Raw genomic sequence first — 144,179 nt, 5'->3', positions numbered from 1 at the left:
TGATGTCTCCAATGTCATTGATAATAATGTGAAACCATCTTTACATGCCCTGCTCTGACTGTTCATATCTAATATGAGTTCATATATTAAACTGCCAGAAAGAAACTCAAACTAAGTTATGACTGAAATGACTCTCAGCAGAAAAAAAAACCAAAGTGAATGAAAGCAGACATTAGCTCAAATTAACATGAATTTTGCTCAATAATGCAATGCAACATATGTTGTAAAATGTTGAATTAGACTTTTAATGGATAGAATGCTACTAAGAATATTCAGAGAAGACTCAATAACTCCTGAGTTCCATAATATTACTAATTTTAACATTTTGTAGAGAAGGATTATAATAAAAGAAATATATATATATATATATGTATCCTACAAAGTATAACAAAGCTAGCTGTAAATATCTAGAAATATTTTACAGAAGTTTCTTCTTTCAGAAGAATACAGTAGGACAAAAAGAAACTAATTATTTGATATATGAAAAACTTACAGCATCTATACATTTTCCTCATAATGCATTTATTCATGTAGATATTTTCTTATTTACTCCTCTATTGATTTCCTCTCCCCATGCCCCCCTCTCCTCCTCTCCCTCTTCCTTCCTCCCTCCCACTTCTCTCCCTCCCCATGAAAGGAATAAAATATGTAAGGTATTTTCTTTCTTGACCAAGGACAGGAGTAAAATAAGATAAACCTTCATTCTCTCTTGTTTTGCTCAGGAAAAAAAAAGTTTCTGGAAAATGTGAGTTGAAAGAGATGCTGAGCTTTTGTGATTTTTATTAAGCCTGTCAACTGAAAGAAATGCACAGCCTAAAAGTTGAGAGTTATGTTTTATTCGGCGGACATTTATGAGGACTGAACCTGTTTGAGCCCGGGATGACAGACTCTCAGATCGCTCTAAGAAACTGCTCCAAAGAGGTAGGGGAGGAGTCAGGATATATAGGGGTTTTACAACAAAGAGCAGGTAGTTGGAACATAAAGGTTTCTGTTAAAGAAAACCAGGTATCTCAAGTTAAAGAATTTAACACTTTTCCATGTATAGGAAGGAGTAAACGTCTGGGCTCCTTGAAATCATTCCTTTGACAAGCACCTAGCTATCTAGGGCCAGTATCCTGTCCTTTCACATTCTGAGTCCCTTCAGAGTGCACCACTGTGGGTGATTGCAGAGGCAGAGGCTGGGCCGCAGGCATGTCTTCACTGGCGCGGTGGCGGCAGCTGTTGATGACTTGATGGCTTCAGCATTCTTTGTTTACTCATACGGCCTGCAGTTGTTTTTGTTTACAAGCCCTGTGTGTTGATAAAAATCTGAGTAGTTCAGAGAAAGTTGTTCTACTTTTTTAATTGAAGTATAGATAGTTTACTATGTTGTATCAATTTCTGGTGTACAGCACAATGCTTCAGTCATACATGAACATACATGTATTCATTGTCATGTTCTTTTTCATTATAAGTAACTACAAGATATTGAATATAGTTCCCTGTGCTATACAGTAAAAACTTGTTGTTTATCTATTTTACATATAGTAGTTAGTATCTCCAAATCTCAAACTCTCAATTTATCCCTTCCTATACCCTTCCCCCCTGGTAATCACAAGTTTGTTTTCTATGACTGTGAGTCTGTTTCTGTTTTGTAAATAAGTTCGTTTGTCATTTTTAAAAATTCCACATGTGAGTGATATCATATGGTATTTTTTTTTTCTCTTTCTGGCTTATTTCACTTAGAATGGCATTCTCCAGTCCCATCCACGTTGCTGCAAATGACATTATTTTATTCCTTTTTATGGCTGAGTAGTATTCCATTATATAAATACACAACTTCTTTATCTAGTCCTCTGTCAATGGACATTTAGGGTTCCCTTTTCTCCACACCATCTTCAGCATTAATCATTTGTGGACTTTTGAATGATGGCCATTCTGACTGGTATGAGGTGATATATCATTGTAGTTTTGAGTTGCATTTCCCTGATAATTAGTGATATTGAGCACTTTTTCGTGTGCTTATTGGCCATTTGTATGTCTTCATTGGAGAATTACTTGTTTAGGTCTTCTGCCCATTTTTGGATTGGGTTGTTTGTTTGTTTTTTCTATTAAGTTGTATGAGCTGTTTATATATTCTGGAAATTAAGCCCTTGTCAGTCTCTTCTTTTGCAAATATTTTCTCCCATTCAATAGGTTGTCTTTTTGTTTTGCTTATGGTTTCCATTGCTGTGCAAAAGCTTATAAGTTTAATTAGATCTCATTTGTTTATTTGTGCTTTAATTTCTATTGCCTGGGTAGACTGCCCTAGGAGAATACTGCTGAGATTTATGTCAGGTAATGTTTTGCCTATGTTTTCTTCTGAGAGGTTTATTGTGTCTTGTCTTACGTTTAAGTCTTTAAGCCATTTTGAGTTTATTTTTATGTATGGTGTGAAAGAGTGTTCTAACTTCATTGATTTACTTGCTGCTATCCAGTTTTCCCAATACCATTTGCCAAAAAGACTGTCTTTACTCCATTGTATGTTCTTGAAAGTTGTTCTTTTTGATAGTTAGTAGCATGTATGTTTCTTCTTTTCCATGGTTTCCCATACAAAGCACCTTTTTTTCTTTATTATTCTTGACTTAATCTTCATTTTCTCAGAAACCTCAAGAGAAAAACCTGGTCACCAAAATCCATGTGGTGCAAACCAGTCTAGAAGTATGTGTGAGTCCCAATTCTGGGGCCAGTAGTTTGGGGAAGCTTCCTTACCTGCCTCGTAAAATGAATTTTGAGAAATTGTTCTTCTTACTCCAAAGCAACTTCTATTTAATTCTGTGCAAGAATCTTCTTGGACAAATAGCCTGGGTCTCTTCTCCCTTTCTCTCTCTCAGGGAAATAAGATGAAAGAGATGAAGAAAAGCAGTAAAAATATAACCATAGAAGGTTTCTGATAAAACCTCTAAGAAACTAGGATTTGAAAAAACAAGTATTCATACCTGTTGGAGGACACAGTGCGGCAGCCCATAGGTGAGCCAGTGAAACATGGGTTGGTAAAAGAATTTACCAGAGATTAAGTAAAAGAACAGAAAGGCGTTTATTAGGGTATGCTGTCATAGGCAGCAGCGGGCCACACAGGCAAGGGGTGCCTGTGGAGCACCAAGGGTCGGTTGTTGGAGTCTTTTATAAGGTCAGGTTTCAAGGTGACCGATCGGCTTGTGCACAAGTCTCTGTTTGGTTGTGAGCTAAGAGGTTTAGGGTCTGTGAAGGGCAATGGGATTTGACTCTGATAAGGTAGTCATTACCTGGAGCTATTAGTTTGTTAGGAGAAACATGCCCAGCAAAGAATGCCACACATCTGAGAGCCCAGAAATGGGGGTCGTTGGACTTTGAAGGATGTTAGTGGGCCCAACAATACCCAAACCATCTGGCCTGAGAGCCTACATTCTCTAACATCTGCTGTTAAGACATGTTGTAAATCGTCCCTAATCCCCCTTTCACTATGACTGTTTCCAACAATTTATTGATGGTTTTCTGCAAGTTTTCTACATTGACCAGTTTGAACTGAAGATCTGCATAAAATACAAGGTGAATAGTTCTAGGTGACTAAATGATGTGATGCTATAGTGATGTAGTACCTACTCCTGTGGACGCCTCAAAGTGAACATGCCAGGCTTCAGGAGTAAGTATACACTCTCTCATCATTGCGACACAAAGTGTCTGCTAGATTGCCAAAATAAGGTAACTGAAACTTCAATCATGTGCTGAATTAACAGAGACGAACTACTTTTAAAGTTACCTGTCAAATTGGACAGTTTGTTCATATACCACACACACGTATACACATTCTTCTGTTATACAAACTCGCAAATTGAGTCTCAAGTTTCACTATCTTCTTTTGTTTATGAAAAAGTACATATTCCCTGCTATCTAAATTTCCATAATATAGTATTAGTTAAAATGTTACATTTTTTACTGTAATAATACTGTTAAATGATATTGTAAACACCTATCAGTAGATAAAATCTAGAATTTTGAGTATTAAGCTTTAACTGTTGAAAATGTGCAAAATATGTGGAAAATTGAGATTAATATCTGAAGTTTTGAAAGTTATGATGCTATTGGTAAGGAATGAAAAATGAAAAGAGCTTTTTAATAGAATTAACAGAACTGTTAAAACTAAAATTTTCAAACTTTATAAATCTTAATTTGTACACTAAATTATGAGTCAAAGATTGAGTGTCCACAACCTTAGTAACTATCAAAATCCCAATATTTGAAAATATTTGTTCAGAGAATTAAATTCACTTAAAATTAATTGTGGATTGAAACTGCACATTCTCCTTTATTCTGTTATTTTCCAGTTATACTTTTATGCATGTGGTAGATCATAAAAGACTCTAATGTTTTCAAAATTGTATTATTTCAAAATCACCAAAAAATTATTATTTAGTGTAACTAGGAAAGTACATTCATATGTACTCTCAGTGGGATCAAATGAAGTTTAAGTTATAATCTTATTTTCATTTTATTGATCTTTCAACTAAAGACATGTTTAAAAGAACAAGTAAAGCATTTTAAAGTATATACTGGTAGTAAAGTCAATTCAAAGAAATTTAATTCATGTAGATTTTCTTTCAAACTCTTTGAGAGAAAATGAAGGAAAATGTAAATTGCACAGAGGGAAATATTTTTCTAATGGATAAATTTGTTAAAATTAAGACAAAATCTTGAAAATTTTCAAACTAACAGCGTATTTACAAAAAATGAATATTTAAACAAATTTATTATAACTTACTCAGAATAGCACCTATGCCTTGATTAGCTTGTGTCTTACTAAAATGAAACCATTTTCCTAAAACTAGTCTGATTTCCATGACTTCAATACATATTCATTTCAATTATTACATCTAAGTTGAATGTGGTTTACTCTTTAGCAACACAAGCCATTTGTTCACACATGTATGAAATTCTATTTTGTTACCTAGGAGCATTTTCCTGCTTACTGTGTTTAGTTTATTTATTACCTGTCATAATGATATCCCGGAACTCATGAAAATCACACATCTGTTTTTGCTTTTTTTATTGTTTCTCAATGCATCCACTTACTGAGTGCCAGTATATTGAATACAATATGTAAACAATAAAACATAATTTTTATGGAAAAAGAAGAAGCCAATCAAAGGAGCCCATAATTTCAACTCTCTTACCGCAGCAGTAACTGCTCCCCTGCTGCCTGTCATAGTTTACTTACGACTGTTATTTGGTGCAGGGATTTTACATATATTCTACTATTTAACTCTTACAATAATATAGTATAATAAACATGTTATAAACATTGTGAATTGAGTAAACTGAGGCTCAGTCAGTTAAGCGGGAAGTATATAGTAAATCAAAGGTATCTCTCCAGGGTTGGCTGACTGCCCACACACGCACACGCGCACACACACGCACATGGACACAGGCGCGTGCACACACGCCACTTCTATGATATATGCATTGTATGTCTTTCAAGATTCCTCTCAAGAAACAGAAACTACTCCATATGTTTCAGTAGAAAGCAATTTAGTAGCCGTAATTAAGCCTTACAGTATCACTGGACATACTGGAGGAGTAAGTGACATTGATTCTTACGCGGACGTCTTGCTGCAGTAAACAGGCAAGGGAAAAGTGCTGCGGCTGTTACTACCGCGGGCACCACAGCTGCCGCGCTCAGGGAGCTGGTGACTAGGCTCAGGCACGTGGAAACTGCCCTTTCCTACTTTCACGCACAGCCTTGCTTGCCAGCTGACAAAGGAACTGTTTTGGTCTCAGACTTCTTTCTGTTTCCAAATCTAAAAGAATAAATCTCACTGGCAGATCCTATATAAAAGTCAGACTTTGGGCCACAAGGGAACTGGGAAGTGAGTTGTTAGCTTTAAATACTCAGGTATATCTAGGAGATACCCTTTTGTGTTCAGCAATATCGATGTCTTGACTTGCCATGGGTGTATTTTTACACACTGGGATGGAGTGGATGGAAACTCCGCATTATGATGGTCCTTGTGGAGCACAATATGTTATGCATTTTCTTAGGCGACATTCCTAGTCCTAGAAGACAGATAACACAAGTGCAGCATAAATTTCGGTAACCTATTAGATGTTCGATTTACTCTGTTGAGCTAATTGTGTAAAAATAAATATTAGGACTGTATGACGGAGAGAGACTTTGAGGCTGGCATACATACTATGTATCTGAATCAGGCTTTTTATATTGCATGCTGAAACATGAAAGAAAAAAATCTTAACGTATGCCAACAAAGACAGGAAGACATCCAACTTTTAGTGCATCTCAGATATCTAAATACTAGAACTTATTTAGTTTTAAGAAAATGCTGAGGTTCAATTAGTTGAAGAGGTTTTAATGGGGAATGATCTATTGGAAATGAGAGATGTAATAACTTTTTATCTAAATTTGTTAAGATTCATACCCTCTCCATGATGTAGCATTTATGTAGTTGTCATGGGGATGTCTTTATTGTTCTAGAAGATGTTACATCTTTTGACTACTTCATCATATATAATCTGTACAATTTTGGAGTCCATTTAAATGATTGGTAAAAAAAATGAAGAGAAGTCAAGTTGTATGGGGAAAATTTCACAAGCTACTCAGCAAAAAGAAAAAAAATAATTCATAAAGGTAGAAGAAATACCTTGAAATTAGATTTCTCAACTGTAACATTGGAGACTATAAGACAAAGCAACACTAGGTACAAGCTACTAAGAAAATAGGACTGCAGCCCAACCCTGTACTCAGCCAGATGATTATTCAGCTATCAGAGTTAAAAGATTTAGACCGTGTTACTTTATATTCAATCTTAGGGAAGTACTTGAAAAAGTATTGTAGTCAAAATTTAAATAATTCAGAGAAAAGACCTCATTACAGAGGAAATGAAGGAAGTAAAAGGAAAAAAGGTGAGTCATGAATCTTGAATTACATGTAGTTAAATCTCAATGGCTGATAATGATTACCATTGGAAATTTGTGGACCAAAACAAGGATGTTTTTAAAAGTAGATAAAATTATATTCTTTTAAATTTGGAAGTTACTTACTTGGAGAGTTAGTGATGAAAACAGTTATTGGTGATTCTAGTTTAATGTATATCTGTTGATTTCTCTACTCAGTATCCATGATAACAACTTGGATTCACTTTGGGGAATTATTGTAACCCTGCAAATACAGTTTTTGGGGACTAACAATCAAAATACAAGATATATTTTTATGGCCAACTAGTGAGCACATAATCCAAACGTACCAATGAGACACACTCTTCCTGGAAGTTATATTTGAACAAAGTCTTTAATATACTCAACAATAATTAAATCCTCTTACATTACTATAAAGATATTACCCACTTGCGCTAGCTTCCATATTCCCAGAGCCATTGTTTGTGATACTTGCTTACTGAGCTTTGCTCCTCTTTCTTTGATTCTATGGACAATTCTATATTCATCCAATGAATTTCTTTATCTGTTTAAATTAGCCAGAGCTGTTTACAGTTGTTGCACAGAAACAATACACTAACCTATCTTAAAAAAAAGAGTCAGCTCTGTAAGCAATTATGCATACTATAAATACACAACAATTTTAAGGGCAGTATTAATCATACCTTCATGTATAATGTTTGAAAGGTTTCAAAAAGATAGTTATATATCCAAGTTTGACTGAGAATATTTTCATTTTTTTTAAATTGAAATACCATTGGTTACAATGTGTCCATTTCTGGTGTACAGTACAATGTCCCAGTCATGCATATACATACATATATTTGTTTTCATATTTTGTTCATTAAAGGTTATTACAAGATATTGAACATAGTTCCTTGTGCTATACAGTAGAAACTTTTTAAAATCTATTTTTATATATAGTGGCTAACATTGGTAAATCTCGAAACTCCCATTTATCCCTTCCCACCACTTTTTGCCAGTAACCATAAGATTGTTTACCATGTCTGTGAATCTGTTTCTGTTCTGTAGATGAGTTCATAGTGTCCTTCTTTAAATTTTTAAATTTTTTTAGATTTCACATATGAGTGATATTATATGGTGCTTTTCTTTCTCTTTCTGGCTTACTTCACTTAGAATGATGATCTCTAGGTCCATCCATGTTGCTGCAAATGGCATTATTTTATTCCTTTTTATGGCTGAGTCGTATTCCCCTGTATAAATATATACAACTTCTTTATCCAGTCATCTGTTGATGGGCATTTAGATTGTTTCCATATCTTGGCTATTGTATATAGTGCTGCTGTGAACATTGGGGTGCATGTACCTTTTTGAATTAGAGTTCTCTCCAGATATATGCCCAGGAGTGGGATTGCTGGATCATATGGTAAGTCTATTTTTAGTCTTTTGAGGAATCTCCATACTGCTTTCCACAGTGGCTGCACCAAACTACGTTCCCACCAGTAGTGTGGGAGGGTTCCCTTTTCACCATACCCTCTCCAGCATTTATCGTTCGTGGACTTTTGAATGATGGCCATTCTCACTGGTGTGGGGTGATACCTTATTATAGTTTTGATTTACGTTTCTCTGACAATTAGCAATATTGAGCATTTTTTCATGTGCCTATTAGCCATTGTATGTCTTCATTGGAGAATTACTTGTTTAGGTCTTCTGCCCATTTTGGATTGAGTTGTTTTTTTTGTTGTTGTTGTTGTTATTAAGTTATATGAGCTGTTTATATATTCTGGAAATTAAGCCTTTGTCAGTAGCATCATTTGCAGATATTTTCTGCCATTCTATAGGTTGTCTTTTTGTTTTGCTTATGGTTTCTTTTGCCGTGCAAAAGCTTGTAAGTTTAATTAGGTCTCATTTGTTTATTTTTGCCCTTACTTCTATTGCCTGGGTAGACTGCCCTAGGAGAACATTGCTGAGATTTACGTCAGATAATGTTTTGCTTATGTTTTCTTCTAGGAAGCTTATCGTGTCTTGTCTTACGTTTAAGTCTTTAAGCCATTTTGAGTTTATTTTTGTGTGTGGTATGAGAGAGTGTTCTAGCTTTATTGATTTACGTGCTGCTATCCAGTTTTCCCAACGTCACTTGCTGAAGAGATTGTCTTTTCTCCATTGTATATTCTTGCCTCCTTTGTTGGAGATTAACTGACCATAGGTGTATGGGTTTATTTATTTAACAGGCTCTCTGTTCTGTTCCATTGATCCATATGTCTGTTTTTATGCCAATACTGCACTGTTTTGATTACTATAGCTCTATTGTATTGTCTGAAGTCTGGGAGGGTTATTCCTCCAGCTTCATTCTTTTTCTTCAGTATTGCTTTGGCAATTCTGGGTCTTTCGTGAATCCATATAAATTTTAGGATTGTTTGTTCTAGTTCTGTGAGAAAGTCCCGGGTAATCTGATAGGGATTGCATTAAATCTGTAGATTGCCTTGGGCAGTATGGCCATTTTAACAATATTGATTCTTCCACTCCAAGACCGTAGGATATCTTTCCATTTCTTTAAGTCATCTTTAATTTCCTTAATCAAAGTTGTAGTTCTCCATATATAAGACTTTTACCTCCTTGGTCAGATTTATTCCTAAGTATTTTATATTTCTGCATGTGATTTTAAAAAAGGATTATTTCTTTACGTTCTCTTCCTGCTAATTCATTGTTAGTGTAAAGAAATGCAACTGATTTTTGTATGTTAATCTTGTATCCTGCTACCTTGCTGAATTCTTTTACCAGCTCTAGTAGTTTTGTGAGGAGCTTTTAGAGTTTTCTATACATAGTATCATATCATCCACATGTAGTGACAATTTTACTTCTTCTTTTCCAATTACATAATTATTTTTAATTCTATCAAATAAATTAAAAATCTCTACCCTTGAAAGGTTTTAAAAGTAAATAATATTTGTTTGAAACTCTGAGTATAAAAAAATGTTAACTGATTATTTTTCAAATCTGTTGCATAAATGAGACTGAATGAAAAACATTTGCAAGCTATACAAAAATGTAATTAAATATTTATAGTTAAAAGAATAGGTAGAGATAATTATGGCAAATATATAATTTGATAGAGGTGTTAGTGGACACTACAATGGTAGTCATATGCAATATGTAAATGTAACAAACAAAAAAGTAGCTAAGGAAATACACTTAAATATTTAACTAATTTATTTTATTTTAATTGTAGCATTTAAAATAACTGTGAGACAGCCACCAGATCTTTGCTGATACTTACTTGTGGTCAGTGTATGTTAACCCAGTGGTCAAGACCGTGGACTTGCGGGTTGACTGTATCCAGGATAGATTCTTAGCTCTCTCTTACAACTGTGTGAACTTTGGCAAGTAGCATAACTTCTACAATCTCCAGTTTTTCCCTCTTCATGAAAATACTAATAGGAATAGGAATAGTCTTGTGAGAATTTAATCAGTTATATGTATACAAAGGGCTTAGTACAGTTCCTAGCATTTAAAAAAATATTTTTTAAGTTTTTAACAAAACTATTATTATTAGGGTTGTTGTTGTTGCTATTGTTTGGAAAAACTACAGGCATCTAATTTGATCTTTCTTTGTGGATTATACCAGAATTTAAAAATCTACATAGTCAATATAGATTCATTGACATGATACAACTGTAATTTTTAAGCTAAACTTCCCAATTTATTTACAAATTGATTTTAAAATGTTCTTTTTACCAGTAGTATATAAATGACAACTTCCTTATGAAATCTCAAATATGGGTAAAGCATTAATATGAAAGTATAAAAAATGACTGTGTCTACTCAGGCAAATCAGTTTGAAACAATGTCAATGAAACAACCTTGTCTTCCACAAAGAATCAGAGATGGGTTTGTAAAGACATCCCCCTCATATTGTGTGCAGAGTGTAATTCATTGGAAATAAAAGCAGCTATTTATCAAATCATTGGTGCTATAGCAAAATAGGTTAGAATGGAATATAAATATCACCATATCTAATCCAAGCCCAGTAATATTTTAATTGTTATAGTCAGGTGGAATAATGTGGGATAATGCTATAATATTACAACCATGGCTCATCACTGCAAGGAAAAGAAAATTACCTTTTTAAAATCCAACAATGTTCATATTAGTGGCCACAGAAAGTTTTAGTGAAGTATAGTTCCAGAAGAAAAGATTCCTATGCAGAACCACAAGGGTCATTTATCCACTGAATTACATTAAAATATACAATATAGATACCATCTTCTAGACGGTAGAAAGGTGTGTTTTCATCACCACAAGTTTCATTAATGTCAATCATTGGATAATAGGTTGATAGTGATAACTGAGGATATTTGATCTAAATCTGGAAAACTCAAGGATAATGGATAGAATCAGATCCCCAAGGTCAATATCTTTGTAAAGTGTCTTATTTTTGAAATGAATTCAGTGGTTTCAAGACAAGAAAATGTTGCTGAAATTTGAAATACTAATCCACAGCAGTATAACTCCTCAGGACCTTAAGTTGTAGTTTTTAGATTCACTATTACTATGGTGACTTGAAGATGAAAAAGGAGAGAAAAAAATCAAGAAAATTATGATAACCTTCAGAGTTCATTAATTTTCAAAATATTGCTATCAAGGCTTCTTTAGCAGACAAAAGAAAATAGAAATGATTTTAAAAAGAGGAAATAGAAATTGATACAGGAGAGTAACCTGAGCATAAAGTGAGTGTTACGTGACTGAGTTGGTCACATTTAAGAGCATGAGTTTAAAGTGGACCAGGGGTTCTGATAAAAATCTAAGGAAGGTAACCATGGTAGAGTTCAAAAGTGGCACAAACTTCTGAGAGAAGCAGTATTTATTTTACAGCTTCCTTTATTCAAATGAAATATGGGTTGAAAAATCCCCTGACCTCAAGGACAGCCACCAGGGCTCTGTGAAGCATACTGTGAAAATGTATGGAGGGTTAAAGAAACATCAAAATTCAAGCAAACCTATGTCACATCTGTGGTACTGGAGGCAAAGTTGTTGTGAATGTTCAAGCCAGAGCCCTAGGAGATCTGTTTCCTTATCTTAGCTTCACTGTGAACAACTTGTCTGACCTAAGTGAACTGTTTCTCCATTTGGAACAAAAAGGAGTAGTTGTCGTCTAGTTTGAAAGGTTATTGTGAGTCAAGTAGTGATCATGTCCATGAAGTACCTACCACAGTACTGGAATACAATGGTTGCTTCAAAAAATGGTAACTTTTGTTATTACATCTGTGTTTATGCCTCACAAAGTACACATTGTTTTTGAAGTCGTAGTTTAGTGAATAAAGTTCATTGCCTATTTTTAGTAAGGATGTACAAGCTGCATGTCTACATATACACATGTACTAGACATAAATCATACATATAAGTACATACATATACACAGAGTGTAGATCTATGCTGGGAAACTTGTTCATTCACAGTATCCTAAGACTGAGTCCATTCATCAATAATTGCTAAAATATTATCTCCATGTAATTATTCCTTTATGACCATTTATGCACAGCCTTCTTGTCCTTCACTCTTCCAACCTGAACTATGTGGGCAAAATAGACGCTTCTAAGTGTCGTTTTTCCCAGCATGTTTTCAGAGGACTCAAGTTAAATAATATGAAAAGGCCTAAAGAGTTCGAGTTATTTAACGCATAACCTGTTTAGAAAATGGCAAGTATGAATAATTTTTCAACTTACAGTGCTCTTTTGCTTGTATCCTATTATCACTGAAGCATTAAAAGTTTTGAGCATTTTATACGTAAAGAGTGATATGTTATGTACAAAGTGATGCATTTAAGTTTCTGATTGCATTTCTAAACTGCCCCAAAGAAGGAAGATTGCAACAGATGTGTTACCCCAAAAGGGGAAGGCCTTGGTTCTTGTCTTGCCCCAAAGAGAAGAATCAGACAGGAGACAAAAGCATCGTGTAGCACAAGATTATAAAAATTTTATTAGCAAAGCAAAAGTACACCTCCAAGAGCAGAACTAGGCTGACCCAAGAGAGGATACCAGCGCCAGTCTTTCTTTGTCCCTTCTGTCTTATACCCTCACTTAGAGGCAGTCTCTTGATTGATTGATGGCTCTTGACATCAATGCTTAGGCATGCCCATCCCCCTTTTGTGCATGTCCTTACCCATGATGCACACAGAAAAGACCACGGGGAGGAGGGCCTAAACCGCAATGCTACTTATATTACAATGAGCATTGGGCCGTGTTAAGTCAGGACCTTGTCCCTACCACACAGTCAAGGCTGTCCAGTTCCAAACAGTCTCTTGCTGGCGCTCATTTAGAGGAGGTAAAGCCCCTTATGCTGAAAGCGGGCACATTGACATCTTCTGGACCATCCTCCTTCTACTCCACTTTATCTGCCCGGTGCCCCCACTTATCTAACTGCCCAACAGAAGGAAACCTGTTGATGGGAAGGTAAACTGTCCCTAACAGAAAGCAGAAAATCTAATTTCTCAAAATTACCCTAAATCCACCATGACACTTAGCTTGTCTATACCACGTAGCAGAGTTCTGATGTTTCAAAACCAAACATTTAATAATCATCAGTTTCCCGCTCAGATGATTTTCAACTCTTAAGCTGTAAACCCAGTAGAAATCCCCCATCTTTTCTGTACTGTTCCATCATGCCCTCGAATGAGGGATGATATTATTTATCAAACTTTGATACAGGTACAGAATATATACACAGCAAATCTAGTAACCCTAGCGCAGAATTAAATGAGTTATTTGCCTGGTTTATTCTTAGTGAAATGATCCTAGTGATCATCTTCTTTTTCTATGTTAACTCTTAATATGCCACACTAACGTGTTTCTGCGTGAAATAAGGTAAAGCTGAGAAAAGCATAGTTTCTGGGACATACCTAAATCCCAGAGGTATAGACGTTTACTCCATCTTTCCTTTTGGTAACTGTCAGTCTCCGTGAGTTCTCAAATATTATTTACAGTGACCTTTGGCTATGATAGAGTCACTAATCTCCCTTCCCAGTGTAAGCAACAACAAAATAGACAAATGAAACAATGTTTTTAGACATCGTACATTAGATAGAGGAAAGAAAAGCAGGAAGGAAATAATAAGGAACTGAGCAGAAAAAAATGAAAGAGTATATAGGGAAAATTCAGAGACCGATATTGATCTTTTAAAAATAGCTATAAAGTTGATAAATGTCTAGCTAGATTGATCAAGGAAAAAAGAATATAAGTCAACAATAAAATAAATGAATGAGGAGACAGCACTGTAGATTCCACAAACATCAGAATTTTAAAGAAATTTTTATGAACAACTGGATTCCAACAAATTGGACAAAATTTGAGAATTCTTGAAAAACACAATTGCCAAAACAGACACAAGACATAGAAAACAAGAATGATGCCAGGTATATTTAAAAAATAAATTCAGAGTATAAAAACCTTCCTGCTTAAAAATTTTTCAGACCCAGATGGCTTCACTGGTAAATCATAGAAAATAATACCAATTCTGCACAAATTATTTCAGATAACAGAAGAGGAAGGATTACTTCCTCAGTAACTAAACAGCGTTGAATAATCAAAAAGACTACTAAGATTTCACAGTCATGTACGGTTTTAATAAGGGTAGTAGGTAAACAGGAGAAAGAAATCACAGGTATACTTCAGAATGGTCCTAGACTTACAGGCGCAGCTCCCTTTGTCCTTTCTCAGTTATACAAGACAACTTCATCGTCAGATTGTGAACCGCCAGGTATATATGAAACACCTTAGTTTAAAGGGATCCATAGTTTCATCCAAAGAGAACTTTTTTATACTCTTGTGGTCCCATAACTAAAACCAGGCTTCATGATGAGGCTCAACAGCAGGAAGCAAGAATACGTAAAACGTTACCGTTCAGTTAAATACTAGTCAGCAAATTACCAATCAGTTAAATGCTGATAAAAAGCTAAATTGTCCCTGATCTATTTCATACCCTAATACAGGATTATATTAATCACTTAATAGTACATTTCTTTCAAGTTTAATCAAGGGTTAGCATTATGACTTCAGGTTACCCGGGAGATAAGCACAAGGTTGCAGCAGGCAAGCTGAGATCAACTGTGTTTGCTTACAGCTTGCTAACTCATGGTAGGAGGCCAGCATCACCCTGATATGGTAACTAGATAAATACATTACAAGGAAAAACAACTGCATGCCAATATCCTTCATGAACATGGATGCAAAAATCATTAGCAAAATTTTATCCAGTTTAGTCCAGCAAAGTGTAATCAAATAACAAATCAGAACCAAGTAACAGAACCTAGAAATTCAAGGTTAATATGACATTTGAAAAGAAATTAATGCGATTTGCTATATAAACAGCATAAAAGAAAATAATGATTTCAATTTTTGATCAAAACTGTATCTTAATATACAGGGAAATAATCTTAATAGATTATTTATATATCTGAATAGGTGCATAGAAATTATTTGAGAAAATTCAATACCAGTTTATGGAAACAAAACAGAAATCTCAGAAAATTAGAAATAGAAGGGAATTTCTTCATTCTAATTAAGGACATCTAAGAAAAATCTAGATAGAGCAGCATACTTACTGGTAAAATAATAAATACTTTCCATCTATGATCAGAATAAAAGGCAACATTATCTATTCTCACTACTTTTTTTTTAATAATATACAAGAGGCCAATTGTAATAAGCAAGAAAAAATTCTTTCATTTTGGAAAAGAGAAATATAGTTGTTTTTATTTATAAGCTGCATGATTGTTTATGTTGAAAATCCTATCACATCTATTTAGAAAGTTGCTAGAGCTAATAAATGAGTTCAACATGGTCACAGAATATAATAGAAGACTAGTTATGAAACTCAGCTGTTTTTCTATACACTAGCAGCGAATATTTAGAAAGTGAGATTTACAAAACACAGTTTATAGCAGCATCAGAAATACGAAGCACTTGAGCCTATATTTCACAAGATACATGAAAGTCTACTGTAAAATGTGGCTGACAGAGTTTCTTAAATGACTAAATTAATGGAGAGTGTAACATGCTTATGTATTGTAGGATCTGAACTGTTAATCCTCTCCAAATTTTTCAACAGATATAAGGCAATTCCAGCCCAACTCTTGGCTGGTGCTCTGTAAAAATGACAAACCTGTACCTCAAATTTATACGTAAATTCCAAGTATGTAATATACCTAAAACAGTTTGATAAAGTAGAAAATATTCGTACAATTCAAACCACTTGATTTCGGGATAAAGCTTCAATAATCAAGATAGTGAGATATTAGGCATGGTAGGCATCGAGATCAATGGTATGGAGCAGAGTCCAAAAATAGCCCCCCTAATTTAAGAAGTGCTGATTTTCAGCAAGTGCCTGTTAGAGTAATTCAGTGAGGGAAATGAATGATGGAATAAACTGTTATCTATATGGGGAAAATGACCTCAATTCTGAAAAAAATATATTTGTAATAATATTTACAAATATTAACAGATAACGGGCATAAATCTCAAGTTTTAGAAAAAAAACTGTAGGAGAAAATCTTCATGAGCTGGATGTAGGCAAATATGGAGTTCTTGTCTAGTAATGGAACAGTTCTGTATCTTGATTGTGGTGGTAAATCTATATATGTGAAAATATTTCAAAGAAACACACACAAATGAGTGCCTGTAAAAACTAGTGAAATTTCAGTAAGGTCTGCTGTCTAGTTAGCAGTAGTGCAACAATGTTAATTTCTTGATGTTGATGATGTTCTGTTATTAGGTAGGATGTGTTAAAGTCGTTAAAGAAAGAGTATTAGACTGAGGTGATTCTGATGCCTTCAAAGTCTATGTGAGAAAACTGAACCCTACACCAGAGTCAGTGCAGTCATACCCAGGAAAACAAAATTTAAAAACAACCAATCAAACGGCCAACTAGCCTTTCCCAAATGAGGTACCTTTTTGAAAGCTAAATCCGATCAAATAATTTCCTTACTTTGTTTCCCTATCTGCTATATAGAACCTCTCCCAGCTCCTGCCACTGACATTTTGGTGCTGGCCAGGTCCAAACAGGTATGTGCCCACGTAAACTCTTGAAAAGTTTAATGTACCTCAGTTTATCGTTTAACAGAGGCTACACTGGGAGAAGCTGGGTGAAGGGTGTGTGAAACTTCTCTGTGCTATGGTTGCAACTTCTTGTGTGTCTATAGTTATTTCAAAAAACTAAAGTTAAAACAAGAACATCCTGTCACTAACTGCCCATTCCTCCTGTTTGGTCTTGTAAAACAACGGGCAGTCTTTCTGTTTTGAAGACCATACTGTTCACATCAGATTTTGGACTTGAAAGGAGGCTGGGTTTGCAGCAGTTCTTGTTACTCTTGCCCATCATAAGTTTGCAATACTTACACATGATGTAAAATACCTTTAGAGAAAAGGAGAATGGATTCGGAGAACTCTTGTATAGAGCAAAGATACTATCAAACACCAAAGTATCAGCAATACTACCTTTTCCGTTTTCTATTTTCTTCAGTCACTTTTTTTCTTGAACTGTAAAATTACTTATAAGATGTGCATTTTAAGTGTAGAGTAAAAGAGAGTAACTGTTAGAATATGAATGGTTTATTTTAATATCAAGTATTTTTTGCTTCAGAAATCAGAGCCCATTTTTAAAATCTGGGTTGCAAGTGCAATAAATGCCCTTTAATTATAAAGGAATTGAATATCACTATCTCTATCAAAATAAGAAATGGCATCTAAAAAAGCGATGCATTTTATAGCATTTAAAAGGTATGTTGCAAGGTGGGGTATAGCTCAGTGGTAGAGTGCATGCTTAGCATGCATGAGATCCTGAGTTCAATCCCCAGTACCTCCATTAAAAAAAAGATACATTAAGTAAGATTTCCTAGATAAGACCAAGTGTGACTGTGTATTTTTTTCATTTTGTTCTTTTGCTGTACACTAAACTTTTTATATGGAGAAGAGAATGACAATGACTTGACTCTTCCAGAATCTGTTCTGTGTCTTTGGAACTTAGGATTTTAAATGTGCCCAAAAAGGTCAGCCAGCCCTAGCTGTTGTGAATCACATTTATATTTATGCTTAGTTGTTAAGTGGCCTCTTTGAGTTTATACCTGATATTATGTTTTTAATGCCTTATTAACTGTGTTCAATTATGGAATAGACTGTTATTTTTATTGTAAATTAAAAGTTTTACCTTTTATTCAGTGAAAACTCTGTCTCTTTAGACATAGAATAGGTGGTCTTATGTGTTTGCCTTTTATATTTACACTAATCTTTATATGGGCTAAAATTTTTTTTTAAATCCTTTGGAGGAAATCCTGTGATCAAAAGACTGACTTTTTTTTTTTTTTTTTGCAAGTTTAATGGAGTTAAGTGAGTGCCTACCTAAATAAAAATAGTTCCATACAGTGGGGTGGGGGCTATAGCTCAGTAGTAAAGTGCATGCTTTGCGTGCACAAGGTCCTGGGTTCAATCCCCAGTACCTCTGTTAAAAATTAAATAAATAAATAAAAGAAAATAAATAAAAACATAACTATCTTCACTCCCCCCCCCCAAAAAAAAAACTTCCACAGGACACTGTAATGAACAACAGTGGATATGCTATGCTGCTGTTGTCCTACATGTGAGCCAGTGGGAGCAATGTCAACAGCCTAAGCATGTGAGACCTGAAGGTGATTATTTTCATACCAAAGATTTTTATCTATGGCATGTATATTTTAACAACCTAACATTTACTTTTAGTTCTGGATCAACCAATGATAGAATGTGCATGGTGGATTTTTTTTTTATTTTTTATTTTCAGCTGCCTAATATTTATTTTCTTCACTGTAGATAGATAAGGAACAAATTCAATAAAAGAGATGATAATCATAAAAGAAGCAGAGAGGACACACCCAAATATCCCTGGAGCAAATTCCATGTTGAATAAGATAATATATTTGAATGTGATGCTTGATTTAAAAACCATTCGTAGGAAGCTCATAGTATTCTTTAAAATATTATCTCTCTTTTTCTCAAAAACATACCTACGTGAAAAACATTGACATCTATACGAAGACTCTTAGTTTGAATACTAATTATTTGTGGGTTCTTTATACAACTGCTTCATACTCTTCAACATCTGTGCCTTGGTCTATAAAAGGACTACAGTGGATGGAACACACCACATGCAAGGAATTGATACAGTACTTTTCTACCTCTGTCTCTAAGACAAATCAACTACAGGTCTCAGGAGAGTAATTTAAAATTCCTACTTTGCTATGATTTCTTGACAGAGTGCTTTTGGTGGTGGAATTTGGGAGTGGGGTACAGGAAGCTTGTAAATTAAGGAATATTATATTAATCTATTTTCTTTGAAAAGGGTAATGTCGAAAAGTGAAACAATGCAAAATGTCTTCTTCTTCATAAAGTATAAGATGAAACTTTAGAATGGAAGTTATCCTAGGAAATAAAATTTTGAGTATAATTAAATTGTACAAAAAATTGATAAATTTGAATAGTAAAAGCAAAATAAATATATTACTATTCATCTAAATTTTGAATTAACATAATAACAATAAAAGCTGTGTAAAATTATCCAACCATCATTAAAATATATTTTATAATAATTATGTTTAAATTTAAAATTATATTCAATATTAGTGCAATAAGAACAGAACTTTGGGACATTCCTTCCATCTGACCTTTGTACCAGTATACACCATGTATGCATCATTAAGATTGTCCCTCTACAGTACAGTATTAGCTGTAGATTTAGAAAGTTACAGAATTAACTTCATTAATTATCCTAATAATTTAAAATTGCATCTTGCACCTGACACATCCTAAAGTTTTCATTGGTTGATGATTTAGACTAGCCAAACTTAAATATCAAGTTAGCTCTCTTTGGTTGGAAACTTGGAGAATTAAAGTTCTTTTAAGTGTAAACAGAATGGTAAAATTCTTTGAAGTTTCATAAAAATATTAAGCATGTTTCTACTTATGCATGTATCCACACTGCCTTTATATAACTTTTTTTAATGGCTTATTAATTATGTACAAAACTGCTCAACTAAAATTGAGCAGAAAAATTTAAACACTTTTTATCTTATCTTTCTCATGTGAGTACTTCTAACCTCACTGGAAAATTGTAGAACTTGTTCTCCAGGGCTCAGCTGTACTACACTATTAACAAAGTCTGAAGCCATATGTTTTTATTGGGAGGATACTGTTTGTTTTTATTAAAACTCTAACAGTGATCTTACAATAGTGTTGATTCTTCTAACATCATAGAATTTGTGGGGTGTGCTTTTGTGTAGATTTGTCCCTCTACACAGCCAGAAAAAAAAAGAATTGATTTAACAGTAAAGTTAACGTGAACTATTCCTTAGAGGATTTATATTGAGTCTTGCAGACCCCCGGTGACCATTTAGTCACGTAATAGTGTTATTTACTGAGAGTAATTCAGTGACTTAAAAGAGTCTGCTGAACTATAATCGATAACTCTGCAAGTGAATACATGTGTATTTGTGTGTTTATTTCTTTGGTAAAAACAAAAAATAAAAAACAGAAAAAGTGTTAACTAAAATTGATATATTTAGATGTTTACAGGTTATACCAACCAAACAACCGAAATTGAAAAAAACTATCTTAAACAGTTAATTATGATTTATTTGTGTACATTTTCCCGAAGAGAGACAGTTCTGCTTCTCAGCCAGTTGCCTCAGTACACCTAGAATGCCTGAACTATCTTCCTGTAATAACTTTCTCAGATTTTTTTTTAATGTTCACGGTAAGCATTTTGCACTAATGGTACAAAATGGCAAAATCTGAACTGGGCAGGGCAAAGGAACTGCATTCACAGTTCACAACAACTCCGCAGACTACTGCTCCACCTCCCTATTTATCTCTGTCACTGAAATTCAGAAACTGCTGTGTTGGTTAAGAAAGGCCAAGAAGAATTATCTACTGATGTATATTATCTGTACCGGTAATAAGCTGAGAAATAACACCACAGAAAGCTTAGATAAGTCAAAGAAGGCTAGATATCTTTTCTCAGTAATGAATAATCTGTAAGTTCACATCCTTCTGAATCATGGCTGCTTACCAAGCAATACAGCCACAGTCACTGAGCCTAGCACGCATCAGCCCTCAGACAGGATCTAATTGGAGAGAGCCTTTGGCTAGCTTCTTCCACTAATTCTCCACATTTCATAGACTGTGCTGAAAATAAACACACAGCACAGAAAAGCAATCACAAATGCAATCAGAAATAATTTTATTGTTACTCAAGGTAGCATGACCCTATGTTCTGGTTTACTGGTTTTCACCTGTTATTCCAAAATCCCACCTTTTTTTACTAACTTTTGTCCTAAACAAATGTAGCATAATTTAGCCACCTACCCAAAACACCAAACAGTATTTGGAAATATTTTAATTTCCTTCGAATATGTTGACATTTTCTCAAATGTATGGAGAGAAACCATATAGGCTTACATTTAAACAGACCAAACAGATATCACACATCCAAAGGAGTGATTGTTCAAAATTACCATATTGTAAGAGTGTGTTGGTAGTGGGATTCAGGTCAAATGATGGACTACATATGTACTAAACTGTCTGTTGCTCAAATCTTATGACTGTCCTTCATGTTTATCCTTTCCTACAAATACCCCCAAAAAGTAACCATAAAAGTAAAAATAAGTATTATAATATTAAAAATGAAGTATTTCTCACTAACTAGGACATAAGTAAAGCTAACAAGTATGTGAAGAGATTATCAAATGACAAGTACACTTGTCTGAAAGTTTACTTGTCTGAAAGTTTCCAACAAGGGATATCCACTAAAGAGAAAGAAAGCATCTAATAGAGCTCGACTTACTTAAAGAAAACAGCATATTATCTATTCATAGATATTGCCCACTCCAAGAAACTATTTGTAAATTGAAAGTAAACTGTTTTGGTAAGAATTGGGTACATTGCGTACTTGGGAAGAATATAACAATAACCAAAATTTAATAATCTCATTGTTAGTCTGTATGAAGAAAGAATGAGAAATGATGTGACGTTTGTCTCTATGGTCACCTGGAAGAATTGATACTCTGAGCAACATCCCTATTGAAAGATAGGTCTATCCTTTCAGTGATGATGGAACCATCGAACCATCACGGCTTGGTGGCAGTAGCCATTAAGATCAAACCATTATCTTTATTTGCTCTATTTCCACACTCACCCTGGGTTTAAATTTCCCCTGTAGCTTTATCAACCAATTTTCTATGTTATCTGGTCTTATGAGTTGAGTTAGGATTTTGTGCTTCTAAAACTTATCAGATATGCATGTCATGTCAAGATTCACCAAAGTGGCTTGACTGGGCAGTATACAGCCCATTCTAAGTAGTGAGCATGACACCGTCCCTTTTTGTGTGTAAATATACAGAACCTTGACTTTTCCTTCTATTATAAAATAATAATGATAGCAAAACATTCAAACAATACAGAAAGAAATAAACAAGAAAAGCTTAAGTACCATCAAAACATAGTGACCATTAATTTCTGAGTATATAAACCTTCAGATACATATCAACTCATACTAAAAAATGTATACACTCCAGGTATTTGTCAGACCTACTAGCTGTTAGTTCTTCCTAAAGCAAAATATTAATAAATTTGCATGGCCTTTTAAATAGCTACATAACATTTCCTTTTATAAAAATTCTTGACATGAAAAAAGTAATTGAATTTGAAATTTTTAGTTTTGGGGATTTTTTAAATTTGAGTTTAAAGCTTTTCGTGGATTATGTCAGAATTATAATTATAAAAACTTTGTACTTAGCTTAAAATTATGCATGTTTAAATGCTCCTTGAAGGAAGACTTCATGCTTTGTACTTAGCATATGTCTTTATAGAGACTGCTTCCATACTTTGTTTGAAAAAAGAAAAATGATGTACATAATGATAATATTTCTTTTAAAATATGTCTAGAGGAACAACAAACAAACAAAAAACACATGCACACACAAATTTTTCATCTTGTACTTTTGGAGGTCAGAAGTCTGGGAAAGTTCTCAGCAGGCTAGAATCAGTGTCAACAGGGCTGAATTCCTGGAAGCTCTAGGGGATACCTTTCCTTGTTTATTTAGGTTGTTGGCAAGAAGTCAGTCCCTGGCCATTGTAGAACTGAAGTCCTTCTTTCCTCGCTGGCTGTGAGCTGAGAGTCATTCACAGGTTTCACAAGCCACCAGCATTCCTTAACACATGGTCCCCTCCATCTTTAAAACTGGCCACAGTGGGTTGAGTCCTTCTTGGGCTTCAGTGTCTCTTGCCTCTTCTTCCATTGTCATGACATCTCTCTAACTCTTCTAGTTTCCTCTTCGACTTTTAAGGAGCCTGTGATTACATGAAACCTACCAGGGTTACCCCGGATAATCTCTCTGTTTCAAGGACAGCAGGTTAACAACCTGAATTCTGTTCTGCAACTTTAATTACCCTTTAGCCTTTTAAGTTGTCATTGGTATGATACTAGGTGTGACAATCATGGAGGCGGAAACCCTGCCTCCACGCCCTGCTTACCGTCACTCCCAGTGACTCATTTTGTGCCTCCTGTCCCTGAACCTTTGACCTTATTGGATTTAGAGATGTTGTTTTCCAGAGGGAGAATATTTTCTACACAGTTTACAGCAATATCCCCATAAAGATTTGAGCCACAGTTACTACTTGGTTACTTCAGGATCCTGTGCAAAGAAACCAGCAGGCAAGAAAAGGAGCCACCATCTTGGCCCCTTGGTGGGGAGGCTGGGCTGTCGTCACACAGTGAGTGCAGGAAAAATAGCTTTCAGGGCACCTTCTTCCACCTCTTGCCCAATTTTGGCTGCAAGCGGATAAGTACAACAGGTTTAGTGTGAGAATGTCATTGTCTCAGACACCTGAGGGCTGAGGGTCTGATCACACCGTCGGGCAGACCGAGCAGAGTTGCTGAGTGAGAATGAGAGGAGGCAAACTGCAGGACGCGGTAGAAGTTGCTCTTAGACAGGGACATTTTTTTAAAAAAACTGAAAAGATAACTAAAACTATTTTTAAGGAAGACATGGAACATCAAGATGTACCAAGAATTTTTGAATAAAAGTTAATATTAAACTAAATCATAAGGATTATTAATAATATACAGATACTCTTTCAGTACATTCTGGGATGCTGTTTAGGTAATAAAAATGATAGTAAATAGGCAAAATGCCTAGTCTAACAAATATATTTGAAGCTGAGGGATTAAGAGTAGTCCTATAAATGATATGCCAGGGAATAAGGAAAATGCCAGTGGCTGTCACTACCAATGCAGGGAACACACACACACACACACACACACACACACACACACACACCTCAATCGCCTTTTTGGGGCAATAGTCACAAGAAAATCCATTGGTGAAAATCTTCACAGGATTTCCTGCCTCATAGGTGAGCTGTTGACACCAATCTAAAGAGAATAACTGAAATAAGCTAAAAGAAATTACCTTTTATTTGCTATGCCAGTTTTTTTATAACATGTTTCTCTCTCTTTCAATTATTTATCAGTGGGAAGAAAGTGGTATGCAAGCTTCTGTTACTAAAAATTTTTAATTTTATCAGAGGCGTTGGTGAGAAGATATGCCAGGTAAATCATGACTGCACCTCACGTATAGGAAAATAATATAAAAATTCAGAATTGTTTTGGAATAAAATCTGAACCAAATGATCAGCCATGGTCATTGTTCAGTACTCTGCTTACAAAAATATGCTATTTTGTTTCAAATTTAAAGTTTATTTTGACAATTAGACCTCCAGTCCTATTCTCACTTTGTCAGAAGAGGAAATGCATTTCATTAGTGGGACTTCCTCCATAAATCTAATGTTATAAATAGAGGTTGAAATGGGTACAAAAGCAGTATAATGTTATAGGGAGAACACAGACTACAGAACCTGGCTGCCTTAGGTTGAGCCCGGAAGCCTGGGGCTGTGGTGCTGAAGATTTCTTTCTCTGGGGAGGGAGGAAAGAGTGAAAAAAGAGGGAGAACAGCTTTGGAGTAAGAGCAAAGGAGGGGAAAGAAAATAAGTAATGTTTCTCCTCTAGCATGTTTCAGAAATAAAAATATAAAGAATTTATGTTTTTTGAAATGACTTTGGACTGTAAGACTGCATTCTGTTGACACCAGCACTACTCAAGACTGAACCAAAGTGATTGTAGCTTTTCAATTTTGAGTCAGACACACTCAGGACAGAGAGACTGAGAGAGACGGAAACAGGGACATAGTACACATTACACAGCATACACTTAATATACTATATACGAAGTCCACACCACTCACGTTCAGTAAATTTATTCAAAGCTAGAAAATAAAGGTACATAACAGAAAGGTGGTTTTTTTTTTTTTTGTATAATACAGAGAAAAACCTTTTTAAAAAGCAAGCAAGTTTTCAAGTATCTTTTCCTCCAAGTACTGTTTCTTCCAGTTTGCCCAGTGTTTGCTTGGAAATTACTAGTTTAATTTCCCTCTTTCTAGGGAAAATAAAGGCTTAATAGTTATACAACCATTATTTCAGTTGTATGGAAATAAAGATGACACCATCTTAGTAGCCCTGAGTTTGTGCCACTGTAATTCACTGTGAGATATAAGGTAAGACATGTAAAGGGAACTGAGTAGCTTTCTAAAGGACTATTATGCAAAGCGTAACTTCACCACAAAACAGAACAACAACAACAAAACAGAAAACTCTACACGTAGAGATGAGTCATCTTGAGTCTTGGTGTTGTGTCCTCCCTTTCTGAAAGTCTGGAGAGCTAACAGGACAGCATGTCTTAGTAGAGTGAAAAACACAAATTCTAAAAGAACAATTTCAGATTGTAAATTTGGCGACTTTGGGCAAGCTGGAAGAGACAGCACTTTGAGGAACCAGCAAGACTGTGGGAGAAGAGCCCGTGGCCACACAGCGGACGCTGAGGATGGCGCGGCGCCCTCTGGACTAGAGACCGCGGAGCCGTACGGAGTCCACCGGAGCAGACCTGCAGCCAGGATGCACATCCCTCTCAGATCTGGATACCTCCACACAAAAAGACCACAGCCTGGAAAAGTTGTGGTAATGTGAGGTCATTTTTCCAACCCCAAAAGAGAAAATAGTTTCATATGTGGCAAAAGACTGAGGATCAAAGTGGGTGTTCATACAAAAAGCAGCCTTGTATCTGCCTCTGTCCTTTGGGGCTCTCAGGGAGGTGGGTGTCAGGAGATACATGATATAATTTTTAAGGATCCTGGCGTATAGAAAAGTGGTTTCTTGTGTACCATGTGAAACTTGAGGAAACAAAACTAAAACAAAGCAAATTAAGCAAAACCAAGAATTTTTTTTTTTAATTCGCTGTCTTCAACACACCACCACCACCACCACCACCACCACCACCACCACTTTCGAGTCTGAAATAACATCCCCAGGCATTCTGCATCCACAGCACTTGTGGCTAAGAGTAGAAAAGTCCCCATGAAGAGACCTCTCTATTGCGTAAAGATCACCACACTGACGTGGTGACTAGAGAGCAAACATGAGGACAGTTCAACTGTTGGTGTCACCACCCCACTCACCTTCCAAACTCAGGAGAGAGAGGGAGAAACTAATGAAGGAGAAGGGAAAGCACTGAACTGACTGACTAACCACCAGAGTAGAGGGGGGGAGGTGGGGGGAGGAAGCAGAGACAGAGACAGAGAGAACTGCTTTTATCTTCAGTGGGCACCAATTTTCTAATAAAAACAAAGATTAGGACCCAATACCTAAGTATATTTATGAAAACATTTTACTTGGGCAGCGTGTGTTTGCAGACTGTGGACTCTGTGCCTGTTCTGCCAGTGGCGACATCTCAGTACAGTAATGATCAACCTTTAAAGTTACTGCCTTTATAAGGCAGCAGTACTAGCAGGTTGTTCCTCATGTTTTCAGAATGTTTGGGCAAGAGGAGATACTGAGCAAATATGCCTAAAAGAAGGAGGAGGAGGAGGAAGAAAACGTAGTTCTCTGTCATTTTTAAAATATTGGAATAAGGTAACTTGTGAGATGGTGGAAATGCCATCCATGGGGGCTTGAGTAAACGGAAAAGAACAAATGTATATGACAGACCCACGCAGACTGCAGTTATTAACCTTTTAGAACGAGAGGGATTAAACCAGATGATTTCTCAAAGTACTATCTGGGGCTGTCATTCTATCATTCTGTGGCTCTTTGATGTCAGAATGGAATTCAGAGCTTTTGAAGTATATTAGAAAACCCGGTATAACTCGCTGTCTCCTGGGCCACAAGCCAACACGAGTCTTATGAAAGAAAGTGTCAAGGATGGCATTCGCTAAGGATGCAAAAACCACCCAAAGAAATAGATGAAAGAGGTAATAAGATAGTAAGGATGCATTAGGAAGGGAAGTACATTGTGGAGACATAAGAAACTCAGGCAGAAGCAACCTGAATCAAGATGGCATATAGAAGTAGCACTTACCTGGTTTTGTCCATTTCAGGTACCTGAATTTGAATGTTCACAGACAAATGCATTTTGTATATAGAATAGGAAACTACAGCACTTTATCTAGAGGAATTTTTTAAACAGAGGGCTATGAAGGAAAAAGGGTTATTGAGAATATCTGAAATCCTGGAAATAAAGTATGTGTGTGATAAAACACGAACACATGTATGGGAACACTGGTATCAGTAATCCTAAGAATAAACATTTTTGAGCACCTGTTCTGAACTAGGCACAAAGCCATATTCTGAAAATGAAATAGTAATTAAGAAAAACAGTCTTTCTCCTTCCAATATATACAGTCAGTGCTAATCATATGCATCCGCTCCCTTCCTCTCACCCTCTGTGCTGCAGTGGGGCTGATGCCCACGGACAGCATCTCCCCGGCTCCCACATCACCAGGGGCTGGTGTGGGTCCCACCCCAGAGAATTGTTGGTGGGAGGGAGGAGGCCGAGAGAAGCTAGGACACTGTTTGCCCTCTTACTCTTCCTCTGTTGCATCTCTTCAAGGCGTTCCCACTCCTTCCAAATGGCCACTCTGAATGCGGTCCCATTATGAGACCATGAACTCATGAGAGCATCCCATGCATGTTTTCATTTCTCAACTTGTCATCCTGGATTTCGGGCTCTCATAGCACCGTGTTTTCCTTTGGTTCCTTAAGATTCCAATTGCCACTCATATCTTGGTCACTTTATTATCCTCTGTTTGTTTTCTCAGCCCTTCCAAAACCTCTATAAATTATGTCATGTCAGCTCTTTTCCTGACTTACCCCCAACTGATCCACTGCCTAATAGAGTAATTAGATTAAATAGCATTATAGAAGACAGGATGCTTAGGGCACATTTATCAATGGGGACTGGCTTATTCTTAGGCCAAGGAAATGTCTCTCAAGGCAACTGACATTCATGCTGAGACCTGAAGATGAGTGGACATCATTCTGTTAAAAGGAAAGGAAGATTTCAGACCTGGCAGCACAGGTTACCGTGTGTGTGTGTGTGTGTGTCTGTGTGTTAAGAACACTTAAGACCTACTGGCAGCAAATGTCATGTATACAGTAGGTTTTTAACTATAGTTACCATACTGTACATTAGATCTCTAGAACTTACTCGTCTTATAAGTCAAAGTTTGTGCCTTGTGACCAGCACCTCCTCATCCCCACTCCCGACCCAGCTCCCAGCAACTAACATTCTACTCTGTGTTTCTCTAAGTTCCACTTTTTTAGATTCCACATGTATCATGTGATATCTGTCTGTGGTTTATTTAACTTAGCATAATGTTCTCCAGGTTTATGCATGTTGTCAGAAATAGCAGAATTTCCTTCTTTTTTTAAGGGTGAATAATATTTAAACTAGCTCCCCGGCTTCAAGAATTGTGGGGATGTGAGGCGGTGACTGGCTGAGTGCTAGACACAACGCCAGGTGAGCAAGTAAGGGGTTTGAACAATGAGAGGTGGGTGAAGAACAGACAGGTAAGGGTCTCTGCGTTTCTCCTCACTACGGAAGTAAAGAAATGTGAACCCATGTCACTCTCCATAAAATATTATAATCTCTTCTGAAACTCATTTTTCATTTCCTCCCTCTAAATAACTAGATGACTCACTCTGTCATTCAGCTGTTAACTCACATATCACCTACTTCTTCCTTCTTCATCCTAATTAAATCTCAGACTCCACCCAGCATTACCTATGTCTATTCTTGGCTTCATTTTTCTCCTGAATGCTTATCATTCGTAATGAGGCCAGTTTTTTTTTTTTTAATCTCTCTGTGCTTTGCTGCTCTGTTCCCAGCATCTGCACAGTTCTAGAAAAATACAGTAAGAATTTAATAAGTATTTCTTTATTTGAATTCAATTAAATTAGCCCAATTCTGCTGAGGCTTTTTTCTTCTGACAATGATTTTATAAGCCATTACCACTAAATACTTAGCCTTTGAAATAATGAAAGACCACAGTTCACTTTAAGTAGAATCCACATCAGCTGATTTCCACAGACTTTGCTTCCCTCTGAGATGTTCTGTAATACGCTGACCCACAGCCTTACTTGGTTTCCACAGGAAGAGTGGCTGCTTTGGCTGCAGTTCCCTCTGTTCTGAAATTCCCTACTTACTTCAGGGTTCTTTGCTATATTAAGTGTGAGGTAAGGGAAAGAGAAAGAGTTTTCTCTCATGTGGGGTTTGAACTGAAAATGAGGGGACTATAAGAAAGGGACCTTAACATTTCCCCCCAAATATTCCCTAGAAGCAATTTTGTATAATCAGTTTGGTATGTTCTCTGCAAAATAGACCCAGAAACAGATGTGTATGCAGGAGGTGTGCTGGGCCGTGCTCTTAGGGACACTGCTTGTGAGGGAATACATGAAGCAGGATTGGGAAGAGCAGAGGGAGGAACTGGATGCAGCAGGAACAGAAGCTCAGGGAACCCTGCAGGAGACCTGAGATGGGGATGGATGGCCCTTGAGAGAAGTCCTGATCCAGCCGTCTGCAGCCCACATTAGCCATCATTGGACTCTGGTCACTCCAGAGCGGGACTGTCAACCGCTGGGCAGCTCGACCCCCTTCAAACAAAGGCATTTCTGCAGAAAGTGCTCAGCTGCCAGTCACCATCATGCAACATTCCTGGTTCCTAATGAAATGAGCCTCCTCGGGGCACACACAACATCCACCACTAACTTCATACTCATTCATGAGATTAACCAGAGAAGAGAAAAATAAAAAGAAATTAGACGTACAAGAAAGAACAGGATTCCTTTCTTGAGGTAAATAGAAGAAACAGTATAAAATGGAGCAGGTGAATCCAGGAGTTATAATAACTATGAGATATAATAATATCTTACTGTTAGATCTAGGAGATATAATAATAATAATTGGTCAATATTTGTGTCTGATCTTAGAAAAAACAAAGTATCTTTCTGTTGAAATAAGCAATTATTAGTAGAGTATGTATTAAAAATTAATATACTTTTGCTATCATTAATGAATATGTTTCTTGCAATTATAACTGTCTTATTATAATGGTCATATGCATTCATAATGAAAACTTTAAAAATATTTTAAAAGCATAAGAAGGAAGATAAGAACACATAACCCCACTAGCCTGATGATGCTTGTGACCATTCAGTTACAATTCTTCCAAGATACGAACTGGCAGTCTTCTCATTTTCTACAAACACTGTTTATGTACATATGTACACATAAGGTACATATTGTTTTATAACAACCACATTGATTTATTGTATCATGATCATTTTAAAAGCTTCAAATATTCTTAGGATGTTCTACTGGGTACACATTTTTCTTTTACACAGATGCATCTTACTTTCTGTGTTTCACCAGGTTACCATAATTCATTTAACTGATGAACTACTGCTTTTGATATAGACAGATAACAGTTTAAACTCTTTTATTTTTTTCCTTAAGCCTTGGGCAGGTTTTTCTGAAACTCAGTTACTGCAGAATATGTGACAACATATTTTACACGACATGTTTATAATTCTTCAATATGTTCCTCAGCAAGTAAGGAGGCTTTGAGGCAGAATATATCTTGGAAGGTAATTAACACATGAAAATGTTGACTCATTGAAATATATGATTATTTGTATAGTTTAAATTTTGTTGAATACAGTTTTCCATTATTGAAGAAACAGCAGTCACTATCAACTTCCCTGAGAGAGAATATGCACTGCTTTAATCTTCATTCACGGAAGTGAGGATTATTAGGTATAAATTTACTTTTGCTTTATTTAAATACTTTCTTTAATAAAAAATGCACAATATCATATAAATATTTAATTCTGGGTAGTTTGTCTGCACCATTAATTGCTATTGAAGGCACATTAGCAGGGGGTAATTAAAGAAATTGGTGATGTACTAGATAGAAATTTTTAACATTCTTTTATGGTAAACTCATTTTGTATAGTAATAAGCTTTGTCATTGCAAATGAAATGCACCACCTGGCACAATTAGTGTTATGCCTCTTATTTTTTTAGTACATCTCAGAATAGTAGTACAGTGTTATAATTTGCATTGTTATAGCTCAAGCAAAATACAAGAACTTGACTCAAAAAAATGTCTTCCATACCAGGGTCTGAGGTCATTTATTACATCATCTACTAGTTAGGTGCCATGAAATTTTTAAAGACAGTGCAATGTTGGTAAAATCATGGCAAAAGTTTATATATAAATAGCTAAATCTTTCAGGAAAGAGTACCTGACTCATGTAAAAATTAGACTGGTGAAAATTAGAAGGTCACATTAAAATATAAACATGGTACAAATAATCATGTAAGTGTATTAAACTATCTAAAGGTAAAATTGTAATAATAATATTCAGCCAAAGCTGCAGATTACTTTTCCAACATACCTTGGGAAAATGGGAAGAAACCTAAAAGGAATGGTCTATTTAAGGGACCCGGCCTTATTAATTAACCTTGGAACAGTTCTTAGTAGGATGAATATAGCAGTGTAACCATTAAATTTAAGACAACCATGATGCCAATAAGACAACTGTCAAAAATACATATAGTAAATCTCTCAATTACGAGGCAGGTTGCTAAGAGTATTTTATTTTCTATCTCCCAAATTCCATTTTAAAATGACTGTGGGACATACAAATGATAATAAAAATCACAAAAGCCCTGACATCTAAAGATAGAAATAGGAAACAAAACATATCTATAGATATCTCTAGATGTATGCTAAATTAGAAGCCCAGCTTTGGGTAGTGCTTTCAAAGTATGTAGATGGACCCCTTTCAGGAAAAGACTGCAAGATGGATAATTTCATCTGTTCTCTCTACACTGAGCCCTGAGTGGAGCAGGCAAAGCACTGGAGTGGTATTTAACCGCTCCCTTGTCTGCTGCGGTCTTGTAGGTTTCATGCACACAAGCCTCAGGGAAGCTGGAAGCTGGGAGGTCCTTCCCTGTTGTATGGGGCTGTGCGGGGGTGGCATTTGTAGCAAGAGTGTGTCTCAGTCTTTCCTACACACTTTGATGTTGTTTTTCATTCATCTAGGGGAGGAGGGAGTTCAGGAGCTTTCTATGTTGCCATCTTGGTCAAAACTTGAAATCCTTTTTTTTTTGATTGGATGACAGGCATTGTAAATTTTAAATTACTGGTTACTGAATATTTTTCTCAGACTTTTAACAGTGTTAGACTTTGTTCTGACAGTCTGGTGAGTTGCATGAAAATTCTTTTGATCAGGAAAAAGAATTGTCTAGGGGATGAATCAGCAAATGTTCTGTAAAGGATGAGATGGCATGTGTTTTAAGCTTTGCAGGCCCTGTGGCTTCTGTCTCACCTAAACAAATCTGTTGTTCTAATGTAGAACCCTCCTTAGAGAATATATAAATGAGTGGGAAGATCTGCATTAAGTAAAACTTTATTTACTAAATCAGGCAGTGGGTCGGATTTGGTTCTTGGTTTCCTGACCCGTGGTCTGGAGTCATCTATTCTGTAGGAATCTTCAGACCAGTTACTAAAGCATAGCCTTTCTTGCGTCTCTGCTAATGCCCCAGGGATTTCACGAGGGCCCTCCACTCCGGCTGCTGAGCTTTAGAGGGAGCCATGGCCCTCTCTAAGGGAGAGCAATCGTTTGGCTACAGGTACTTGGCAATTATTCTTCCCTCTGGATTTTTTCTTTGCCTGACCTCATGGAGTTTCACCGTAAGGTAAACATGCAGATTGATGTTCAGCGTGAGACTCCAAAAGATCCTTCTGCAGATTTCCAGGGGTGCTTCCCTGTATGATTCCCTCTTCCTGTTCCATTTACTATTGCTGTACTTTGGGATTTCAGATATTAAGGAAACTGCTTTTATGATCACTTTCTTGAGACAGAGAGCTGGTGCGTAGTCGTAAACCTGCCCTGGCAATGCAATTAGTGATACAGTGTCTCCATTAAGTGAGCCCTACTATCCAAGCAGACAGAATTTAAGGGCCTAGATATAACCATAGAGAGAAGCTAACAATGTAATCATGACTAAATGTGTGAAATATACTTTTATCTAAATTTGAGTATCCAAGTTTTATATGATAGCTATATTAGTCAGGGTACTCCAGAGAAACAGAACCAATAAGATATATATGTACAGAGAGGCACAGACAGAGAAAGAGACTGACTGACTTACTATAAGGAATTGGCTCAGACAGTTACGAAGGTTCCTGAGTGTAGAATCTGCATTGTGGACTGGCAGGCTCAAGACACAGGAGAGCCAATGGTATGGGTAAGTCCAAAGGAAGCCGACTACATACATCCCTCCTGCCCAGAATAATCCTTTTAATCTATTCAGACCTTCAGTTAATTTGAAGAGACCCACCCACATTATAGAGGTCAATCTGATATACCCAGAGTTTATTAATTTAAATGTTAATTTCACCCAAAACACCCTCCAAGTCCACAGATACAGTTAACGGTCACAGTAACATTCATCTTAATCCCTTTGGCCTTATTAAAATACTGACAAGAAGATAGACAACTTACAATGAAGATGTTTGATAAACTAACAAAGACATGCTCATTTTACAGGATGTAACAGAGAAGAGGTGTTGTGAGGAGGAGGAGGTGTGGGTTAAAGATGCATTAGAATGGGAAATACTCAAGAAGTTGAGATAAAGGAAAAAGAGGTGTATTTTTGTATTCTGTTACTGACTGTTGTATCTGCTGTTGTCCCAAAGCCTTACATGCCTGTGGCCCCTAAGGAGACTGAAGACTCAGGAGCACTAACGACTGCAGATTCTTCAAAGAGTCATATGTGAAAACCCTCCAGTTAATTACTGTGATAATTAATTGGCAGTTTTAATCACACAAGGGCTAAGAGATTTTTCACCCTTAGCCTTTGGTGTAAACATTTGTAAAAAGAAAGCAATATTATACACAGCAATAATTAAATGATTAAACTTTATTAAAGGAGTTCTCTTCCTTCCAACCCATCTTTTTTTTCCTTTTTTTTTTTTTCCTTTGGCTTTTTTGAACCTCTTATCAGTCCTCAGGCCAGAGCCAAAAACTTAATGTGCTCCTGATTGATTTGTGAGGAATTTTCCCCAGCTACCTTATTTTCTTTCTTCTGCTCCCAGGATACTCAGAATGCATAAAATTCCTCTGCTCCCTTGATCCTTATCCTCCACCCTCAAAGATAAGTGCTTTATCCAGTGAATAGGAATATTTTGGTTCACATCTGCAATCACACTGGGTGAAATGGGGAATAAAGACACAGAATCTTGTGCCCTTCGGGTCCAACACAGCACTCTCCCAAGTACTTACTCCAAGGTACAGAGCCGCCTCCTTTTTCACAGTGTTCTAAACACTCATTCGAACACTCGCTCTTTACCTATGAAAATATAATAAAATGACTTCTAATTCATTGGTAGCTTTTTTATTTGTTCGTCTTTCAGAATAACCTGTAAATGCTCTCAGAGCTCTTATGGCACATTTTATTTTGATCTTTGGAAACAATACAGAGCCCTTTATAAACATTAGAGGGAGTAGATGATGCTAGAATAGTGTCAGGTGGATCTGCTTTCATTAATCATACGTTCAAATGTGCACTTTCAGGCTTTATATGTGAATCTATCCCACGGCAATATGAAAACATTTAGGTAGGTGTTGCTGAACATTATGTGCAGCTGTGTGATCATTCATGAACATCTATATGAAACTTTCATTGCCCATCTAAATAAATGCCACACTAAGCATTCGGTATATTTGAATGTGCAGTCTCTCCTGCAAAAAAAAAAAAAAAATACTCTTTCTTCAAACCATAATGTTATACATTATCTTACCACGGGGCTTTTAATACCATATTAGAGTGTGATTCTGTACATATCATCTTTGGGATTTTGTGCTGTGAGCCATGGGCTGTTCCTGTACCATGGTGCTGGGATCAATGGACCTGAGCTTTATTATCCCACTGCAGAGAGAAAGTAGAGCAGAGGTGCTTGTCACTTACATGACTGTCTCTTGTTTGGATTGTTTCATTTAGAGAATAAATCTCAGTGGCATTAAGGGTGATCTGAAAGTTAAATATTGTAAAGGATTTCCAAAAGTAACAGTGGGCAGCTTCCAACAGCAAGATGAACAAAATCCACTTAAAACTCTAGGTTGTATTTATTTTTTTTCTTCACTTCTTTTTATTCTCCTTTAAGCTTCCAAGAATTAATTAAGCAGCACCCCCCCCCTTTTTTTTCTAAAGCCTGCAGAGATACTGGGCTTGCTGAAGTTAGCCATTGTAGGAAGTGTCAGACATAAGCTGCCCGATTGCTGTAAAATCCTGCGTTTCTTGAAAGAAATATATTGTCATTCTCAGAGAAATGTTAAATAACAAAACTCCAATGTGTATAACTTAAAATAGCTGTCACGTGAGTCAACACTGATGACCATAGAAAATAAACCTAATGAAACCTGAATCAGCTTACTTAAAACTCCAGGAATTATAGTAAAAACAGGAAGGAACAAAGATGATAAATTTCTTAATGAATGCAAAATCAAGGAGTGACCAACCAGTACAGCGTCATTATCAGTCACTTTCTGTAATGGGTAATAGGACATGCCCCCAGACACCCCCTACAGGACGGGGTCACTCATTCCTCACCTTCTGGGAAGGCCAACAGCTGAATCCCTCTCTAGAAATTTCCTTTCTCTCAAGAGAGCATCTCTACTCAGGTCAGGTCTCATACCGTAGTGGTCTCAAGGCAAAGTCACTCTGAAGAGCCATCCCAACTCCAGTGCCTCCCGTGAAACTATATGAGCTCATCCTTTGCAACTGCATTGAAGTTCAGCTTCTCTCTTTGTCCAAGGCTAGTGCTTTTCCTCCTACAAATGCTGGTGTTGAGAGCACTGCCCAAAACTTTCCACCTGCAAATCTCCAGCTCAGAGTCTCTTTTCCAGAGATCCTAACTTAAGACAATTAGTGTCAGCAGTGGTCTAAGTAAGTAAATCGTTCTTACTATGGATATTGAAGCTGGATGCCCTGCCAGCAAGCTGGCAAGGAGAACACCATCACTGGTGGTAGGTGCAGCCCTACAATTATAGCAGTTAGTTTATTAAAACTCTCACCTGTGATGAATGGGTTTGATAAACTCACAGGTGCAGTATCTCAGGTTTTTCAGTGGCTGAAGGAAGTAATATTTAGAAGGAAATCGCATCAGGGGTCTCCTACTGAATGGCTTTGACGCACCAGAGAAGACCAGTATAAGGCTGTGGGTGATTAATCACCAGTTGAAGGTGAAGTGTAAAATTCAGAGGGCCTCCCTGGCAGCATATAAAGAGACTCTTATCTCCTGCAGCTGGAGACAGGAAAAACACTGAGAATTCAGCCCAGGAATTAATTATAATAATAGCAGAGAGCTTTTCAGAGAAGGTTGAATTTCCAACAAAGACTGTGCCAGGGAGTGATCCCTGGTCGGGAAAAGTGAGATCCTGAGGCTTGAGCCAGGAACATTTGGGTTGATGGACTCATTATATTAGCTCTTTATCCCTTGAAACCTTTGGGCTTGAAGAAGAGGCCTGCTTCTTCCTTGTAAGGGCTAGCATGCCTCCATTGCTTGAAAATCATTCAGGAATCACTGCCTCACAGGGAATCATGAACGCCCCTCAGCACCTGGCTGTAACTCCCTTTTAGTTTCCAAGCCGGGGAAGTGCTGAGTAGGCTAAGGAAGATAGGGAACTGTATCCTCAAAGACACTTGAGGGCACCTCCCAGTAAACTTCTAGTGGGTTCTGCAGGACCGAATCAATATACACTGCAAGGAGTTGGGAGAATTTTATTGAGACTGCATCCTGAGGGTCCTGTATCAAAACAAGTGTGCCCATTTCGGCAGCACATGTGTTAAAGTTGGAACAATACAGAGAAGATCAGCATGGCCCTGCACAAGGATGACACACAAATTCACAAAGTGTTCCACATTTTTATATGTAAACTGAATCACTGTGCTGTACACCAGAACTTAACACACTATAAATCACTTATACTTCAATGAAAATTTTTTAATTAAAAATAAAGTGTAATAAAAAGTAGAACATGAGATTGGATAAGTATTCCTTAGTTTATTGATAAGGGGAGATCTATCCTATGATAAAGGACCTAAAAAAATAGAGCTAATGTACTAAGATGGTTCTTGGAAGCTTGGAGAAAGTGATAGCCTATAATAAGTATAATAGAAAAGCTAAAAACTGCCATGGCAGACATGGGAAAAAAAGGAATTTAAAAATTCACAAAAGTGGCCAAGCTACTGGATATATTATGTAAGGCGGGAAAACTTACCACTTAACCATGTTCTGAGGGAGAGCCTGGAATCCACCTCAGTGAGTTCAAGATGTGCAGATACTAACTACTATACATAAAACAAATAAATAACAAGTTTCTACTGTACATCACAGGGAACTTCATTCAACATCTTATAGGAAGCTAAAATTTAAAAAATATGAAAACGAATATATACATGTATACGTATGACTGAAATATTATGCTGTACCCTAGAAATAGACACAACATTGCAAGTCAACTATACTTCAATTAAAAAAAATAGTAATACACTGGTGAGAGAAACACCATCATCCTTGAGAAGCTCAAGGGCAGCTGTCCTCTCTTTGTAGGGCTCATGGCAATAAATGCTGTTAAAGAGCTGTGTTCTCTGAAGGTAAGAAGGATTTTTGCGAGCTTGGTAATACAGAGGTCCAAGGCAGCATCTAACCATCAGAAGCAAAGTGGGTACAACTGCTATGATGAGTAGCAAGAACCTGCCATGGGAGCTACCTCTCAGGAAGTTACCTTTCAGACAATGTAAAACAATGCAAATAGAAACAATGCAAAAAGTCTACAAAAACACACGAGAAGCCAAGATTTGGAACTGGCACTGGCTCACTCACTACCCAGCAGGTAAAGAAAATGCAATCCTGAACGGAAGGTGGGACATTGGTGCAAGGTGTGGCCCAGCTCCTAACAATTTCACCAGTGGTGATCTGCAAAAATCACCTAGTAACACCTTTGCAGGTGTGATGACATACCTATTGGTGTCAGAGAGGAGTAAATGTGAAATTCATGTGACCCACTTGGACACTTCTGTTGCTCGTTTCTTGTATTGTAATTGTGAAGAGACACTTGCAGCAACCCTGCTCTACGAAGACTGTGATCACCAAGGGCTTGGAACCCTCATGAATGGAGGTTTGGGTCAAACCACCGAATAAGCCACCAAGACTTTCAAAGGTGACTGCTGAGGAAGGAGACAGTGAGTACAGGATATGGCCCTGTGACCAACAGCAGTGATGGGCTATATTTGTTCAACTAACCGCCGTCTTCCAAGGTTCCCCTCAGAAAGAGAAGCCCATGAGAATCAGAGAAGAACTGCTTGTTGAACACGTGTGGAGAAGTAGATCTAGGGCAGGGTGGGTAGGTTGGATGGGTAGAGGTAAGTGGCCATGAAAATGTCCCCCTCACATACCTTGCTGCAGAAAGCATAACTGATACACTCTGACTTCACTGCTACATTCCTGCCAGGACCCCACTTTCTATAGGCTGCTCCCAGCTAATGAATGATTGTGGCAGAAAATCCAGTGCCTTCCAGTGGGCAACTTTGTCTTGAGGATTCTCCATATGTTTGACTGAAACTCACAGAAGTGTACTAAAGGCTGGCATTTGTTTTCCACGCAGCCCTCCTTCCTTCCCTCTTTGTTCACAGGGGTAAGACTTGCCTAACAGTCTGATGGATTTCCCTGCCTCCTCTGGCTGTCTCCTGGTATTCCTCATAGTCCCTTCCTCCGATACATCTTTTGTATCTCTTATCTTGTCTTGGCTTCTGTTTCTCAGAGGAAATAAACTAACACATATGTGATTCCCTAAGGGAGGGGAAATGCTTGAGGTGAGCCTCATGTTCACACTAGTTTCTGAATGTGTGCCACTTTCTGGATTAAAATGCAGAAAGTTAGGAGCCAAAGAGAATACAGTTTGCTTAACTGCAGAGCAGATATTGGATTTTTGGACCCCTGAGTATGCTAGAATTTGCAGGATAAGTAACAGAAGAGATAGAAATATACAGAGAAGTTGCCCCAGAATTCTGCTTGTGGTTCCTACACATTATTGCTTGAGGGCAGGGCTGCAGTTGCCACAGTGAGTCTTAATAAGACCTAACAGAGAGTAACTGCTGCAGGATGAGAGCTAATGCAGACACCAGAGGTCATGTAAGGATGGTAGATGTTGGAGTCACAATATAACCAACACTTCCTCTAATGTATTATCTCTCTCCAATAGCCACCATACAGTTTTAAAAGAAAAGGAGAGATATGCAAAACATGTGACCCACAGTCAAGAAAAACAAAGAGTTCATAGAGACATATCCCAAGATGACCCAGATACAGAAATTATTGGGGGGAAAAAACCTTTAAAACAGCTATAATAAGTATAGTAAAGATGTTGCAGGGAAAATTGGACATGATGAATAAGCAGATAGAGACTCTCAACTGATTTTTAAAAATCTACAAAAGTGAATTAAATGGAAACACAAAAACGCAAAATACAGTATCTGAAATGAAAAGTTTAATAGATAAGCTTAGTGGGAGATTAGATACAGCGTGAGGAAATGTTAGTGAATTTGAACACAGTCCAGGAGAAATTATTGAATCTAGAGAATAAAGAGGAAAAAAAGAATGTTGGGAGAAAAAAACTAGGCTCAGTGACCAAGGCTAAAATATCAGGTGGTATGATACATGTCGTCGGTGTTCCATAGAAGAGGAAAGAAAAAAATGGGTCAGAAAAAGAGCTCATGAATGATGGCCAAACTTCATGAAAAAATCAACCTGCTTATCCAGAAAGCTTGTTAAACAACTTCTAGACATCATAATCAGACTGCTGAAAACTATAGATAAGAAATAGAATGTTGAAAGATGTTGAAGAAAGCCAGAATTAAAGGTCCTTGCTTATAGAGGAATAAATACATAAGTCACAGCTGCCTTCTCATAAAAGAAATAATTAAACATAATGAAACAGCATCTGTAAAGTGCTGGGACAAAAACAATAAATACTATCTACTCAGTGTTCTATATCAAGCAAAAATACCCTTCAGAAAGTTGGGTGAGATGAAGAATGTGTTGCCAACAGAACTGTATCGCAAAGAGTGTTGAAGGAAGTGTTTCAGGTGGAAGAAAAATGGTGCCACATGGAAATTCAGATGTGTACAAAATAAAGAAAGAAAACCAAAAGATGATAAACATACAGATGAATACAAACAAATATTTTCATGATGTATTATCTTTAATTTTTTTTAAAGTAAATTAACTGAAGTAACAATAATATTGGCAGTTTATAATATATGCAAAATAAAAATATATGACAACAGCACAAAGTACAGGGGTAATAAATGGAATTACTACTTATAATTTTCTTTCATTTTACATGAAGCTTCATAATGTTATTATATGTTTTAAGTATGAACATTCTAATACATATAGCAGTCACTCTATAAAACTAATAACTAGAAATATAACTAAAGATGTAAAGAAAATAAAACGAAATGCTTAAAAAATTTTTGGAGTAGGTACAAAAGGAGGTAGGAAAGGCAGGAAAAAAGAAAAGAAGAACAAAAAAAGGACCAAGTAGAAAAGTAGTATCAAATTAGTATGCCTAAACCAAAATATGTTAGTAATTGAGACTAAAAAATAGATTAAAAGCCCAAATTAGAAATCTAAAATTGTAAAACTTGAATAAAAAAATCAAGGCCTAATTACATCCTATCAGCAAATTCTCCTTAAAGGCAAAGATGAATTGAAAGAAGAGAAAGTTTACACCATACAAACTATCAATAAATGCAACATTGAAAACTCTCAAAGCCAAGTCACAAAAGAGTATATACTCCATAAGTCCATCCCAAGGAGCTCAAGAACCAGATAAACTAATGTACAGTGAGACAAATAATAGAGACTCATTGCATATGGTAGATGGAGAGTGAGTGGAGAGAGGACAGGATGATGGAAATGTTCTATGCTCTGGTCAGAATGCTGGTTATTGCTTACAGACTTTACCAAACTCGTCAAATTGCACCCTTAGGAATAACAGTACATTTCACTGAACGTCAATAATAATGATATACATACTGATTTATTGATAATAAAATTAAAATGGCCCTCACTAAAGTCCACAGTGGACAAGGAGAAAGAATAGCTAAACTCATTGTTACACCTCTGGGAAAACTTCAGTTCTCATAGCCAATTGTACCTTTGTATAATTAAGTCTTTCTACCTTGATGAGGGAAGACTGGGTTGTTGGTTTGATATTCCAAAGTTTTGAAGCCAATCTTTTAACTATAAACATTATTAATTTATTAAAGCAATATAATCAAGGGAAGACTTTCTTTAAGTTTAAGAGTCAGGAATATGTGTGTATCATGTTGGTTCTCTGGAATTACAGAATAGCTACATAGCTGTGAATATATAAATGTAACCTGACTGTAGGGATTAAGAATGCTGAAGAGTAAGTGTGCCCGTCAGGAGGGGTCAAGACTTTCAGAAATACTACAGAAAAGAAACTTGAGGATTGTAAAGTTTTGGCAGCCAAGCATAATCCTGTGGAAAAAGAGCTTTGGCCACCAGCCTTCAAATACATTTAGCCCACTGGCAAAACCATCCCTATGCTGAGGTGAATAAAACAAGCTATTAGCTTCAAGGGCTTAATAATGCAAGCCTGCCCTTTGACACGTGGAGCATTTCTGCAGTGATGACAAAATCATATATCAGAGTCAGTAATTTGGTGGCTAGACATTGGATCATGAAAAATTTACGATGGAAGAGTTGCCACTGTCTGAGGGTTTTAGGATGTGGACTAGCTAACCTTTCTTTTCTAACAGTGTTATTCCCATTGCTTCACCTGTTTTTATTTTCTGTGATTTTTATAGAAACAAATATTGTTGATATTTATTCTGTCTTTGATTCCTTTGGACCCTGCGGACTTTGTAGTGTTTAGGTTTCTATCCAGATACAAGTCTATCTACCTAATGTAGATTTATCCCCTGAATGTTAAAGACTTATTTATTATCTCTTTTTATCTGATGTGAAGTGTCAGTGCTACCTTTCAGTGGTAGATCTTATTTTTGCTGGTAAATGTTCACTCTCTTCTCTTTGTCGTAAGGTATTTACCCGGCCTTATTTGTATGGACACGCAGCATGCAGAACCCTACAGTCCTGTCTCACTGATTTGGTTATTGGCTGCACTTTCTCTAGTCTTCACTCCGCACTTTACAAAAGCTGAAGTTATCTAAAGTTCAGTACATTAGACAGGTAAATCATGAAGTATATATCTTTTAATAGAATTATTTACACGAAGAACTGCAAATTCAAACACCTGCAAGGGCCAAGAAGTTAAAATATAAATATTTATATAAATAAAATATTTTAAAAATTCTGGAATAAACACAAATTATGAGAGGTGAAACAGCTGCTACTTAATGCCACCTAATTGTTACCATCAGAGTAAGTGAATCTGCTATTGACAAGTCTTAACGATATTTTTGAAAAGAAATCTGAAGTACTGACAAATAAGTATGTGTGTGTTTATTTTATTTCAGTCCATTTTGTGGAAAAACAAAAGTCTTCTGCAGGCCATATCCAGCACCAGTTTGCCAGTTAGTAATGACCTCAACATTATTCTTCTTTAAAATCTTCAAATAATAAACATTAAAAATCATTTTAAATGTCTGCTTCACAAAATTCGATTTACATAGAACTGTTCCATGTTATAATACGTATATCAAAGCAATATTTTTCAGAGATACTCATTGTGTACTATTATAACAATAAAAGCAATTACATAGATACAGATACCTAAAAAGACACACACAAATACATTTTTTAGCCTTGAACTATTTTACTACTATTTCTCTTTTGCTTTTATTATGGTGAATTGAAAATAATATAAAGGAAGGTGGGTCCCATTAAAGAGGATGTTAAGTGGGTGATTAGATTGGGCAATATAAGAAAATACTAGGAGAGGAGAAAGAAATTGGTTAAATCAGATACAGGAGAGACTTTCAGAAAGTACACAAAGATCAAAGAAATTACAACCCCAAGCAATGAACTTCCTAGATAGTGACACACAAAATTGCCTATTAAGTGACCACTATTCAATAGCTGAGCAGTTGGAGTAACATTTAGCCTGATGGTTACTCTCTTTCTACCAGATAGTTTTGCCCATCACCATTAAGCAAAGAAAAACAGCAAAAGGAGAACACAAAAAATATCACTAGGTAATAAGGTAGGGCACCTAGGACTTGCCAAAATGTGTATGTGATAGTGTGTCTCTTTATTTTTAACATTTCAGGAGTCTGCACAGTTGGAAATAAAACAGCAGGAGCGAGGACTGTAGAACTAAAAACAGTTAAAGACTTTATAAGCGTTTAATATGTGGACTGTGAGCAAGTGAAGTCCTTATTCCAAATTGAGGCATATTTGACTAGCAGTAGTTAAAAGAGGTCAGAGAACATTTCAAATGGTTATTACAAATTAAAGGATATTTGACTAACAGTACATGAGAATTGTCTCTTCTAAGGGCATTCATGTTTAAATAGAGATTAAGTATTAAATACAAAGGATAATGTAAGTGACATGGGCTAAATAATGGGGAAGAATTGAGAATGGCAGTGATAGGATTTTTCCTGTTCTTCCAGAAATTATACAAGATTCATAATTGTATCTTGTACCTAAATCAAAATCACCCTTCTGCTGTAAGCTTACTATATTTGGTTACTACTGATGAAAAGAAAAAGTAACAGAAGGACAATGAATATACATACAGAAAAAAAATCTGTGAAGTTTTTATGAATATTTACATGGGCAAAATGAATTAATTTGGAATAAAGTTTTAAAACTGGGTATTTTGTCCAGAAACAAATAAAGAGATTGAGTTGATTAGTGGTGAACAGCTGAATTTTCTCATTAATATGCTTCTTATTTTTCTTGATCATTAATTTATAGGTAAAAGGCTTTGTATGAATAATTCTTACTATATTGCAAGGTCGTAAACAAGAACTTCAGTCAGCTCATCTGTGATGGTTAATTTTTTGTGCCAACTTGATTAGGCCATGACACCCAGGTATTTGATCAAGCACCAGTCTAGGCATTGCTGTGAAGTTGTGTTTTTTTTTGGATGAGAGTAACATTTAAATCAATAAACTTCAAGTAAAGCAGATTACCCTCAATAATGTGGGTGGGCTTATAAGCTGAAGGACTTAAGGAAAAGTAGACTGTGGGGTTCCCCAAGTAAGAGGGCGGTCTGCCTCCAGACGGCCTTGGTACATGAGCCTCAGCATCAACTCTACCCCCTTCCAGGGTCTCCAGCCTGCCAGCTTATCTGACAGAGTTGGAAACTGCCAGCCTCCACAATTGTGTGATTAATTCCTTAAAACAAATCTCTTTCTTTCTGTATGTACACACATTCTATTGGATCTTTTTCTCTGGAGATCCCTGACTACTACACCAACATTCCCATTATTAAAATGCCATGCATGCTAGCAAGGAACAATTGGAATTTGCAATTTAAAAAACACCATTTATATTGGCACTCAAAAATATATTGGCACTCAAAAAATGATTATACAAGATCTATATGAGCAAAAGCACCAAACTCTGATGAGAGGAATCACAAAAGAGCTAAATGAATGAAGAAATAATCTATGTTTATGGATAGGAAGACTCAATATTGTTAAGATGTCAGTTCTTCCCAACTTTTTACAGATTCAAAACAATTGCAGTCATAATCACAGCAAGTTATCTTCCAGATATTGACAAACTGGTTTTAAAGTTTATATGGAGAGCCCAAAAAAACCAAAATAGTTAATACCATATTGAAGGAGAACAAGGTTGGAGGAGTGACACTACCAGACTTCAAGATTAACTATAAAGCTTAATATCAAGACAATGTGATATTGGTGAAAGAATAGACAGATGGATCAGTGGAACAAATAAAGTACCCAGAAATAGCCCCACATAAGTATATTCAACAGATCTTTGACAAAAGAATAAAGGCAACAAAATTTAGAAAACATAGTTGCTCAACAAATGGTGCAGAAACAACTAGACACACACATGCGAAAAGAAAAGAAAAAAGAATTTAGACATATATCTTACACTTTCCGCAAAAATTAACTCAAAATAGAAAGGAAACCTAAATGTAAATTGGGAAACTGTAAAACTACTGGAAGATAACACATGAGAAAATCCAGCTGTCTGTGGGTTTGGTGATGACTGTTTTAGATACAGCATCAAAGGCATGATCAATAGAGGAAATAATGGATAAGCTGGACTTAATCTAAATTATAAACTTCTATGAATGTCACTGTCAAGAGACAGAAAACAAGCCATAGACTAGAAGAAATATTTGCAAAAGGCATATATGATTAAGGACTTATTTAAAATATACAAAAAGCTCTTAAACCCAGCAAAAAAAAAAAAAGAACAACCTGATTTTAAAATGGACAAAAGATCCAAACAGACATCTCACCAAAGAAGATATACAGATGGCAAATAAGCATATCATATGTTGTCAGAGAAATGCAAATTAAAACAACAATGAAATAGCACTACACACCTATTAGATGGCCAAAAGCTAAAACGCTGAAAACAACACTGGTGAGGGTGTGGAGGAACACGAACTCTCATTCTTTGCTGGTGGGATGGAAATAGTACACTTGGTAGTCACTTCAGGTTTCTTACAAAGCTAACCATAATCTTACCATCGATCCTATCAGCAACAGCACTCTTCGGTATTTACCCAGATGAGCTGAGAACATGTCCACACACAAACACAAAAACCTGCACATGTTCAGAACAGCTTTATGATTGCCAAAACTTGGAAGCAACTAAGATGTCCTTTAGTAGGTATTTGGACAAGTAAACTGTGGAAAAGCCAGATAATGTAATATTGTTCAGCAATAAAAAGAAATGAGCTTTCAAGCCATGGAAAAATCTGGAGGTATCTTTAAAGCATATTACTGAGTAAAAGGAGGCAATACGGAAGGGCTGCACACCGTATTATTCCAACTTTATGACTTCTGGAAAAGGCAAGCCTACAGAAGTAGTAAAAAGATCACTAGTTTCCTGGAACAGACTGGGCTGAGGGGAATGGATAGCCAGAGCACAGAGGACTTTCAGGGCAGCAAAACTACTCTGTACGATGCTATAAGGGTGGATATCATTGTACATTTGTCAAAGCCCATAGAATATACAGTACCAAGAGTGAACCCTAATGTAAGCTAAGGACTGTGAGTAACAGTGATGCATCAATGTACTTTCATCGACTTTAACAAATGCACCACCCTGGTGTGGGACGTTGATAGTCGGGGAGGCTGTGCATGTTTGGAGGTGACCACACATGTGGCTGAGCCTCTCTGACTCTGTTTGTCAGCTCCATCCTCCCCACTCCCCTTCCCTCATGACTGAACTTTAGTCTATTGACAAGGAATGCATCCAAGCCAGATGAGTTCCCTATCAACTTTTATCCTTGCCTTCATCTGATACGAAAACTGGAAGAATGCCTTTTGCTAATGCAGGTAGTTAATGGTCTTGGGCCTCCAGGGGAGGAAAAAGCCCTGGTTCCAATCCCTGTAGAAGTGCTTCTTGCTTCATAGTCAGATTCTATTTTTAGCTTTGGCCCCTTTAAATCCTCCTGTACCACCTGTACCCATGGGTGCTCAGTGCAGCTACGAATACCCCTGGATCATCTGTGCGCCAGATCCTTACTGCCTGTGTGTAAGTTACCCACAATAAACTTCCTAGTTGCACTTTTGGAATTGCCTGCTTTGTTTTTCGATCTCAAAGTTCCTTCTCAGTTCGGAGGATATTATTCAATATCTTTGCCTCCCAAGTGGATATATTGGAAGTCTGTGCTTTCTACTGAACATTACTATCCACCTGAAACTGCTCTAAAAAATAGTCTATTAAAAAATGTCATGGGCTATTAAAAATTCCACCATGAGATTGCAAATGTCTATTCATTTCTTTCCAGCTGAAGTTGAGGGCACAGCCAGCAATTAAAACATGATTTACATTAAGTTAAAGGATAAAGTAGCATTTAAAAACCAGCTGCCATTACTTGCATTATTTATTCATAGGGTACTGTGTAATTGCAGATTTGTGCTGAATAAAGACAAATGTGTTCTCTTTATTGAAGAACTTACAGTCCAAAGATAGAATGGAAACTTAGGAACAACTTTAATTTTTCAGGATCATCAAAACAGGCATTCTAATGGAGGGAGTTAAGCCCAAAAGACTCTTCTGTGGATAAGACTTTTTACCCAACATCTATATTTACAGTTCTTGTACCTAATAGCATATTGAGAAGAACAAGACTGTCCTCAACTTGGCATTAGTGTTGGCCTGTATTGTTTTTTTTTTTTTTTGACTTCTCAAATTTTTATGGATGCATATTTTATGAATCTAATAATATCAAACAAATGACATTAAATTACACTCTCAACACTGAATTGTTCATATATGGAAAGGGGAATCTCTTGAGTTTCACTGAACCATTATCCATCATTCAGAAGTGTTCACCTCAGTATAAAAGGTGCTATGCTTAATGAATTCAGAAACAGCAGCTTTATATAATTGGAGAGTTAATTTTTTCTTTTCTTGATATTTAAATTTTCTTATGTGTTCCCGTAACTAGTTCTTGGTATGCTTTAGTTTTGTTGTTTGTGGGTTTGTTTTGTTTGGGCCAGGTGAACTGTTTCCCCAAATTTACCTTAAAGCTTAATACATGAATTAAAACCACTACCCTCTTGAAGCTTTTCATGGTGCAACTTTCCTATCAGAGAAGACAGTTCGACACTGTGGAGCGTTAGATTATTATGATCACACTGAAGATATGTCCCACTACTCTCGCTTCCCACTTCCTGTTCCAACAGTATTAAACTACTTCCAAGTTCCCCCAAAGCTCCAGCATTTTATTCCTCTCTGTGTGTACGTACTTTTTCCTCTGCTTACAATGTTCCACCCTCCGTCTGCCTGGCTTCGCCCTTCACTTTGCAAACCTCAGTGTATGTGTGCCCTTTCCCAGGAAGCTCACCTTCCCTGCTGCCAAAGACAAACATTTTATCTGTTTCCATCCAGTAGTTTACCCAGATACAAGGTATATACTTCAAATGCTGCTGTTTAGCTCCTGGTGCCGTACTGCAACTTATTTTTATTTAGTTATTTTTCACAATCTGTCCTTCTCTGAGTGAGTGATCTTTGTGTCTGGTTAGATGCTGTATTTTATTCATCTCTGTGTTCCCATGGCCTTACACATTGTCTGGCCCATAGGTATTGCTTAAAAAGTGTTGGAAGAATTTAATAAAGTGATGCATATTACTCCATCAGCAGCAGCAGCAGCAGCGAGTAGCGTTTTATTTGAAATACAGAATATGTTTGTTTACTGCTTAAAAATCAAAAGATAACCTAGAGTAGTTAGCATCCTAACCATGCATTGCTGACCCTCCACTTCCCGCCCCCACCCCTCCCCGTGGCATCTCAATATCCTTTTAACTTAAATGAGAAGCTGTTTTTTTCTTGCTGTTTCTGCTAGTTGAGAAGTCAGCGTGATAGAGATGCATTAATGCAAGCGGGATTTGCCTAGACATCAATAAACGCAAAAGGCTCCCGGCGGGCCACTTGTAGTGTCAATAAAGGTTCATAATTACTTGCTCCTTTGAGCATTTTAGACCCAACCTCCTATTTGCTCTGTTGTAAATAGGAGACTGAAGACCTGAGAGGTTCTTAACTTTTTAAATCTTAGGGGAAGAATGGCAAACATTGCCAGGGATCGCAGGTTTTTAACCAAAGGTGTTGGCTGTAAGCTGTGTTATTTTAGGCTGTCAAGGGACTAGAAATTCAGAATACCTGCTTTTGCCCTCCTCCTTCCATGGAGGATTGGTGGTGAGTCTCACCTTTTCTGGGTTTAGGGAGGTGTAAACCCCAGGTACCAAGAGTGGATGACAGGTGGAGACACTGCTCAACCTGAAGGAACAAGGAACTGAACTGAGAGAGGCTCTGGGGGAAGGGATGGAGGCGGAGAGCTTGGAACCTGCTCAGATAGATGGGGGAGATCCTGGCTTCCGGGCACTGTCTCACGCGAGGGTACCACGGACCCATCTCCAGCAGTCCCGCGGTAAAAGCCAAACCATGGCGTGGTGTATCCGGAGTAGCAAGCTTCTCTCTGGGTGAGGGTGGGGACCAAAGACGTGGAGAGGTACTCTGACTAAAGACTTGACCCCAAGAATGGAAGAGTGCCCCTGCCACACAATACAGTAGAAGTGACAAACAAAACAAACAAAAGACAGTAGAGGGGAGGAGAGGGTGAAAATTAGGCTAAATACACATTATTGAGACTTTCAGAGAACTTGCTCTTCCGTCTTCCTTTCTTCTTCCTTCCTTCGTTTAAACAGCAGTTTCTGCTTTTCTCATAATCCTGTTTCTCCACAGCGAAGTTTAAGTGGGATTGGGTTTTCCTTGACTGCTGCGTGAGGAGTTTCCAAATAGCAATGAATAAGAGTCAGATAAATATCCATAAAGTTCCTAGTGACACCTCTGTCATCACTTGCTTCCTGCAAGATTCTGAATTGGGATGGTCATCTACGACCCTCCCTGAGTGGACGATCTGCTGATCCGCTCATGTGTGTATCTGTACTTTCCAGATTGAGCTGTGCACGGAATATAAAACGTCCTCCGACTCCTTCCTCCTCCCTCCCCCATGCACTCTGCTAGGAAGGCGTGCGTTTGTGTGCGCGTGTGTGTATATTTAGCAAAGAAACTTGGAAGAACCTACCCCTCTTGCTGCCCACCCCCAGCTTTATCCCAGCAGGACATATCTCTGATCTGTCCCCAGCTGAAGTGTCCCTTCCACGCTGATGCGGACAGACTATCTCGGTGCTTCCTTGTACACGGAGGTAACGCTTTGGTGTCCCGGGAGGGCGACCAGACTTAATCCTAGTGCGCTGCGCTCTTCACACGATGTGCGAGTACTGGTGCGTGCGTGAGTGTGTGCGTGTGCGTGTGCGTGTGTGTGTGTATACATGACTGTGATTTTGTGAGCTTCCTCTCCCGGCACTGTGCGGGCAGCGCCGGCGACGTTACTCTCCAGCAACGCAAGGCAACAGCAGCCTCCGCCCCCTCAGTCCCGTGATTGGCTGGTTTTGCTCATCATTTCCCTGCTAGGAAAAGGGAAGGGCCAGTGACGCCCCCGAACCCAGCTGCAGAAGCGGCCGCCACCTCCAGTGCACAAGGTGTCTCTTCTGAAAAGAAACCTGAGCCTCAGGGAGGCAGCGCGGAGCGACTAGGGCAGGGCTGGCGGGAACCGCGAGGGAGAGCGCTTGGGCAGCGTTGAAAGACTACCGGGAGCTCGGCCGCAGAGGACCCTCGAGACCTGCTGCTGAAATCCCAGCCCGACGCTCTCCTCGCGTTTTACAGATTACCCCCCCACGTCCCCGCGACTACATCTCCCCAAAACGGAGCCTTCACATGAAGAGAAGGTGAGGGAGCTGGAGCAACCAGGACTTTCCCGGGCACCCAAGATGCGCTCCATTAGGAAGAGGTGGACCATCTGCACGATAAGTCTGCTCCTGATCTTTTATAAGACAAAAGAAATAGCAAGAACTGAGGAGCACCAGGAGACGCAACTCATCGGGTAAATGCAAAGCTTCATTTTAGGAAATGACAAAAAGTCTAGCAGTAAATGAAATGTGAATATAGACTATAGAGTGAGGGCTGGGATACTATGTGTGTTCGTGTCAGCTTGTGTGTGTGTGTTCCGTCCCAGGAATTAAATAACAAAGGCTGTTGTTGAGGTGTGTGTGCTTCTGTACGGCGTGCTCCCGGTACGAGTTCAACTTGCTCTTTGCGGTGATAGTGACAGTTGTGTTGGCGCCAGGGCTCGCACGCCAAGGAGAAGTCACCGCAGAAGTGTCAACAAAGAACGGGTGCCCTTGTCCTTTTAATGACAGGGCAGAACTCATCCGAGATGTCTTTATTCACCATCTAGTTGTCCTCCCTTCTTTCTCTGCCCTATCGCTATCCGGAGATTCTAGAGAAAGCTGGCTTCCTGAAAGGCTGAAGTTAAAGCCCAGAAAGCAGGAAATGTGTCTCCTCTGTTTCTTTACAATTCTTTGGCATTGGATAGGGTCTGTGTATCATAATTTTAATTAGAAACTCCAGGACAACCAACGATACTTACTTGCTCTCCGTGGGTAAAATGCATGGGCGTCATGGTTACAGTTTTGGAAACCGGGTACTGTAGCTTCACACAGACTATATTTCTGCTTTCTTTAGTTTGTCTAGATGAGTTCAGAATCTTCCTCCACCCAGTAAGTTCTCTAAATATCACACTTCCTTCCTCCCTCCCCCTGGCCTCTGTCTTTGAAGTTTACCCAGGAGGTGGCTGCGACTTTGTGTTGCTTACATATCTTGGAAGCGTTTTCTGAGGATGTGAACGTGGTTGTCAACTCTGTTCAAAGTCCTGTTTCGGAAATCCTCCCTCATCTGGAGGCGTCCGTTGTTGCTATCGGAAACTCAGAACTAGCAGAGATATCAGCCTGGTTTTTATTTTCCCTGACATTTATAAAAACGAAGATAGAACCTTTGCCATTGTGTGTGTTGGGGCGGGAGAGGGGCGCACAGGACCGCTAAAATGTGCGTGCGCGTACACACACACACACACACACACACACACACGCACGCACAGAAACTTCATGCACTCCATTTCGTAATATTCCTGCTCCCCCCTAAGTAAAGAGAATTTAAGTGAGCAAGACTCCGGCTTATCCTTACAGAATAAATTATTATTTTGTAGCAAATTAAGAAAGAAGTACAATCTAAAAGGACTGAAAGAATGAAAAAGCATATAAGGGATGGGCTGGATGATTGTTATGCATCAACAAATCTCTAAATGGTCTATTTTATTCGCGGGGGGGGGGCGATGCCGAACTCTATGAGGCCGTTAACACACGGAGTGGGTGGGTGGAAAATTCAGCCTAGCTCGATTGTCAGAAAAGAAGGGCTCCGGGCGTGGGTGTGGGCATCCTCTGTAGACCTGTGCTTTCCAGGCAGACAAAGGGGTCTTTAGGAAGGTGGTGAACCGGCGCCTGGGGGAAAGGCGGAGGCTGGGGCGTGGGGGTCGAAGCTCTTTGTTCCCTTCCGGTCTGGTGGGCTCCGAAGATAAGCTTGAGTCCAGACAAAGCGGCCAAGCCTCGCCAGGACTCTGAGGTTCGGGCCCTTGGCTCGCAACCCCTGGAGAGCGAGAGTGGGCGGGACAAGTGAGGCGAGAGGAGGCGCCACATGCTGCCAAGGCGCCTTCTCCCGGCCTCCCTAAACCGCCGGCAGGAAGGAGAAGCGCACCCCAAGTCCCTCTGGGGAAAACAGACTTGGGATGCCCCCATTTCGCGGGCGACCTTCCTCCTGTGGCCTTTCCTGGACGCGGCCGGGCGTGGACGAAGAGGAGGAGGGCGCAGGCAGGCAGGGACGTGGCGGTCGGGCTAGCCGCGGGGTTTCTCCCGCACCCTTTTCCGGCTGAGCCGACCTTTCCCAGCTCCTCTGAGACTGCGCGGGGAGGCCGCAGGAGTTAATGAAGCAGGAGAGGTGCGCACAGGAGCCTCCCCTTGCTCCCCGAGGGCTGGCAGCGTGGGTGGAAGAATGAGCGAGGAGACGGGGGAAGACTTTGTTGCAGGAATCAGGCCCCCTTAAAAATAATAATAATAACTTTTACTGCTCAGTCTCCAACCGGGCTCCTCCTCCCTAATTAATCCCGTAATTACGGCCGTGCGGGGCGAGGCGGAGAGCCGACTGCCGGCGTCGCGCGTGCCCGCGCCCCGCAGCGCCCGCTGCCGCCGCCGCCGCCGCCGCCGCCGCCGCCGCCGCCGCCGGCTCTTCCCTGAGACCCTGGAGTGGGCGCCGCCGGGGGCACCGTGAGGACCGCTAGTGCCCCCTGTGCGCCCTTTCCCTCCTCCCTCGGATGAATCGTTCAGAGGAAAAGCTTGTTGTACCAGTTGAAGATTTCGTTTCAACTCCTGACTAGTGCAGCTGGTGGAGGAGTTGACTCATCAAACATTCGCATTTTTGACTCTCTTTCCAAGCCACGTGGAGGGGCTTCTTTTGAGATGAGTAAACTAGAGTGGCCGTTTGGCCCCAAAACCCGGGCCAGTAATCAACAGTGAGGTAACCGTTAGTCTCTGACCTTTGGGGGGCACTGCGTGCCTTGAGAGTGGGCGGTAGATTCACTTAAGGGCCTTACGTAGTCCTTGTGTCATAGAACATCCTCCGAGATTCATATTTAGCTTCCCTGCTACCATTTTTGCCATGTTTATTCGACCTCCCTCCCTTTTAACTGGGGGTCCCAACTAGAGTCAGTGCAAGTGTTCTTGTTCTATATATATATATAAAAATACTGAGCAGTCATTCCACGTGGAAGGAAAAAGAACAGAAGCACAACTTTCCTACCAACCATCCATGTTCCCGTATCTCCATAGGAATTCTAGCAGCATGCTTTTTATAAGGAATTATTGGAGAATAAGTCAAGTAACTGTTAGATATTTAAAAGTATTCATTGCCTTATGTTGATTAGTTAATAAAGTTTAACTCAAAGGGCATTGGGGGGTTGAAATGGTCTATTTTTGATTGATGTTTTTTTCTTAATAGGAAAAATGGCACTTGCCTCACAATTGACCTATAGTTTTACTAGCTCTGTGTGCTCTTTGGGTATAATTTGAAATGTGTTAACTTAAGGGTCCTATAGGTAAAAATATGTGGGTATGCTCATTTAATGAGATAATATATATGAAAGTGTAACACTAACTTTAATACCATATAAACATTTGTTTTGATTATTATTCCTTAAAATTTGCCACATACTCTTTTCCTTGTTGCCCATGAGACTTTAACTTAATTTTCCTATTATCTAGAAATCTTTATAATTTGACTGTGTGCTTTTGGTTATCTCACTGAATGATCACCAGTATTAGTTATGAAACTTCCGGTAGAACTGACAGTGGAGATAAGCATTCATACTTAGAGTGTTAATTATTGTCAGCAAAGTTAGTTCCAGTTTGTTCCAGGGTAGAACACACTTTTGTAACTCCAGAAACCAGAACCTGCATGTTACTTCGTATGTTACATTTGGAATTCTACTAAAAGCCATAGACAGTAAGTTAAGGTAGTACATCTCATCTTTATTTTTAGTTGTTCTAACACTTAAGTAATGAAAACGCAAAATGGCCTGCTGTTAGTGTTCGGGTTTACTCTGATGCAAGTTCTTTTCATTTAAATGATTTAAATTTTTATATTAAGGAGGAAATTTAACCTAAGGGAACCCATTCATTCCAAAGCCAATTCAAGAAGAGTTTACGGTGGGGCTGAATGTAGGGCTTTTGGGGACCACATTCATGAAACAAAATTAATCATATTTGTTGTGTACTGCAGAATTAAATTGTGGTAATGCTGACAATTCATACTTCGAAGAGAAAAATATTTGTAAAGACTCATAATTACCGATTAGTTTCTGTCACTGGAATCGCATGAGTAACTAAGTGGGTTTCTCTTAGCTCCATGTAAGCAAGAATACTTTATAGTATATATTGCTTTATGTTGTGTTATTTTTTTGAGGTGTTGAGTGATTATCCCTTTAGAAGTATGTTTTGAGTGTTCCTGTATAGAGCCGTATGCAAGAAATGTTTTCGGTGCAGCTGTTTAGCAGTCGTGTGTGATCTGCAATGAGAAACTAGTAGGGGGTGGCAACATCCTTCATGCCTTGCATTCACAGGAAGGAAAAGCCTTTTCTAAGACCAAATACTACAAGATCCCAAGTGAGAAATCCCTTGGGACTCATTTAACTTTATACAAAGAAATTTGCTCCAGAGCCTCAAATTGTAGGAAGCCTGGCCTTCTCAGACTGAATTCTATTGACTTCAAGGAGAAGTGTGACTAGTTGTAGCTATTTTCATTCAGAGTTCTTTCCAGTGATAGAAGTCTGAAATTTGACTTTGAAAACAATTCAAAGAGCAGAGTAATATGGTAGCATTTCATTAATGTAAAACTGATTTAAACTTTTAAACCACTTTTTTTTTTAATCTTAGAAGTTCTGAAAAGAGTCTGCACATTATAAGTCATTCCACCTTATAGCAATGTATCTACCTGTCAGTAAAGCAGTCTTCCACAGATATTTTAAAATGCCAGCTTTCTTCTCATATAAAAGCTTGTTGGTGGTGAAAATAATTATTATAGCAGTCTGTGATTAAGAAAAAGATGGTATTGATATGCCAGTTATTAGCAAGGTGAAGATTGGGAAGACCCTACACCGAGAAATGATGAGAGTTTGTGTCCATGCTTCTTGAAGGCACATCTCCTAAAGTGTGATGGTTAACTCTGTTTATATCCAAATTTTCATCCAGATGTAGTTTTATCATTAGAAATGTAATATAAAAATTGACTCTGAGCCACTGAGTAGTAATTGCACCCTATGTTTCCTTGCATCCTAAATGACCTCGATACAATGGCTATTATTAGCCATGCATAGGCATGCAAGTGTATCATTTTCATCAGTAGGACATTTAAAAATATTAATTTTTATAGAGTTCTAAATTTCACAGGGAGTAGTTGCATTTGATGTTTTGAGTTGCTTCACACTGAAACTACATGTTTAAAAAAGAATGCAAACCAAAATACCAAACTATAAGCCTCCAGTTACAGAATTCATCTAGCAGCTGTTACATAGGCAATGTTTCCATTGATAGTAAGGGAGCACTGCCTACATAATAAACACAGATTTAGACTTTGTGACTGAACAAATAGCCATGTTACTTTTTAACTATGTTTTTGAGATTCTAAAAAATTAAAAGGTAGCATGTAAAGAAGTACATGCAGATATTGATAGGGCTATACCATAAATAGGTGGCTTTTTAATTCTCTGAGTCTGGGTTTACAGCTATAAAGTATAAAGAAATAGTCTATTGAAACAATGAATAAGTTTATCTATAAAGATCCTAATGGCATGAATGCAATCATAAGTATTTGTCACCATCATCACCACCACCAGTACCCTGCTACGAGCATGCCGAATGGTATACTTGCCTTATACTGTTGATTGGTGAGGGTAGCACAGTTGACTTTTTGATATAATAAAAGATACCAGTAATAATGGCTACTGAATGGGTTTTCTCTCCATTACAATATCTCCTCACCACCAACTATCAGGAAGTGTCTCATTGTTGAGATCTTTTGAGACCAATGCAGTTTTAGAAATTAGCACTTCGCTTGTGCTTTATAAATTACTTTCACATACAGAGTCTCAATCCTCATGAAGTCAAAGCATATTAGATAATATTTTTGCAATTTTAAAGATAGGCTAAGGCCACAGTAGCTTGGGAAGAGAATATTGTCGAAGGACATACAGCCTAACAAGTGGTAGAATTACAGACATGCCCAGATCACCTGATAATCTAAGGTCTCCTTACTTCAGAACAAAAGCTCTTTCCATTATGTTTCTGTGTCTTCTGTGAAAATAAAATTACAATATTGGGATGCAGGAGAACTGGCCAAACATCCTGTCTGTATTGTCTAAACACAGCAGGGAGGGAGGGACTAAAGGGGAACAGAACTTTGACGGGAGTTGTTTTTTTTTTTTTTTTTCTTTAAATACCACAAAGATCTTTTCTTTAGATGAAAGTATTTTTATTTCAAAAATAAAAAGTGTAAATGATTTTCCTAATAAAGCCATATTCACCTAATCTTTATAATGCCTTCCATCATGCTTATACAACTGTTCTTCTAACTTGTAGAAAAAATTGCATCTATAATTTGTCACCTGTACTCTATATCAATTATGTATTGTGCTACTTAAACAAAATGCAACTTACTTTCACAAAGCTGACATTTTGGCTTTTTTTTCAGAGATGGTGAACTGTGTTTGAGTCGATCACTTGTCAATAGTTCTGATAAAATCACTCGAAAGGCTGGCTCTTCAATCTTCCAGCATTCTGTAGAAGGTTGGAAAATCAATTCCTCTTTGGTCCTGGAGATAAGGTGAGTTTCCTTAATAAGGCATAGTAAATTTCACTTCATGTTCCAGAATACGTTGGGCTTGGCAAACTTAGATTGAATGCTTGATTTATAGTTTAAGTATGAATACTTTAATAAGAGTGAACCAGCTCTATTTAATGTTGCTCACTGAAGGATGTGAAACCATAAAACTGAAATCATTATACAGTGAGAAATTTAAGGATGAATATGTGAGTTTTTAATATACTGTCTTTATACTAATGGAATAAAATATTCAACAGAATCCTAATATTTAACATACTATTCTTTACTCTATTACTCAGGATGGACATATATTTTGAGAATTATCTTTAACTTCTCTAAAATCTTCATACTGATCTTGTATTTTCTCACACTGGATAAAAATAGAGCCTATCCAACTCCTCTTTTACTAACAATTTGACTTTCTCTGTGAATGGGTATTTCTATGTGAGCTCCTGTAATAAAGTTCTCAATAATTATATCCTAAGTAGGTAAAAATCAGCAAATAAGCTTTCTAGAGTATTGGTTTATTTTTTATTTTTTTGTAGGATTCTGGCATTTAAAAGCTTAAACAGCTCTTGAAATCAAACTTATTGCCCACACATATCCATTATATCTTGTTTTCTTTGATTATAATCCTCTAATAAGAAAGTTAGGGCCAGACCTTCCTAATTATGGAGGAAGCAGGCAGATCATTTTTTCTATAGTAACATTGCTGCATTGTTTGGTATGTTTAATCAGAGAATTTTAGTAAATCAGAACTCTTTAAAAAAGTTCAAGAGAACAACCATTCTTTACATAATACAATCATTGCATTTTTCTGGTATTGGCAAAATGCTAGTTACTCAATGATTGGATAGTAACACAGATTTTGTAAGGGTAGGTTAGTGGTTAAGAGGGTAAGCTGCTGATCTTTGGATTTCTACCTCCTCACTTCTTGAATCACATCTACGTCTAATATAGATTATAAGCAACTATAACTACTAGAAAGAGTCTGCTGCACTCATCTTTAGAGTTTGCATAGCAGTTTATAGAATGCATTGCAGCAAAGGCACTCACTGAAATATACTTCAAAGAATGTCTGGGAATGAAAAAGAGATGAGTGCCAGGGAAATGCAGGCATGGTTAGGCTATTTTGTTTTAAGCATTCAAAGTGACTGGAATGGCAACAGGAATCAAATCACGGCAGTGTCAACTGGTATATGTCTGTTGCTTTTAGTTCAGAGAGAACTCTGTGTATTTGTAGGCAGAGTACCAGAACAAGGAGATGATGACTAGAGTCTGATGTAGTGCAACTCTGATACAGTTTATAAATTGGTGTCTTCTGGGTAGAATATGGTCAGCAAGCAATATTTATTTCAACTGGATTAAAAAAAACAACTTAAAGCAGTATTAAAAATTAGGAGATGACTTTTAAAAGTACAGATGTTCATATACTCTTCAGAAATTGAAAAATGTGACAATTCTGGACCTTTATTTCTCTTGAGAACCTGTTGGCTGAAGCCAACACTAATCATAAACTCTCTAGTTTGACAGTTTTACACCTGGGGCCCCCTTTTCTCATGATACCTACGTAGTATCTTCCCCACTATCTCATACTCCTTTACCCACATTTGAATTTAGAAATTGTAAGAGATGAGATAATTATGAGGACAAAGCTACAGAAGGTGAGACTAGATGGAGTCATAAATACAGTGGTTGAGTTTAAACAGAGCAAGGACTTATATTTCTTGGAATTAGGTTGAAAAGAAAGAAATATACATGATTTAAAAAGAAAATATTAGATCTATAAGAATGCCTAAAAAGAACCTCCAAGTTTGAATGATTTGGCAGGAAGGGTGTCAAATAGGTAAGGCTCTACAAGTTGGGTAAAGGAAGCTAATGGAAGAAGGTAAAGTAAAATAAGAAATTGTAATTGTTTAATTAATATTATCTAGCCGTGCTAAATAATATATCAGATAAAAGAAAGTCTAATAAAAATTTAAAAAGTAAAAGATAATAGTTTAATTAATGTATCTGAGCATGCTTTCAAGCTAAGGGTATTTAACATAAATCCCTTTTGACCCAAGCAATTCATTGTTGCAACTTTATAAATTAATGAGGGTTGCATTTATATCTTTGAGGGTGATTTATTTTCAATTATAACAGCTAACAATGTGAATGAGATGACAGTGCTCTTTCCATATGGTTCTCCTTCACAGATAAAGAAGCAAACAATAAAACAGTGAGCAAATACTGAATAACACATGCAAAGTTGCCACTTCCATATAAGGAAATAATAATTTGTTAAACCATTATTGTACAATGTACAAACAGTTCATAAAAATTATAATTGCCTGTAACAGTCGTGACTAGTAAATACCAATCAATTTGACACCTGTAATACTAAATTTAGAACATAAAAATGTCTGATTGTTGGCTTAGCTTTTTTTTAAGTCATGCTAGAAACATAAGGTATTTTGGATTGTTATTTTCCTTTGTTTCTTCCCCACATCTATAACATTTATGAAGAACCATATTACTTTGTGTCTTTGAGTGGATATGGGCATATTTTACAAATGTTTTCAAAATTCTACTTTGAAGTTTTGGATTAAGACATTACAACTAATCGTTTTTGATCTTACATGATTGAACTATGCTTACAAATCTTTCTCACTTTTAAAAATCTCATTAAACTTATAATGCTCTTGTGCACATTCTTAATAAATTATTTATCTATTTGCATTAAAATGTGGAACAGTCCCTGAAGATAAATTGTTTTTCCCTACACTTGTAGACATGATTTTCTTTGTTATTACTAATTCTTTCAGCCGATATGCACTCTGCTGCCTTCCACAAGCACATCAAGAATTGATTCATATATATTCATTAAACAACTGTATCTCTGGGAGTTGTCTGAGAGATGGTTCCGTGTATTAGTTCATTGTACTCTGAAAATTCATCAAGATTTAGGGAAATTTATGCATTCCACAGCTAATGTTGCAATTAAACTAATTAATTTGGTTAAAGGCTTGGTTTTATTGGTAGTAGTTTGTTCTTTATTCTTGTAAGCTGAGACATGACACATTTATGATACATCAGATGTTGTGAGTATCTGTGAACATTGTACTGAGAGATTATTTGGTTGTGTCCAACACTTGTGACTTGATTTTTTTTTTTTCCATCTTTGGGTTGTTTCTCTTTTTTCTCATTTTTCATATGTTGAATAGAAGTCTAAAGATTTCAATACTAGATATGGATATATAGAAATGTATGAGCTCAGCTACTCATCAGGACGGATTAAGCACATCGTAATTAATTAGTCAGCAAAAATATTCTCAATTCAGTCATCATGTATGAAAGTTCTTGAACGGACAGCATTTGCAGGCTGACTAAACATAATTGCAAATTTATATGTACTTTACCCGTCAAAAAGAATTTGCTGTGGTGTGCATTGATTTACTTTAGAAACAGATCAGCGCACATTTCTTCCACTCACTTTGTTCAGTAAGTGACCAGTAGAGCACATCTTGGGCCACACAACTGGTTGGTCCCAGAGTCGGGCTGCAAAGCCAGGCCTGTTTGACTGCAGAACCAGAGCTCTTACATGAGACAATTTTTTTGGAAAACTACAATACTAATAATACATACTATTAAAATGCATCTTTATGAAGTACACAGTGGTTGTGTTTTTTGCTCTAAAATGATCAAGTATAAGATAGTATTCACTTAGTATTACCAAATGCTGGGCCAAATACAAAATGGCCCCCTGAGATGTAAATTAAATCAGAAAAGTGCTATACTTCAAGCTTTTTGACGCAATTTTGCCTTTTCATTTGATTGTGTTCAGGATCTTTTTCTTTTGATACTAGCAAGAATATCTTTCCTATAACAGCTAGGATCCTAACTAATCTCAGAATTCCTAACAAGCTACAGGTTATTTTTTTTTCAGAGTTTTGAGGCACGTTGCCTTGCAGAAATACTCTTTTGAGACAAAAACTATGTTCTTTCTGCTTTTTTGTAGTCATAATGAAACTCTTGGCGTTTCTTAATTTTTTTTTTTTAATTTTAGTAAACTGTATCAGTAACAATTGAGTTGATTCAGGGATTTTTGTCTGGAGTCAAAAGTTTGCAAAAACAGATTCCTAGTATGTGTATCATTACCTAATTTGTTTCTCAACTTGTGAAGCAGTCCAGCTGTAAGATTTGCCTCACAATACTTACTGACAGAGTCAACAGTGTCATTTAGATTAAATTTTAGTTGTCACAGCACGTGTGCCTGTTGTTGACAAGAAACCTACAGAGAAGAAATAGTGGCACCTGGTGATAGGTTAGCTATATTTAACATTTCACAAGTGAAAACAATGTTTAGCAAATTAATTCCTCGGGACTCTTCAGCTGCTATTTCAAGCGATGGGTGATGTTTAAAGGGAAGTTCTGCTTGAAAATTCAGTTGAAAAGTTTCTGTATAGAATCTATTCCTGTCAGTTTAACAGTCTACACCACCCTTTCAGTTTGAGCCAACATTGCCTAACAAAAAATAATCTTTATGATTAAGTTTTTCAGTCTTACCAAAAGTGCAGCATATATTCAGTTATCTTTACCCTTAAAGAGTTGCTAAGCTCAGGTGTTTCTGTTTCTAATAGGGCTTCAAAGGTTACATGATGCTTACAGAGTGACAGGTACAGGCCTGTGAAGAACTTTTCTGTTGTTGCTCTTTTGAGTCACACACAGAAAACTTAGCTGGTACAGCCTACATATTAACCGTTAGCTTTTGTTGATTCATTTTTCTGTAGAGCCCAGAAGTTGGAGTTTTCTCTCTCTCTCATTCTGGAGTAGTTTTAACCTGCTCTTTTCATTCCTGTCAATTTCCTTCTGAGCAAAGCATATGTGTTCTTGGTGATACTTTAAAGTGTTACTTCAGTTCAGCATAAATACAATAGGTTTTAATTCTCCCAATGACATTTAGTTAATTATATTTAAGCATTAATTTTCTTCTTTCTTTCTTTTTTAAAAATACATTTACAGTCTGAACAACAACTAGACTTAGCAAATCCATAGCACTTTAATAGTCCATTCCATCTATAATCTAAAAGATGCCTACAGCCTGCAAGGGAGAGAAAAACATAACTTTACTGTTTCCAAAAAAAATATTAAACATTGAAGTCACAATATTATTCATTCAAAATAATTATTTTCAGTCTTTTTTGCTTCTTACACTAGGAATCTTAGCTCAGATAATTTTCCATGCATCGATTGAAGCCCTAAAATAGAAACTAAAAGTTTGGTTCAGTGTAAGAAAGAGAGTCAACTAGAGACATTCAAGGTTTCCTTTCCCCTCTTTCTTTCAGTTAAAAAAAAAAGCAAATTCTACACTAACAATTTTTCTGAGTTTTACCTTCTTATATTTTGATTAGTCTATATGAATTAGTGTTTTGTATTCTCAGAAAGTATTTATACTATTTTTACTGCTTCCATTTAAAAAATAAACTACTGTTGAGCCTGTAGGACAGCATTGGAATAATACATACAATAATATCTGTACTTGATACTTATTTATCTGATTGAACATTATTTTCTTCGTGAGCTCACTTTTTATATCAATTTTCCCTGAGAATGAATAAATTAAAGGTGTTCTATTATAGTCAGGGATTTAGAGGACTTAACGTTTGAAAATATTTTTGCTACTAGCTTTCTATAATACAGCAAAGGTGCTATTATTGGAAAGTCCCTCTTGCTCTCAGTTGACAAGCTTTTAAGTGTTACCTTTTTTTTTTTTTTTTTTAATGAGTAACTGGATTTTCCCTTTTGGATTTCTAAGCTAAAGAGTCTTCTTACAAATCTGGACCTCTCTTCTCTTCACGCTTGCAAACATGCCACTACTTGTGAGTTACATCTTCAGATGCCTGCACAGCAACCCTTTAAATTATGTTTGAAGGAAAATAACACCATCTAGCTTGGTAATTTGACCACATCCGTGCAGTCTTTATTTTAGATTCAGGCTTGTCATTTTCACAGGAAATGAAAAAAAAATGTTGAAATACAGTGTCAGTCATTACTAAGTTTTTTCACCAAATAAGTAGCACTTAATAAATACGTACAAAAGTTGATTGCTGCTCTTGATGCTGGTTGTTAACTTTTATGAAGAATCATATGTGCTTAACATAATAAAAGACCTCTTAATTTTCTGCAACTCGTGTGTTCTTTGGTTGCTGATTTCACCAGCAATTCTCTTCTTACATAATCTGCACTTCGTTAAGATGACTGTTACAGTGTCTGACAATTTCTATTAATTTTAAGACTTTATTTGTAGGGCATGTATATAGATTTTCCCATACAAATTCCACTCCTTGTGAACCTCATATTCCAAATATTTGAGAAAATCTTCTCAAAAAATACTCTCCTTTTCAGTGAGCTGATGGACATATTTCTTATATATAATATCCGGCCAAATAATGTTTTTAATCACCCGGTTTTCTAATTAGACCGCAAGTTAAACTGGGACCTATTTAAAGCAAACCAAAATAAAGAAAACAAAAGGAAAGATACGAGTTAGTGATTTTACATCGCTTCTTGCTAGTCATCCTGGCTTATAAGTATGATTTGGGGAATTGCCCTTTTGATGGAGTAATAGGAAGAGATCATATTTTCTGCTCAGTAACAAAGTTTACAAAAGTGATGAAACTTAAACAATAATAGCATTAGAGGAAAAATATGTCTGTCATGTTGAATGTTATAGTAATGACATTGTTTTTAGCACTCTGAAAATACAAGCTTGCAATAAGAGCACTTCAGTAAATAATAACCAATTTCCAACCCAGAGAGTGCTTTCTCAGACTGCTTCTAGCTGGTGTATGTTTGGTAGCTTGAGGATCAAGCAATCCCAGACTTTTGCAGACCAGGGTCACAGTTTTCTTTGTCAATAGAATTCCCAAAATTCCCTCAAAACTTTTCTAGACTCCTGGGCTATTTCCATGTCATTAGTTCCTGGTATAAGTAACTCCAAAGATTCCTTCTGAACACAGTTCTTTAGCCTTCTGACTCTCCTCTAATTATTCAGTCCTCTCCCTCCTTTTCCTCAGTGTACTGGCAGCGACTTTTAAGTCATTTAAATCTGTAGACTCAGGGGAGAAGGCAGTATCCCTCTTGCTGCTGGGATGGCTCTGATTTGTAGTCTATCTCTTGCTAATTGGGTTATTGGAAACATTTAGGAGGTCCCAGTTACTGGATTCTCGCACAGTTTAGATTATTGACTGTTGCAGACAGTCTCCTTCTTCTGAGCTTCCGACTCAGCTATTTCATGCCTGGCTTCGCCTCTTTTAGTGCCTTGCCAAAAGGGGCAACCAACATAAAACAACACTCAAGCTCCTTTTAGCCAATTCTCCAAGAGCAGCAGGCTTATTAGATACAGGACATGACTCCCAAATTACTGTGGACAACGTTTATATCAGGTGCTATCCAATATCATGCTAGGGATCACCAGCTTTCCAGCCAGCTCTATTTTATCATTTTTCATCTAACTTAGCATGTGCATATATGTTTATGTAGCCTCTCACATCTATTGTTAGTTTCCTTATTAGTTATGAGATGAGCTAGACTTCCATAAAAAAGGAGACTTTGAAATACAGTGGGTCAGACAGGCTGAAAGTTTCTTTCTTTCTCATATAGGGATGCACGTGACCCACTCATATCCTGTTTAAGAAAACTAACTCACGTAAACAAACGCAGCTGCACCTGGATTTGGAAACTTGGAAATGTTCTAGCTGAGCATCTCTGTGCCCAGATAAAACAGAGAGGATTCAAATATGGAAAGAAAAGGGAAGAAAGAACCATCAGCTATCTCTGCCAGACATGGTCCAGTGTTCTATCTGTCTGTCTTTTCCTCTAATATACCATCTTACTTTCTGGATTCTTGAGCTTGGAAGAAAAACTTTCATATACATACAGTGATATACTTTTAACTTTTCTTCAAATAATTGTAATATACCCATGATTTGGATAAATGTTAGTAAGCTTGTTGGGAAAGTCAATTCTTTTAATAGAGTTAACTAAGGTATAATTCCAAACAGTTTTGAGTTTTTTGTATTCAACTTAATTGGACAACATGAAACAAAAATAGATAACTATAGATAATGAATTAACACTAGCAGAATACTATCTAGTTAAGCAAAGTCAAGTCATGGCACTTGTATTTTACCTAATAAACTAATTTTTCCTTATATTTTGATAAATGAGGGGGATTTTTTCACTCCACAAATAGATGTGTATACTACGTATCTGTTTACAAAATCATTGAAAAACTATGTACAAATGATTTTTTAAAATATTTTACTTCTTACAGAATCTACTTAATTGGTTGGTTTAATTACCACCTGAAAATTAAAGAGCAGTGATTTACCAATTTACATTTTATCCTAGGTTACTTTGTAAATGGTAATACCAGTCCTTGGATATGTTGTCATTAACGAAAAACTTTGCCTGTATTTCAAATATAGGAAGAACATTCTTCGTTTCCTAGATGCAGAACGAGATGTCTCAGTGGTCAAGAGCAGTTTTAAGCCTGGCGATGTCATACACTATGTGCTGGACAGGCGCCGGACACTGAATATTTCTCGGGATCTGCATAGCCTCCTACCCGAAGTTTCACCAATGAAAAATCGCAGATTTAAGACCTGTGCAGTTGTTGGAAATTCTGGCATTCTGCTAGATAGTGAATGTGGAAAAGAGATCGACAGTCACAATTTTATAATAAGGTGAGCTTTCTTCTGTTCCTAAAGATTGGAATTTCTTCAGAGATGTTTTAGGAGTAGAAAACTGGCAGAAATGTTTAAATCTAATATGAGTAATCAGTTAATGAAAGCTCAGACAAATACTTATCTATAATATCTTAATCTGTAAAGTATCCAAATTTACATTTACCCTGGGATGTAAAATTAAAATTATTGTATCATTGAAGGAAAAGTTGATCTTATAGCAATAAGATTCATACCAGGTTTTTTTTTCTTTTTTGGCCACTTGACAGTTTTATTAAATTTAATACTCACACAGAAAAGCTATTTCATTCACTAACAACAACAATTAATTATTTCTATTAGTGAATGAATTAATTCACTTAATTATGTTCATAATCTTCTTTATATTCGTAGATTATATTAATTTATTCATAAAATTATGAACATTACTATGCAGTGATGTAACAGATACGAATTAATTTTACTTTTTTTTAATGACAATTACTTAGCAGATCCTAAGAAAGTAATTTAAGTTTATATTTGATATCTTGGGCCAAATTGTCTTCATTAGTCTTCATACATGGTATTTGTGTATGTTAGTATATTTTAGTTTTTGAGTTTTCTCACATAATTAGATAATTCTGTTTGTTTTTCATTGATGGTCAGCATGTATTTGGTGAGCCATGTGTTTGATTCACTTTTGATTAATTGAAACACAACAGTAGACATAGGATTGTGATGACAACACAAGATATTACTTAGCACTTTTTAATTCTCAATTCATATACCTGAATAGAATTTTTGGCTTGTTTTAGTTCTTTAGAAAAATTTGCTGAATAAATGAAACATGTATGATGAAATATGAAATACTGCAATATAAAGATAGGTAGGAAAGTATGCTGATTTGCCATGTTGACAAATAACGTGAAGCCTTGAAGCTATGCTGGAATCCAGCCTATACAGACCTTGAAAAATCTTTTTGAAACATAGCCTTAAAATAAGTATAATTACGTAAGTATTAATCATAGTCAACAATCTTTTATAAATTGATAATAGCCGTGCAAAATCATAATAGAGAACACCCTCAGGGACTATGATTTATAACAATGAGTATAATTCATGAACATTTTACCTAACTAGTGTAAGTTTTTTCCATTGGAGGCAGGGTTAGAGACTGATTTGACATCAGCTGAGTCTTCAAAAATGTAAACTTTTAAATCGATTGAACTGAGAGAAAGACCCTGTCAACATGTAGATATACAAAGAAAATTACGTCCAAAGAGGAGGCAAAAACATTTGATGAGGGAATGACAGTGGAAGTGAAAATAATGAGCTTCAAACATTGAAGTCTGTGTGAAGTGTGGTTGTGAGGAAAAAGTGAGGCTTCTAGAATTTCTGAAGAGACTAAAATCAGAGGGCAAGTAAGATAAAGCAGAAAATATCTTAGAGCATAGTAGAAATTGTTATAATGTAAAGAAGAGAATTTTTAAAGTTAATTGATCCTGGAGGAATCTGGGATCCAAATCTGACTGACTCCTTGTTCCTACATCCTTCTAAGCTTTGGGGATCTACGTAACCCATCAGATCCAGACCCACCTCTAACTCTGAAATGAAGATTGTAATGTTAGCTCACACCTCAGTCAGGTCACATAATTATCTCTTCTTTTTCTGTGGTGACAGCAATTAAGATCTAGTATTTTAGCAAGTTTGAGGTTGATAATACAGGATGACTGTAATCACTGTGCTGTGCATTAGCACTCCAGAACTTATTTATCTACTTATTGCAAGTCACTCACTGGTGATCATTTGTAAGTCGAGTGTTTTTAGGAATAGAACTTCAAGAGTTATTTATATTTTTCTAAGCTATGGTTATTTTTACAACATATTTAACAAGAACACAATAGTGATCAATCCTGTGAATCTGTAGTTGTTTTATGGTCTTATCAAGAGGTATAGAAAAATTAGGATAAGCATCTTATGAAGACATGAAAATCATCGTCATAATTATTTTTGTTTTCTGCCTAGTTTTACTGGTTTCCAAAAATAGAAGTTGGAATGTTCTGGATTAAAGTATGTAATAGGGAAGTATAGCCCAAGTTGGGTTTCTGATTTTCCAAGAAAAATTTGGGCAAGGATCCACCTATTATTAGAAGCTAATACTCCCTGCAGAAAATCATTTTTTCTTTCTTTTCTTTTCTTTCCTTTCCTTTCCTTTCCTTTCCTTTCCTTTCCTTTCCTTTCCTTTCCTTTCCTTTCCTTTCCTTTCCTTTCCTTTCCTTTCCTTTCTCTTCTCTTCTCTTTTCTTCTTTCTTTCTTTCTTTCTTTCTTTCTTTCTTTCTTTCTTTCTTTCTTTCTTTCTCTCTCTCTCTCTCTCTCTCTCTCTCTTTCTCCCTTTCTCCCTTTCTCTCTTTCTTTCTCTCTTTCTTTGTTTTTTGTTTATTTGTTTTGTAATAATATCTAGTTGGGGCACTCATTCCTTTGAGTCTTATGGATGCAAGGAACTTCAGTGACATATTATACCAGAACTCCATCCTTTCTGCAACTCATCTTTCTCATGGCATCTGGCTCATCATGTGTGCACCAAGTATCTTTTCCTTCCCCAAGTATATGTGGCCTTTTGTTGGACGTGTGTCTCTTCTACTCTAGAACTCAAAGCCCCGCTCCTTCAAAGCTTCCCTTCCGTATCAAACTGGTTAAAATTGTTATAAATTTTAGTAACGATCTTTAAAGTCTTTCATACTTCTCTCCTTTGCAGAGCTCTGTTGTGTGTATGTGTATAGCAACAGCTCGTTTGAGTTGGTCGTTTGCATTTGCATGTGTAGCCTGTTGTTCCCGGTTTGTTTGCCTGTTTTCCCGTTTTCCTGTTAGATTAGTAAGTTTGTTGTGAGAGGATCTGTGCCTGATCTGCTTGCAGAGGGCGCTGTTAGTTTAGTGACCTCCCAAGGATCAGATTCACCCAGGTATTGTGTTTGGTTGGCCTCTAACTTTATAAAGCAAAGCATTATTTTTAGATACAAGCTTCATTTAGCACTAGTTAGAGTTTAAATTTCACCATAATTTTTTCTGAAAGTGCTTTAAAGAAATAAAATGCTGTCTTCTTGGTTTAATGACATACAAAATGCATTATTACATGCAAACAGGAATCTCTTCCTCCAAACAGTTGTCCTGTTGAGGAGCAGGGCAACCCACAGATTCATGGCATTATTATCCCGTGAAATGTAGTTTTGGAGAATGTTATTTTTAATATCCCACAATATTTTTAAATAAGCCTGTGAAAAGCACCCATGTTTTATGTTGCACATGTAATGGTAGCTATACACAAATACAGGCACACACACACACACATTGTCACGTGTTACCTCTCCTAGAAGAGATACTCCCTCAGTGGCTGTTTATGTCATAAAGTAATCAACTAAATGCTGGGTTCCGTGGGCTCTTACACAAAATAGGAGCCCTGATCAATATCATTACATGATGCTTAAAGGACAAAAAATGAGGGTAAGAAAATCAAGTAAAGCTTAACTTTGATTCTGTAATTACTGACTAAATACTGAATTAATTTGTAAAATATAGGTCTCATATGTATGTAAATAACAGAAAATGAACAAAGGGAAATAATTTTATTTCTTAAAAATGCCTAAAAATCCCAACTCAAATAATAATGTTATATACATTTGATCAGTATTTTTTCTATGTGCAACCCTCAAGACACCCAATCTGTAGTTCCTCAATTAGGGAGCGCCACGTTGCAAGGAAGGAGGCCAAGGTAGAGAAACACGGGCAGTCGGTCACTCACCGAGATTGAAAAGATCTTCTCTAGACCTACAATTCTCTCTGAAAGGGAAAGTTCATACAGGATGATAAAGTTCTTGTGAGTTCTTTATCTTGTATTAAAGATCGTGTCATATGGCTCCAGATATGCAAAAATTTAATTTAGCCTAGCATTGATGTGTCAGTTATAAACCTTCTCTCATCTTCTTGAGAAGAAAAGAAAATGGGGGCCTAAAAGGAAATTTTTTATTTTCCTGCCTTTACTGAGATATAATGGACATAGAACATTGTATACGTTTCAGGTGTACAATGTGTTGATTTGATACACATATATATGCAGTATGATCACCTCCATAGTGTTAGCTAACACATCCATCATGTCACATAGTCATCATTTCTTTTTTGTGATGAGAACATTTCAGATCTACTCTCTCAGCAACCTTCAGGTATTTTATACAGCATTGTTAATTATAATCACCGTGCTGTACATCAGATCCCCAGAACTTACTCATCTTCTAACTGAAAGTTTGTACCCTTTGACCAGAATCTCTCCATTTCCCCCACCGCCCCCAACCCTGGTAATCACCATTCTCCTCTCTGTTTCTATATATTTGGCTACTTTAGATTCCACAAATAAATGTTATTGTATCACATTTATCTTTCTCTGTCTGACTTTTTTCTCTTAGCATAAGGCTTCAAGGTCCATCCATGTTGATACAAATGGCAGGAGAGGAAATATTATTGTAAGATTATTTATTATACCTACTTCTTCAGATATTGGTAGGTGTTTTGAATTCTCTGGATGTGCTATTTTGAAACTGGAGGAAACAGTGGCTTCCCTTTATGTGCTCCTGCATCCAGAGAGTAGGCACAGACCAGTATCTATAAAAAAGAATGTTCTGCTTGACGTTTACTTTATCTCCAATACTATCCTCTTTTTCCTCTCTGGGATAAACTCTTCTTTTCTTCAGACAACATCTGCATCTGTGCTGTTTTTAAGTAAGTGTGGTTTTAGGTCTGATGAGAGCTTTATTGCATTAATTAATAAAAAGACATTCCAAATATTTAATTGACTAATGTTACAGTTTTAACATCAATTATAATCATGTTAGACACAAAAAAGCAGATATATATATATATATATATGATTTTAAAATTGTGAAACACTCCCTGTACCAGTACTTTTAGACTAGTCAGTTTAGAGGCCTCTGCAAATAATTCCCTAAAACCCTTCTCACATTCAGGCACCACATTATCTACAATTCTAATCTTGAAACACATTTGTGTGGTATTATTCTTACAGTCATTTTAAATGAAAATAACATGTTAAAAGGTAAACATCAGATTATTTTCTCAAAGGTACTAACTTACTGTATCAGTTTGTTCATAGGAGAAGCCTTTATGAGTGCCAGCCATGGGCCAGTCATGAGTGGAGCACAGTTAGAGACAGGAGTGTCCCAGTATTCCTCCTAAAGGAGGCCTGGGGCTTTGTGGGGTCCGGAATGATCACTGAAACAAGGTATCTCTGAAGACAAATGGTAAATTTAAAATATTTGTCTTTGGCCAGATCTATTTCCAATTATGCAGAATAATTTACAAAACTTTTAAGAATAAAGGGTTTGCTTCTAGTACTGAATGACACTGTTCAAACTCAGAATTTTACCTGAAGTCTTTGAAATATTCCAGGATGTAAAGTATGTTAAGTATCACACACAATACATTTTAAGAAGATGTTACAGAACCTGACGAGGTATTAGTACCACGAACTGTCTGACAGCCTGTCATACACTGACCAGAGCACACCGAACAACTACACACCTTACAGAATGAATGGGCTAAATCGCTGATACTCAGTCACCTTTACATGGTGTGGAGCAGTAATTAACACCATCTAAAGAGTATGGTGAGCCTTACTATAGCTATATTGTAAGATAGTTGAAACTACATTTAGACTTTACGTGCAGTTTATGGGATGGTCTGAATAGTACCGTATCTGAGCCAAATTTAACTTCAGTGACTCTTTAATGTCACCTGAAGATGAATAATGATAACACTAGGAGCATCATCATTAAGTTAATAAAATTGGTAAGCATTAGAGACATTGTACTATTGATGTTAATTTGTGTATTTTATATTTGGGTGTCCTAACTTACGCTAAATATTGGAAGGAGAGAGAGAAGGCATCAGTGCTGTACAAGAAAACCACCACTTGATAATAGAGTCCAAGAGTCCAGGCAGAGTTCTTTGCAGGTGACACTGGATGAAGTTATGTGCCTTTCTATGCTACTTCTGTTTCTCTCTTCCTAGAATGTTACAAGTTTACCTACTCAGAGAACCCACAGAGTGAAAGCATTGCCTCTATTAAATCTCAGCCCTACATTTACCCCAGGTATAATTACTTACCTAAAGGTACGCTATAAAATTTGAAGAATTTAGAGTTTAGAAGACAGTATGTATCACTTATATACTACTATAGGTGAAAGGAAACATTTATGGTCATTTAAACCCTAACAATTAAAAAGAAAATACAGAAGTACAGAAATACGATGAGTAGTATAGTGAAATGTCTGAGATACCATGAATCAGAACAGCTGAGTTCCTGACAGTTACTAGAAGCACTGTGTTGTACACCTGAAAGTAATATAATGTACATCAACCATAATTCAATAAAAATAAAATAAAAATTAAAGCCAGAAAATGTAATATTGGACAAATATCTTATTTTCTGAACATCATTATTTTCACCATCCAGTGATATTAATAAGCCTATCATTTCAAAGTAATTTTCTAAGCCTATCATCATAATAAGCCTATCATTTCAAAGTAATTTTCTAAGTATCAGGAAATACAGTAAAGAAATGCATGAACTGTAAATCCAAACTAATGACGATTGATACTAAAGCACATCTTGCTTGAGTTAAATATTGCAGTTGAAAGCTAAGTGTTACATTTTCTAATAGCCATGCTAACTGACTAGAAAGGCCAATTCTCATTGTCTTCTATAAACAAGAGTACAGCCCTTCCCCAAATTTATGAAATTTATCAAACTTGTGTATAGTTGACACTGAATGACATACTAGAGAATATAAAATGTGAAGACTCAGGGACACTACTCAAATAGACAGAAGTGTCTATGAAATCTGAGTGTATAAAATTAGAAATAATTGTAGTGAAGAGATACATTTCTTCAGGAAACTAAAGTATTGAGATAAAAATGTTTTATTTTATGATGATCTAGCTTCCTAAGAGAAGGGAAGAGATGTTTCACAAAAGAAAAAGATGGAAGAATTGACTCACCTTGACCGATACAATGCATTTTTACAGCTCAATCAATGTTTGATTCTCCACTGGTGGGTAATTTATAGCAAACCTTAAATCATCCACTTTGCCCTTCCATGAATGCTAACTCTTTTATAGCAAAATAGACTCTTCTGGGAGAGAAAAAATACGCCTACTTTTCTATGTGTTCACACAGAACAAATGGCGTTATTTTACTGCCCTGCACTCTCACTGGGAATGTTTGTTCTAAACTCAAATGTTTTAACTGCAAACACCTAAGTTCCTGGTAGGGAGCCTGGTGCAGGGCATTAAAAAATTTTTTTAAAAATTTTTATTGATTAAAATAACCACTTTATATTTTAGAAATAACAGTATCACTTACGTTATATTTGCTGCATCTGTTTTCTACCTTATTTTTACCTAATGTTTCATTCATATTTTTAATCTATGAAATTTTGTAGTTTTTAGAAAACTAATTATCTTTGTGATTTCTATTGATTGTAACCATAAAATTCATGTTCTGTGTAGAAATCAGAGTTTCTATTTTATTCTGGGTATTTATGATTTTTAAAATTTTACTTAAAACCAAATGTGGAACTTTTTATAGACTGTGATGTGAGGTAGGGCTCTAACTTTTTTTCCTCCAATCATGTCACTCCTTGGATAAAAAGATTTTATCTACAAGAGACACTTTTAAGATTATTTTTGAATGCTGATCTTATTTTCTAAAAATGCAGTGTTGTAAGTAAATACAGTTTCTCATCTATCAATCAAACAAGGATATTTAAAATTCTTAATACTCAGTGAAAAGTTACATTGATATTGGCACTCTTGTGAAATGCTTTTAAAAATGTAAATTGACACATCTTTTCCAAAAGTTAGGTCAAAAAAGTCCACCAAGCCTTAAAACAAGTGGACTCCTTTATTCGCCATTTCCAGTTCTAGGAATTTACCCAAATGTGAACAATGGTTTAAGATAAAGGTATTTTGTAACACACAGCAAGAAAGGATTAGTAAATAATTGTACATCTGGATGATTAGTCATGTAACATGTGGAAGAGGAATCTCAGGAAAAGGGAACAGTAAGCACAAAGGCAAATGCTCTCCATGGTCTTGAGATAAGACAGAGTTTGGGACTACTCTACTGTTAGGTTCGTAATGAGGAACAATGTGGGAGGGGAAATGACAAGGTATGTTGGCCTTAAATAATGAAGGATTCTTTCACCGTGTGTAGGATTTACATGGTATCCTGTAGTCCAAGAGGGGTCCTCACAGTTTGTTGGTTTGTTGGTTCATCTGTTCATTCTTAGTAGGGTTTGGTTGTTGTTTCTGCTATTATAAGCAGGAGAAGAATGTAGAGGTATAGAAGAACGAGCATATTTGCTGATGGAAGGGCCATGATAATAAATAAAGCGAAGGTAAGAAATAGAAAGAGTGCTCAATAAGCAAGGTACTAGAGGAGGCAGATGTGATGAAACCCAAGTCATAGGACAGAGTAAGATGACAAGGCAAGCTCTGATGGGAAGTCTTATAAATGTAAAATACTGTAGAGATCATTCTTCTGTGACATCCAATGAGCATTAGCAAATGGGCAGCTGGTCATTCCGTAGATTTTCAAAATATGGCCTCAGTTTGGGATGTTAAGCATTTGTTATTTTTCTGTTAAACTCAACTGTAAGTGGACTTTGGCCCAAATATGTATTCCAAGGCCAAACACAAAGGAACTTTTCAGTACTGTTTGTTTTCAAGTGATACATAACAGAGCTTTGATCTGTCTTATAATTTATTCATTAATTTCTTCACTCTTTTATTCAGCTACTTATCAGGAAGATACAGAAATGAAGAGCAAGCCTTTACTTTTGAGATGATTACAGTCTAGTAAAGGAAATAAAGTAATGAACTAATAATGTACAAATTGCTTTATTAGAGGCACTCACAGAAAAAGACATTGATAATAAGGCGGAGAGGAGACATAAGTTGGGTGGTAAAGGATGATTTCCTGAGAGAAGTTCGTTTATGATGAAAACTGAGGCGATCAGAAAGGAGAGAAAGAGTGAGACCTGGTTCAAACTGGATCGAGGATGTGCCAGTGAACTTGGGCATAGGAACCAGTGGCTTTTCTGGGCCTCTGAGTAGTTTCAGTTCACTGGAATAGAAGTTTGTGTGTGTGTCAGTGGAAGCAGCTGAGGCTGGAGAGGGAGGCTGACAGACAGGTTGTGCAGGGTCCATTGTATCTTGCTAAGGAGGTTGGACTTCATTTAGAAGGCAGTCTGTGGAGCCACTTAGCAGAGGGATGTCATGATCACATTTAAATTTCAGGAAAATTTCTAGGTGCTAAATTACAGGGGGACAAAGATGGTAATACTGAAAACAGTCTAAAGATGGAGATAATGAGGGCAAAGTAAGATAGTGACAGTGGGGAGAGATGGTGGAAGGCAATTTAAGAAAATCAAGGAATATATGAATTATATAATACATGGAAAGGGCAAATGATAGTGAATGTGAATGTGCCACGTTTTAAAGTGTAACATTTTTTGGATGACGGAAAATGAATCTTGAATAATACAAATTGGTTCCCTTTGGTTCCACTGAGGAAGTTAGGCTTAGGTTAACCAACTACATTTTTCCATAGAACAGAGTTTGAGTGGCTTTCCTGAGCGCGCATAGTAAGTTGGGGAAGGAAGCACCAACAGAGCTTTTTTCTGAGATACTCAAAGTACAATACCTTATTTTCAAATGAAGATTGGAAACACTTATCTTTTTCAGTTAGAAGTAACAGTGCTGCACTAGATTGTAAAGTAATCTGATTATATGTTTACTCTGCAATGTGAAGACCAGTGAGAAATGGTTTTAATTAGGGTACATTTCAAATTTTGATGACTTAGCATGAAAGACAGAAGAGTGAATGCCTTTTAATGCCTGACATTTCCACAAGGTACCAGCCATTTTTCAGAGTCTAGGCTAACAAAACAAGTTGAACAACAAATAAAATCACATACACACAAAGACACAAAATGGTAACTATGTGAATGGTAATTAGGTTGTGTCAGTCATTTCACAATATGTACATAATAAAAACACCAAGTTGACTTTATAATGTTCAGCATTTTCCCCAGTTGTGATCAACTGACCATTTTGTGAGAATTCCTTTCTTTTATTAAGCACTTATTGAGTGCCAAAAATATGTCAAAATTTTCTAAAGACAGGTAAATGAGCAGGATACTCCTGACCTGTTCTCTTATGGAAGCTAACATCTTACAAATGAGATAAAACTTTAAATCAGGTAAATCTGGATTCAGGTTCCATCTTTTCCATCTAATACATGTTCATTCTTAAATGATTTATTTATTTTTCTAAGCCCCATTTTTTTTACATGTAATATGAGGAAAATAATTTCTGTCTTCCCTTTTTTGTGATTATAGAAATAAAATAGTATGTGTGAAATTTTCTGGAATAAATCTAAGTACAAATCAGTTATGTATGCAGTAAATGTAAATCTGTCTTCCTTTTGATGATTTAGGACTAACGTATTTGTCGATTCACGGTGTGAAAATTCTGTCTGTGACCCAGGTACACAGAAGATGTAAATATTTGCAGTTTAATGGCCATTGTTGCTGGGTAGTACGTACTCTCCCATGAAGTGTAATTGAAATAAAACTCAGCAGGCAGTTTAGAAACTTGGATCTTCTTGCCAGCATTGCCACTAAATATAGCTGTGTGACTTTGAACAAGTAATGTCACCATTTTGGGTTTTAGTTTCCTGATATGCCAGGTGCGGCTGTTGAACTAAATGGACCCATAAATTCCTTTCTGGCTCTGAAAGTCTATGACTCTATTTTCTTATGATTCAGTAGACAAATTTGGAATAGATCCTGTCAACCTGCATTGTTGTCTGAATTTTTTTTTTCCTTCTGGTTGCCATGTTTGATGAATAAATTTCCTTCTCATCAGTCAACTTGTGGAAATAACATTTTCCTCTTAATATAATGTCCTTCAATCTGGCTTTTAGTTTCCTTTGGTTCAGGAGTATTGCCTTTCCTCCTGATGTATGCAGGCCAGTGTTAGGTCTTAGAATCATAGAAAAGGTATCATTTCTTAGCCAAGAAAACCCCAAACTACGTTTTAATGATTAATACGGATTATTGTAAGTGTGATGAGGTCAGGCTTGAGACATCATGTTGTGTATAAAATTTGTAAGGAAGAACCATTGAATAGTTATTGTCAGAAGGGAGAGAAGTTGTTTTACATCAGCGTTGTATAGTATAATTTTGGGGAAAGGACCCTAACATCTTTCTAGGAGATAAGACCTCCTTCCCATATCTTCTTCACTGGCAATCCACCGAAATTCTTGGAACCACAATTTGATTTATGCCATTACTGGAAACTCAAAAAAATATATATTAGAAGTCAATATGGTACCAAGTGTTAATAGTGATTGTCTTTTAGAGGGGGACATAGCAGTGTGTTTCGTTGGAAAAGTAGCTTCATTTATGTTTTTGTTAGTATCAGTGTGTGTGTGCGTATTTCCCCATGCAGTGAACACAAATGCTGTTTTGAAAGTGAAAACAGTCTTAGTTTTGAAGATTATCTTTAAAATCTGGAGTGTAAATGGGAGGAGTAATATACTGGGCATTAGGAGATTTGGGTTTATGTTCCAGCTCCAGCCCTGCCTGAGTGACATTAAGCATGAATTTTTTTTTTTTTAACAAACACATAAAAATTCAACCTACAGAGTTTTGTAGTCTGTAGTTTTCAGTATTCTGCCATTAGTGTCAAGTGTAGTATGTGTTTTGTGTGTGTGAGAGAGAGAGGGAGAGGGAGGGAGGGAGAAGGAGAGAAAGAAGGAATTAATATGTACTTTGGATAATCAAAAGCATTTCAACCTGCAGTATTGTGCAGTAAGTTTTGGATCCATAGTGTTTTAGATTCAAAGTTGGATTTAAATTCCTGCTCTGAAGATTTGTAAACTGAAACTTTTTTCCTCACTTATAAAATATAATTACTTATACTTACTTATTTGGATGTTCTTTAAAATTTGAATAACTTGGATATGTCTAGTATCTGACATCAGGGAGTAGCTGATAGCTCTTGTTATCTTTAGTGAATTATGTAAATGATCAGACTAAACAACATGATCTTGAGCCAAAAACGTGGTGGTCCTGTAAAGAAGTAAGAGGTATTTTTCTTTTGTGATTAAAACTTATTAAGGAAAAAAGTTCAAAATTAGGGTCCTGTAATTATTTTTTAAGCATTGGTATCACCTTTGGCAAAAATGTAGGACTCCTCAGTATGATTATTTTAAAAATAAAAAAATACATTTATGTGAAGTTTAGAAATGGAAGCAGTTGTTCCATTAATTTGTTGTCACATTAATGCAACAAGTATTTCTTCATTCAGCAGCAATAATCAAGTGGCCGCTAGATGCCAAGTTCTGAGGGACTTCAGTAGGTGTTAGGGATATAAGGAGAGATCACTTGGGCTATCCTGTTTGGAGTCTGCAGTCTGATGGAAGAGACAGATGTGGAGACAGGGGTCACAAAGCCATACGGTAACAGTAATGGTAGGGCTAAGAGCAAAGCACTGCTGCCAGGGAAGCAGAAGGAAGGAATTATAAAAATGAATGAAACTAAGTTTTAAGGCAGCTCTGTTTGGGACAAGAAAATAATTCCCTTTCCCGGAATGTTGTATTTTTATGGAAATTCTTGCCCTTATTCTTGGCAGTCAATTGTGTGGATGTGCTTTTCATGCTTTTTAGCCTCAATGGCTGAGATCGTTACTAATAATCCTGCTTACCTTTCAAACGTGTACATACACACGCCTTGCCCTTCACTTTTTTTCAAATTTCCTAGGCATGATCTCCCGTATGTAACTTAAGAACACTATTAATACTTGGAATGCTTAATTTGGTTCCTTCAACACAAAGATATTTCTGATCTCTTCTTTATTTAGTGAGAAGATTTCTAAGTCTTGGATAATTTTAATGTATAGTAGATTTTTAAGCATATCTCAATATTTTATGTGATGTTTGACAAAAAAACAGAACAGTGTCTTGGTTAAGGGAGAACTGGGAGTTTTATTTATATAAAACCACAAACTAAAACTGTTATAAATTAAAGGGGGGGAGGAAGCCTACCGATTGGAAGAGTGCTAAACAATGTAGTTTCTTTTTTCCACTTATCATCCCTATGTACCAACTCTTTTATGGGTAAGTTTTTACTTATGGGTGTTTTTAAAAATCAGGATGAAAACAATTATCAGCCTTTCTAGTCTTTCTTAACTTGTTTTGAATGATGACATTTCTACTCTCAGAAAACATTACTCCCCTGAAATGCCCACATCAGTCAAACAGATTGTGTTTCTTGTTTTAATTTAAGTAATTCCAACTTAAAAGGATGATTTTTTTCAATTTAGATGTATTTTAGTTAGCACACCTTCTGAGAGGTAAACATTTTAACAGCTACAGTTGAAGTGCAGTTTTCAGATTAACACATCCTAGTATCTTTTGTTTTCCTTAACTCACCTCCCAAAACACATTGTATCAGCTTTCAAATGAAACATCTTTAACATGTTTAACAGAACAAACACGTTAAAAATAAAAATTGAAGTGATTGTACAGGGAATCAGAAGATTTAGTGCAGAACTCACAGATTGTCAGTCAGGCAGCGCAATCCAGGTGGTAGATTTGTTTCCTTTAGCATTTATCATCACAAGCCCAGGAGAGCCTGTCCCCTTTAAGTGGAGAAATATCCAAGCAAAATTACACATTTTTCAGAGTTATGCTAACCTCCAGCCCAAGGGCCTTTGTGTTTTCAGAAGTTGATTTAGAGCCTCCGTAGCAGTCGTGGAAGACTGAGATATTAAATATCATTGTAAACAGGTTCTCAATTCACACAGAGTACCAGTCATCATTTTTATGGTTAGCTTGACTAATTGCATTAAAGATATCAACCCTGTACAAGCAACTGAATATAATCGAGTTCCATACAAGGTAGAGTAAAGATATAAGTAAATATTTTAGAACAGTGTAGTAGAAGCAATTAATTCTGCCAAAGAAATCATGTAAAGCATTGCAATGGATATTAACCTTTGAGTTTTAAGGGGAAAAAAGATGCCTTTTTTTAGGTTGGAGGCTAGAGTGTCTTGGAGAGGGAGGGCTTTTCAGGCAGAGACATCATCATAAGTAAAGGGAGAGAGATAGAAAAGTACATGGAGTAGTGTGACGCCATTGGGGTCTAAGACAGGCAAATACGTAGAGAGAAACTTCTGGAAAGTAAGGGTAGGGAGGGACAAGTTATAAAAGCCCTAGACTGATGTCACTGAGGATGTTTGTTTAGGTTAGTAACATGATCAAATATTCATATTAATAAGATGATATCATCCTTGAAACAGAGAATGACCTTAAGTTGGAGCCCTTGTATTAGGGAACTGGTTAGAGCAGTGTTTTTTAATGCTGTTTAATAAAGATGCGTGGCAAGCTGCTGTTACTACACACACACACACACACACACACACACACACACACACACACACACACAGAAATCTGAAACAAATTTCCATAAAGTTATGTGCATGAAACACTGTCATTTTCTACTATAATCCATTGTATTCTTTTTCACTCTTTAAAAATTGCTGATCAATGACCCCAAATTTAGTTCTTGATTCACTAATGGTTCTAACTAATAGTTTGAAAAATAATTAGGAAATTATTGCAGTGAAAGTTCAAAAAACATGGTGGTGCCTAAGTTCAGAAAATATCAATAGAAGTAAAGAAGAGAGAATATATTCAGGAGAAATTTTGGGACTTTGTAATGAATTAGATATGGAGGATAAAAGAATTATGGAGATCAGGGCCTTTCAGTCAAGTCAAAATGTGACTTTCTACTAAAATAGAGTATGAGAAAAGTCCATTTAGAATTAAATATGGTGTAATAAATGTGAAGTTGCATTGGCCTATCTTGTGATATCAGAAAATAAAACATTCATTTTTATCCACTCATGACATGATACTTTTCTGAATGCTTAATGGGTATCAGAATGCCTAAATCAACTGTCTTTCCAGGAACAGGTGTCAGATAAATCATATATACTAAGTTAGAAATCATTATTTATCCTTGGATTATACTTTCAAAAAATGAAAAGAAAAAATAATTTAGAATGACAAAATTTTTGTTTTCTTAAACAAGAAAATTTCACGTCAATGCAGTGTCACTGTGAGAAGTTTAATGATGTAATCACTAAAAGTTAAGAAACTCAGATACGTTTCCCACAGCAAGTGAACGACCATATTGTACATAGTTTATTAACACCATGAATTGCAAAGAGAAAAAGTTACAGTTGTTCTGCCTTGGTTTTCTGGCATGGGTGATTAAAGTCTCGGCCATAGTATTTCTTGAATGCCATTTCCTTCCTTTTAATGCACAGCATAATTTTTAAGAACATAAATTCTTTGCTGAATCAGTTCTTCCCTCTGTAAAACAACAGTAACTGCTCAGCAGCCACTGATCAGTGGAGTCGTGCAGTTCCCTGATGAGGACAAGAGTACTTGGAAATACATTTTAAGAATCTTGCTTGGTTTCCCATCCTTTTGTCTTGGCTATCACAATAATGAATTTTTACCCAAGACAGTGAACAGCTGCCAGAATTCTCTCTTCACACCCCTTCAGAAAATTTTAAATGATCTTTTCTTTTTAATTACAAAGGAAAGATTTAGAAGGCATGCTTAATATTCGTTTTATATGTGTTTTCAAGAAACTTGACATTTATAACAATTCAAATAAATATTAGTCTTGCTACTGTATATGTTCACTTTTGTAAAACTTTTGCACAAACATGCAAGTTCTTAATTGTGATGAAGAGTGAAATGAATAGATCATATTTAAATAACTTTGAAAATTCATGTAGTATAACAAGTGTGGGTTTTTTTTGGAGAGATGACTTGTTATTGACCACCTCTCTCTCTCTCCTTTTTTTTTTGGGTGGGGGGGTAATTAGGATTTTTAAAAATTTATTTATTTATTTAATGGAGGTACTAGGGATTGAATCCAGGACCTCATGCATGCTAAGCATGAGCTCTGTCACTGAGCTGTACCCTCCCCCTGTAAGTTTTTAACAATGCTCATAAAATCTATGAACTTCTATAAATATATTGTTAAGTCCCAGGTGGAGAACAGCAGTTAAAGCTCTTACCTTCATGTAGCTTAGTGCACACAACCATTCATTGACAACCAGAAAGTGTGAGATTTTATTTTTAAGTGAGAAAAATAACATATGCAAATCACTGTCCTTCTGACGTCTTACTTTTTACCTCTTACTACCACTATTACTCCCCTTCCTCTATTTTTTCATCTTTTCTCAAAAAATAGATGATTTGTAATATAGCCACTGAAAATTAAGAAGGATGATGAATGCTAAGTTTGAGCTTGATTAAAAATGTAGAATCACAATGAAAAACTCTTCCTGATTTCCATAATGCTAGAATTAATCATGTGAGATGCAGTCTAACATATTTCTTGGTATTCAGATCTTCATCTTCTAGAATGAGTTTAATTTTTTTCTCGTTCTGCAATTTCCCTATAAATAATATGACACTGTTCTTCCCACCTTTGCCAGTGATGTAAACAAATCTGGGTTTGTGAAAAAAAATTCTCTTCTGTTTAGTCACTTAGTTATTTTCATGATATGTGTCATTTGCGTTTATTTCTATCCACCTGAAGATTTTATTGTCAGCAAGCATAAAATGTGATATGTGTGTGATTGTATATTTTTGTGTCCATTTACTATACTGAAAGTACAAATCTTCAATATGCTTCGTTTCTGTTCCTTATGCTTTGTTTACTACATAATGGTATACTACATATAAATCAACTTTTTTTTTTCTTTTTGCATTGAAGTGTAGTCAGTTTACAGTGTTCTGTAAATTTCTGGTGTACAGCATAGTGATTCAGTTATATATAAATTCTTTTCATATTCTTTTTCATTATAGGCTAGTTCAAGGTACTTAATATAGTTCCCTGGACTATACATATAGCAGGACCTTGTTAGTCTATTTTATATATAGTAGTTAGCATCTGCAAATCCCAAACTTCCAACTTACCCCTCCACCTACCCCTTTCCCACCCTGGTAACCATAAGTTTGTTTTCTATGTCTGTGAGTCTGTTTCTGTTTTGTTCAACTATTAACCCTATGCTTCATGTTTCAAAAAGTCACATAGATTAAATATTTAATCATTTTACCAGTATTTTGAAAATTCTTTTCCTCAAGAGATCTGAGGTGAAAGTATTATTTTTATGTTTCAGATACTTAAAGCCCTTTGTTTAATAACTGCTCAGAATTTGGGGAATGTCATGACTGAGTGGCCTTATATATTATGCTTATGACCAAATGGTAAGGCATTCTTTCTTCTATAGGGAGGTTGGGGCAAAATATGAACTTAAAGACATTTTCTTTGATTCTGAAAGAAATCCATATGTAAATAGTGTCAGTTAAAACTCCTGTCCTGAAGTCATTCTAAAATAGATGTGCTTTTCTTTTATATGCACTGTGTCCTCAGACATGTTTCTCAGTCACTTTGACCTAGTTCCTCACCTCTAAAGTGGAGGTAGTTCCTTACCTCAAAGTATTGCAAAATTGTTGGTTTCAGGTCTGTTTGGGGCCTGCTGTCCTCACCTCAAGAAAGTCAGAGAGATCGATAGGGTACACGTTTCAGCTTCCCCTAGCCACTTTGAGAGAGTAACCACAAAGCCCCAAACAAAACCAGGTATTAGAGATTCTCTGTTCTCTTGACTCTTTAAGCTCAAAAACAGGATGGGAGCAGACAGGAACCATCAGCTTCCTCTGAGGGAAGAGGAGAGGAGAGGTTATCCCCCATTTCATGCTCGGTTGACAAATGTGATTCCATTGGTAATGCCAGTTTGGGCTGAGGGATTTCAATGTCAGTACAGAGGACACACAGTGAGCTTGGCCAACCGAAGGAAAAAAAAAATGTGTTTGGAAAATCATGTGTTTGGAACTCCTCTGAACATTAATGATGAGAAAGAATAGGGGTTAGTCTGTGATCCACTCTGTTTCCTTCTCATTTAATCTTTGTCACATGTGTAAAGACGGAATTAACAAATTCCTGTATCACAGTACGTGCTGTTTTACCTCAGTGCCTAGCATGACTAGTCCTGTGGGTAGCCCAAGGTGTCACATGCGCCGTGGATGCATCACCACGTGGCTAGCTGAATGAGCATCATCCTATTGTTACTAGTAGTAACTGTCGAGATTTTATTTTGACCAGATGCTATCATTGTAAAATAGCACAAATAGTAAGATAGCTGTGGAAAAAGAATTCTGCGCACTTAGTGAAGCATCTGCACAATGAACTCTCAAGGTGTATCTGTTGAGTTCTTGAAAGATGGACCTCCTGGTTGCTTAGACCATTAAGCCATAACTTAAGGGAGATGAAGAGAATATGGACAAGTCTAAGAGATCTGTCTAACTAAGGAATTCAGTGATCTTGAGGTATTACACATGAAGTAAGCACTTCTTTCCTTAAAAAATTGAATGAATTAAAATGAATAAAAAGCATTTTTATAGGTGTGAAATGAGTGAAAGTACCTTTCATTCTGCATAAAAGAAATGTTGAGAGGCAGTAAATCTAGTGTGCGATCACAGAAGTTTCAGAGGTCTAGACTACAGGTGGAGCTAGCTGTATTCCCAAAGGTTTTCAATCAATGACGGAAGGAAGAAAAACAAATTGAAAAGTGGGCAGCTGAGAGTAAACAGGGAGTTTGGCCAACATAACTAGCTCTATATGTATGTTTTCATGTTTTTGAGATGTCGAAATATTTGGACAGTACAAAACATTTAATTTGGCTAAAGAAGCAGAACCTGAGTGTATTAACTATTCTTAGGCACTCAGTAGTTTTGACTCACAAAAATCCATCATTTCAAAATTGGGCACTCTTCAGTTTTATGAGATTAAGAGTAACATGTAAAGTAAATAAATAAATGCTTGCTAATGCATTCTGGCTACTTTTGAATATTATCATCCCCAAGATTTTTTTAAAAGGAAGATGAAGAATGTGTGATTGCAAATCTATTCATGATCCTGCTCAATCAGCAGTATTGCTACTAGTAACGCTATAAAGTTCACAACAAGTCTCCTGAGTCACTGGATTGCAACACAGCTGGTTGGTTATTTTGGCTTCCTTAGTGTTCGCCCTGATTATGTGACATTTGGCTAATTATGTGACTAAATATCTAACTCAGCCACAGAGAAGTTAGTTTACTGGCCACATGTGGACATGATGTTAATCTTTCCTTCCAGTGAAAAATTAAACATAGTCACTCCAAAGAAAATGAGCAAGCAGGCTTATAGAGCCAGCATGCTTTACATTTTACGATGTGTCCTTCTGTCATGCTATTTATTTTCAGTACCTCTGTCTCCATCCTTACAAAGCCTGGTCGGGCTATGGTTGGATCTTAAAACATTTACAGTAAAGCTCAGGTGGTTTGATTATGCTTTGATCTCCTGGTGCTTGTTCAGTTCACACCACAGTCATTTAGCATTCTTTGATTGCATGGAGTACATTGGCTCCTCTCCTGGATCAACCCTATTCTCCAGAAATAGTGTTACTCTGTTAGTTTCCCTTCACTTCTGAGGTGGAAAGTCCCTGTCTTTCAGCACTCAACTTAATTGACGACTGTCTTATTAGTCCTTAAATAGCACATGGCCAGACAGTCCTGTTTCAGAAACACACTGAGTCAGTCCTAAAAGAGTGTGTTTTGCAAACATGAGTGTGGGAGGGCTTTTAAATATGTGATGAGAAAAAGTTATGAAAAGCAGAACGAAATTAAGTGATTTTTTTTCACCTGAAAAGATAATTCAGTAGAATGTTACTTTGGCTCTCTGTAACGGGACTGGCTCTGATTATTTTTACAATCATAGAGAAAAATCAAGTATAGATATTTTTCTATGGTGGAAATTCCCTGAAAAGAGTTGCTTGAGGAACTGTTACAGCAGAAAGCCATCTTCCCTGAGAGGAACACGTTAACTATCGTGTTAACAAGTGTTGTCTATTTTTCACCTGAGGAAGGAGAGGTGTGTGTACTAATGTTCAGAATGCATTTCCTCATAGTGTCCAAATTCATCTTATGATCGGGTTGGTTGGGATTTTAGACTATTTTTAAAACTGGCGTGGAGCATGTTTTAGGACTTTAAAACTGGTCATATTCTCCTTCTTCCATCAGTTCCACTGTAAGATGCTCACTTTGCTTCTGTTCACATGTCACTGTCCCTTTTCAGGGCAGTCCCATTCCTGATATTCTTACTGTAAGGGGCATGAATGATCACTCGTCTCCAGTAGTGCTGGATCACGGATGGAGACAAAATACATACTCTGTCATATAATATAGTGGGTGTAATTAAAGTCATATAACTTGAAAAGATTATTTATTTCTAAATAATATGACGTGTTAATTTTTATTTGTTTTCTCTCTGAGCTCACCCTGCATAACGCAGATTTTGTTTAATTGTGTAAGGTAAAAGATATTTGTTGTGTTAGATAAATGATGTCAGAGATCTAGGAACTAATAAGATGTATTAATTAAGAGAGATAAGGAAAGATATATAAGCCAGTAATTTTGATAGTAGAGCACACACTTTACTTTTTAATTAAATTGAAGTTGTTTGAGAAATTAATTAATGTGGCAAAATGCACTAGGAAGAGAAATGTGAAAAACTTTCCTAATGCAGTCAAGCCTGCGAAAATGCAGAAAGATGAAATTAGATTATTTTCCCTTTGCTTGAAAGGCTGATGTAAGGAACAAAAAAGAAAAAAAAAATTATGTGTATGTGTTTGTCATTGTGTAGATTGAATAGGTTCAAATGATTTTTTTTCCAAATTAGCAAACTCTTGCTTGTTAAAAATATAATTTTTCACTTGTCAACTAATTAAAATATGCCTTTTTCAGCAAGCTGAACTATTATAAAGTAAAAAGGTGTTTTTTAAGTCAAGTATCCAAAGATCTGTGTGACAGAGTTAAAGAAGCATCACAAACTGGTTAAAGACAAAATTCAAGGTGCTTTCCAAAGCTTTCTTGTAATATGTGGATGAAATCAGATACTTAGTGAGACCCTGGAGCTTCAGCTGCAAGAACAGGACAGTAGATTCTGTCCCTCCTTCACAGAGGGCACATGGCCTATTAGTAGGGGAAACAGGCATTTTGATGATGTCTTCAAAAGGAACAGAAAGATATTTGATCCTATAGTAAGGACTTTTCTGCATTATTTAACATCTCAAAAAGGCATTTGAAATGTGATAACTCTGTTCTTCTTACTTTTCTTTCCCATTTAGGCCTATAGAAGGCAATTACAAATATGTTTGTGGAAAATGCTGTAAGGAATTGTACTTTTCCCTCAGCCTCAGGGAACAGAAAAGCCATCTTCAGTGACTTATGTTTATACACTTGTTGAAATGACTTAAGCTTGACAAGTGGTGCCGATTGGAGTATGAGGTCTACTGTGTTTTCCTCACTTACAGCCTAGCACGTGGTTTACACTGCCTGCTGCCTGGCTTCAGAGCCCTTGCAAACTGACCATCATAAGTTCACCTGTTAGGAATTCATATCGTGTTTTTATGAAGATAACAGTAATAAGACTTTTCAGACAATAGATCGAATAAATATAAATGACAATTTGAACCTCATACTAAGAGTGCACATCCTTATTGAAGACAGTATTCCTGAATGTGTGGCGACTTATTAAAAATGTAATTTTACCAAGCAAAGTATCTTTTTTTCCCACCTGGGAAGCAAAACAAAACAAAACCAACAACAGAAAAACAAACCAAGAAAGACCATGCTCATTCCCCATTCTTCTTTTCATGCACACCATTTTAGGAGTGAATGTTTCATATTTATTTTTCATTTATCCATTAATTTTTTCCTCTTCAGGTGTAATCTAGCCCCTGTGGTGGAGTTTGCTGCAGATGTGGGAACTAAGTCAGATTTTATTACCATGAATCCATCAGTTGTACAAAGAGCATTTGGAGGCTTTCGGAATGAGAGTGACAGAGAAAAATTTGTGCATAGACTTTCCATGCTGAATGACAGTGTCCTTTGGATCCCCGCTTTCATGGTCAAAGGAGGAGAGAAGCACGTGGAGTGGGTTAATGCATTAATCCTTAAGAATAAACTGAAAGTGCGAACTGCCTATCCATCACTGAGACTTATTCATGCTGTCAGAGGGTAAGTGTCTGGAAAGGACCAGTCTGTCCTTGGAACATGTAACTAAACATTTTCCCTAGACAGGGAGGAGCTTCAGTAAAGTCTCCCAGTAGATAACATGTTTCCATTATTTTATAATCGCTACTCTCTTCAGCAACTTGAATTCTGCTAATGCACTGTTTTATTTTAACTCATTCTCTTTCTTTGAAAAAGCAAATATTTGAACTTGGCACTTCTGTCTGCTCGTGAACAGATTACTGATTTTTATATTTTGCTGTGTTAAAGAGTAATAAGAATTCATAGTAAAATTGATGAATTTGGGGATAAGAAAACTGCCAACAGAACTACAATCAACAGTGCTAAGTAGGTAGTGGACAGTATTGTGGGACCTTAACTGTTACGTGTATTTACGGAGCAGTTAAGTCCCCCCTGTAGTTAAGAGGCCTGCTAGTGATAGAGAAGGCTGGCTGAGATAATATGCCTTAACACTTCCCCTCAAGAGGCACAGATGGCATTTTTATGAATTAAGTCAACATGTCCCTTTTATTAATATAAGCTCAAAAGAAAGACCTACAAAAATTGACTCTTGTTTAAAAGTGGCAAATGACCAAAAGGCCAAATTCAGTCATGCATACATATGAGTGTGTAAAATACATTACACAAATATAAACAATTATATGTATTTATTAAATATCTCCTGAGTGTCGGATACTGTAAATTCAAAAAGAAAGAAGTGCTAATCGCTGCTTTAAAGGAATGCATAGGCTTTATGATAGAACCAAAGGCGTGTACAACCCACTAAGGCATAAACAAATAATAAGGGGATGTATCGTCCAAAGTGTAGAATTTGCCTCAGGTTAGCAAAGAAGTCTTAAAAATCTAACATTTGAACTAGTCTTTAAAAGCAGAAAACGATTTTTTAAAATTTTTTAAGTGATTGTCGGGGAACGGAAGAGATAGAGGAAACCAGGAGGAAATGTTATTGCCTCATTTGAGCAAACTGAGGCAAGGAAATAACTAAGAACATGGTAAGCTTGTGGGATAATGGAATGTATTGTGGAGCATTGGAAAAATAACTTGTGATCTGGTTGGGAAGAGAATCAATTTTATCCTTTATGGAGCACAATTAAATATGTGGGTTTAGGAGAATAAATCTTGTAACTGCAGACTCTGTATTGGCAAAGAGAGATGCTAGAGATACGAAGACCATTTAGGTCTTTTGATTAATTTACTCATAAGATGATCAAGATGTAGGGCAAAAAATCAGGGGACATGGAAAAGATGGGCAAGTTTAGAGGACCAATGAAATACAATGGCTGGAAATCCTAACAGGAAAAGGTTTTCAAACCCAGAGTTATAAATAGTTTGCTTGGGAATGGGCTAAAGTGTTTTCCTTTTTCTTTTGTTATTGAGGTATTTTCCTTCAAAGACTTACCATTTCCTTGTTTAAGACTTAAGACAGTTTCTTGGATTGTTATTCTGCACAGTTAAACTGATTTCTTATAATTAGATCATGGTTAGTCAACATTCATTCTCTTGATGTTTGCCATGAAGTTTCAACAAAGTAAGATAAAATACAAGCATTTGGAGGGATAAGGAATTCTTTAAGTTATAAAGATTCCTGGTAGTTCCAGTTTGACTATTAAAAAAAAAGACACGTTCTTAACAGAGAGTAACTTCATAATGTGCTGTGCTAGGAACATATTTTAATTATTTTTTCAGTTCTTTATTGAATACATGTATTGCAAATATTTTATCCAAGTCTGTGGTTTGCCTTTTCAATCTCTTAGTGGTGTCTTTCGATGAACATGAGTTTAAGTTTAACAAAACCCAATTTATCAATATTTTTTCTTCAATTTTTAAAAATTGTGATAAAGAACACATAACATAAAACCTACCATCTCAGCCGTTTGTGAGTGTACACTTTAGTAGTATTAAGTAAGTTCATATTGTGGTATAACCATCACCAGCATCCACATCCAGAACTCTTCCTCCTGCAAAACCGAACCTCTATACCTGTTGAACAATTTCTTCCCATTCAGCTGCTGACAGTCACCACTCTCCTTCCTTGTCTGTGTGATTTGACTACTCTAACTACCTCACCCAAGTGGAATCATCTTTATTTCACTTAGCATAATGTCATTGTTTCTTACAATGTTTTTTAATTTAAAATTTACTTTGTCTGACAGTATAGCCACTTCTTACATTAATGTCTTTTTTTTTTTTAGGGTCTTTTGGTGGTGAAATATTTGAATTTCTTGCTTCTTTTGTGTATATTCTAGAGCTATTTTCTCTGTGGTTGCCAGACAGATTTCATGTAAAATCCTGAAGTTGTAAAACTTTTATTTGAATTTATACCAGTTTAACTTCAATAACATACAAAAAAAGCTCTGTCCCCACCCCTTTTGGTTGTAGATACCACAAAAGTATATTTTTATACATAGTATGTCCCAAAACATAAACTAATAATTCTTTAAAATGCATTAGTATTCTAAATTTATATAGAAAAGATTTGGAGTTACAAGTCAAAGTTACAGTAATATTAGCTTTCACACTAGTAATTTTTTAATATAGTAATCTCTTAAATCATGTAGAAACATATGAAAAAAGACAGTTACAAACCATTGTTACAATAATACTAGCTTTTTTATAATTGCCCATGAATTTAACTTTAGTGAGATCTTTATTTCTCCACACATCCTTTTTGCTATGTTAATGTTGAGTATCATTGATTCATAGAAAAGCGAAGAAGTCTCTGTGCCCTGTCTTACAGACACACACTCTCCAGTGATAGCTTATTAAGATGAAAAACCAAGTATTTTGAAGAAAGTACTCTTTGATTATAGGAAATTAATAAGAAAATTTAGTTACTATGAATTAGTATTTTTAATAGACTATTTTTAGAGTATTTATTTGTTCACAGAAAAAATTGAGCAGAGAGTACAGAGATTTTCCGTGTACTGCCTGCCCCAGCACGTGCAGAGCCTCCCGTATTGTCACCGTCTTCCACCAGAGATCTACATTAGTTAAAATTAGTGAACCTACATTGATACATCATTATCACCAAAGCCCATAGTTTGCTTTTAATTTTTATGTTCCATGGGTTTTGACAGGTGTATAATGCTATGTATCTACCATTATAGTATATAGAGTAGTTTATAATCCTACAGTACATGGGGTAGTTCCACTAAAAATCCTTTGTGCTCAGACTGTTCACCTTCTCTCCCCAGTAACCCATGGCAAGCATTGATCATTTTACTGTCTTCATAGTTTTCCCTTTTCTCAAATGTCATATTGTTGGAGTTATTTGGTATGTAGCCTTTTCAGATTGATTCCTTTCACTTAGTAATATGTGTTTAAGTTTCTTCCATGTCTTTTCATGGCTTGATAGCTCATTCCTTTTTAGTGCTGAATAATATTCCATTGTCTGGATGTACCGGTTTATTTATTCACTCACCTATAGCTTCCAAGTTTTGGCAATCATGAATAAAACTGCTAAAAACATTTGTGTGCAGGTTTTTGGATGGACATAGTTTTCAACTCATTTGGGTAAATACTGAGGACTGTGATTGTGGGATCTTATGATAAGAGTATGTTTAGGTTTATAAGAAATTGATGAGCTGTCTCCCAAAGTGGCTGTACCATTTTATGTTCCCACCAGTAATGAATAAGACTTCCTGTTTCTCCACATGCTCTTGTGTTTTCAGTGTTCTGGATTTTGGTCATTCTAATAGGTATGTAGTGATATTTCATTGTTGTTTTAATTTGCATTTCTCTAATGACATATGATATGGAGCATCTTTTAATATGCTTTTTTTGCCATCTTTATCTCTTCTTTCGTGAGATGTATGTTCAAGTCTTTGGCTCATTTTTTAAGTTGAGTTGTTGGTTTTCTTATTGAAGAGTTCTTTGTATGTTTTAGATAACTGTCCTTTATCAGATACGTCCTTTGCACATATTTTCTCCCAGACTATGGCTTGTTTTTTCTTTCTGTTGACATTGTTTTAATGAAGCCCAGCTTATCAATTATTTCTTTCATTGATAATGCCTTTGGTATTTTATCTAAAAAGTCATCACCAAACCCAAGGTTTTCTAGATTGTCTTACATGTTACCTCCTAAAAGTTTTATAGTTTAGCATTCTTCATGTTAATCTGTGATCTATTTTGAGTTAATGACTATATTCATATGGGCCTATTTCTGGGCTCTTTATCTGTTCCATTTGATCTGTTTGTCTATTCTTTATCAGCACTGTACTGCGCTGATTACTGTAACTTTATAGTAAGCCTTGAAGTTGGTTAGTGTCAGTCCTCTGACTTTGTTCCTCTTCATTAACATTATGTTGACTATTCTGGGTCTTTAGCCTCTCCACATAAACTTTGGAATTATTACCTTTGTTCTCTAGACTCCAGTTTATATTTCTCTGTTCACTACCAGCAGCTAAACACTTAATAAGGGCCTGTTTGAAATACACCATTTTCAATAAATTAGAACCCAGATAGAATTACATATGATTAACAGCAGTAAACTCATATAGGCCTTTTACATTTATTTTAAACATAAGAGATTTATAACCATTTACTAGTTAATTCAACGGTACTCTCATTTTATATTTTATCTTACTTACTTTTCTTCCATAACCATTATGAATATAAACTACTTCACTCTTTCAAAAGCATTTTATTCCAAAGAACAAGGCCAAACTTCTGACCACTGGAAAGTTAATGACATGCTTACGTTAGGTTATTTTGACAAGACGAATTTTTGAATTCTCCAGAAAGAACTTAACTTGCTACTTTCCTGCTTAAACATCTACATATTTCCCCTCAGGGTCAAGTGATTGATTTCTAAACTGTGGCCCAGGATATAAAAAGTAGCTCTAGATTTGCCTTTCAACTTTCAAATACCTTGGAAATTTGTACACATGGTATATAGGAAAGGTAACGGAACTAATGAAATTAACACATTAATGCATGCAAATATGTTTGTACTCTACAAAGGGACTAAAACTCAGAAAGGAAATAAGGAAGTGTGATCGTTGATGAAACAAGACTTACATGCTAAGAAAGCAAGAGCAAACTCCCCAAAGATCTATTCGTTAAGTATCTCTTTTACATGTCTCTGAAACCCTGTGATTAATTCCGTTCAGGAAAACAGTTTAGAGTTTCATATGCTCTGTTGATTACTAGAGTTTGTTGTCTCTCATGGAAGGTCTTTCATGCAGGCCATGCGTTTTAGGATGCACATAATCACAACATTAAAATGTGAGGGCCTTTCTAAGTACTGCAGTTACAAATAGAAAGTTTAAGTGATTTGGAAAGCAAAAAGAACCTTGAACACAGTGAGGATCATTTAGTTTTCATATCATCAAGCTTCATTATTTAAACTTTTTCCTCTCTGAAAACTGTAATGGCTTACCAACCTTAAGCATCCATTTAATTGTAGATTTTTTTAAAATCTCTAAAAATATAACCGTCAATCACAAAACTCACTTATGTTTTAATGTATGGTCATTCTTAAGTCATGTTAAGTGAAACAGGAGGGGGAAATGTTGCTGGATTCTAATTTTAAAACAATCTTACAAAATTATTATTCAAACTTTTATATATAAATCCTTTGCCTCTTGGCAAATATCATGAATTATTATTAAAATACTTAAACCAAAAATAAAATACCTGGGGGGAAGTGTATAGCTCAAGTGGTAGAGCACATTCTCAGCATGCAGGAGTCCTGGGTTCAATGCCCAGTATCTCCTCTAAGCAGAAATCAGTGAATAAACCTGATTACCTCTCCCTCATAAAAATAAAATATCTGCCTTAATTATTTTATAAATTTTTATGATCCATTAGTTTTATTTTTTTAATTCTACTATAATAAAAATAATGTATTTGCCATATTTTGTCACCATATTCTAATTATTAATTTGCTTTAATATAAATATTCAAGTAATAGGGACTACAATTAAGTTGATAAGCTGATACTTTGTATTAATCATGATAAATACTTAGATTGAGGATTCACTAGTGATCATTGAGATTGATAAAAATACATAATATTCAGTGGTATCACCTTCATAGTTAATAATTCTAAAGTTATCCAACAATTTTATAAATAGATGTCATCACCAAAATGATTTTTAAGGGAAAGACGAATTCAGTTCACATAGATTTTTAAAAATTTTATGAGTTCTACTTGTGACTTTCTTCTTCATCTTTTAATCAAGAATACATATGCTACCCCTGTATTTGACAAATCTTCCAAATGTGTATTGTTTGAAGGATAATTTAACAACTATAAAAGAAATGTGCAAGTGTGAAATAAGTTGACTATGTGACTGCTTTAAATTTGTTTAGAATTAAGAATTTTTATTTGAAATGCTTGGTAGAACTTTCATGACCTATAGCAATGTTTCTCAAATTGGAGTTCACAGGTATATTTTGCAGGTTCTGAGAAGATATTCTTATTCTCTTTAAAACGTGTTTTTAAATTGATCCAAACAAAGAACATTGAATTATAGAATTTGCAAGAATTATCTGGAGTTTGATGTTCAAGGAAGGTCAAAACAAACTCCTCTTATTCTGACTGTAGACAAGACTATTTATATCCTTGAGTCTCAGATTTGTGTCCTTTAAAATGTAGGTATTGACATAAATAATCATTTAGATTCCTTTGGGCTCTGAGTTTAGCTGGTTCCATACTTTAACTGTTCTTGCTCACATGAATATTCAAAATGCCACAACAAATATTTGTACTTAATTTTCAGAAACATCCTCAGGAATGTTTTCCTTATAACATAAAGGAGGTTCATATAACTATTGAACATCGTGATAAGTGGGGTGGCTTACTAAAATATCCTTGCTTTAAAGTCATTTGTCTAGGAATTTAAATATTCATATTCTTCAAGGTCATAATTAAGTTAATCCACCCTCATCTAAATGTTTCCTGTTGATATTAAAAGGTACACACATGCAAACACACACACCTATAAACACACGTGTGTTTATGTTCATATATAAATAGTTATAGAAGAGACTAGTATATATGTTTGTTATGGGACCACTTATTCCATTGAATTTATTTTTTCTTTTGATTTCTATGATTATTAAACTTTAAAAAAGCATAGATCTTCCTATAAGTACAAATATGAAAAATTATTTCTGGAGTAGTGTTTCTATGTTGCATATATGAAAAATAAAAGTAATATGCTATATACTCAAAATACTATATTTAACACAATGCTAAGATCTTACAATATTTAATATACTGTTAAGATCTTATATATAATTGTAAACATATAATGTATAATACACTGTTATATATAATATATCCTAGTGATGTATTTTATAAGAACTTATTCTATGCAAGTTGCTTTGCTAGATCTTTTGCATGTTAAACACACTACCAAGAATACATTTACTTTTCTTATATTGATGATACATTGTTGATTTATATTCAACTTGTCCTCATTTGGATTTTCAAAAATTGGTTTATTCCTTGCTTAATACACAGCAGAAGTCTCCCACTTCACGTTGTTGGCATTTGCTGTGCTATCTTGAATTTATTTCTAGTAATTGCATCTTGTGTTGGGAGACTAAGTATTCTTTTACACTATTACTGTAAATGACTAACTTTTCAATTATTTCTTCTTATTCAGATTATAAGATAATATCCTAATTACTCTGCATAATGCATGATCAATATATTCATTTCTTGATTTTTGTCATTAACTAAAATTATGTTGAACAGTTGGACATCAATTAATACACCCTAAGTGTCCCATGGTTTTGCTGAATCACTGATGTTTTCTTTTGGCATGTAGCTTGTAAACTGTCTGAGTACTTCATTCACAATATAGTGTTCAAGGTTATAATTCCTAGCTTGTGGATTTCAATGTAGGAAGGAACAACAAACCTTACAGAAATTGTATCAAGTGACATCTCTAGCTCACCTCTTATCTGTGTAGCTGTCAGTCTGTTATAAAATATTTCATTGGTCAAGTATATCTTTCTATTAAAAGAAGAGAAGCACGCATTCATTGTTTTGTTACCCCATATGATTTTTGATACGGTTCTTACAAGTAAACAGATTGTATTTTCATACATCTTCCAGCATCAACTTTTTTCCAGTTTAAAGACTAACACAAAAATACTGTATCTCAGACTTTAGTTACTAAACTCATCTTTCAGATGTAAAAAGCTGTCAATATTAAATGAATGTAAAGATAAAAGAGTACATAAAATTAGGGTGATCCTTTGCAGGCTAAATTCATGTGAATGGCCTGTCCTTGCAGAAGTTGAATCAGACGAGGCTCCAAATAGAGTCCCCAGTATAGTGTAGGCTGAAATACACTGTTGGTAGAGTTCAGGAAATTTGAGCTCATCTCTGTTATTCAAATAGGTTATTTCGGAGTATTGAATCAACTCAAAGCCACATAAGGAAATACAGTCTTATAAGAATAACTTTGAAAATAAAGACATTCACTCTAAATGCTTTCTGAAAATGACTTATTTTCTTTTAAATTTAGTCTTATGCCAAAAACATTTTCACATGGCTTCTATTTTGACTAATGAGCAACACAGCTGTAATATTTCTTTATGAAACATGTGTCCTTTAATGCTTCTGAGTAGCAAGATGCTGCATAATAGGTATTTCAAACCTCATGATATTTACGTTATGGAGTATTTCTCCCTTCACTGGGGACTCTGATATCCACCCTTCCGCATTGCAGTGTTTCTTGATATCTTAATCTGATTACCCTTCAGTCAGTATTATTTTCTAGCAGCTCCCATCGTTCATATTTCGTTGTGGAATGTGAAAATATAAATGGCTTATCTGAGAAGTCATTCACAGGTGTATGGCTCAAATAGGACCCTGTGGGAATCAGAGCTGTCACCCTGCCCTTGGCCAGCATGTTTTCCAGTTCTTAGTTCTCTCTCATTGAGACTAAAAGCTTTTGCAAAGTATCTAGAGTGTGTTTTGAGGTGTGGGGAAGCCTTCATGCCACTCGGTGACATTGACATCCTGCATTTTCTCATTGGTGTGCATTTTTTTCTCTTCGGTGTGCATTTTTTTCTCTTCTCCACCTGGATCATTTCTACTCCTTCAGTTTAAAGGTAAGTTCTGATTAGACACAATTCCTCACTCCTGTCCCTTTCTCTGAAATTGACATGGGTGTCCTTTCTCTGTATTCTCTTTGCAAAGGCCGTATGTTTCAAATAGAATAGTCATCAGAGTGTATGACTTTATTTTGTTCTTTTTATATTGTAAATTTCATGAGAGGAAAGGTTATTTATTCACGCCTTTATATACTTAAGAAAAAGTATAGAAGCCCGGCATGTTTTCCACTTCTTGGGTCCCTGTATTTGTTATGGTGGGGGCTGGGGCCCAGGTGCAAGGGAGAATGGAGTCATGAAAAAAGGGCAAAGTTGTGCTGAAAAAAGACTTTGAAGTTTGTTTTAGGGTTAGTTCTTTAGAGCAATCCAGGAAGCAGGGCAGCATACAGAATGGAGGAAAGAGTTTTTTAATGTAAATCTGGGCACCACTGGAAGTCATAGTAACCATTCAGCTTATGTTGAAGCAGAAGGAAACTATGCCAATAAGGAATCTCAGATAATGAGGATAGAACGTGGGTAACTTGTCTTTCCAGCAATTTATTAATTAATCAACTGTTATATATCAATAACCAACTTGTGCCCAGTATCCACAAAACTGTGAGAGCAATGCTTGCTGAACTTTACCTGCCTAAGGTGTTGTTAGAATGAAAATATAAGAATAAGTTCTGATTAAAAAGTATACAGATCATAATAATGAAGTGTGACACTTCAGAACATCTAGACTGAACATCTATAGATTTATCCTGGCCACCTGAGAAAATTGCCTTAATTCCACAATTTAGTTATCTCTTGATTATTATCTTTCAAAATCTGTATGTGTATGTGTGTGTGTGTATATATATATATATTTGGATATTTTGAAAGATATATATGTAAAGATATATACAGAGAGAGAGAAATTGTTCTATTAATTTCTTAAATAATGCCAATTTATTATGCTGTCTAGAAGAAAATGGTTATTTTAAACTCTTTAGTCAAGGAAAGAAATTTATTTTCATCATTTAAAAAAATTGCAAACTGACTATTAGTATTCTGAATAAAGGTTGGTTGCTTTATTGCCTTTCTACTCTCAAGATCCAATCTTGTAATGAGTGGTAGAAAGTGCATAAGTAACCTTAGAAATTCCCTTGTTTCTCTGACCTTTAAGGAAAAAAGAGGAACACTGATCAATTTGCAAAATAAGTCTTGAATTAATCGAGATAAAGCTATTCTAATTTAAATCCAAGTGACCGGTCAATTACCACATTCAGAGAGTCTTATACATTAAAATAATTAGTTGTGAATTTAAAATAAAAGGTAAAAATATTAATTTTTAAATAGTGTGACTAGATACTGAATATGCTGAGGAAGGTTGTTGAATCAAGTATCCTATAAATCTTTTAGAATTTATAGTTTCTTATCTCAGAATAATTTAGATGTGGTTTAGCTTGAGAGGAATAATAGTTCAGGTTAGTTTTTTCCCTTTGTTTGATCAAAGTCAGTCAGCTAACTCTAGCTCCTAATATTGATCACATGATCACAGCCTCACACTACAGCTTACAAATTATGGCTATAGATATTTGAAATGCCAACTCCAGATGACAATAATATATACAAAGAGAATAAGGCAAAAGGCTTAGGGCTTAACCACTAAAATTGCCACGTAGGAAACAAGTTATTGATAGTCTGTTGTATGTTTCAAAGGCCCATGCACCAGCATACCATGATTCCTATTGGTAAGAGGTAAAGGAAAGAGCCATCTCTTTTTCTCTCTTCTCAGCAGCCTTACCCCCAAATCATTTAAAATTTGAGTAATTAAGGATATTGTAGTAAGTGAGAATATTGAACCAGAATAAGGACTTTTGACTATAAAATATTTGCTAAATTCCTTTAACAATTCCTTTATGTCTATATACAAACCAAGAGTTGGAAGTCACATTGACCAGGGGCAGGCTACAAGCTCTTTTTCCTACAGATCCAGTTGGAGCCAAATACCTGGGATTGACTTCTCAGAAATGATATTTGCACTTTCACACCTCATGGATGAAGTAAGTGAAGAATATTCTGAGAGACAAGAGAAGAATCAAAATCATAGAACACTAGTAAGACCCAGGATTCAGTGGTAGGAAGGGAAACCATGTTGCAGAGATCTGAGTCTGGTACCTCTGCCAAGCTTGTCCTCATCAACACTCATCCCCAAAAGCCAGGACTATTCTTTGTTCCCCACTAATATGCTGAATGGTGCTCCTTTTTATGTATTCATAAGCGAATGCGCTCCCCCTTCAGGAGAGGGCATTTGTAGTTCAATACGGTTTTCTGAAGAATGTATTTGAACATAAGGTATGTTTGTTGATATATTGGGGAAATATTGTTCAATAGTTTATTTGGAGAACCAAGCAAGTCACATTATATGAGTTGCAAATTCTTTTTTTTTTTTCCTGTTTTTTTTTTTTTTAATTGAAGTATAGTTGGTTTACAGTGAAGTATAGTTGGTTTAATTTCTGGTGTACAACGTAGTGTTTCAGATATGTATATATATATGTATGTATATATATACACACACACACACACACACACACATATATATTCCTTTTCATATTCTTTTTCACTATAGGTTATTACAAGATATTGATTATAATTCCCTGTGCTATACAGTAGGACCTTGTTGTTTATCCATTTTACATGTAGTAGTTAGTATCTCCAAATCCCAAACTCCCAATTTATCCCTCTACTCCTTCTTCCCTGCCAACTCCGGGTAACCATTAGTTTGTTTTCTATGTCTGTGAGTCTGTTTCCATTTTGTAAATAAGTTTTTTAGATTAGATTCCACATATAAGTGATACATGATATTTGTTTTTCTCTATATGACTTACTTAGTATGATAATCTCTGGGTCCATCCATGTTGCTGCAAATAGCATTGTTTTATTTCTTTTTATGACTGAGTAGTATTCCATTGTATGTGTATACTTACATACATACTGCATAAGTTGCAATTCTTATACTTATTTTTTCAGATCAGGGTTCATTGTCACAACCATTTCTTCTAAATGATATTATGCTGGAGCTCTCACCTCATAAGCCTAAGTGAAAATAAAATCCTGAAGTATTTTCTCAGTTCTTAAGAAAGGGTAGTTTTTATCCTATCATAAGAACTTTAGCCTTCTAATACACCCTTGTTACTACTTGTCGATAAATTAGGCTTCTGTCTATATGGTAGGAGTTTTGTATGTGCTACGAAGGATTCCTCATTCCTCAAAAGACCTTACTTCTATATAATTTGAACAGATTTTCATCTTAATGAGAAATAGCCACTTAAACTTCAAATATTCAGGAGAGAGAGAAACTTAGGGAAATGGTGGGGTATACATAACTGATAGATAATTTTTACCTAATGGCAAATAAGTTGTTGGGATTAGAGGAGAGTGATCGTAAAGACGCAGTGAATATACAGCGGGGATTTGGAGACTAAGAGGTGGAAAAGATGTGGGCGCAGCAGTGCTGCCGATTTCCCTGCTCGTGGTGCTCTTAGCCTATGCATCGTCACCCAGCTGGGTCGTGAAGCTGGGTCTCGCAGTCAAGGTCAGTACCAAAACCTGTAGGTGACAAGTCACTGCTCTGTACTGGGTAAATAAATGCCTACTGCTTTCTTGCTTTTACATGAGTTTTCAACACAAGACCTCATTACCTCAGCAGTGGTATTTTTTAGCTATATTTCCTGATTAAATTTTCCTGGAGAGACTATCAATTGAATGCTACTATACTAGGAACTCAGTTACAGATGCTCAGTTCTGCCCTGCTTTTACTTTTATCCTCCAAACCATCATCCAATGGCCATGTTGGTGGTCAAATGAAATGTGTGGCAGAGATTGAGCTGGCAGTTGCTGTCTTATCATTAATTTCTTACCAAAAACGAACAGGTTTTGTTTCAGGCAGTGTACATTTTCATTAGCAACACCAAATTGGTTCCATAATGACACTGTGGGTCCTATTGTTTGTCCCATTCTCTAATTGCTCATTTAAAGCACACTTTTGATGAAAATATTGCCCTTTGATGTCACTCTAGAGATAGTAAAATCCATGGAATAATCCATTCTCCTTCTATTAAAAAAATAAACAAAACATAATAAAGTAATTAGGAATTCTTTGTTACTTAGATTGTGTAAATTCCATTAAATGAATTATATGGACTGAGTTTTCTTGGCCTTTGTAACAATGTCAGAGAAATTTGCCAAAATTAATTAAGCTGTAGCACCAAGCACCTTAGTTCAGATTGAGTGCTTCCTTGTCTCAGATATCAAATGATATTTGTGCCAGTTTCACACTTGGATGAAACTATGTAGCTAAAACATTCATGTTACATCTGGATATTCTTATATAATCTAAAATGCCAGGGAATCTATATTATACCATTAATACTTTTGCTAATTTAGTCTAATATGATCTAACTTCATTATTTTCCTTTGCTCCAGTGGATCTTACTTAAAGTAAAATTATTTGCAGGTAAAGTTATGATTTTGTATTTTATTCTATTGATCATCTTACTTTTCTCAAGGGAATTTTGTAAAATTTCTGCAGAAATTATTTTATGACCATATATAAAATTTTCACAATATGACAATCTGAACTTACATTAAAATACCTGTTTTTCAGTAGTGCTTGAGAAAATTGTAGAGTCATCATAAATATTTAACAGTATGTATTTTAAAATAATAAAAATTGAAGAAACAGTGTTGAGGTGGAATGTAGGCATTTTCCCAGAACTTTCATCTTCATTTTTGCTTCTTGGTAGGTCACCATTAAAAAAAAAGAAATTGATACTTTGTAGAATTCAGTGTTGTAGTCAAATCATCCGTCAGCAGTTCTCCGTCAGTAAAAGTCACCACTAGGAAGAATCACTGCTGCTAAGCACCTTTTGTAGTCTATTCAGCTGGCAAATATTTTCTTTCTTTTTTCCCTGGAACAGATGCCTACAACAGAATTGTTGCCAGTATCAAAAATAGTAAGCTGATTATTTTATGGGAAATAATTAACACAGAGTATGTTTTATACAGATATTTTAGTAATGTAGAAAACAGAGCATTCCTATCAGACTAAATAAAAAAATGAAATACAGAATTTTTAATTTAAAAAGTTTATGTTGAAGTGGCAAAATACTTTAAATCATGCAATTCCACACTGGGAAAATCTGAATAGATGAGTTTCTTCATGCTCGCTCCTTCAGCACTTAGAGACGCTTTCTGTGCTGGAGCTGGGCTAGGTCTGAAGCTGCAGCGAAGGTCACAGAAGCGCATCCTTCATAATCCACAGGTTCACATAAGGAAGAGACCAGGCAATTTGGGAATGCTAGCCCCAGGGATTTGGAAAATGTCTGGAATGCTTCCACTGGGATATGTGAGTTGAGCAGAGTCACTGAACAGAGATGCACAAAAGAGTTTGCAAGCAGGATGAAAGGTTAGCTAAGAGTATAGACTAAGAGCTCACAGTAGTGCCTGTTGGCAAGTTGTAGCTCAGCTAAATACTGCATAATAGTCCTCTTTTGAAAGAACTAGATAGAATGACTTCAATATTTTATGGCTTGATTTTTTTAAAGGAATATTCACCAAAATCCCAATTTGCAAGAAGCTTCAGAATCCAAATAGTGATTCTACATGCTAAAATTTATTTTAGAAAGGGATGGAAGGTGATAAAAGGAAACAGTTATACAACGACTGAAAAGAATAATCTGTTTAGAAATAATTCAAGGTGACAGAACAAAATTATAGTCGAGTCGATTTATGAATCTGTCTTCTTTCTCCACCATGATATATGGTGAGCTTGACATTTCTTTTGCTCTGGTTTCCTCATTGTACTTGGTGTGCACAGGAACTAAGTTCTTGAACATGTGAGTCACTGAATATGACAATGAGAAGGCCTAGGGGGACTGCATACAGATTAGGTGGAAGGTAGAGATTTACTGGAGAACAGAAGAGGAAGAAGCAATTACCAAAAGGAAAAAAAAGTGACCATACTAGACAAACTGTTTTCATTGACGTTATTCATTTGGATCTACATAACAGGAAACCTTTGGAGATTGGTTTTCTTATATACTTCAGAAACCTGGGGACAGGCAAGTTACAAGAGCAAGCAGAGGCTGCCTGGGAAGGAGACTCAAAGGCAAACCAAACTATTCAAATGTGATGCTGCCCTCACTGACCAGGGGCTGATGGGGGCATGTGGTTTCCTCTCCAGCAGTTCATGTGCTAGGAAATGACTCTGCATTGCCCCAGCCTTGTGAGTCATGATGCAGTGAACTGCTTGGGGAATTTGGCATCTCCACTCAACGTTCTGGACCTTTTAACACTTAGGTTTGATTGGGGACTTTCTAAAAAACAGGCTGATGGTTGATGATATTAGGGAACATTTTCATAGCTTGTTCTTTATTCCATTATGGTAATACACTGAAAACAAGTTCTGTCATTTCTTTGAAAGTCGCCCCTCTTTTACCCTAAAGGAAACTCTGGAATTGCCATGTATTTGTGTGTGTTCATTAAGCAACTGTGTCCTCTGCTTTAGATTTCTTTAAAACCCACACTATATTCCTCCCTAAAATAAGCAGAAAATATTTGAAAATGTTGAAAAAGGTGTGAGGAAAGTCATAAATGCTTAGAAAAATTTAACCCACTTGAAAAGCTGAAGCAAATTTGCATCAGAAAATTTTGCTGTGTCTCACTGATAAAGCCATATATAATGTAATATAAAGTTCAGCATCAGGAGTAGTTAAAAAAGATGCGAGGTGTAGTGGAAATATTTAAATGATGTAATTTAAATATGTTAATATATATTATGCATAGCTAATTAATATATATTTAAGAGACTTTATTGATCCTTTGACATAATCAAGCTAAACCCCTCATTTTACAGAGCAGGCTACTGAGGCCCAGAGTCTCATCCAAGAGTAGACATTCAGTTAGTGGCAGAGCTAGAACCGCTGATCCCAGCAGCTCACTTTCCACCAGTATCTCTATGGAAGCATGTAGCTTTATGTTAGGATGACAGCAGTTGTGCCATTTTGTCATTCCTTTTGGATGTATGGTTTTCCAATATAATAAAACCTATTAATTTATGTAGCTTTGTACTCTTTGCCAAAATGATATCCAGAAAGTGAATGCATTCCTGTTTTTATAAGTTATCACAGATCTTGAGCTGTTTCTGGCTTCTGTTTCCTGGCCAGAGATAAGAGAAGATTATTTTTCGTAGACAAGGAAAGGAAACAGCTAAATAAACACCCTATCTAGCAAAGGATTTATACCCCAAACTTCAGACACAAACCTTTAAGTAATTCTAAAATAGCATTCCAGTTTTTTTTTCAACTCTAAAAGAGACAGCACAAATCCCGTAGCTGTGTTCTGAAGCATTTAGTTAAATTTCAGTTCATTTATCTATTCAGGCTTTCAGCTGACATCTGCAGAGCAAAATCAAGATCTCTTCTAGAAAACTGATTGATGGTGTGCCATATTATTTGTAAAGCTCAAACCTTCTAAATTTGAGATATCTTATTTTAAATGAAATTTGAAACACAATAAGGAACTTTAAAACTATTTGGCCACAGAACCAGTGAAATTTGTATCATAACTAAATATCAATTCTTACACATTCTAAGTTGGTGAAAGGTTGTAGAAATAAAAATAATCTTCTGTGTTTAGAACTAGCTTTTGTCACTATTGTTTAAACAATTTTGCTGGCAGGTTTAATGTGGATGACACAGGGTAAGAATCAGAATATCCTTGTTTCACAACTGGCTGAAATTACGTAGTGACCATTTTATTTTCTATTGTACACGTTTATTATTCCATACAAAGCCAATGCTTATGACAATATAACCGAAAAAGTGCCAGAACATATATTCTAAGTAGCTGCAATGTTGATGGCTTACACTTCAGTCTCTGGACCTAATGAGTCTTTAAGTTTTTAAGTTCAGATTAAACTAATTGCATTCTTATAGATAAATCAGCAAACCACTTGTTACACTGTGACATTTATTGTAGTTTTTACTTTAATGAGTTTTTTGCTCTAGTGCTCCCTGTAGTGTTCCAGACATAATCAGCTACTAATGTTTGGACTGGAAAGAGAAAAGTATAATTTAGATATTATTTCTGGCCAAGACAGATTTTTAAAATACTATTTTCAGTGTCTATTCACCACTCATCTCTTTACTAGTAGTATAAGCATTATAATGTTAGTCTTCATTAAAATACCTGATTTCCTTCATTTCTCTTGTAGAAACACCCTACTGCTAGATTTTCTGTTCCTCTTCCTGATTATGGAATAGAGGTACTGAACTGATGACTAACAATTTGATTCTGGGCTCCTGACCTGTTGAACAACACATATATTTAAAAATGAAACTTGTTGTTTAAGAACCGTGAGCTTTCAAATAAAAATTTTAGGTTTCATTGATTCTTTAAAAAAGCAGAAGATCTGGCGGTGCTGGACCTTCATTTTTCCAAGATGACTATGAGCTAGAGCTGTGCTCTTCTGTCTTCTGTGTCCTGGCATTGGTCTCCATCTCTTCACCAGCCACACACCACTTCCTCTCCTCCATCCTGACAGTCAGCCTGATTGATCCATCCTGGTTTTTTGCTTTATCCAGCTCTTAACCATTAGTTTTATTATTCTACTTCCTAGGAGGAGAAGGAGGTATAAACATATGTGGTAATTGATTCAGACAGTCTTAGAACTGGAGAAAACTTTGCATATCATCTAATAAAAAGTCTTACTAAAAATACTGACATTATGGCCTATTTGGATAGGTTAAGGGACTTACTAAGACTCTGTAGACAGTAGATTGGTCTCAAATATCCACCTTTTGACACCAAATGCCATGCTCTTTTCATTATTTTAAGAAACTGTTTGTGAAATAGTTGCAGAAAATTACTCAGCGTTTCACCAGTGGAGGTTCTTTTCAGGCAATATGTGCTAATAAATGTTTAATAATCAGCTCCCTGGGAAAACACACAAACCTGGATTATAGCACTTGGTGATTTCCATAGTATAAACACTCCCACTATGTCCAATTTCAAGCTGCTTATGAGACGTCAGCCAGCTTTAAAAATTCAAGAAAATTTAACAATGGCTCTGGTAAATCATTAAGAGCCAGCTCCAGCCCACCAAGATAGATGTATGATTCAGGGAGATTCTTGTGTGTTCTGCAGAGAAATTCAGGCCATTAAAACACAAGCTTATTAAGTGAAATCCTTTCTATCACACTGGCAACTCAGAAATGCTATCTCACTTGTCAGAATGTTTTCTTTCTATTGTATTTGTTAGCGTGGTTTAGATCAGCTAACACACATACACTGACAACACTGATGTATATATAAAAGCATAATCAATAGCTTTTATATAATCCATCTCTTTGGTTTTATTATTCTAATCAAATATAAACATGCATAATGAATAATTTATATAATAATCCTTAAAGTGGAATCTCTCAATATTATTGACTAAAGAAAAAGTACTTGAATTCTATACTCTGCTTTTGAACTTGGCCTGGCTAAATGCTTTCAAATGGCCTTCGATTTTATGATGTTTGTCAGAAATGAATATTTAAACTTATTATTATTTATCTACATATTGTTCTTTTTTTCTAAAATGTAAGAACAACTAATCTTATTAATGATAGTTGTGATATGACAAAACTTTAATTTCTCTACTATAAATGCTTGAAAGCATTTTGACAGAAGTTAAAATTTTCCATTTTATTCTATAAACTTGATAGCTTTGACATTGATTCTCATAGGTAAGAAATGTATTTATTTCCATAACGGGAAAATTTTGATTTCTTGACTATGTAACCTAAAAACCAAGATGATACTAGTAAAAAGGATAGTAACCTATCTGAGGAAGTAAAATTATATTGTCATTTCATTTAGTCATAACTAAAAATATAGGAAGGGAAAATAATTCTGGTAAAAACGTTATAAAGAAAACAGAAATGAGTTTTGATATTTGATAATACATGATTAAAATCCTGTAACAAATGTATATATTTGTACATCTGTATATATGTGCATGTTAATGTGCATCCAATTCTGTGTTAGGTATTAGATATTCCAGAACTCTAATGCAGTATTCTATTGAGCTAATTTTTAATACAGATTAAGATTTGTTTCTAAATAGAAAAAAATATGTATGCAAAGGAACAGTTCAGATTTAAAGGGAAAATATTTAATCTGTGTTTTAATATAACTCTCAGTTATCTATTTCAGAGAAGTTATAGGTTAAGAAACTGGAATATTGTTTCTTTCTCATTCCATAATAAAAGCATGTCAGCAGAAATAATTAGAACCAAATCTTCTGCAGCAATACCTGAAATCATATGTAGCTGATCATTACTCTTTTTTTTTGAGCAGTTTTAATCTTGTAATTGAAGAGGATGATTTTTTTTTCAAGGAAACTGATTTTATAGAGCTGTACTGGCAAAATAGCACAGTGGATGTTTCATGTAAAACCTCTTAATTCATTCCCATGGTCGAATGTCGTTCCACTGTAACCATTGCATCTACAGTATTTCTTCCCTGGTGCAAGAAGAGGCTTGCCCAGTGCCACAGAACCAGTACGTGTTACAGGCAGCAAATCTGTGCCATTTGTTTCCATTAATTGTCTTATCTGGGTGAGAGAAGCAATAAAAAACATGCAAATATAGCATTTGATTTGGGAAAAGCAAAAAAGAAATGACTTGGAGATGAGCATTTAAATCCCAGTAAAAGGTTGTGCTGCGCACAGGACGTGTGAACACCATTTATTTTATTTTGTCTGTGACAAGGCTGGCAAAATGAAAGAACGTGTGTGTGTGTGTGTGTGTGTGTGTGTGTGTGTTGTGCTGGGAAAATCACTTGGCACAGTTATTGAACTCTGTCTTCTGTTATTTATAGTTCTTCACCTGTCACATAAAGGAAATCATCTCTTTTGCCCAATGGTGTGAAGAAGGTTAGGACTTTGAGTTTGGGGTGAGTGATATATGAAAGAAAAAAAAAAAGAGAAAGAAAAAAATAGGACATAAGAGGAAAGTAAAATTGCCTGTGAGAATTATCCTTGAGACCGAATTTGGTTATAGAAATGGGGACATAAGATTAAGGTATAAATGGGCTTATGATTTTGTTTTATCTGTTTTCCCCAAATTTAAAGAAAATATGAAAAAGGTGCCAAAGTCTATATCTAGCTAGCTATCATATAACTGTCCAGTCTTTTGTTCTCTCTTTCCTTGTAAACCAATTCAACACTGACTCCCCGAAGTAACTCTGACACTTATGATGACTCAGATTTTACAAGTGAAAGTAGAATAATAATCTAAATGGTCTGTTATTTCTCTCAGGTATATTGTGTGTGTGTGTGTGTGTGTGTGTTGTGTGTGTGTGTGTCATAGCACTAATGAGAAAATTCCCTAAATTTCCATTAGAGCTCCTGTGAGTAAACTCAGTAGTGGTAATAACTGACATGGGACTGTTTTTACCTGGAAGTTGGAAAACCAGTCTCCAGAGTATTCCATTTGAATGTCAGCACAGAACCGTAGCGATTTTCTCTGATGGATTTTATTCTTTTCCAAGTATCAATGTTTTTTCTACCAAATCTAAGTAGAAATAGAATCCAGAGATGACAAAGTGCTTTTCTAGAAATTTGTTTTCTAATTATGCATAGTTCAAGTTGATTGCTTAAATTATTTTTTATTCCTCAAATTATTTGTCCCCTTCAGAGAGACAGAATGGTAACTTTTATTTGGCAAGTTAAGAAGTCAATATGGGATTTAACGTTTGCCATAGAAGTCAGAGTTGTTTAATTCAGGTTGCTCTTAATAAGCAATACCATATATTTAACAGAAAAACACATTAACCTTTTTTTATCTACAGTAGATTTTAGAAGGGTTTCTACTTCTCTGCATTTTTTATCAGTTAATGCAACATGCCCAATAACTAATCTCAGAATAATACCCAAGAAAGTTATAACATGGAATATTGGACCCTTGGTCACATTTTATTTTTTAGTAATTTAAGTTTTTTAATTTGAAATTTAATTGCTGCAATGCCAACGAAAAATTGCATGGCCAAATTAATAGCATTACTGAGATTCAGCTCAACGTAATTTTTAAGGCACAGGCTCTAGAGGTGGATTGCTTATTATTTCCCATTTCCACAGTTTACCAACTCTGACTTTGGGCCAGTTCTTTACTCTTATCATGCTTCAGGTGTTTGATCTGTAAAATGGGGTTATTAAAGTATCTACTTCGTAGGGCTGCTGAGAGGATCTTTTGAGTTATATGTAGAGTATATAGATCAGTGCCTGACACATTTTAAGTGCTAAACAAAGCTTAGCTCTAATTAATGCATCACTGAAAAACAGATTCAGTAAATTACCCTTTGGGTGATGAAGAAAAGCTTATTTCTCTCTTCAGATAGTCCCCTCTCTTTTGGCAACTTCCCCTTCTTTCTGCTGGTTTATTTAATTAATAGCAGTTGCTTCTAATATATTGAAATAAATAAAAACTTTGGCTAGAAAAACCAATAGGAGACCCAGTAATTACATCTTATGCCTTACCCTGATATCAGAATGTACTCTACTCCAGATGTCTGAGTTTGTCTTCCTCTCCACTTTTATATCTCCCTCAATTTGGTTTGAATTCAGCTGATGTTTATCTTTCCATTCTGGTGAATATTAATAATGGATGAATATGTCTACTGAATCCCTAAAAGGGGAAATACATCTATTCTAAACTTGGCAGATGAAACAGATCTGCATTAGTTGTTGGTAAATCTCTATTGTCTTTTACTGTGGAATTTCTGAAATATTAATTGGCAACCACAGGATCCATAATATCTTTTTCCATTTTAAACTTCATCTTAAACATTTCACATAAGTGAGAAATACCACTTCTGATGAAGCTTTGGTGAGAATGAATGTGAAACCTATTCCAGCTACCAATAATTTCAAATCTGCATGAAGCCATTGTCCAATGTTTGCCTTCTATAACATCATACACATTCCAATTTCAGGTGGCCGCATTTATTGTGACTGGAAAAAAATAATTTTTTGAAAAATTATTGCTTTTCCCATGTATGCGCCTATTTCTTCACACACGTAATTCAGTTATGTCTGGGGAAAATGGCAACGTCTTTCAAAATAGAGAACCCTGCTTGGCTGTCAGAATAGCCAGTAATTCCATAAACAGTTGACTGACTCCTCACATGATAATCTCTGGAGTGTTTTCTGATACTAACAACAAATTCTTTTAATTTTCTGGACACCAGTTGTATGTTCAACAATTTGATTTAATTTCGACAAAATCTACCTGGAGTTAGCATCAGATCCCTGAAGTTGAAGGACTCAGTTCCATGTGCCTGCCCCTATTACAGACACTAATTCTAAGTCCCTGGCTATGTGTATTTCTGACAGACCAGCTATAAATCAAGGGTTCTCACAACCCCTTCCTTGGGTTTGATAATTTGCTAGAACAACTTAAGTAACTCAGGAGAGTACTTTACTTATTACTGATTTATTATAAGGGATATAACTCAGGAACTGCCAAATGGAAGAGACACGTATGGCAAGGTTTGGAGCAGAGAGTGGGAAAACTGGGGTGAGTGGGAGCTTTCAGCACCTTGGAGGGTATACCAGCCAGGGAGCTCTCTGAATTGCCTTGTTCAGAAGCTTTTTGCATCCCAGTCTCCAAATCTCCATCTCACCGCTCCTTTCTGGCCGTCTAGGTGGGGCTGAAATTTCTCACCCTAAAAAATCAGTTGGTCTTTCTAATCACCAGCCCTAGTCCTGAGGAATCTAGGGACCCCACCCTAAGTCATCTTGTTAGTATGAACTTAGGTGTAATTTAAAATGAGCCTTTACAAAGCACAAAAGATACTCCTATCACTCAGGAAATTCTAAGTGTTAGGAACTCTGTGCCAGGAACTGGGGGCAAAGATCAAATATGTTTCTTATTATACCATATAATCTAAAAGAGAAATGTCACTTTGTATAGTGAATGAAATGACCACTTGCTAACAGACCTGAACCTGTGTGTGTGTTTAGAATTTGTGATGAGAACTTTGTGTACAAATTGCAGAGACCAAATTAATATCATTAGTAGCACTTTCGGAGATGCGGGAGTGCTGTGGCTACAGATGTAAGAGTATAAACTGGAAGACTTCGTCCCATTTTTCCTTTGTTTTATGGCTTTGAAAAATTAATTCAAGAAGGGTAGGTCAGTTTCATCAAGAGTGACAGCTTGAGAATGAGAAAAAAGCTTTTAAACATCCAGAAATTCAAAACCCTCAAATTAAAATAAGTCACATTGTAATTCCTTCTAGCAAATGTTTCAATGTTCGCATTAGATACCACATTACAGGCTTTGTCACAAGTAAGGACATTTCTTTTTTATATGAGATAGACAACCAAGGGGTTACTGTGTTTAATATCCAAGTAAAGTTTTAAGAAATGCTAAATCCTAAGCTGTTCTACTCTTTCTGTGCCCTACAAGTTAACAGTTGCTCCTTTTGTTGCTATAGGATTTCACGTTTTATTTCCTTTTATTACTTTCCTTTTTCAACTTTTTAAATTCTATTAAAAATAGACCTCAATATTATATGCACATATACATTTTTTATATGTTGATATATTTAGATTGCATTTTATACTAATATCTTTTACTAATATTCACTTGATTAAGATGATTTCCTAAACTTCAGTTTCTTTCAGTAATTTCATCTATTTATTCAACTTTTGTTGAACATATGCTATGTGCCAGGTACTTCACTAGGTCTAGGGTGCAAACTTGGATTAAATAGACACAGTTCTCACTTTCTTGAATGATTATATTGGATGATCTTGGTAACCAGGAAATTACAGGACAGTAGGATGCTGTGTGAGAGTCACTTCTAGAAGAAGTGAGAATGGGGGCTTAATTAAAAGAAAAAGGCCTACTGGAAAGATTGGTGTGTTAGTTAATGCAAGGAATGGTGAAGAAGTATTCCAGGCAGAGAAAATGACATCTGTAAAGACAAAAGCCTTTTTGCAGTCATTTCATTGTATAATATTACAACACTCATGTAACACTATGTGGCAATCAGTGTTACAAGTGATTTTCACACTACATAAACAACCGGGTGAGCTGCTTCTTTTATTACTTTCATTTTTCACATGAGGAAACTGAGGAAGGAACTAGTTAAGTAACTTGCCCAAGCTTACACAACTAGTAAAAGGTAAAGCCAGAGTCCAAGCCAAGCAGCTTGAGTCCATAATCAGTGCTCTTTAGTGCCTTTTACACTGGCAATGCTTTAAAGTAAAATTCTAACTTATTATGCTAGGTCATTCATTTTGGAGCCCATTAAAACCAATAAAGTTATTTTAGAGACCAACTCACAATAGCTGAAATGGTATGAATCACCAAAAACCCTGTGTGTCATTTATCATGAATCAGAAGTCCAGAAAAGACCAGGAATTCACTTCAACAAAGATATACTGTCTTCCTCTACATGCAAAAGTTCCCTGGCAGGACCCAGGAACAGAAAGATCAATTAGTTTAATCTCTGCCCTCCAGGGGTTCTCAGTTTTGCCCGCAAGGTGAGTGTTAACCAAAGCAGTGTATAAAACTAAACACCAAATACAACCAAACAGATGACTGTGTGATGTGATATCAGAGAATTTGCCTTATTCACCTTTGAATACATTAAATGGTATCTGGCACCTGATTAATTAAGGACTGAATGAATGAATGAATGAATGAATAGAACAGTGTGCAATAAAGAAGAGTTACTTTAATCAGTGTAAATCATGAGCTATTTCATCAAAAAGAGGCATTTTGGGTCTTGAAATGTAGATTGGATTTCCCTAATCGAAGATGGTAGATCAGCAGGGTAAAAGGAACTTGCTTGACACATAGAGAAGATGAACAAAGTCATTAGAATAGAAATAACTGAGTAAGAGAAATGAGAAAATAATTGAATGAGACAGTGCAACATTTTACTAAAAAGTTTGACTAGTGTGAGATTCTAGAAAGCTTTGAATGGTGTAACCAGGAACTTTGTTCTTTTGAAAGTGGAGAATCAGGAGAGGTTTGTGAGCAAAAAGTGTAAGATCAGAGCTGTACTTTCAAAAAGTTAGTCTTGTATTGGGTAACTGGAGCCTATAGGAATGTTTTGAAGGCTGATTTGCTAAGTTGTGTGCATATTAATGATGGCCTATTGTAGGCCAATAAAAGCAAGAAGAGAGGGAAACAGAAAGATGGAAGTTAGCTAAGGGTATATTGAATTTTTAGAGTGTATGATGCATTTCAGTGCACTAGCCTACATTAATTGAAAGAAGATTCACACTTTGAAAATAAGAACAATTTCCTTCACTTCATCGATGGGAATAGCAAATCTTTCTTCTTATTATCGTAGTTGCTCTGGTCCAAGGTGTGTTTGAAAAATGAAACATCTGTGATACTGAAATATCTTCAATAATGAAACATCTGTGATACAGAAATATCCTCAATATTTTTTAAGAATTGGGAAGGCTTCCCCCAGGCATATGTCCCAGTTACGCAATAGCACATTTCAGGTCTAATCGCAAAAACTGTGGTGTGCCTACAAAGCCCCGAAAGGAAAAACTAGTCCATGTAGAGATAACTAAAAAAAAAAAAATTAATTTAATTAAAAAACCTAAATCATGGACTGATTTGTATCAGAGCTCTTGCTTTAAGTGTGAATGACACATTTAACTATCTAGATGTGAAGTCTCTGTTATTGATAGTCGGTATCTACTTAGATCAATATAGTGTTGATTTTAAACAAAACTAGTTTCTGTTTAGAACTCCTAAATACATTCTAAGCCTTTTCAAGAATCAATGGTTTAAACAAAATTAGCTTCTAGGTTCTGAGGCTGTATTCAAATACTTTCCATTTGCGTATATAGATTCGTATGTCACCCACCTGTTCTCCCCTGCAAAAAAAACGTAGAAAAGTTAGATCGAGAGTCAGATGAGAATTTTAAACATAAAATGATTTTTGGTTTGTCCCCTCAGAGATGATCAGATCTGGCCCATCTAGGAGCACTCCATCTAGCTAAGAACTAGACTCCAACTCCAATGGAAGGTCAAGGGGTGGAGCAGAAGTGGTGGAGAATGAAGGGAAGATGAGGGTGATGAGGCAGAATGAGGGGGAAATATGCTGGAGAAGAGTTGTGTGTCTGCGCGGGAGGAAGGACATGGCAGTAAGAGTAACTCTGTTGAACATTTATTTCCTCATTTAATCCTCATCATCAGTGGGTTTTATAAGTCTCTTTTTAGATGAGAGCAGTTGAGGCTTGGAAATAGTAAGAAACTTGTTCAAGAATCCAGACAGGAAGTTGGAGAATTGGGAAATGTTTCATTTCATAAGATATACTCCTCATAGTTTTATGGTCATGTTTTGGAGCGTTCCCTGGTCTGGCACCTCCAAGGCACTCTGTACATTTCCTTGCTTGGCTTATGAGCAGCTCACTTGGTGCTCAGTAATAGGATGGAGATTGTCAGTTTCCCCAGGTTGGTAAACCGTGTCTGTCCTGTCCTGCACTTGTTCCCCCGCAGAGTGCCTGGCAGATAATAGCCCCTCAAAACTAAGTGGTTGAGGAAGGACAGGAGCACACGTGAATAAAAGAGAGAAATCTTTCCAAAAGGAATGTATGTAGATAATCATGTAATATAACTAATGATCCACTGGTAAAACTAGCAACTTCGTTTTCAACTCCTAATGTTACAGAAAGTTGTCAGTGGACGCTCAAATCAAGTCTTATATGAATTCACAGTTGGATTTATTTGGAGAAGCTATGGGTCTAAATTTTATGAACTAATGTGTTGGTCATACCGTATTTTAGCTATTTGTTATTAAAACACTGTACTTATAGTTACAGACTAAGTAAATGTAATAAAAAATAAGATTTAGATTTTAAGTCATGCAGATATATAAATATATATGACTATGTATTTAATCCTGTTTAGAAATCATTTGTATCTTTTAAAAAGTGATTTTAGTTGTATTTGCACCTGTATGCTTTCTGCATATCTGTACACATATGCACACACACACACAAATATAACACCACCATTCTAAAGGATATCTTTGTCAAAATAACATTACAATGATTTGCCATATTTTTGAACCGTTCTTGACTGCTTGCCTAAAGTCACAAGCATTATTATAATACATTATCACCCAAAGATATTACAAGACATAAAATAGATCTATTGAGGTTTTGAAAGGGTTTCCTGAATTCACAAGTATAAAATGTTTGTTTTATATGGATATTAGCTGCATATTAACAGTTTCTAACTTAGAAATGAATCGAGCTTTAAAAAGTTGCTTTCTTATTGGGTGTTGTATTCAGCAGTAAGTAGTGTAGTACTATGTGCCAGGCATTGTTACACTCCTTTACAAATCTTAAATTATTTAGTCTCTATAACAAATCCATCAGGTGGATATTACCCCTGTTTGTTTGAGATGGAGTGAGACACAGCACACAGCAAAGTTAAATATCTTGTACAAGCTCGCACAGTAAGTGGTAGCGCTGGGCCTTGAGCCTCTTCAGTCTGGCCGCATTGTGACCATAACTACTCACAGTGATACGTCTAGCTCTCCTGCCTTCCACTCGTTTGTCCCTTGGAGCAGGTCTTCTTGTACAATGTTTTCCAAATCTTTATAAAGAGCTAAACTCTTAGACTGGACCGCAAAGGCCCCTTATCTTTCATGTTGCACATTCATGGCCAAAGATTGCAAAAACATTGCTATTGAACTGTTACTAGTACAACATAAATAATAAATACATAAGATTTTATATCTCTTTACCTTGTTTAATTGTACTTTAGAAAAATCAATTTTACTTAGTAGAGACTATGTTGCTAAAGGGTATGTTCAAGATTTTAAAGGTTAAGGACACGAATAATTTATTATGTCTATTTTCTGTTTAACTTATGACTTTCCTTTCCCTGTTGTAGGTTTATCACTGTCAATATCCTTTGTTTTTCAACCTTTTCTTTATTACTCTAGAATAGAATTAAGGCAAAGAAAAACTGCAAGGAAATGAAAAGCTTTATCAAAGCATTTGGTCAATAGCTGGGAGGAATTAAGGAAAATGGATCAAAAAGGATATATGTGCTTTTGTTTGGGAAAAAATTCAGGTTTAATTTCTAATCCAGGAGAGAAAAAAGACAAAGGAGAGGGTGTCAAGCCTTAAGATAATTGCTTTGAAGGGGAGAGAGAGTACTGGGCAGCTCTTATCCCTTGCTCAGTTAGGGAGTGGTATCGACTGACAGCCTTTACCTCTTGACTTGAATTGATGGACACCTGTGGACTGAGGACCTTCCTCACTCCATGCAAACCGCTGGTCCTCCTCTGCTGGAATGCTAGAGCTTTCTACCCAGATTGTCCCCAGGCAAACTGCAGGTTTAATCATGAAACATGCCTCTCGAGTCTCACAAGTGAGAAAATCTAGGATACCATCCAGGCTTTGGCCTGAGAGGAGTCTTTTAACAAAGATGGGCTTAAAAACTGTAAATTCAACCGATGTTCCCTTCTAATACAAAAATATTTGACTCCATTATAAGCCACTTTCAAAGGTTTTCAAAAAGGTATTGCTTTCTGAGATTTCAGGGAGTGAAAAGTGGAGTTCCGAGTTTGGAAGAGGATTAACAGAGTTGCTCTCTCTGCAGCTCTGGGCGAATGCCCCGAAAAGCTGCTCACCTGGTGTGGAGAGGGGGACTCAGAAAAGCAGAGGGAAGGGCTCCTTACGTCACCACATATTAGATCCCCTCATTAGGATTTTGTACCATGGCTGGTTTATACAGGGCAGTCGGTAATGAACTCAAGGAATGAAAACTCACCCCCAGAAGGAAGGAAGGACAGGAACTGACTTTCCAGTGAATGGGAATAGACAGACTGATGTTTTGTTGTTACAATCACAGTTTTGCTCTGGTTGGTGAGATGTTCCAGCACTAAATTAAGATGTTTTATTGCTTATATTGGTTTATACATCTGTATAGACGTACATCTGTACAGACACAGACAAATAGGTGTAGATGTAGATTTCAGTTTGAATCCTGAGTCAGTTAACCAGTGTTTACCAGCAGTGTCCATGGTGCTGACGCTGCCTGTGGGATCGGGAGAGAGTGCTACAATGGGACACAGGAAATCTGTGATCATAAAAGGCACTTAGCACTGCTGTTGCAGAGCTGCAGAGATTGCTGCCATGAATGTCACTGCTATTTAGGGAGTGACAAAGGTACATCTTGAACTTCTTAGAATGGCCTGTAGCCACACGTGCAGCTTGTCTCGGAAACCAGGGAGGGCCTGATTAAATACAGGGCCTACCCACTGTGAGAAAACCCTCTGGTATCCCAGCTGCCACTCAGAATGAGCAATCCAGGATATGACCTGTCAAGATGAGCCACTTCAGCACATTGTGGCAATGCAGCTGTCACTGAGATACGTTAAGTCTCCGGAGAAAAGCATCCAGACTGTTTCCACGGTAGAATGAATACAAATGCACAGCTCCAGTCACATTTGAATGTGATTTGTTTCAACAGGAGGGCCTAACTAAATACGCAGATGAGTGGAAGTGACCCTGATACCTCTTCTCATCTTCGATTGCTGAGCATTTTCTGGAGGCAGACTTATTCAGTATTTCTCTTGGCCTATGTTTGAAAGGGGAAGGGAGTATTTGGAAGCCATATGGATTTAAAATATGCACTGCTGTTCTCCTCTTTCTTCAGTGAAGACGGAATTGGCATAGATCCCCCAAGGTAGTTTAAAGAAATGTTTGAAGGAGAGAATGTTCTGCAAGCCAGATTAAAAAGAATTATTTCATATTTATTCCTTGATACTGAACTTATTCTAGTCAACATTTAATCAATTAGTAGCACTAAAACCAAAATTTGTAATAGAGTTTGAAAGCTTCTAACTTGTGCATTAATGTCAAGAGAAGTTAGTGAATAACATTAGTGATTATATAAGCAGTTTCTTAATAGAAAATTAATTTTAAATCAATAGTAAATCAATTTTAGGGCAAATTTATTTTAATTTCATTTTTAAAGTTTCTGAAAAGTAGGAAATAGGTCAAGTACCAAATTTGGTACATTCTTGATAAAATTGGCTAAAATAAATCTCATAACAAAAATGCTTCATCGTAGGCAGAGTTTTATTAGGAATTATACAGATCTGCACTGTCAGCCAACAAACTTCATTCTAATAGCAAAAAGGAAATGAGAGACAGATTTGATTCAACTAACACACAGGTAAAAAAAGTCTTGCTATTCTAAAATGTTTTGAGTTGAAGGAAATATTGTCACCTCTGTACTGATACTTGATATACCTATGAGATATTTGTGTGTATATATATTTGCATAGCAAACTAGTGACACACATATATATGTTTGTTTACATGTGTATTTTTATATATTGGTATATTATATGTAATTGTGTATGTAAATATAATATGCAACATACACCTTTATATTGCTATAGTTAATAGTATGCTTATATAGAGATTCACTTTATTAGAATCCTGATCATAACCTGTAGTAATTTGTTTCACATGTTTGTCTCAGAAAACTCTTGCTTCCAGTAATTCATTCATTTTTATTTAACAAGTATGTCCGTGCTGACTGTATAAAAGTGCTTCTGGTTTGTGTGTATATAAATTCAGAACTCGTCTATTCCAAAATACCTGAAAGCCATCACTGAACTATGAGGTAACCTTGAGACTTCCACACACGTTATTTCTTCATTGCACTGTGACAGTTTTTTTTTTCCCCCAACTACCCGTCGTATTCCCCAGATGGTTTAGCCATCATCACTGGCAGATTGTGAATAATGTTTTAGGTTGAACAAATGTAAGCAATTTATAATTTTTCCCCTTTCTGAACCAGCTTTGTTTTGATGAATCAACTAGAAATTGAAACTTATGTAGAACTTCTGTTTGAAAAGGAATGTTGTTTTCCCACAATGAAATGTGTAATCCCCTCTTGAATATGGACAAGAGACAGTGACAGGGAAACTGGCCAGAGTGTGTGACGTATAAAAACTGCAAGATCCTCACTTAGCATTGCACTGCAGTTCCAATTTCTTTAGTCCATAGAGCCACATATTAAAAATAGTTTTAGACCATTGCAAATCATCCAAACCTCCATTACAGTTTTTTTTGAAATATAGTCAGTTTACAAAGGTGTCAATTTCTGGTGTACAGCATAATGTTTCAGTCATACATATACATACATATATCCACTACATTTTGAAAAGAGGATTTTCAACTAGTATAAATGTCTGGTTCCCTGGTTTTCTCTCTGGTCAAAATACTCTTCAGAGAACTAGAGTTCTGGAAATGCAGAGTCCTGATGAAATATTGAGAGGAAATGAAATAAACTATTCTGCTGATAAGGATTTGTTGATTCTGCCAAATTATATTTTATGTAAATTACATGAATTAAAATTTTATTTTGACCTTAATATAATCAACTTAAGTTAAGCCTTACTGGCAATTCAGTTTCAGGGAAAGCTAATCTGCAAGCTATAAATTAGTCAAATACTCTTTTGTTTGTTTTTTTCTTAATCTACATAAGACAGATAGACCTTAATTCTATAGCTACAAACTGCACATTTATTTATACATTGATAGTGATGGGAAAATAATATTATTTCATATCATAACCCTTTGCTAGGCCTAAAAAGCCCTTTTAATGTCCAAAATTCCATCACTGCCCTGCAGTCCCAGAGCCTGTCGCTGACCTGATAATTCTAGCCATAAGAAAAGCAACCATAATGAGTGATTTCAGCTTTCTTTAAGGTCTGTGAGACTAGAAATAATAGGCAGTTGGTCTAGAATACAAAACTAAGAATTAAGAATATTTAAACACTTAATTTGGGAACTCCATGTACTACAGACAGAATTTAATAACCAAAATGTGAACTATCCAAGATAGTTGTCAATGCACTTTTTTGTCTCTGCTCATTACTACACTTCAACATCACCAACTTAGAAAGTTTAATGTTAATATTATACAGAATTTAGGTCGATTTTATAGACCATCCTCAAAAGCATTTTTAAACCTTGTCCCGTTTTGAAAACCATGGAATCTCATGCCTTCTTTATTATACTTGGAATTTCAAAATAAATAGTATGACTTAAGCCCAATCAAAATAACTATAATTTTTATTAATCTTCTGCTTCTACTTCACTCCAGAAATCTACCTGTCTCCTCTTCTCTGGTGAATAACCTATGGTTCTAGTAAACTGGATGAAGATCATATTTACCAAGTCTTTCATGTAGGCAACCACTTTGAAGAACCCACCAGATATGTTTTCTTATTTAATTGAGGAACAGTCCAGAATGGCCTAGGTTGGCTTCTTTTTTTTTTTTTTTTCTCTTAAGTCTAATTTAATGTTCCTCAGATACATCACTCGGTCCCTGAGTTTGAGTTCGCTTTCATACACCATTGTTAGGCCAAAGGCAAAAAGGCTCGTGCCTGTACAAAATGAAGGACTCTCTGGACAGCTCTTACAAGGTGCCCAGGAATTTTAATGATTTTCATCCTTTTTGGTAGTGCATTTCATTTATCCTCTTTATTATTAAGATAGCAACTGAGAAATTTCAGAGGTGTTTTATTAGTTAAGCAAGACCATTAGAGATTCAGTGTGAGATTTCTCAATATTTTAAGCTGATCACTTTTATTCCAAAGTTTAAATGTGATTTATTCTCCAGTAGTGTAAACTCCCTTTCTGAACCTGCACATTCCCCCGATTCATCTGTTGCTTTCTGCACTCTATGCATGTTTCATGCGTGAAGGAAGTTTAAATGAAATTCAAGTCAGCATACAAAATAATATCACATGAATATACTAACACAAAGAGAAACAGATGGTCAAGAATACTATACACATGCTTTGTAAGCCAACTCCCACAGATTGCTTGTCTTCAGATTTTTTTTTTCCCAAGTAGAATCAATCATCAGACAAGTGATTTGTGATGCTTTATTATGGAAATATTCCTCTTGAACAACAACAACAAAAAGCCATTTCAATTACATTTTCATTTTAAAGAAAGTTATGTTTCACCCTCTTGATAAGTTTATTGTTATGAAGTCTGAGCTAATTATCTCCATCAACTTATATTCTTATTCAAAGAATCTAGAAAAAAGTTTTGTGACTCTCATTCCTGAATTTCTATTATATCAGTATAGCTAAAGGAAAACAAATCATATGAAATAATGTTTGTCTTAGGCAGTGCCTTTAAATTTATGTGAATTTCATGATTGCTATATTCAGTTGAATTGCATAGTTCATATTCTAGATGGAAATCTAATGATCATTTCTCCCTGCCTCTTAAAATTTATCAAGTTTAAAAGAAGTAACTATTGGGTATTTTGTTTGTTTGTTCGTTTGTTTTGTTTTGTTTTGCTAGATGATTTTTAAGCCCTCGTTGTATAGTGCAGGCAATAATTCGACAAGTTCTTTAAACAAACAAAAAATAGAACTAAACTAAACTGAGCTCAGATTCACTAGTCGAGTTGAGTGTTATATAGGCACATGCACAGGTAATCTAATACAGTTGCATCAACATAATATATTCAATTTTATTTGTGTATAAATTCATAATTCACAGTGAACTCTTACTTGTATCATATTATTCAGTTCCTCCAATATCCCCAAAGGTAAGATGGTTTAGCTCAGATTTACAGATCAGGAAACTGAAATGCAGACATGATCAAGGAAGGACCAAGTCTCACAAAGCAAATTCTCATTTGAGCAGAGCTCACTCTGATAACTAACTCCATTCTACGTCCGAGGATTTTCCATGTCCCAAAGCTTCTCGGTTGTACAACACAATAAGGCCAATTTCATACTTGCTTCTCTGTTATTTTTTCCATTTCTTATTTTGAGAAATGTTATAATATTAAAGAGACAATTCATACAGTTGATGTATATAATAGATGATACAGATAGATTGATAAATAGATGATAGATATCTAAGTTTTAAAATCTGTTTGTTGTTTAGTTTCTGTAGGGTTATAATTCCCTATTTAATTCTTGAGAGTTGTGAACAAGTTATAACATTAAAGGAAACTGATACGTTTAACTTAGGAATTTATCTCCTTACCAATGTAAGGAAAAAATGCTCAATATTACATTTTTTAATATAATAGCTTTATTGCTACATAATTCACATACTATGTAATACACTCTTTAAAGTATACAGTTAAATCAGTATGTTGACAGAGTTGGGCGACTATTAACCACAGTCAATTTTGGAACATTTTCTTCACCCAAAAAGAAACCCCAGACACATTAGCTGTCACTCCTGATTTCCCCCTCAGCCCCTAGCTCGAGCTCTTGGCAATGCTTGTCTGCTTCCGTCCCGGTGAATTACTCTGTTCCAGGCGTTTCACATAAATGGATCAGGTAATATTTGCTCTTGTGTGACTGGCTCCTTTCACTTACAATAATGTCTTCAATGTTCATCCTTGTAGCATGTATTAGTATTTCATTTTCATTGTCATGTAATAGTCCCATATTTTACTTATCCATTAATCATTTGATGAAAATGTAGGTTTTCACTTTTCAGCTATAATGAATAATGCCACTATAAATATCTGTGTACAAGTTTTTGTATGATCATGTTTTCAGTTCTTTTGAGTATTACCAAAGAGAAACAGCCAGGCACTGGCCAAAAGTGATAAAGACAGATTTTATTCAGAAACTATTGCAATAGGGGAAAAGAGACTTCAGTATAGAACTGACCTCAATTCTGAATACAGCAAAAATAAGTGAAGATTTCTGGCCAAAGAGGGGAGTAGGGGTGGGAAATTCTAAGAGAAGACATCAAGGCAGGGAGAGGTGGGTGGTGGAGATTCCTGCCTACACAGTTAACAAGATTCTGCTAAAGCTAGGCCCAAGGCTTGGGCATCAAAGTTGGGGTATGAGAAATCTGATCAGATGTCAAGAGTGGTCAAATAACAAGGGTAGAGGGAGTCTCACTAAACTAACTTGGCAGGATTCTTCCTAAAATTAGACTCAGAGAAGATGGACACAGAAGGCCAAAGTAGAGGCCTGGTTGAGAGAAGGGCTCAGAGGAGCCTAAATAAAGTTTGGTTGAGTAGAGAATCGTGTACCCAGGTGTGCAGTGGCTGCGTCATATGATAACTTGATGTTAGCCTTTCGAGGATCTTCCGGACTTTCCAGAGAGGCAACTCCATCTTACTCGCATACACAAGCACCAGCAACGCATGAGGTTCAGTTATTCACATCCTCGCCTGCACATTATGCTTTGTCTTTTTTATTATAACCATTCTGCATGGTGCAAAAATTATCTCACATTTCCCTACTGCATAATGATGTTTACTGTCTTTTCCTGTGGCCATTTGTATATCTTCTTTGGGAAAAAATGTCTACTTCTTTCCCCAGTTTTTAAGCTGAGGTTCTTTGACTATTTATTATTGAGTTGTGGAAGTTATTTATGTATTTTAGGTGCCAAATCTCTTATCAGATACATGATTTGCAAGTATTTTCTCCCATTCTGTTTTTTTGTTGTTTTTTTTTTTTACTTTGATGGCCTTCTTTGAAGCATAAAAAATTTTTAATTTGATGAAGTTCAATTTATTTTTTGTTTTGTCTCTTGACCTTTTTGGTGTCAAACCTAAGAAGGCTTTGTCTAAGGTCATGGTATGTTACTCCTGTATTTCTTCTAAGAGTTTTAGAGTTTAGCTCTTAAATTTAGGTCTGTGATCCTTTTTGAATTGTTTCTTGCATATGGTGTGGTGGAAGGGTCCAACTTTTTTGTTTCCAGTGTTGCATTTTAACTGAATGTTATGACAAACATCAAAATAGGGGCCAGTCTCAGGCACCGTATAGTTTGTTACACAGGAGCCTGATTCTGTAGTACTTTTTTTACTTTCATACTTTCCCATTGCAAAGAATAGTATTTACATAGTGTAAGTGTCTTTACAGCTGGATTTCTGATTGTTTTACTTCCTCAGAAGAACAAGATATTTTTTAAAAATATCTACTAAAGGTCTTCCATTTAGCAACTATTTAATAAATGTGATTTTATAAATTAAGTGATTCTACCTACAAATGTGTTGAAGGGATCAGCATTAAATGAGACTAAATAAGAAAAGGGAGGAAAATTAGCATTGATTCCATTAGACTGGACTTTGGTCAACTAGAGATTGATGTCTAGAGGGAAAATTACTTATCACCCTAGTCCTTCATAGGTTTAAAAATAAAATTTTTAAATTATCTCCTAGTTAATCTTGTTGAACAGAATTACAGCAGTGGTATTTCTAGTGACAAGTAGCTTTAAGCATATGATGCAGATCCCAAAGCCTGCATCCGTGGCATTGCCGCGGCAACATTCTTTCATGGGGCGTTTCTCTCTTTCTCAGCTTGAATGCTCATAGAAAGCCCTTTATTGAGGGATAAATTCATGCCAAGGACAAAGCAGTTTTCTAAATGGGCAGTCTCTTCAGCATCACACACTTCATGACAGGAATAAAAATATAGAATAATGATCTATGTTTGACTAACTTCCCCAACTGTTACTGTTTTGATACTTGCTGGGAAATTTTTAAAGAACTTCTTTGAGCTTGCTTGTAACTGTCTTGATTCTGTTCCTTCACTGGGATTTGATAAGAACTTTGATCTGTGGCTGATGTTGTTTGTACACTTTGCTAGCAAGCATTTTTCATTATTGAATGTGTCATAGATTACATTGTTATTTAATGCATTGTAGATCGCATTTGCTGATCCTTACTCCTCTTGAAATAGATTTTAGCACATCTCCTATCTAGAAGGTTAATCTAACCGGACGTATTGATGTAAACTGGGCATATCCATTTGTAAATAGTCCAGATGAAGCTAAAAGAAGATCATCAGGCCATTAGAAGAGTTATTTATACTTTGTTACCATAGTAATGTGGACTTTTATTGAGAAACTGTCCGTATGTTGACAGGAGAATGTGAAAGTATAATCTCTAAGTGCCTCCTTAGAATAAATGTTTATGCAAAGGAAAACATTTCATGAATAAAACACTGCTGTCATTTTAATCTTCCAATAGCTAAGCCATTTATGCTAAGCATTAGGATTCCCTGCTCTACTTACTTTCAATTCTACTTCCTTTTCTTGTAAGACTCCATGTCTTATAATAAATGATTATACCGCTTCCTTTTAATCTTATTAGGATAAATATAAGATTTCAGTGTTTTTTAATTTTAAAAAATCAACCTGATCTCATAAAAAGGATCATTCACAAAGCACTTCAGCATAACCTCATTTAACTCCTTCATCATGCTTCAAAGGACCACCCCCTTCTGTGTTTCCAGTATTTCACCTTTCGGACGTCACCACTTCCTCGTTCTGGCAGTTTAGATTGTAAATTTCAGTTGTCTTTTAGAATTCAATTGGATTAAAAGAGAAACTCATTAAAACCTGTGGCATTATGTTTACTTTATTTTTTGCCATAATCACCATGCACTAGTTCAGGCTTTTAAGCATTATCTTTGAAAGGCCCCCAAAGATATTTTGTTAAATACAAGTGGAATCCATCTATAATTATTTCTCTTAAGTCTCTCTCATCAATATCTGATCAGCATATGATGCAGTTTTGGAGTGATCTACCTAAATTCCATCCTGGTTTCTGACATGGTAAATAAAGTTAAAAGTATTCCCTCTGTTTATTTTTGTTTAAGTTTTCTCACTTCTCAGCAAGGTTTCATTTTTCCTATGATATCATTTTCTTCCATTAGCTTTATCGTTGAAATTATGATGGATAATTTTATAATTTTTAGGTAACAGTCAATTTATTACGATTTTTGAAAGTGGAGAAACATCTTATGCTCTCTATTACAAGTATTACAGGAAACCAGAAATGATGTTAAGTTTGTCAGCAGGGATGATTTTTATCAAACAGCTCTGTCATGTTATTGAAGGGAAAGGCTGCATATTATGTCAATGCATTATTAAAGTGGGAGTAGTTAATAGATACAAGCAAAATGTAAAGATCGGACTACTGCAGTTAGGTGAACACTCATGTTCTTCCATCTAAATTCAGATTACTTGTGACCTTTTATAAAGGAGAGTTGTAGGTGTAGTAGAAACCATATTAAGAATCTCATTTTATTGGTAAGCAAACTGAGGCTGAATGAGTTTAAGTGATTTGTCCAAGACCACGTAGTTAGCTCAAGGTAAAGCAAAGCCATGGCTCCAGCTTTTCCAGTGCTTTCCCACTGTTGAATGTTGTCACTAAGAGGTTGTCACATCATGAGTATGCTCCATCTTATTAGCACTACAAACCTCTAAGATGCCAGCAAGAACAAATTAAGGAAGCACTCATTATGTACCTACTGTGTACCCAGCACTGAGCTAGAAATTATGAGATAAAAATAGGAGCAACAGTCACCTCTATTTTCATTATGTAATGATGTTAAACTTCTCTAGTAGTAAGAAGTGACACCATCTTTACAAAGGTGCAACTTATACCCCCATCTTCTCTCCTTGCAAATAACATGTATATGAACAACTACCTGGGAATCTTTCTAAGGCAGAGTTCTTTAATGTTGAATTTTATCATGCAAACCGAAAGGAGCTAAAAGTCAGGAGGAATATTTTCTGTCTCGTCTACAGTGTACTGACGCTGGCTTGTACTGGCTTGCAAGAGCTGGTTTTGCCATCTCTCCTCAGCTCAGTGCTCATTGGTATCAGGTTAATAACTTGAAATCAGCTGTGATGGGAGTAGCTATATCACAGAAATTGACGAATGCTACGATTCACAGCCCTCTGTCCCCTAGCCAGTGTCTGCATTAAAACAGCCACCAGCACACCAGAGCAGGACATCAGCATTAGCTAGCAGAGTTGGGCAAATTATCTTACTTCTAGAGCTATTAACTGCACCCTCTGTGAAATAGAGATGGTAATATGTACTATAGCATATATTACAGGAGTCTATAAGACTCACGTGACAATACTTTGAAACTGTGAGTGTGAAGTGGAATTACTGCTATCACAATAATGAGAATTCTATGTTCACTAATAAAATCTGGCACTTGACAAAACCGGTGGAGTATATGTAGATTTAGAGTTTCTTCACAATGTATCCACACTCAACCTGTCTATGTATCTAGCCAGATAAAAATATGAGTGAAATTCAGAGTTAGGGTCAAAGCCTAATTCCTACAATGGAAGTCAAGTGACATAAATAGGTACCATATAGAATGTAGAGATTATTAGGACTCAAGTAGTATCTGTATTCCTTTTCCCATGTCATGAGTCCTCTATGCCTCTGATGAATTAGGCTTGAGGGTGGATAAAACATTTTCTAAATGTATACTACGGAGGGCCTCGGCAGAAAGAATTTTCTGTTTTCCTTTTATCAACTGACCAGTACAGAGATCTGTGTATAAAGGGCGCACAGAAAAAAAAAACTATTGATAGATTGACCTCTTAAGGTTACAAGTTCCTGCTTTCGTTTTAATGACACTTCAAAATAGTTTAAGAAACCTTGTTCAAACCTGCATGGAAATCCCTACCCTTTGATTCACTGTCACTGCCTTTGGCATTTGCAATGTGGTTAAGTAAGTTACATACTGAAACTACAAAATTATCTTCTGATTTCAAACACTTTTGAGACCGTTCATGGGAAAAATGGATCCTTTATTCTGGTCAGCTCTTATTTCCCTTGGATAAAAACGAAAAGCCAAAAAAGCTCCATGTGTAAAACACATCACTGTTGACACCAGACTATTGGTCACCAAAACGCCATATGGATGTTTATTTTTCCCTGTGTGAACTCTGTATTGAAAATAGTCCCAAGGACTTGCTATTCCAAGCTACATGATCTGAAAAAGCTAAGAAATCCAATTCTTTGATTGAAATCATCATAGCCAGGTATAAGTGGGTTTGAATCCTGGTCTTGTCACCTATAATTTCTGTGGCTTTAATCTGGTATTTAACCTTCCCAAGCCTTGGTGTACTCACGTGTGAAATAACACCTATTCATAAGTTTATGGTGAAGATTAAATGAAAAATTCTACATATGTAGAGCTCTTAACACTGTCTCTGGATCATTATAAATACTCAATAAATTATTATTATTACTGCTGCCTTTTAATACATTGCTTATGTTTTTACTCCCGGATTTACTCCTAGCTTGCCAGGACACATTAATTGCCCCTTTGTTTCCTCGCATGAGAAGTAGGTGTAAAACCTATCACTTTTTGCTTCTCTGGAATAATATAAGGATTAATTCATGGTGGACTGAATCATTCTCAGTGAGGATAGTGCTGGAAGTTCTATTTTGTTTTTAAGAAATTATCACCAACTCTAGTTTTGTGACAAGACAAGCCATCTCATAATCTTAAAAGGTATCATGAACTTTACCAAAACATTTTTAAAACAAAATTAAGTTTTATGCACTTTGAATGAATTCATGTAACGTACTATACTGCAGACTGGGAACATAATGAAAGGATGACCTAAACGGTTGAAAATAAAACTCCATGTGCTCAAGGATGATTGCTTTAAATTTTGTATATTATAACACATACACATATACTCCTCTGAAGAATGAACCAACATATTGACCAATATGGAGGACAGAACCCCAGAAATTCATATATAATATTCAGGTATTATACAAGAATTAGTTTGGGGTATGGAATGTCGAACTGGGAAGATGCAGACATCTTCTGCAAAGATGTAGTATAGAAAGCTAATTCTTCTACAATATCTCAAATTCCTGTAGATATTTTATAACCAGAAGGCATGTTATTTACCTTTAACAGAATCTTCCTTTGGTGCTAAGCACAAAGCTCAGTTGTGGGAATATAAATATGAGAGGAGGAAGAGAGAAGAACTCAGCGCACAAACATGTGTTGCTCTGGACTCTGGCTCACGTTCCAGAGCAAGTAATCTCTGGACTCATGAATGGAAACTTTGCATATAGTATGATATTAAGTTAAAACTGTTGGCACAGTGGAATTCCATACTCTGTATTCAAATTCTTCTAGAAATTTTCACTATCGATTTTAGGAAGAAGAATAATATTTTAAGAGGAAATATATTACTTCTAAACTTCTAGGCCTCTTTATTTCAACACAAATACAAATTAATATTCATTGTTTTCCAATATGTTGAGTGTGAGCTGTCATCAGTATATTAAAGACTGCTATTGAATAATATTTTTGGCTTTTATTTCTAAAACATTGGTTTCCTGAAATAATCATGTATTTTGGCTCATCAGGTGATTATTATCTAATTTATTATGAGATAAAATCTAACACATTGCCAGCTTTAAAATCAAGAAGCATCTATTAAGTATGTTAACCAAAGTTTTAGAAACAGAGACCTGATTGAAAGGAAAAAGGTGTTTATTTGGAATTTGTTAGGACTGCAGCCTGGGAGACACATATTCAAGAAATACTGGAATTGTGTTCCACAGGATTATAAAATGGGGGAGGCTAGTAAAGGCAAAAACCATAGGTTACAGTTAGTTACATGAGTTGTCTGTCAATAATTATAATTGGAGCTGGCAAGAAATAAGGATGATTGTTAAGATTGGTTGGAGCCCGAAGTGGTTGTGTAGTTACAAGGGGAGACCTTGAAAGCATGAGGCTGCAGCTGGCAGGTGTTGTTCTGAAGACAGCTGGTGGTGTGCTCCGGTCTGGTACAGTTCAAACAGAGTTCAGGTTCTCAGTGGTGCAGAGGTGTGTCTGAGACCAGATCCTCAGTGGCGCACTGACTCCATTTTGTGTGCCTGACTGTTGTTACTCCATGATGATGTCAGTTTGTTATCAGGTCCCTTCTTTGCTTTGCAGTATGTTAAAAACTGAAACAAGGTAAAGGGAACAGAGCGGGGAGGAGGAAGCAGAGCGGGAGCAAGAGAGCTTCACACAATTTCAGGGAGCTTGCAGTTTCGTGGAGAGAAGATTTGAAACAGCAATAGAATCTTATAGACAGAGGAAGCCCCAAAGCCAGTCAGATGGTTTTGTTTCTCAACTAAAGAAGCATGCCATTGAGGTGAAATGACATGACCACAGTTTTCCAGCCAATATGTAGTTACAGAAGGCACCAGGAGAAAGTAGGTTGTGGAGTGGACTGGAGAATGGGTTGTGTGGGATGTGTTGAAATTCAACTACTGTTACTTCCTACGTGTCAAGCTTTATACTATGTTCTTACATACTTAGTATCTCTTTTACTTTATCATAACAATCTTGTATATGAGATATTACTAGCCAAGGTCCAAGGAACTGAAGTAGCTTTCCTGAGTCCTCATAAGCATTATATTATAGGTTCACACCCACATCTTGTGGCCATAAATATGGCCTTCTGTAGCACACTGGTTTGGTGAGTAAAGGCATTCCAAGTGTGGAGTTAGTTTGAAATAAGAAATGGGGCTGATATGTTGGATGAAGAGTCGGTAAGACACCTTGCTTAGCAGGAACAAAGCTTCCCTGCTGGGAAGTAGTAAGATTTATGGAGAGTATTGCATCTATAAAAGTTAGAAATGTTCAAAAACTTACATATCAAACGCAGAGTGAGTTTGTTTCATACAGCGAGACAAAGTATTAGAGTACCAAAGCAGAAGGGAAGGCAGGGGAGAGAGAATTAATAATACCTGAAATAAAACAGCCTAGCTGATGAGAAACGTTCTGTGTATGTCTATGAATGAGTGTAATATATATGAAGATCCAAACAGCTAGGGAAACAAACAGGGGCAGGACATTACGACAATAATTCTCTCTATGTGATTGGACTATAGGTAATATTTTTCTTCCTCATTCGTTTCTTTTTTCCTTCACATCTTCTGCAGGGAACCTGCATTGATTTTATAATTTAAAAAAAAATCAGTTTCTGTAAAAAGGAATACATACATGGAAACTAGATTATTTGCTAAGTTGAAAACATTGCTAAATTTTAAACTAGAACAGATAAGAATTTGAGATAAAAATTAGGGCAGCTTGTGCTGAATTAGAGCATGAATAGTTCATTATTTTATCAGTGCCTTATTTTCCTGATTCGGATTAAAAACTTAATAGTCTGTTTTTGATCAACCTTCACAAGAAATTTGTAGTTTTTTAAATGTCAGCTTTTTAGATAAAAGCAAATACTTTCAGATACTTAAAATTATACTATGTTCTTGGCCAAATACTGAAACTTGATACTGGAGGTTGGCCTAAACAATTTCAAACCTAACATTATATTTGTAGTAAGCACATAGAAAACTCTTACTGATTGTGTTCGGATCCACTCCTGTGTCTTTTAACACAAAATGTTACTGCTTGTGGCCTTAGTTCTTGACATGCTTTAAGGTTTTGTTTCAATTTATCTGTTACATGTTGATGCCATTTATTAAGGCCTGCTTTCCTGTGATTTATTCTTAGAAATTATTAAGATAAGAGGCATTTATTTTGCATTGTTTCTCCAAAAATATCCTGACAAATGAGTAGCTTAATTTTCTTTGAAATTATTCAAATTGTTCAAAGTCAAACATCACAAAGCTTGTTTATAATGTGATCTTATATATAATGTGACCTTGGGGTCCCATACAAATAATGTGGCCTCATATTATTTTCTCCTAGCTATTTTTTCCCTCATTTGAGAAATAAGATAATTCAGCATGACCTTCATGCTGCCAAACTTCCCAATAAGTGACATTCTTTGATGGAAATAACCATTTTCTCGACTGAGTTTGAACTTGCTTCACCCACATTTATAACATTTATAAATAAATATACTTTTTATAAACATTTATAAATAAATGTACTCTTTAAAGGAACCCACTGCATCAGCTGACATTTGTAACCACACACAGATCATGCTCACAGAACTTTTCTATAATAATCATTTCATGTTAAGAACACCTGCTTTCTCAGAGCTGCGAGAGCTTCAGGCTGTTTCTTCAGTGCCTTCAATCTGTAGATTAACTATGCTCCATGCACGAAATCTCTGTGGTTTCTTCATGATGTGAGCAATATACGTGCTAAAGTTTTTGCTCATACTTTTGAGTTATGAGGAAATTCATACATGTTCTTCTCTGAAAATTCCTTATGAATCTTCTTTCCTGAGAATATGCTTTCTCAAAACACTTGTGATAACAGAAGTTCTGCAATACACTTCACCTGGTGCACAACATTCAGCACATGGCCTTCACCCAACAAGCAAAACTGAAAATGTGAACCGTCAATCCTGGTTCAAAGGTAGGGGGAAAAAGAAGACAAAGGAAAAAAAACAAAACAAAACACAGGAGTAATAATAGATAAGTGTATTTTCCATGTTTTGGATGTTTGTAATGAGGTTTGAAAGTCCAATATTTCTTTAACCAAAAGAATTAAAACAAAATTTTGTTCTTTTCATATTCAGTATTCTAGATGTATTTGATCTACCTTGGAAAGCTTCAAAAATTATTTTTTAAAAGAAAAAGGAAATAATATTATGTGAAATCTAAGGCAAATGTTTAAACACAGCAACAACCAGAATCTAATGATCTCATATTTGGATAGCTGGGTATATATTTCCCTACATAGGAGATAATAATAAAAACAAAAATTAAAAAACCAAGCAATTTATTAACTTTATTTATAATTGGACAGCTTTGAAAGTAAGAGAAGATCCATATTCTTCCTCTTTTAGCTTATTCCACATAAGATAATGAATATGCCAAGAAGTGTTGGAAACCTCCTTCCCTGCCAGAGGTGATGATTAACTTATGAGTGTGCATGCTTTTCAGATGAACAAAGTTTGGCAACAATGGTGGATCAGACATTTTGGAATATTTTATTGCCTCTTAAAATGAGTACTATAAAATACATATCAGCATTGAAATATATTTTACCTATTGAACAAAGTTTTAAACTGCATAAATGGTAAACTATTTACAAATATTTGTTTTATGTTGTTCTGTGGGTTGAGGCTATATTCTTAATTAGCTGTAGTAAAATGTGACTTGGAAATTGGAGTTGAATAAGTCAGTTAATATAATACAGGCAAAGCATTTATTTGTTTAAGTTTTTAATTGAAATATTAAAGAATTTGAAAAACTATAGTCGTAGTTTCAATCCTTCTGGGAAAATTACTTAATCACTGCCCAATTACTGTGCCTTTTGCAGTCATATTTAACCCTTTCTGAGGAGATTCTACTATGTAAAATGTTTGCTGCTAGTTCATTTTGTATATAAGATTCCACAGTCATATTTACCTACATTCCAGGTCCCCTGGCTATTCATATGACCTCAAAAATAAGCAAGAAAATAAAGGGTAAGAAAGATAAAATAAATGTATTCAATTTTCTAAATGCTTAAGGAATGTATTATTTCTTCAGCAATCTTTTGAATGTCATTCATACACTTACTTCTCAAATTTTATTTACTTTATACGTAGTAGACTTGCTACAGGGTATGTTGAGTGTTTCTCTAAATTCTTCTCTCGTGTGTGTGTTTTTTCCCCCAGTTACTGGCTGACAAACAAAGTTCCCATCAAAAGACCCAGCACAGGTCTGCTCATGTATACACTCGCCACAAGATTCTGTGATGAAATTCACCTATACGGATTCTGGCCATTCCCTAAGGATTTGAATGGAAAACCTGTCAAGTATCATTACTATGATGACTTAAAGTATAGATACTTTTCCAATGCAAGTCCTCATAGAATGCCATTAGAATTCAAAACATTAAATGTGCTGCATAATAGAGGAGCTCTGAAACTGACAACAGGAAAGTGCGTAAAGCAATAAAGCACATCTGAAAATACAGACTGAATATGCACTTCTTTTCTGAAGATGCTTCCTGAGATTTGCAAATAGGATCCAAAACAAGACTGGATTTCAGCATCCACCACTTACCTGAAAGGTGATAAAGGACATTCATGAGAAATCCACTACCAGCTGATGAAATACCTGCAAAGTGCTCTAAAAATTATGTATTTTGACTTCAAGGGTCCTAGTAAGTGCCACTTCCACTAAGAACACAGTTTGAATGTATAAACAGTAGTGTTTACAAGATCCAACAATGCACTTGTCATTAGTTAATGAAGCAAATATGTTCATCACTGTTGGGCTGCCACTGCAAGGCCAAGCACATGAGAAGAGGAACCCGGGAACACAACTCAGCCCTCGGGAAAACTGAAGCGTCCTGTCAGCAGAAATCAAGAGGGAAACAGTTTGAGCAGTGAAATCCTTCAGATTAAACAACTCAAGTCAATGCCTTCAGTCAGGACTCTGTGTTTGATCATGAATTTTATGTTTTTGTTTCTGTTCTCCTTTGCCTTCTGGAATCTCTTTTGGTTTTGGTGTCGGGGTGCTTAGAAATCCTTTCTGAGATAAATATGAATGAGATGAATAACCTGCAAGTGATCATTTTTGAAGTTCTTATATTTTTAAAGAGTTATCCCACAATGACTCTGTAAAAAGGTTTTATTTTGCACAACTGTAAACCTCCAGATTTTTTTCCAATGGTGTAGAAGGTACCATCTAAACTGTATCACTCGGTAATCGTGAGCCATTCTAAAGGAAAGATATTCTGTGTCATCTGAGATGATAAAATTAGCAGGAAAAAAAAATGTACTTTTGGTACCAAAGATTATAATGATGTGTCTACACAACAAACCATTCTCCTTTCATGAAGATAATATATTAATATATTATTATGCTACTAATATAAAAGTTGTCTCTGGATATTTTAAACTTTTCAAACTTTATTTTTATTTGACGGAAGATTCCACAGCTTTTACATTTCATAATGATTTTGTGGAAGCATTTTGCCCTTTAAATGTTCAACTGATAGGGCTGGAATGTGACTTCTAGTTCTTTGATATCCCCCTTGTTATTCAGATGGAAAGACTGGCACGCTCTCTAGATTATTGTTAAATTCTCTTAGTGCAGAAATAATATGATTGATAGAGTGTTGTTTTCATCACAGACATCATTACTTTTAAGAGGTTTAACAATGAAACTGTACATCAGTATTTTGCACTTCAAGTTAAATTAACCAGTATTTTTTTCTGTAGTTAAATTTATTCATGTTATCACATTAATGTGTTTTCATACAAGCACATGAAATTATTAATAAAAATTTAAAAACTTTTAACATATAGCAGAATTGACTAGTAGGCCAATTTCTGGTAATTAGTATGCTGGTAGGTAATTCTGATGGTAAATTGTTTCTTTAGAAAACAGAAGTGCTGTGTTCCCACTTCTGCTCTTGACCTGAAACAACATAGATTACTTCTTGTTTCTTAGGGAAGGCAGTCTGAGAAAAGAAGAAATAGCATGAGGAGTATGTATGTTTTGTTCCTTAGGGAAGACAGTCTGAAAAAAGAAGAAATAGCATGGAGACTATATGTATGTTTTCAAGGACAAAGGATATTCATGGTAGTACAGTTCTCAATATATTAATAGTATGTGGTATTCTTTTTTAAAATATGGTAGAACCTTGTTATACAGAAGATTATATTTTCTGAGAATTTATGTATCTCTGAGAAAACAAAATAGAATCCATAAAGGAGATGCATAGCTAAAAATGGATAGAACATGATGTGCTTTTATCATTGAACCTCTTATTTATTGGAAATTTTTGAAGAATTGGGTCCATATTTTGAATGTAAACTTGAAAAATCGGATTTACTTAACGAATCCAAAATAGGTTAATTACCTAATTTGGACTATTTGCAGACAGGTTGTTTGAGTAGCCTTTAGTTTGAATTCAACAGAAATGTTTGAAGTCACAGGTAAATCCTTATAGATAAAATCCATCTCAGAACTCACTGAAAGTATGTCTCAAGAAGCAGCAGCAAGGTACCTTGCCGTTTTTACTGCATTTTTCAACAAATGCATTTAAACAGCTTTTAAGGCCACAGCAAAAGCGTCCCAGACGTTCACTGTTCTGTGCGGTGGTGTTTATCCCGTAGATGCGTTGAGTAGTGCCTTTTTAGCTTCACGTGGCTTTGTTGCCGTAGGCTTTGTGTTCTCTAAATACGTTGCCCAGTTCTGAATATGCTCAGCATGTAAAAAGGGCTTCAGTATCGACTGAGACTACTTTTGTTCATCTCAGGGAACTTTCAATACTCAAGAATGAATTCAATTAAAGGCAGTTAGTGTTCAAAGACAAACTGTACAAGACCATTTCATTCCCTATTGGATACCTTTCTGTGTCCCTCCCCCTTCACATCCACTGTGGCCTTCTCACAGGGACAGGGCAAGGACGTCACTGAAGGCTAACAGCAAAAGGAAGAAAAAGAATTGAGATTTAACCCATTGGGGGCAAAAGGGAGCGTGATGAAATCAGATTATAAATACATACTTGAAACACCTGTTTGTTTGGTTTTTTTTTTTTCCTTTTGAGACTATCATATGTTCACAGCTTTAATCTTTTTATTTCTTTTCCACGATGTAACCCTGTACCTGGCAGTGCTCGGGCAGCTGATTGTGAACTATTCCTGTCCTTCAGAGAACGTGGTTGTTACCGTGTTGTTGACAAGAGTAGGCCGTAGGAACAATTTCATCATTATTACCCAGCCTGTCGTGTACTTAATATTAAGTTGCTGGAATACAAAAGAAACAAATAACTTAGTAACAGATTCTTCTGGGCAAATCCAATGATTTGGCCCACAGGACTGATGAAATGACTGGAAGTTTTTCTACCTGAAGAAGGTGCCGGGCATTCCGATGTCTTTATGTATCGTCTAGCGTAGGAAATGTCTATCCATTGCTAATGAGGATTTCTACGTATATGCTTACAGAAGAAATTTATTTAAATAAGCTATAGGTTGTGTACATACCAACTAGTTATTAAGCTACAACGCAGGAAAAGGGTGAACAAAGTAATTTATTTCTAATTGAGCCGGTTAGTCATAATTCACACAGTGTGGTATTTAGTTCATAGAAGACTCATTTTCCCGTGGATATTGTTGGGAATATCTGTAATTGTGGAAGGGGTGTAGGAAGAGTTATGTATAGTTAGTTGTTACCTCTACAAGTTTTGAGAGTTTCCCCATCAGACATTATCAATATACCAGTGTTTTGCAAATGGAGTGAGGGAAGGTTATTGTTCATATTTGTTGAAAGAAAATCCAAATAAAGCCCACCTAGAAATAGATATTTTATTATATATGTGCTATAGCTATATCTACATAGTACAAATAGACATGTGTGATGCATATATACAATGTTATATATGTGTGTCTGTGTGTATACACACTGAGTCTGTAATATACACACACTAGCTTTGTGTAATGCTGACATCTTTGGGGGCTGCCCTGTGGAGCACTCTGGAGATAAGACCGCTTTAGAATAAAGAAGTTCTTTTGAGACTTCAGTTACTAACCTGCTTTAAAGGGAGCTACTTTATAACTGAATTCTATGCTGTTCATACCTAGAGTTAAAATAAGGGTCTAGTATATTCAAATCTTTAAAAAAAAAAAAAAAAAAAAGGTAAAAAAAAAAAAAAAAAAGTCTTGAAGCTGGCCATGTATTTGAATTGCAGTTTTCAGATTGTGGCTTCAGACCCTGTGTCTCCCCATTTAAGTAGCACCTTTTAATGATACTGTTTCTTTGTGTAGGCAAAAGCACAAGTGTTTCAAATGTATATAGCAGGAAAAAAAAAGAGTTTACAGAGATAGCATTGCTGCACAGGATAATTGCTACTGAGTATTTCTTACATCATTTGTGGAATTGAAAGCTGAGGTTTATTCTGTCAAGTTCATTCTGTTCAACACTGTTTCCCTATTGTTTATGTATAGCAATTGGGTGTTATTGTTTTATCATTTGTAAAACTGTAAAATAAATTAAACCCTCCCCCCTTTTTTTCAATTTCTCTCTTATCTCTTATATCCAAGACCTCGGTTCCACCTTACACGTCAACATAAGGTAAGAAAAAGCTTTAGCAAGCTTTAGCTGGCGCTTTTGTTCTCCCTGCCCCTCAGCCCCAGCCATCGGCAGTTTGGCAAATCATTTATTGTAAAGTGTATGTATGTCAATGTGAACACTATCAAAAGCCCCATGAACATCAGAACCTCTTTAACAGTTTTCTGTGTGGTGCATTATGCTTGTGGTTGAGGGAACGGAGTGTCACACGAGTTACAGTCATTTATCTCCAGTTCATGTTCCCACTGGCTGCTGTCACTGGGTCTCCAGCTTCATGGATGAGGAGGCCAGTGGCTTCTTAAGCCCCGTACATTCTTATGGCTGCCCTTGACTTGTGATGTCAACTGCTGTTGCACCCACTTGCTACTGTTTGCAGGTTACCTTCCAGAAGAGGATTCTGAAAACCAAATATTTAAATCTTCCATGGCTTTCTGTAACTAGCTAGTCTGTGTTCTTAGACTGCACTATTTTCTCTAGAAATTATTTCCTTTATTTTCATGAGTTCACTTTTAGCCTTCTAAGATTTTGAAGCATTTCTAGAAACCAACAAAGAACCATCAACAATGGTTGATGAATATCGATCTTATTTGTATGTGCATAATTACCTTCTACTCTCAAAGATCCATGTACAATGGGCAGTCCTGATTTATTCTTGGGATATAATCAGACCTCACCATGAGCCTATGAGATGCTTACTACAACATCCCAGTTTTACAGATGAGATTAGCTGAGAGATTTTGTGGTTTGCTGAAGGTCACAAAGCTCAGAAGTGAGAAAACAAGGATTTAAATTCAAGTGGTCTGTCTGACTTCAGTGACCACCGTCTATTTTGAGCACAGATCAAAAGTCGAGGTAAGTCTATAGGTGGGGTATATAATTTAGACTTTGGGAAAGTCTAATAAATGAATAAAGAACGATCCTCTTGAGTGACAAGAAGAACTGTGCCTTCCAGGGCAATGTGTCCTGGATGGTGCTGTATAAACTGCCAATTTTTGATGCAAATTTTCCTGCATTTTTTTTCATGCAAACTGGGTTACTCTTATGTTAGAATCTGACTTTATGGTTCACAAAATTTATTTATTTTAAAGTCTAATTATAAGATTCCTCTACAGTTTGAATGAATTTGGGTGTTTCATTCTCACTAGTAGCAACTATTTACAGAACTATCTTAAGGTTGAAATTCTGCAGATGGCTAAGTTCATCTATTTTACATTGATTTTTTTTTTTTTTTTTTTTTTTACTAGTTTCCTTCTCTTCCTGAGAATGAGAGTAACCTAATCTCCAGATTAAGGGGACAGCTCAGTGATTTCCCCTGCATACTATCTTCATCATGCATGAACGAAAAGTAAACAAATAATCTCAGATATAAATGTATAAGTATTGTTTAATCCATTCTTAAAAGATAGATTTCAGTCACTTAGGTGCTTAATTTCTGGAATCTCAATAAACAAATTATGTGAAAGAATTGAATGCCAACATAAATAGCTCTCTTTTTAAAATGGTTTTGCTTCCAGATTGATGGCTTCTGACTCAATCCTCAAAGTCGAATTTCTCAAGTAAACACAAGAGAATACTAGTCCAGGACATGCTCCACAAAAAAATGTGCTCTTTGGATGACAACTCTGTGTATCTCTTCCTTGGAGATTCAGAAAATACATTAACATAGGAAAAGAGCTAAGAAATCTTGCAATAAAGAAAGAAATTTTATTGTTTAAAAAGTCATTGATAATTTTGTATATAACTTCCATTAAGTGTGAAATGATGTCCTGCAGAGCAGATTTTGGATATAACACTTCTGAATTTAACAATTCAAAAGAAGAGAACAGATAAGAGCTTCAGTTAGAAAAGTTGATGCTTACTTTATTCAATGTGTTCTTTTCTCATAGGCCAAAATATTTTTGAATATTTTCAAATAGGAAAATATTTTAAACTTACATATTTATTATCTAAACTTTTTATGTTTTTACAGTAACAGTTGCTCTCTTTTCTAAAATAATAATTCGACCATGACAACATTCCTAGGAGCAGTCCCAGACCTAAACTTTATTGCTGGGCAATGCACACATTAGTTAGCTTTTAAAACATTAATAGCACAGGAAGAAAGAAACATGCTATGAGGTAATAATTTGCATTTTCTGGAACAAGTCAGTGTATTAGAGTAAGCTCGCTCTGTCTGCCCAGCCCAGCTTCCTTCGCTCCAGCCTCCCATCACCGCACAGATGGGCTGCCTACCAGCACATCTGCCAGTGCCGCCAAAGAGTAAACACTCAGCTGGTAGCAGATGTTCTCCAGGAAAGATCGCTACACCAGAGTTGCTCTGCTTTGGATTCTATGTTCATTGGTCTCCACGACTGGGCATGAGGTCATTGTGTCAAACAGATCTAGATCGTTTGTCTCTCAGGTACAGAACAATAACAGGGTAAACGCAGGCTCAGATGTTTCATATTTACCACATCCATTATGCAGAAATGTTTCTGAAGGCTCTCCTAATAAGTCAAGATTTTTCTTTTTTAAAATATGGGCTTATATTTTATTTTAAGACCTTATTTGCTGAATGTCCAAAGGTAAAACATAGGCTTAGTAAAAGAAAAGTAAGTATACTTTCTGCTTTTCTATGGACACTGTTGTAGCTGTTAGTGTTCTTGTGAGTTAGAATAATCATTTGTATTCAATATTCTCACTCCTACTTTTTATCAGTATACGAGGCATTCACTTATGGGGTAATTTTATTTCCTTCTATAGACACCGATGGCATGTTTTTCTTATGTGAATTTATAAACTCATTTAATATGTATGCATGTGCAAATTTGATGGTATGTGAAACCTAAAAAATAATTTATCTTATGAAATGGTTAAAATTGATTCAACATTTATAAAGTAATACTGCCTACTAGGCAGTCTGTGAAACATGAGGAGTACTTTTCCTGGTGGTTATCAAAATTTAGATGAAAGAGACTAACAAGGAAATAATCACTTCCTTTGGTGGCAAGTATTCTATTCCTAGAGTGCCCAGAGAGCTGAGGGGGCATAGAGGAGGCCAGGCAGAGGACACAGGCTGCTCTGAGCGTGACTTGTAGTCAGGTGGCAAAATCAAGACAAGCAATACTCCATTCAGAAGCCACGAAGAACAGAAGCAGGCTGCATTTTTTTTTAGTGATATAAACAGTAGAGTTTGAGAAACTATTATTCTAAAAAACGGAAAAATTCAACAATCTCTGCTTATGGAACTTTTACAACTTCCACCCCTGCTCCTTACCGTACTTCTCCAGAATCATTGTTGAATTACAAAGTTAAATAAAGCTGAAATTGACCCTAAACCAAGCACTTACCACCAAAGCCAAGTAACCACATACCTATTGAAACAATCCACAAGACCCTCCACTTCCAAGTGTCTTTGTGTTAACATTTACTTGGTGTTTCCAGTTTGAAGGAATCCACATAAAAGAACACATCTTGTACTTGCTTCTAAGTAATGACTTCTTAAAGTGATTTATTTCTAGCACTTCAGTACATGTTTTCAGATTATCATGACTTTTAAGTTTGATTTTGGGGGGATCCCAGAATTTGAAAATCCATGTGCCCAAACTTTCCAAGATGTGGAATGTGAGTCTCCTAATATCACTTCTCACTCAATGATTATATCCTCTCTTCTCTGGGGTCTCCTTTTCTTCTGTCCTTATCTAAAATGTGTTTCAGTAGGATTTTTCTTGTCTTTTTATTTCCATACCTCTTGAAATCTTATCTATTCTGATGCTTTATAAAATGGCAGATGTATGGACATGTGGAGATAATAAAATAAAGAATCTATTCATAGAAAAATGTGCATTTGTATGTCACATTCAGAGTTTAGGTTTCCTTTTAAAACACAGCTCAAAGGCATTTTAATGCAAATAGTCTATTGGGTAAATGCTCCCAGAAAGCAGAAGTGAGGAACCAGGGTGCCCTAGACTGAATATCTGTGTCCCTCAAAAATTCCTATGTTGAAACCCAATCCCCAATGTCATGGTATTTGGAGGACCTTTGGGAAGTGATTAGGCCATGAGGGTGGAGCCCTCATGAATGAGATTGGTGCCCTAAGGGAAGAGACCCCAGAGAGTTCCCTCACCTCCTCCATCCCGGGAGGGCACAGCAAGAAGATGGCTGACCTTGAACCGGGAGACAGGCCCTCACAGGACACCAGGCTGCTGGTGGTTTGATCTTGGACTTCCCAGTCTCCAGAATGGGCAGAAATAAATGTTTGTTGTTTGTATGCCACCTGGCCTATTATATTTGGTTATAGCAGACTGAGTGGGCTAAGCTACAGGGAAGGTGTACCAGAGAAGGAAAGAAAGCTTCTATAAAGATGTGTTTTTAAACTGACAGCTTCTGTGAATACCAAGTACGCAATCCCACCTGGACTATCTGAGGAAACTTATGATAAGGATCTCAGGATTCAAGGGATGTAAAGGGGAAGCAATTATCCATCAGACACAATCTCCCCTTGAGAGTTTCTTTATGAGTCATAAACCCCCTGAACTTCTGAGTTGCACATATGAATTCTAAGCTAGCTCCCACAGGTGTCCCAAAGCATATGCTAGAAAAGGACCTGAGCAGTATGCAAGAGAGGCAATGCTCGCGTGACAGGAGGCACTGTCTGCACAATATTTTTTGCTGAATTAGTGACTGGAATGAGAGGTGAGGCAGAGAAGGAATAAGGTACTACACAAGGTGTTTAATATAGTCCTTCCAGTGTACCACATGCAGAGGCTTGTGCCCTCCATAACCAACTCTCCAATTTGTTAGTTGGCTGTAAACTTTACAGAAGAGTTTATATAAGAGGGTTAGCTTGGCAGCTATAGTCCCACCATCTGTAAATCATTGCAAGCCATAATCGGTGTACATTACCTCTTTCTTAAAGCTCCATCACTTCAGCTGGTGTGGCATTCTTGCCTAGGGGGGGGACTCAAATCTTCAAGGAGTCTGAGCACTTAGTTGACTTGTCTGTGGTGGACCTTGATTGCTGCAAGTGTCACTCAGATTTATTTCTGGGCCCTGAAGCACCAAGAGCCAAGCAGTGAGTCTTCCTGGTCCCAGACATGCCCTCCCCTTTAACTAGCAAATAGCACCCTCGCTAACTCTTCGTCATGATCAGTGCCAATACCCTGCCAGCATGAAAACCTCCTTCCTTCCTACTGGCCCATTGGCATGAGCAGCCCAATTGGATAAGGGGGTAATTTTAGGTTCTAGTTCACTTGAGATCTTTATTGTGTCCCCTGGAAGAAACATCCCCCCAGTAGAAATCAAGACATGATCTAGCAGAGTCTAAATTGTGACTCCATGAAGCACAAATCTCCAAAATGGATTGACAGGAGTAATAGGAAGAGTAGCCAATGGTACTTTTATTAGTTGGTTATGGGACTGATATTCTAGATATTGGGGACATAGCGCCATATAATGGCCATAAGTTTAACGGATATTGCACATTTTAATGGACAGCATACCAAACCTGCATGGTGTCTTGGCTCTGAGCTGTCATTTTACTGAGCAGTTAAGATGTAGTTCCATTATCATATTAGTTTGGCACTTTGTGGTGATAAGGTATATAAAGATGCAAGTAGATTCCATGGTAATGGTACTTTACATTCATCCATTGCCTCACCATTTTTGCCGTAAAATTGTCTTGTTAGTCTGAGGAAATTTGCAAGATCCCATTCCAATGAATTAGGGATTTGTAAGAGCCTGGATGGTATGGTTGGCACTGTGCATGGAAAAGCAAATCCATATCCAGGACTATGTCATTTCTGGTGAGATTAAATTGTTGTATGGTGCATATCAAAGGAAGAATTTCAGTA

General features: G+C 36.1%; 1 protein-coding gene and 1 non-coding gene across 3 annotated transcripts; both read left to right on the top strand.

Moving 5' to 3' along the window:
- Positions 1-37,199: 37,199 nt before the first annotated feature.
- On the top strand, positions 37,200-37,305 carry LOC116152418 (U6 spliceosomal RNA). Its single transcript, XR_004136049.1, has one exon. It is a non-coding gene; the product is annotated as a U6 spliceosomal RNA (small nuclear RNA).
- Positions 37,306-50,519: 13,214 nt separating this feature from the next.
- Positions 50,520-138,294, top strand: ST8SIA4 (ST8 alpha-N-acetyl-neuraminide alpha-2,8-sialyltransferase 4). 2 transcript variants are annotated; one of them, XM_064482768.1, is made up of 6 exons: positions 50,520-51,035; positions 57,284-57,415; positions 65,887-66,144; positions 88,112-88,405; positions 133,701-133,748; positions 133,941-138,294. In XM_064482768.1, exons 1-6 carry the CDS (start codon positions 50,923-50,925, stop codon positions 134,221-134,223), a joined length of 1,128 nt encoding a protein of 375 aa, XP_064338838.1. In that variant the 5' UTR covers positions 50,520-50,922; the 3' UTR covers positions 134,224-138,294. The 2 variants fall into 2 exon arrangements, with proteins under 2 accessions (XP_064338838.1, XP_010995033.1); XM_010996731.3 differs by lacking the exon at positions 133,701-133,748 and having other exon boundaries at positions 50,564-51,035.
- Positions 138,295-144,179: the final 5,885 nt, after the last annotated feature.

This window comes from Camelus dromedarius, chromosome 3, assembly GCF_036321535.1.
Source record: "Camelus dromedarius isolate mCamDro1 chromosome 3, mCamDro1.pat, whole genome shotgun sequence".
NCBI classification, from domain to species: Eukaryota; Metazoa; Chordata; class Mammalia; order Artiodactyla; family Camelidae; genus Camelus; species Camelus dromedarius.
Note: the sequence above shows the minus strand (reverse complement) of the source record. Positions and strands in the feature narration are given on the sequence as shown.

Excerpts from the sequence above, each read along its gene's own strand:
- ST8SIA4 (XM_064482768.1), top strand. The coding sequence starts at position 50,923 with ATGCGCTCCATTAGGAAGAGGTGGACCATCTGCACGATAAGTCTGCTC. Across the intron at positions 51,036-57,283 it reads CAGGAGACGCAACTCATCGG|AGATGGTGAACTGTGTTTGA; the intron begins GTAAATGCAAAG and ends CTTTTTTTTCAG. Across the intron at positions 57,416-65,886 it reads TCTTTGGTCCTGGAGATAAG|GAAGAACATTCTTCGTTTCC; the intron begins GTGAGTTTCCTT and ends TTTCAAATATAG.